The 144179-nt window shown below is 48.8% G+C and overlaps 1 protein-coding gene across 1 annotated transcript; it reads right to left on the reverse strand.

The window, feature by feature from the left end:
- Window positions 1-9056: 9056 nt before the first annotated feature.
- On the reverse strand, window positions 9057-75441 carry dld (deltaD). Its single transcript, XM_078235148.1, has 14 exons — window positions 75327-75441; window positions 68730-68802; window positions 64323-64402; window positions 59933-60001; window positions 59729-59798; window positions 56871-56971; window positions 32824-32967; window positions 32120-32221; window positions 28468-28658; window positions 28160-28330; window positions 24251-24440; window positions 10610-10747; window positions 10440-10529; window positions 9057-9304 (listed from the first exon to the last, which is right to left on the reverse strand). Exons 1-14 carry the CDS (start codon window positions 75393-75395, stop codon window positions 9239-9241), a joined length of 1554 nt encoding a protein of 517 aa, XP_078091274.1. The 5' UTR covers window positions 75396-75441; the 3' UTR covers window positions 9057-9238.
- Between the last annotated feature and the right edge of the window lie 68738 nt (window positions 75442-144179).

Genomic DNA, 144179 nt, shown 5'->3' on the forward strand with positions numbered 1-144179 from the left:
TTTTTCCCAGGGTGGAAATGTCTGCTACGAGAGGACACAGGTTTAAGGTGCTGGGGGGTAGGTACAAGGGAGATGTTAGGGGTAAGTTTTTCACACAGAGGGTGGTGGGTGAGTGGGCTGCCGTCAGTGGTGACGGAGGCGAACTCAATAGAGTCTTTTAAGAGACTCCTGGATGAGTACATGGAGCTTAATAGGATGGAGGGTTATAGGTAGGTCTAGAAGGTAGGGATGTGTTTGGCACAACTTGTGGGCCGAAGGGCCTGTTTGTGCTGTAGTTTTTCTATGTTTCTATGCTCCCGTCTACATCAACGGGGACAAAGTGGAAATGCTTCAAAATGGAAGAGCTTCAAGTTTTTAGATGTCTAGATCACCAACAACCTGTCCTGGTCCTCCCAATGCCAACACTATAGTTAAGACACTATAGTTAGTTCTTAATTCTAAAATTCAGAGAAATTTGCTCTGCACATGGCTAATCTGGAGTAAAAATACATTTCTCAGGAAAGATCCTCCAATCCTGTTCATTGGAATATCACAACACAGTAATCATTTTCTTCATGAACCATAAGAATAGTTTATTCTTTTCAATCCATTCAGCTGTCATAGTGACATTTTGTCGGGCTCCCATGTGCACCAACGCCTCTATTTTCTCAGAAGACTAAGGGAATTTGGCATGTCAGTTACAACTCTCACCAACTTTTACAGATGCACCATAGAAAGCATTCCATCACGCAAACCAGCCTCCCATCCATTGATTCTGTCTACACTTCCCGCTGCCTCGGAAAAGCAGCCGGCATAATTAAGGACCCAATGCACCCCGGACACACACACTTCCACCTTCTTCCATTGGGAAAAAGATACAAAAGTCTGAGGTCACGTACCAACCGACTTAAGAACAGCTTCTTCCCTGCTGCTGTCAGACTTTTGAATGGACTTACCTTGCATTAAGTTGATCTTTCTCTACACCCTAGCTGTGACTGTAACACTACATTCTGCACTCTCTCGTTTCCTTCTCTATGAACGGTATGCTTTGTCTGTATAGCGCGCAAGAAACAATACTTGTCACTGTATCCCAATACACGTGACAATAAATCAAATAACTGTGGTCCTTCTCTTCCTTTTTATATATTTAGGGGCTTTTGTCAGTGTTTATATTCCTCGCTAGGTGCTCTGGCAGTTTATTTGCTCTCTCATTAATATCCGTTTAGTCCTCCTTTGCTGGATTCTGAATTTATCCCTGTCTTCGGGGCTAACACTGACTTTTGCCTCCAAGCTTTTCATTCATACTCTCCTTAACTTCCTTGGTTAGCCATGGTTGGTTTATTCCTCTCAGAATCTTTCCTCCTTACTGGGATATATTTTTGCTGAGAGTCTTGAATTACCTCCTTAAATATCTGCCACTACTTGCTTACTGTCTTTCCTGCTGATCTATCCGCCCTGTCCACTTTAGCTAACTCTATCCTCATTTCATTGCAATAGCCTTTATTTATGTTAAACACAGTTGTTTCCAATTCAAGTTTCTCACTGTTGTGGGGGAATTAAAGAGATGGACACAAAATGGTTGCCTGGGAAGGGACATTAACAGGCACTGGCTTTTTAGCACAGACAGTTACTTAAAGTTAAAACATGCAGGAATCGAAATGCTGCAGGAAGCTAGTCAGAGCTTGAGGCACTTTAAGATAAGGGCAGACCCAGAACAATAAGTCTGATAATAAGGTCAGCCACAGATGGGGACATAAATACATAAATGCAACAAAATCAGCCACTGAATGTATAGATCGAAACCAGTCATTGACAGAGGAAATGTATCCATTCAATGAACAATGATATGTTAACTGTCCATGTCTGTACCTGTCTGCTTGTAACGATGTGTCAACTACCAACATCCATAATCTGCCTACTCAACTTATAACGATGTGTTAAACGGCTAATGTCCATACTGCCTATTGTCTAAAAGGTATAAAAATGATCAACTACCATTGTGTAATTGAGAAGGTAGCTGCCAAGTACTGCAGAGTGCCAGTGTTTTCTCCCGAAGCTTCGTGTCCGAAATAAAACTGTATTGTTGAAACCTCCAAGTCTGACACCAGTGGTAAATTTCCCACAACACTCACTCTCAAACTGAATATCAGGGATCAGTGCTGGGACTTTTGCTGTTTGTAATATATATAAATGATCTGGAGGAAAATGTAACTGGATTGATTAGTACGTTTGCGGACGACCTAAAGGTTGGTGGATTTGCGGATAGCGATGAGGACCATCAGAGGATACAGCAGGATATAGATCAAAGAACAAAGAACAAAGAACAATACAGCACAGGAACAGGCCCTTCGGCCCTCCAAGCCCGCGCCGCTCCCCGGTCCAGGATTGAATCCTGAATCCAGGATCCCCGCCCAATTTTCCAACCTATCTACATACCAATATCCTATCCACCGAGCTGTCCCCCACAGCTACGATGCTTTGTTCATTACAACCTATTAACTCACCCCCACCCCCCCATTCCAGACCATGTGATCTCCAGGGAGAGGCGAAAACCCAGAGTGAAAAACCCCAGGGCCAATATGGGGAAAACAAAATCTGGGAAATTCCTCTCCGACCCCCTGAGGCGATCGAAACGAGTCCAGGAGATCACAATGGCCCTGATCGGAAAATGCTTCCCAACCCTAGTCATTTCCACTTCCACGAGAAACAAGGAACAATTAGCCCGCGCCGCTCCCTGGTCCAAACTAGACCATTCTTTTGTATCCATCCATTTCCACTCTGTTCATATGGCTATCCAGATAAGTCTTAAACGTTCCCAGTGTGTCCGCCTCCACCACCTTGCCTGGCAGCGCATTCCAGGCCCCCACCACCCTCTGTGTAAAATATGTCCTTCTGATATCTGTGTTAAACCTCCCCCCCTTCACCTTGAACCTATGACCCCTCGTGAACGTCACCACCGACCTGGGGAAAAGCTTCCCACCGTTCACCCTGTCTATGCCTTTCATAATTTTATACACCTCTATTAAGTCTCCCCTCATCCTCCGTCTTTCCAGGGAGAACAACCCCAGTTTACCCAATCTCTACTCATAACTAAGCCCCTCCATACCAGGCAACATCCTGGTAAACCTCCTCTGTACTCTCTCCAAAGCCTCCACATCCTTCTGGTAGTGTGGCGACCAGAACTGGACGCAGTATTCCAAATGCGGCCGAACCAACGTTCTATACATCTGCAACATCAGACCCCAACTTTTATACTCTATGCCCCGTCCTATAAAGGCAAGCATGCCATATGCCTTCTTCACCGCCTTCTTCACCTGTGACGTCACCTTCAAGGATCTGTGGACTTGCACACCCAGGTCCCTCTGCGTATCTACACCCTTTATGGTTCTGCCATTTATCGTCTCGCTCCTCCCTACATTATTTCTACCAAAATGCATCACTTTGCATTTATCAGGATTGAACTCCATCTGCCATTTCTTTGCCCAAATTTCCAGCCTATCTATATCCTTCTGTAGCTTCTGACAATGCTCCTCACTATCTGCAAGTCCTGCCAATTTTGTGTCGTCTGCAAACTTACTGATCACCCCAGTTACACCTTCTTCCAGATCGTTCATATAAATCACAAACAGCAGAGGTCCCAATACAGAGCTCTGTGGAACACCACTAATCACAGGCCTCCAGCCGGAAAAAGACCCTTCCACTACCACCCTCTGTCTTCTGTGACCAAGCCAGTTCTCCACCCATCTAGCCACCTCCCCCTTTATCCCATGAGGTCCAACCTTTTTCACCAGCCTACCATGAGGGACTTTGTCAAACGCTTTACTAAAGTCCATATGGACGACATCCACGGCCCTTCCCTCATCAACCATTCTGGTCACTTCTTCAAAAAACTCCACCAGGTTAGTGAGGCATGACCTCCCTCTCACAAAACCATGCTGACTATCGTTAATGAGTTTATTCCTTTCTAAATGCGCATACATCCTATCTCTAAGAATCTTCTCCAACAACTTCCCCACCACGGACGTCAAGCTCACCGGCCTATAATTACCCGGGTTATCCTTCCTACCCTTCTTAAATAACGGGACCACATTAGCTATCCTCCAATCCTCTGGGACCTCACCTGCATCCAGTTACGAGACAAAGATTTGCGTCAGAGGCCCAGCGATTTCATCTCTCGTCTCCCTGAGCAGTCTTGGATAGATTCCATCAGGCCCTGGGGATTTGTCAGTCTTTATATTCTCTAACAAACCTAACACTTCCTCCCTTGTAATGGAGATTTTCTCCAACGGTTCAACACTCCCCTCCGAGACACTCCCAGTCAACACATCCCTCTCCTTTGTGAATACCGACCCAAAGTATTCATTTAGGATCTCCCCTACTTCTTTGGGCTCCAACCATAATTCCCCACTTTTGTCCCTGAGAGGTCCGATTTTTTCCCTGACAACTCTTTTGTTCCTAACGTACGAATAAAATGCCTTGGGATTCTCCTTAATCCTGTCTGCCAAGGACATTTCGTGACCACTTTTTGCCCTTCTAATTCCCCGTTTGAGTTCTTTCCTACTTTCTTTGTACTCCTCCAGAGCTCCCTCCGTTTTTAGCTACCTGGACCTAACATACTCTTTTCTTTTTGACCAGTCCCTCAATTTCCCTGGTTATCCATGGTTCTCGAATCCTACCCTTCCTATCCTTCTTTTTTACAGGCACATGCCTGTCCTGCAGCCCTAACAACTGTTCCTTAAAAGACTCCCACATGCCAGATGTGGATTTACCCTCAAACAGCCTCTCCCAATCAAGAGCTGCCAATTTCTGCCTAATCCCACTAAAGTTAGCCTTCCCCCAATCCAACACCTTACCCTTGGGACACCACTCATCCTTTTCCATCACTATCCTAAAGCTAACAGAATTGTGGTCACTATTTGCTACATGTTCCCCTACTGAAAATTTGAAGACCTGACCGGGCTCATTCATAGAACATAGAACATAGAACATAGAACATTACAGCGCAGAACAGGCCCTTCGGCCCACGATGTTGCACCGACCAGTTAAAAAAAAAAACTGTGACCCTCCAACCTAAACCAATTTCTTTTCGTCCATGAACCTATCAACGGATCTCTTAAACGCCCCCAAACTAGGCGCATTTACTACTGATGCTGGCAGGGCATTCCAATCCCTCACCACCCTCTGGGTAAAGAACCTACCCCTGACATCGGTTCTATAACTACCCCCCCTCAATTTAAAGCCATGCCCCCTCGTGCTGGATTTCTCCATCAGAGGAAAAAGGCTATCACTATCCACCCTATCTAAACCTCTAATCATCTTATATGTTTCAATAAGATCCCCTCTTAGCCGCCGCCTTTCCAGCGAAAACAATCCCAAATCCCTCAGCCTCTCCTCATAGGATCTCCCCTCCATACCAGGCAACATCCTGGTAAACCTCCTCTGCACCCTCTCCAAAGCCTCCACATCCTTCCTGTAATGTGGGGACCAGAACTGCACACAGTACTCCAAGTGCGGCCGCACCAGAGTTGTGTACAGTTGCAACATAACGCTACGACTCCTAAATTCAATCCCCCTACCAATAAACGCCAAGACACCATATGCCTTCTTAACAACCTTATCTACTTGATTCCCAACTTTCAGGGATCTATGCACACATACACCTAGATCCCTCTGCTCCTCCACACTATTCAAAGTCCTCCCGTTAGCCCTATACTCAACACATCTGTTATTCCTACCAAAGTGAATTACCTCACACTTCTCCGCATTAAACTCCATCCGCCACCTCTCGGCCCAACTTTGCAACCTGTCTAAGTCTTCCTGCAAACTACGACACCCTTCCTCACTGTCTACCACACCACCGACTTTGGTGTCATCAGCAAATTTGCTAATCCACCCAACTATACCCTCATCCAGATCATTAATAAATATTACAAACAGCAGTGGCCCCAAAACAGATCCCTGAGGTACACCACTTGTAACCGCACTCCATGATGAGTATTTACTATCAACCACCACCCTCTGTTTCCTATCCGCTAGCCAATTCCTGATCCAATTTCCTAGATCACCCCCAATCCCATACATCTGCATTTTCTGCAGAAGCCTACCATGGTGAACCTTATCAAACGCCTTACTAAAATCCATATATACCACGTCCACTGCCTTGCCCCCATCCACCTCCTTGGTCACTTTCTCAAAAAACTCAATAAGGTTCCCCAGTACTAGGTCCAGTATAGCCCCCTCTCTAGTCGGGCTATCTACATATTGTTCCAAAGAACCCTCCTGTACGCATTTTACAAATTCCTCCCCATTCAGAGTCCCAGGTCTCAGCGATTTCCAGTCTATACCAGGGAAATTGAAGTCTCCCACGACAACAACCCTATTTTTCCTGCACCTATCCAGTATCTCCTGACATATCCGTTCTTCCACTTCCCTTGGGCTGTTGGGGGGCCTGTAGTATACCCCCAACATAGTGACTGCGCCCTTCCTGTTTCTAAGCTCCACCCAGAATGACTCGTCACACGACCCCTCTGAATTGTCCTCCCTCTGCACCGCTGTAATATGCTCTCCAACTAATACTGCTACTCCCCCACCTCTTTTGGCCCCTCCTGTCTCGCCTAAAACACTTGTACCCCAGAATATTCAGCTGCCAGTCCTGTCCCTCTTTCAACCAAGTCTCTGTCACCGCAACCACATCCAAATTCCTCATGAGCATTAAGGCCCTAAGTTCGTCTGTCTTACCTGCTACGCTCCTTGCATTGAAGTATAAGCACTCCAGACCTCCAGGCCCAGTGAGGTCATCCTCCCCCAGAGTGCTCTTCTTCTTTGCCAGCCTTGTCCCGGCCCCAAGCTCGTCCCCAGCCTCTACATTTGTAGACCTAATATTTTGATCCCCACCCCCCCTGCCATACTAGTTTAAACCCCCCCGAACTGCACTAGCAAAACTCCCAGCCAGGATATTTGTGCCCTTCCAACTTAGTTGTGACCCGTCCTTCTTGTACAGGTGCCATCCTCTCCTGAAAACTTCCCATTGATCTAGGAAAATGAAGCCCTCCCTCCTGGACCAGTCCTTTAGCCAAACATTCAATTGTACTAACTCCCTATTCTTAGCCTCACTGGCACGAGGCATTGGGAGCTGCCCAGAGATGGCCACCCTGGAGGCCCTACTTTTTAGTATATTTCCCAACTCCCTGAATTGCTCTCGTAGGATCCCCCTGCTCTTCCTATCTATGTCATTTGCACCAATGTGTACAATGACATCCGTTTATCTTCCCCTTTTAAGATGCCTCCTATCCGCTCGGTGACATCCATTACCCCAGCACCAGGTAGGCAGACTACCATCCTGGAGTCCCGTTCGCACCCACAGAATCGCCTGTCCGTGCCTCTAACCGACGCATCCCCCACCACTATTGCTCTCCTAACCCCTCTCTTTCCTTTCTGGGCCACAGAGCCTGACTGTGTGCCAGTGACCTGGTCACTGTGGCTTACCCCTGGAGAGTCATCCTCCCCCACACTATCCAAAACAATATACTTGTTTTGGAGTGGGACAACCACAGGTGACCCCTCCACTAATTGCTCACTCCCCTCCCCTCTCACACCTGTCGCCGAGCCCTTCCTATTATGAGAGACAGCCACTGGAGTACTCTCTGGTACATTACCCTTCTGACCTTTACTCCTCCTAACTGTGACCCACGTGTCTTCCTCCCGATGCCCCGGTGTAACTAGTTCCCTATAACTCATGTCAATTATTCTCTCATTCTCCCTGACTAGACCAAGGTCAGCAATCTGCAGCTCCAGTTCCGTGACACGGTCCCTCAGGAGCTGCAGTTCCACGCACCTGGCGCAAATGTGGTCCTCCGGGAGGCTAGGTGTTTCCAGGAACTCCCACATCCCACACCGGAAGCACCGAACTGGCCTATCACTCATAGTTACCCTTATCCTATATAGGTTTGGATAAAAATAACTTACCCTGCCACGCCCTTTCTGCCTAAGCCCTGTGAGCCAAAGCCCTGACAGCTTTCACTCAGCTTCCCACTCACTACACTGCCCGCTCCCGACGGTGCCCGCTGTATACTGCAGCCTACCTTTTATACTTCGCGTGCTTAAAAAACCCTTCCCAGACTCCTTAGCAGCCCACTTCCGGTTTTCACTTTAAACTTAAGAAAAATACTACTACAAAAGTAAAGGCCAAAAAAAACACACTAACTGACTAATTAAATAAATAAATAATTCAATCAATCTCTCACCAGCACTCCTGACTCCAATCACTCCCTCTCTGCTTGCTCCAGTGGAACAATGAAAACAATGAGAGGCATGGACAGCGTGGATAGTCAGAAGCTTTTTCGCAGGGTGGAAGAGTCAATGACTAGGGGGCACAGGTTTAAGGTGCGAGGGGCATGGTTTAAAGGAGATGTACGAGGCAGAATATTTACAGAGTAGTGGGTGCCTGGAACTCGTTGCCAGGGGAGGTAGTGGAAGCGGATATGGTAGTGACTTTTAAGGGGCATCTTGACAAGTACATGAATAGGATGGGAATAGAGGGATTTGGTCCCCGGAAGGGTAGGGGGTTTTAGTTCAGTCGGGCAGCACGGTCGGTGCAGGCTTGGAGAGCCGAAGGCCTGTTCCTGTGCTGTAATTTTCTTTGTACTTCCTTGGAGGTCATTTAATAAAACTGGCTGTGTTAATCATGCTTACTTTATAAATCTTTTTGATGCACAAGTTTTTTTTAAACGTTAAATCTCGTGGAATAATTCTGTTGGTTAACTGCAAGAGGATGGTAATAACAGAAATATCATGGGAACACTAATACTTCAGAGTCACCAATCCATCAAGACTCCCATCCCTTCCTGGTCCCAATTCCAGTTCTTCCTGCAACTTTGCTCCCAATTCCTACAGTTCATCCATCTCCCGCCTCCCACAGTCATCCCACCACTGCCTGCAATCTCTTCCCATTTCTCCCACTCCCCCTTGCTCCTTCTCCTTCTCTTTCCTTGCCACCCATGCCTCTCTGATAGTGACTGGCGGGTTTGAACAGTGTATAAGTCACTACTGTTAATGTTCCAATGATCCAGAAATTCAAATTGAAATTTGTACATCATTCTCTCAGTTTTATTACTGTTAAAATACAAGTGACGGGCCATTATTCGACAAACAAATTGTTCATTACACGCTTGCTTAAAGACAGTTAACTTCATCCTTCACAAAATCAAGTTACCAAAAGTTCAAACACCCAGTTACAGTTTATGTACAAATCGCAAATCTTCTAGAAGTTAATGGCTTTGCCAAATGATGCTGCTATATTTGCCTCTCTGAAAGCTTCTGAGACAGTCTGTAAGAGAAAAGAAAGACCGAGTCAAACTCCACCAGTTTAATCATTAGTTTAACACAGTCTTGACAAAGTTCTGTAGTTGGAATCACTTTTATACTATTTACTTTCATAACTGACATCAGGACTTTGCTCTAAATCTACAAATTCTCAAATTTCAGAAGTTCAGGGTAAACAATGGCAGGTTATCAGTTTAAGTGAAAATCCCCTAGTCGCCACACTCTGGCGCCTGTTCAGGTACATGGAGGGAGAATTTAGCACGGTCAATGCATCTAACTAGCATGTCTTTCGGACTGTGGGAGGAAACCAGAGTACCTGGAGAAAACCCACGCAGATACGGGGAGAAAAGGCAGACTCCGCACAGACAGTGACCCAAGCTGGGAATTGAACCCGGGTCCCTGGCGCTGTGAAGCAGTCGTGCGAATCACTGTGGCACTGTGCCGTGCAGGGAACAGCAGAATAGAACCTTGGGAGTTGGTAATTTCCTTTGCTTGGAAAGTACTGAATATTTGTACATAAGTGAATGAATATTAAACAGTGAAAACAATCTAGGGACTAATCTAGAGGGTTATCACTGTCCCACCAATGCTCTCTCAAGCATCCACACTGAATATTGTGTGCAGTTTATTCTCTCATCGAGTCAGTGGAAGAACATTATGATCTTTGAAAATGTTTTTTAAGATCTTGTATTAAAGGTGGTTCCTTGATCAGGAATCTTTAGTGATGTGAAGAGGTGAATGAATTTGGATCAAATGGGAGATTGACTGGGGCAAAGGGATTAAAGCAGAGCGCACAAATACTAGGAGCCGGGATTGAGAAAACATGCCAAACACTATCAACACGAGGGTAATAAATTTTGGATATCTGCCAGTGATAACTCTACCCATCACCATTAGGATGAGATCTCTCGAGAGTTGTCAACTGAAAGGGTGGTGGAAGCTGGTGCCATAAATAACCTTTAAAGAAAGATGGTGAGATACATGGAAATAACCGGGAAAAAAACAAAGATGTTGAACTAGGCACAACTGGTCTTCAAGTGCCAGAACAAGCATGATGGCGGTGTAGGTTTCTAATAATTTAGTTTTGTGATCTGCACATATCACTGTCCCTTTCACCATCCTTTCCCTGCATCACTTACCGGATGGGCATGACAAACTCGGGCAATATCTTCACACGATGCTCCATACTCCATAGCGAGGGTTGCTTCATTGATCATTTCGCCAGCACCCTTGATATAAAGAAAACCATATTCATGAAAGGATCCAAGATTATATCCTAGGTTGATACACAAAAGGTTTTGCTACTTACAGACCCAAGGATATGTGCCCCAAGCATTCTGTCTGTTTCTTTATGGCTGAGAATCTTTACCAGACCATCAGTATCATTGTTAGTCTTAGCTCTGCTATTGGCTGCAAATGGAAATTTGCCAATCTTATATGGAATACCCTGCAAGAGGAGGAAATGAATGAAGTACATTTTACAACAGGCTCACATTCACTTTAAATGTAAGGTAGACCTGTATTTTTAGAAATAAACATTTACACTCTCATTTCTGTACTGAGAGGTGCTGTCCTTTAGATGAACTATTAAACAAAGGACACATCCAGCAACTCAAATAGAGTCCACAGCCATTGTGGAAGGACAGCAGAGAAATTTTCCCCAATGGCCTGCTCATTATTGCTCAAATAATATCACAAACAAATTATATGGTCTTTCATTGTTGTTCATGGGATCTTGCTAAACACAAATTAGCTGCTGCAACAGTGATCAGCTTTCAACAGTGCTTCACACTAGAAGGTGGTATTCCCAAAGGGTCAGTGCTAGGACCACTGCTTTTCTGTTATATATAAATGACTTGGATCTTGGAGTAGAGTAGAATTTAAACATTTACCAATGATTACAAACTAGGAAGAATGGCAAATAGTGAGGATAATATCAATCACCTGCACCTTGCCAGAATGGAGACAAGGGGAAAATGGAGTTTTACAGAGAAGTGCGAGGTGATGCATTTTGTCCGGAGGGCTGGGCTAGGCAATTGTAGATGGAGAAAGAGTGGGTACAATGATGATTTTAACAACAATATTGGCTTTAAAATGGCTATTCTGGCTGAGAGTTAAATATGCTGGGATTTTTGATCAACTCATAATTAAAACCAGATGCTGGTTGTAAAGTTACTGAGTCAGGACTTGGTCTGTGAACTGTGACCTGAAGCATCCTGTGTTGACCAAATATAGGAATTTGTTTACATTGTGAGCTAGACATGGTGACACTGAGTTTTATGGGGGCTATCTGAACCAAGCATAATGGCGTCGTTTACAAGTAATTTAATTGGCTGTTCGAGTCATGATTGGTTTCCAGTTACACCATTGGCTGGTGCCATAGAACCTACTGGGAGCATGTGAAAGAATTTGTAGATGAAAGACATGTCCAGTTTTTTTGTCTCCGGCAACAACTCTAAAGACCCACCATTGTAGAAGTGTGCCCTGAAGAACATCTTCAGAGATGCTACCGTGCAAAGGGACCTGGGGGTCCTTGTGCATGAGACGCAAAAGCCCAGTCTGCAGGTACAACAGGTGATCAAGAAGGCAAATGGGATGTTGGCCTATATTGCGAGGGGGATAGAATATAAAAGCAGGGATGTCTTGATGCACCTGTACAGGGCATTGGTGAGGCCGCAGCTGGAATACTGTGTGCAGTATTGGTCCCCTTATATGAGGAAGGATATATTGGCATTGGAGGGAGTGCAGAGAAGGTTCACCAGGTTGATACCGGAGATGAGGGGTTTGGATTATGAGGAGAGGCTGAGGAGATTGGGTTTGTACTCGTTGGAGTTTAGAAGGATGAGGGGGGATCTTATGGAGACTTATAAGATAATGCGGGGGCTGGATAGGGTGGAGGCGGAGAGATTCTTTCCACTTAGTAAGGAAGTTAAAACTAGAGGACACAGCCTCAAAATAAAGGGGGGTCGGTTTAAGACAGAGTTGAGGAGGAACTTCTTCTCCCAGAGGGTGGTGAATCTCTGGAATTCTCTGCCCACTGAGGTGGTGGAGGCTACCTCGCTGAATATGTTTAAAGCGCGGATGGATGGATTCCTGATCGGTAAGGGAATTAAGGGTTATGGGGTTCAGGCGGGTAAGTGGTACTGATCCACGTCAGATCAGCCATGATCTTATTGAATGGCGGGGCAGGCTCGAGGGGCTAGATGGCCTACTCCTGCTCCTATTTCTTATGTTCTTATGTTATGTTCTTATGACCACAAGGATAGATTCTACATCGGGAACAGATTTGGCCAGATCTTTCCAAAACTGGGCAGTGTCTATTTTCAGTAAAATAATTATTTTCAGTTAAGAGTCAAAGTTCAGTAAAAGAGTTGCAACTGTTTTGAGCTTGAGTTGGTACTGAAGTGTTAACTAAAGGGAGATTGTTGATTGAATTAAGAGTTGACTCCTGTTCTTGTTTGTCACATTAAACTGGAATGCTTTCAGTGACTGATGCACGAGAACACCGAGGTCTCGCTGAGTAGCCAGCTCTCTCAATTTACACCCATTCAAGTAATAATCTGTCTTCCTATTTATGCTGCCAAAGTGGATAACCTCACATTTATCCACATTATACTGCATCTGCCATGCAGATGCTGACACACTCAGCCTGTTTAAATCACGCTGAAGCATCTCTGCATCCTCCTCACAGCTCACCTTCCCACCCAACTTTGTATCATCTGCAAATTTGGAGATAATACATTCAGTTCCCTCTTCCAAATCATTAACATATAATGTGAACAGTTGGGGTCCTAGCACAGATCCCTGCGGAACCCCACTAGTCACTGACTGCCAATCAGAAAAAGACCCAACTATGCCAACTCTTTTGCTTTCTATCTGCTAACCAGCTTTCTATCCATCTCAAGATATTACCCGCTTTAACTTTACATAGCAATCTGTTATATGACACCTTGTCGAAAGCCTTCTAAAAGTCTAAATAAACCACATCCACTGGTTCTCTTCTGTCTACTAGTTACATCCTCAAAAAAATTCCAATAGATTTGTCAAACATGATTTCCCTTTTGTAAACCCAAGCTGACTGTCTGATTATACCACTGCCTTCCAAATGCCGAGTTATGAAATCCTTGATAATAGACTCTGGCAACGTCCCTAGTAATGGCGTTAAGCTTACTGGTCTATTGTTCCCTGTTTTTTCTCTACCTCCCTTTTGAAAAGCAGACTTATATTAGCTACCCTCCAATCTGCGGGAACTGTCCCAGAGTCCAAAGAATTTTGGAAAATAACCAATGGATTTTCAGGGCCACATCCTTAAGTACTCTGGGATGAAGATTATCGGGACCTGGAGATTTATCCACCTTCAATCCCATCAATTTCCCGACATTTCTCTACTAATGCTGATTTCCTTCAGCTCCTCACCAAAACATGGTTCTCTTAGCACTTCTGATACATTATTCATGTCTTCCTTTGTGAAGACTGAAGCAAAATACAAATTTAATTCCTCAGCCATTTCTTTATTCCCCGTTATGAATTCTCCCACTTTTGACTGTAAGGGGCCTACATTCATTTTTGTCAATCTTTTTTTCTTTACACATCTCATCATAGAAATCATCATAGAAACCCTACAGTGCAGAAGGAGGCCATTCGGCCCATCGAGTCTGCACCGACCACAATCCCACCCAGGCCCTACCCCCACATATTTACCCGCTAATCCCTCTAACCTATGCATCCCAGGACTCTAAGGGGCAATTTTTAACCTGGCCAATCAACCTAACCCGCACATCTTTGGACTGTGGGAGGAAACCGGAGCACCCGGAGGAAACCCACGCAGACACGAGGAGAATGTGCAAACTCCACACAGACAGTGACCCGAGCCGGGAATCGAACCGGGGACCCTGGAGCTGTGAATCTATAGAAACTTTTAGTCAGTTTTTATGTTCCTTGCTAGCTTACTTTCATACTCTATTTTTCCCTTCTTAATCAATCCCTTAGTTCTCCTTTGCTGAATTTTAAACTGCTCCCAATCCTTTGGCCTATTGCTTTTTCTTGCCAATTTACTTTTCTCAAGCTCTGGTTAAACTGGTTAGGCCCCAGCTTGGGAGTACTGCTTCCAGTTCTGGTCACCACACAATAGGAAAAATGCAAGGGCGTAACGAGGATGCAGAGATTTACAAGAATGGTCTGGCAATGCTGAATTTTACCTGAAAGTTGGGTTGAAGAAGCTGGGATTTCAGAGGGGAGATTTGATTGAGGCGTATAAAATTATTACAGGTCTGGATAAGAAAGGCAAAGAAATTCTGTTCCCATTAACTGAAATGACATGGGCTAAGGAGGCACAGATTTACTTTTTTGGGCAAGAGATGCAGGGGAATATGAGGAAGAATAGTTTTACACAGCGTTAAGGACCTGGAACACTGCCTATAAGGGCAGTGGAAGAAAAATAATCAATTTAAAAAAGAAATTGAATAGGGGCATGAAGGAAATAAACCAGCAAGCTTGCCCCACGGTGAGCTAGCATGGACTTAATGTGCCAAATGGCCTCATTCTGTGCTGCAAATGGTTCTAAAGTATTTTGGGACATCCCCAAGGTCATGAAAGATGCTGGGCCGAATTCTACCAAAAAAATTCTAAAGTTCAAAATTGCATGGAATAAATCCCACTGTTTGTTTCAGTGGGAGTTCAGAGAAGAATCTCCCACTCTGTGCACTGCAGGGGCCACCAGCCTGAATACCATCAAACTTCAGGGGGTGGGTCCTATTCCTGCAATAAAAAGTTAGCATAGCGGGATGGGAGAATTGTGGCCGATATATCAATGCAAATTCTCTTTCTTTCTTAAACTAACGCTGAACACATTGCAAACGACAAGGCACCTTTGAGTAACTTAATTGTTGTGCACACTTCAAATGACTTTTTTATTCATTCATGGGACATGGGCGTCACTGGCTGGCCAACATTTATTACCCATCCCTAGTTGCCCTTGAGAAGGTGATGGTGAGCTGCCTTCTTGAATCGCTGCAGTCCCTGTGCATGGTTGACCCACAATGCTGTTAGGGAGGGAATTCCAGGATTTTGACCCAGCGACTGCGAAGGAACGGCAATATATTTCCAAGTCAGGACAACAAGTGGCTTGGAGGGGAACTTACAAGTGGTGGTGTTCCCATGTATCTGCTGTCCTTGTAGATGGAAGCGGTCGTGGGTTTGGAAGGTGCTGTCTAAGGATCTTTGGTGAATTGCTGCTACTGAGCGTCAGTGGTGGAGGCAGTGAATGTAGATGTGGTGCCAGTCAACTGAGCTGCTTTGTCCTGGTTGGTGTCAAGCTTCTTGAGTGTTGCACCTATCCAGGCAAGTGGGGAATGTTCCATCACACTCCTGACATGTGCCTTGTAGATGGTGGACAGGCTTTGGGGAGTCAAGAGGTGAATTCTCGCCACAGTATTCCTAGCCTCTGACCTGCTCTTGTAGCCACTGTGTTTATGTGGCTAGTCGAGTTGAGTTTCTGGTCAATGGTAACCCCAAGAATGTTGACAATGGGGGATTCAGTGATGGTTACACCATTGAATGTCAAGGGGTGGCGGTTAGAATATCTCTTGTTGGTGGTCATTTCCTGGGATTTGTGTAGCGCAAATGTTACTTGCTACTTGTCAGCCCAAGCCTGGAGGATATTGTCCAGATCTTGTTGCATTTGAACATGACTGAGGAGTTGTGAATGGTGAACATTGTGCAATTAGCGAACATCCCCACTTCTGACCTTATGATAGAGGGAAGGTCATTGATGAAGCAGCTGAAGATTGTTGAGCCTAGGACACTACCCGAGGGACTCCTGCAGAGTTATGTTGCAGCTGAGATGACTGACCCTCCACAACCATCTTCCTATGTGCCAGGTATGACTCCAACAACTGGAGAGTTTGCCCCCTGATACCCATTGATTCCAGTTTTGCTAGGGCTCCTTGATGCCACACTCGGTCGAATGTGGCCTTGATGTCAAGGGCTGTCACTCTCACCTCACCTCTGGAATTCAGCTCTTTTGTCCATGTTTGAATGAAGGTTGTAATGAGGTCAGGAGCTGAGTGACCCTAGCGAAACCCAAACTGGGTGTCACTGAGCAGGGGCTGCTTGATAGCACTGTTGATGACCCCTTCCATCACTTTACCGATGATCGAGAGTAGACTGGGCAGTAATTGGTCGGGTTGGATTTGTCCTGCTGTTTGTGTACAGGACATAACTGGGCAATTTTCCACATTGTTGGGTATATGCCAGTGTTGTAACTGTACTGGAAAAGTTCGGCTAGGGGAGCGGCAAGTTCTGGAGCACAAGTCTTTAGACTATTGCTGGAATGTTATCAGGACCCATTGCCTTTGCAGTATCCAGTGCCTCCAATCGTTTCTTGATATCACGTGGAGTGAATCGAATTGGTTGGAGACCTCTGGAGGAGGCCAAGATGCATCATCCATTCGCACTTCTGGCTGAAGATTGTTGTGAATGCTTCAGCCTTATCTTTTGTTGGGCTTTTGATGTGCTGGGCTCCTCCATTATTGAGGATGGGGATATTGGTGGAGCCTCCTCCTCCAGTAAGTTGTTTAATTGCCAACACCATTCATAACGGAATGTGGTAGGACTGCACAGCTTAGATCTGATCCATTGGTTGTGGGATCGCTTAGCTCTGTTCATCACTTGCTGTTTATATTGTTTGACATGCAAGTAGTCCTGTGTTGTAGCTTCACCAGGTTGACACCTCATTTTTAGGTGTGCCTGGTGCTGCTCCTGGCATGCGTTCTTGCACTTTCCGTTGAACCAGGGTTGATCCCCTGGCTTGATGGTAATGGTTGAGTGCGGGGTATGCCAGGCCATGAGGTTGCAGATTGTGCTGGAGTACAATTCTGCTGCTGCTGATGGCCCACAGCGCCTCATCGATGCCCAATCTTGAGTTGCTAGATCGGTTCGAAGTCTGTCCCATTTAGCACGGTGATAGTGCCACACAACACGATGGAGGTTATTCTCAATTTGAAACATAGAAGATAGGAGCAGGAGTAGGCCATCTAGCCCCTTGAGCCTGCCCCGCCATTCAATATCATGGCGGATCTGAAGTGGATCAGTTCCACTTACCCAGCTGATCCCTATAACCCCTAATTCCCTCACCGATCAGGAATCCATCTATCCGTGATTTAAACATATTCAACGAGGTAGCCTCCACCACTTCAGTGGGCAGAGAATTCCAGAGATTCACCACCCTCTGAGAGAAGAAGTTCCTCCTCAACTCTGTCCTAAACTGACCCCCCTTTATTTTGAGGCTGTGCCCTCTAGTCCTAGCTTCCTTTCTAAGTGGAAAGAATCTCTCCACCTCTACCCTATCCAGCCCCTTCATTATCTTATAAGTCTCTATAAGATCCCCCCTCAGCCTTCTAAATTCCAACGAGTACAAACACAATCTGCTCAGTCTCTCCTCATAATCAACACCCCTCATCTCTGGTATCAACCTGGTGAACCTTCTCTGCACTCCCTCCAAGGCCAATATATCCTTCCGCAAATAAGGGGACCAATACTGCACACAGTATTCCAGCTGCGGCCTCACCAATGCCCTGTACAGATGCAGCAAGACATCTCTGCTTTTATATTCTATCCCCCTTGCGATATAGGCCAACATCCCATTTGCCTTCTTGATCACCTGTTGCACCTGCAGGCTGGGTTTTTGCGTCTCATGCACAAGGACCCCCAGGTCCCTTTGCACAGTACCATGTTGTAATTTTTTTCCATTTAGATAATAATCCAATTTGCTATTATTTCCTCCAAAGTGAATAACCTCGCATTTGTCAACGTTATACTCCATCTGCCAGATCCTCGCCCACTCACTCAGCCTGTCCAAATCTCTCTGCAGACCTTCTACACCCTCCACACGATTCACTTTTCCACTTATCTTTATGTTGTCTGCAAACTTTGTTACCCTACACTCAGTCCCCTTCTCCAGATCGTCTATATAAATGGTAAATAGTTGAGGCCCCAGTACCGATCCCTGTGGCACGCCACTAGTTACCATCTGCCAACCAGAAAAGCACCCATTTATTCCGACTATCTGCTTCCTGTTGGATAGCCAATTCCCAATCCATGCTAACACCCAACTCCGTGTGACCCAATCTTCTTCAGCAACCTTTTGTGAGGCACCTTATCAAATGCCTTTTGGAAATCCAAAAACACAGCATCCACCGGTTCCCCTCTGTCAACCGCACTAGTCACATCTTCATAAAAATCCAACAAGTTCATCAAGCACGACTTTCCCCTCACGAATCCATGCTGCGTCTGCTTAATCGAACCATTCTTATCCAGATGGCCTGCTATTTCTTCTTTAATGATGGATTCCAGCATTTTCCCAACTACAGACGTTAAGCTAACTGGCCTGTAGTTACCCGCCTTTTGTCTATTCCCTTTTTTAAACAGCGGCGTAACATTAGCCGTTTTCCAATCTGCCGGCACTACCCCAGAATCCAACGAATTTTGATAAATAACCACTAACGCATCCGCTATTACCTCTGACATTTCTTTCAGTACCCTGGGATGCATTCCATCCGGGCCCGGGGACTTGTCCACCTTCAGTCCCGTTAGTCTACTAAGCACTGCCTCCCTGGTAACATTAATTGTATTGAGTACCTCTCCTCCTACCAACCCTCTATTGTTAATATTCGGTAAACTATTTGTGTCTTCCACCGTGAAGACCGACACAAAAAACTTAAAGTTTCAGCCATTTCCTCATTTCCCACTATTAAATCCCCCCTCTCGTCCTCCAAGGGCCCAACATTCACTCTTGCCACTCTATTCCTTTTTATATATTTGTAAAAGCTTTTACTATCATTTTTTATATTTAGAGCCAGCCTAGCTTCATAACCTATCTTTCTTTTCTTTATCGCTTTCTTAGTCATTCTTTGTTGTTTCTTAAAGTTTTCCCGATCTTCCGATTCTCCACTATTTTTGGCCACTCTGTACGCATCGGTCTTTAATTTAATACTCTCCTTAATTTCCTTCGTTATCCACGGCTGGTTATCCCTTTTCTTACAGTCCTTCTTTATCACCGGAATATATTGTTGCTGAGTACTGAAAAGGATCTCCTTAAAAATCCTCCACTGTTCCTTAGCTGTCCTACCTACCAGTCTGCTCTCCCAGTCCACCTTAGCCAATTCAGCCCTCATCCTATCGTACTTCCCTCTGTTCAAGCAGAGGACACTGGTACGGGACCCTACTTTCTCCTCTTTCATTTGTATCAGAAATTCGACCATATTGTGATCACTTGACCCAAGAGGGTCCTTCACAAGAACATCCTTAATTCTACCTACCTCGTTACACATTACCAGATCGAAGATAACTCGTTCCCTCGTCGGTTCTGTAACATACTGTTCAAGGTAACTATCCCGACAGCATTCTAAGAACTCTTCCTCCATCCCACCCCTTCCAACTTGAGTCAGCCAATCAATATGCAGGTTGAAGTCCCCCATGATTATTGCCGTTCTGTTTTTGCACGCATCCATTATTTGCTTGTTTATAGCCCTCCCCACATCAACATTATTATTTGGGGGCCTATAGACCACGCCTACTAGTGTCTTTCTCCCCCTACTATTCCTTATCTCCACCCACAACAATTCCACATTTTGTTCCTTAGAGCCTATGTCATCCCTCACTACTACCCTGATATTATCTTTTATTAACAGAGCTACCCCACCACCTTTTCCTTCCTGTCTATTCTTCCTAAATGCCTGATACCCCTGGATATTCATCTCCCAGTCCTGGTCTCCCTGCAGCCACGTTTCTGTAATGGCCACTAGATCATACCCATTTGTGCTGATTTGCACCATCAACTCATTAACTTTGTTCCGAATGCTTCGTGCATTCAGGCAAAGTGTCTTTATTCCAGCTTTTATCTGGGCCCGATTTGATGAAACGCTATCAACCTCTCCCTCGCCCTCTACTCCTTTAACTACTTGAATGCCCTCATTCACTTGCACTCGCTCCCTCTCCTGTACCATTGATTACCATTCATTACGATCATGGCCGATCATCCAACTCATAGCCTAATCCTGCTGTCTCCCCATAACCTTTGATCCCATTCACCACAAGTGCTACATCCAGCTGCCTCTTGAATACATTCAATGTTTTGGCATCAACTACTTCTTGTGGTAATGAATTCCACAGGCTCACCACTCTTTGGGTGAAGAAATGTCTCCTTGGTCCTAAATGTCTACCCCGAAAACTCAGACTATGACCCCTGGTTCTGGACTCCCCCACTATCGGGAATATCCTTCCTGCATCTATCCTGTCTAGTCCTGTTAGAATTTTATAAGTCTCTATGAGATCACCCTCACTTGTCTGAACTCCAGCAAAAAACAATCCTAACCTAATCAATATCTCTTCATACATCAGTCCCACCATCCCCGGTAAACCTTCACTGCACTCCCTCGAGAGCAAAAACATCCTTCCTCAGAAAAGGAGACAAAAACTGCACTCAACAATAAGGCCCTGTACAATTGCAACAACACATCCCTGCTCCTGTACTCGAAACCTCTCACAATGAAGGCCAACATACCATTTGCCTTCTTTACCGCCTGCTGCACCTGCATGCTTACCTTCAGTGACTGGTGCACAAGGACACCCAGGTCCCACTGCACACTCCCCTCTCCCAATATCCAGCCATAGACATGATGTTATCTTTACAAGGACTGTGCGATGGACACTCTTACCGATACTGTTGTGGACAGACACATCTGCAGTCGACAGATTGGTAAGAATGAGATCAACTATTTTTTTCGTCTGGTTGGTTCCCTCGCCACCTGCTGCAGACCCAGTCTAGCAGTTATATCCTTTAGGACCTGACCAGCTGATCAGTATTGCTGCTGCTGAGCCACTCTTGGTGGTGGACATTGAAATCTCTCATCCAGAGTACATTTTGCGCCCTTGCCACCCTCAGTGCTTGCTCCAAGTGTTGCTCAACACGGAGGAATACTGATTCATCAGCCGAAGGAGGACGGTACATGGTAACCAGTAAGAGGTTTCCTTGCCCATGTTTAACCTGAAGCCATGAGACTTCATGGGGTCCAGAGTCAATGTTAAGGACTCCCAGGGCAGCTCCCTCCCGACTGTGCCGCCACCTCTGCTGGGTCTGTCCTACTGGTGGGACAGGACATATCCAGAGATGGTAATGGTGGTGTCTGGGATATTATCTGCAAGGTATGGTTCCGTGAGAATGACGATGTCAGGCTGTTGCTTGACTAGTCTGTGAGACGGCTCTCCCAATTTTGGCACCAGCCCCCAGATGTTATGAGGAGGACTTTGCAGCGTCAACAGGGCTGTTTGTTTTGCTGTTGTCTTTTCCAGTTCCTATGTCGATGCCAGGTGGTCTGTCCGGTTTCATTTCTTTGCTGAGACTTTGTAGCGATTGATACAACTGAGTCTCACTTGGCATATTTCAGAGGGCAGTTAAGAGTCAACCACATTGCTGTGGCTCTGGAGTCACATGTAGACCAGACCAGGTAAGGACAGCAAATTTAATTCCCTAAAGAACATTAGTGAACTAGAGACACCTGGGCTCAGGTACCAGCGTGCATGCGGTGCTCAAGTAGAAGTCAGACTAGTTTGCACCAGGGCATCATCATAATGGTGCTTAGCGAGTCATCACCACCCTCCTGCCTGCCAAAAAACTCGTTAACACAGAGTACCAGGCCCACCCCTCTGGTGTGACAATGTGCAGGATATAGAAGGAATTTGGGGGGCGGTGGGGTGGAACTCTCAGACACAAACCCCTAGCGAGTGAACCGCCTGGCTATCAGGGCCTCCCTTGCCACCCTCGCATGCTTCATTTGGGCTGCCAGCCCTCGAGTGCCTGCCTGGTGTTCCTTGGTGTGCTCTTCCTCATCTGCTTCCTCCTCCTGCTGGTCATGTTCCCCAGCGATGGCCGGCTGGTCAGCCTCCACGTCCTCCTCCAAGAGGTCACCTCTCTGTAGAGCCAGATTGTGCAAGGCACAGCACACGACCAGTGTGCGGGAACAGATCACTGGGTTGTATTGGAGGGCCCCACCAGATCGATCCAGGCACCGGAATCACACCTTGAGGAGCCCAATGCACCTCTCCACTATCGCGCAGGTTACATGGGCCTCATGATAGCAGGTCTCCGCCTCAGACACAGGCGTCATCAGCCATGTCCAAAGTGGGTAACCCATATCACCCCGGAGCCAACCTCGCAGCCTGGGCTCCTCCTTGAATGCCTCTGGGATGTCCAAGCTCCGACAATGTAGCTGTCATGCACACTGTCTGGATGTCTGGCACAGACTTGCATGATGGTCATATTGTGGTCGCACACTAGCTGAACATTCAGGGAGTGGAACCCCTTCCTATTTACAAATCTTCATGGATTCTGTAGGGGGGCCTTGAGGGCAATGTGTGCGCAGTCGATCGCCCCCTGCACATTAGGCATCCCCTCAATGCCTGCAGCCTGGGCTACCTGCTGTGCCTGGTCCAGGTTAAAGTTGATGAACTGGCCAGTCTGGTCATTCAGGGCTTCAGTGACCTGCCTCACACAGGTGTGCACGGCAAATTGGGAGATGCCACAGACACCTCCACTCGGGGTCTGGAAAGAACCAGTCGCGTAGAGGTTTAGAGTGGCCATCAATTTGACAGCCACCGAGAGTGAGTGTCTGCCCCCAACTTCCCCCCCCCACCCCGCCCCTAGGTGCCTGGTCCTGCAACAGGTTGCACAGGTGTTGCATGGTCGAAAAAGCATGTGTGCACGTGTGCGCATGCACGTACTCAAATGCATTTAAATTACTGTCGCGCCTGTTTCGGGCGTGGTCCCGATTGCGGCCATTTTAGGCACTTAGAACATTACAGCGCAGTACAGGCCCTTCGGCCCTCAATGTTGCGCCGACTTGTGAAACCAATCTAAAGCCCATCTAACCTACACTATTCCAATATCATCCATATGTTTATCCAATGACCCTTTAAATGCCCTTAAAGTTGACGAGTCCACTACTGTTGCAGGCAGGGCATTCCACGCCCTTACTACTCTGAGTAAAGAACCAACCTCTGACATCTGTCCTATATCTCTCACCCCTCAATTTAAAGCTATGTCCCCTCGTGCGAGCCATCACCATCCGAGGAAACAGGCTCTCACTGTCCACCCTATCTAATCCTCTGATCATCTTGTATGCCTCTATTACGTCACCTCTTAACCTTCTTCTCTCTAACGAAAACAGCCTCAAGTCACTCAGCCTTTCCTCATAAGACCATCCCACCATACCAGGCAACATCCTGGTAAATCTCCTCTGCACCCTTTCCAATGCTTCCACATCCTTCCTATAATGCGGCGACCAGAACTGTACGCAATACTCCAAGTGCGGCTGCAACATGACCTCATGGCTCCAAAACTCAATCCCTCTACCAATAAAAGCTCACACACCGTACGCCTTCTTAACAACTCTATCAACCTGGGTGCCAACTTTCAGGGATCTAAGCACATGGACACCCATGTGTCGTGTGCTGTGCCTTGCTGTGCCTGTGCCTTGCACAATCAATCAGTGTTCATCCACACTGCCAAGTATCTTACCATTAGCCCAGTACTCTGCATTCTTGTTACTCCTTCCAAAGTGAATCACCTCACACTTTTCCACATTAAACTCCATTTGCCACCTCTCAGCCCAGCTCTGCAGCTTATCTATGTCCCTCTGTAACCTGCAACATCCTTCCGCACTATCCACAACTCCACCGACTTTAGTGTCATCCGCAAATTTACTAACCCAAATTTACTAACTTGGTAAAGGGGAACGGGCGCTGAGACTACTCGCCTCACGCCTGACTTTACCAAATTTTCACACCTGAAAACAGGCGCAACTTGATGGTAAAATCAGGCCCATAGTGTGAGCTAGGTTCAATACTTTGCTCTGAAGTCAAAAGTGCTAAGATTTTGAATTAATAGGGACAGTACCTCCTCCTTCAACTGTTCTTCAGATTTGCCAACCCAAGCAACCTCTGGATGAGTATATACTACAGATGGGATACAGTTATAGTCAATGTGTACAGCTCCTCCAGCCATTCCCTCCACACAGATGATCCCTTCATCTTCAGCCTTGTGAGCCAGCATGGGGCCAGGTATCACATCCCCAATTGCAAAGATACTGTGGAAATAAACAAACAGTTTGTGATTGCAGTTGCATGTCATAAATAATCCATTTATATACCAGTAAACGTTAACATACACTTGGGAGGTAAACAGTTGAGTTTGCAAGGTTCGGTACTGGGGATGTTGTAGTTTTGGATGGCATGGGGTAGACAACAGGGGATCAAAGTTTGCAGATGGCATGAAACTTGGAGGAACAAGGAGGAGGATAGCAATAGATTGCAAGAGGACATTGATAATGTGGCAGAATGGGCACACACATGGCAGATACAATTCAGCACGTAAGTGGGGTATATTTTGGTCGGACGAATGAGATCATACATGATAAAAATAGTACAATATTAAAGGGGATCTGGAGGTGTCTTGTGCACCAATAAAACATGTGGGCTTTGTAAGTGGAGATGCAGAGCACAAAAGTCAGGGAGTCACACTAAATCAGATAAAAACCCTGCTGAACTCTGGGTAACAAACTTTGGACGGTTGTGGAGACTTTGGAATGCATAGAGACGCCCCTGGAACTGTTCTATTAGATACAATATTATGATTATGCAGGTAAGATTAAAGAAGTCGTCGCTGTCCTCAGAATAGAGCAGGAAATGAGATCAAGGTGCTTAAAATTCTGAAGTTATCATGTGGAGATGCCAATGTTAGACTGGTGTGGGTACAGTAAGAAGTCTCACAACACCAGGTTAAAGTCCAACAGGTTTATTTGGTAGCACAAGGTTTCGGAGCACTACCCCTTCATCAGGTGGGTTCACAAACACGGCAAATATAGACAGAAACACAATTGCAAGATAATAGTTGGAATGCGAGTCTTTACAGACACAGACAGTGCAAGCGGAGAGAGGCAATTCACATGCCCCCCCCCCCCCCCGCCCCCCAACACCACCACATTCTGCACCCCACCCCCCAACACACACCCCCCAACACAGAGACTGCCCCAATCCCCACGCACACACAGGGCCCCCACCTTCCAAGCGCACGCACGCACGCACACACACACACACGCGCCCCCCCACCCCACACACACACGCGCCCCCCACCCCACACATGCGCGCACCCCCCCTCCCCACACATGCGCGCGCCCCCCCACCCCACACATATGCACAGCGCCCCCCCACACACATGCACAGCGCCCCCCCACACACACGCGCGCGCCCCCCCACACACACACGCACGGCGCCCCCCCCACACACACATGCGCGGCGCCCCCCCCCCACACACACACGCACTGCGCCCCCCCCACACACACACACGCACGCACTGCACCCCCCACACACACACACGCACTGCGCCCCCCCACACACACAGCGCCCCCGCACACACACACACGCACTGCGCCCCCCCACACACACACGCACAGCGCCCCCCCCACACACACACGCACAGCGCCCCCCCCCACACACACGCACAGCGCCCCCCCACACACACACACGCACAGCGCCCCCCACACACACACGCACAGCGCCCCCCCACACACACACGCACAGCGCCCCCCCCACACACACAGACAGCGCCCCCCCCACACACACACACGCACAGCGCCCCCCCCCACACACACGCACTGCGCCCCCCCCCACACACACGCACTGCGCCCCCCCCACACACACGCACTGCGCCCCCCCACACACACGCACTGCGCCCCCCACACACGCACACGCGACCCCACACACACGCACTGCACCCGCCCACACACACGCACAGCGCCCCCCCCACACATGCGCCCCCCCCCACACACACACACATGCGCTCCCCACACACACACGCACTGCACCCCCCACACACACACACGCAGAGCGCCCCCCCACACACACACACGCACAGCGCCCCCCACACACACCCGCACAGCCGCCCCCCCACCACACACGCACAGTGCCCCCCCACAAACACACGCACAGCGCCCCCCCCCACACACACGCACAGCGCCCCCCCCACACACACGCACAGCGCCCCCCCCACACACACGCACAGCGCCCCCCCCACACACACGCACGCGCCCCCCCACACACACGCACTGCGCCCCCCACCACGCACAGCGCCCCCCCCCACACACACACGCGCCCCCCCCCCCCACCCGCGCGCGCGCCCCCCCCCACCACCCCGCGCGCGCGCCCCCCCCCCCCCACCACCCCGCGCGCGCGCCCCCCCCCCCCCCACCACCCCGCGCGCGCGCCCCCCCCCCCACCACCCCGCGCGCGCGCGCCCCCCCCCCCACCACCCCGCGCGCGCGCGCCCCCCCCCCCCCCCACCACCCCGCGCGCGCGCCCCCCCCCCCCCCCACCACCCCGCGCGCGCGCCCCCCCCCCCCCCCACCACCACCCCGCGCGCGCCCCCCCCCCCACCACCACCCCGCGCGCGCGGCCCCCCCCCCCCCCACCACCCCGCGCGCGCGCGCCCCCCCCCCACCACCCCGCGCGCGCGCCCCCCCCCCACCACCCCGCGCGCGCGCCCCCCCCCCACCACCCCGCGCGCGCGCCCCCCCCCCCCCACCACCCCGCGCGCGCGCCCCCCCCCCACCACCCACCACCCCGCGCGCGCCCCCCCCCCCCACCACCGCGCGCGCCCCCCCCCCCCCACCACCGCGCGCGCGCCCCCCCCCCACCACCCGCGCGCGCGCCCCCCCCCCACCACCCCGCGCGCGCGCCCCCCCCCCCCACCACCCCGCGCGCGCGCGCCCCCCCCCACCACCCCGCGCGCGCGCGCCCCCCCCCCACACCCGCGCGCGCGCGCCCCCCCCACCACCCCCGCGCGCGCGCCCCCCACCACCCCGCGCGCGCGCCCCCCCACCACCCGCGCGCGCGCCCCCCCACCCCACCCCGCGCGCGCCCCCCCCACCACCGCGCGCGCGCCCCCCACCACCCGCGCGCGCGCCCCCCCCACCCGCGCGCCGCCCCCCCCCCCACCACCCCGCGCGCGCGCGCCCCCCCCCCCCCCACCCCGCGCGCGCGCGCCCCCCACCACCACCCCGCGCGCGCCCCCCCCACCACCCCGCGCGCGCGCCCCCCCCCACCACCCCGCGCGCGCCCCCCCCACCACCCCGCGCGCGCGCCCCCCCCACCACCCGCGCGCGCGCGCCCCCCCCACCACCACCCACGGCCCCACACGCGCGGCACACCCTCCCCCCACAAACGCGGCACCCCGCGGCCCCACACACGCAGCACCCCACGGCCCCACACACGCGTCACCCCATGGCCCACACACGCGGCACCCCCTCCCCCCCCACACAATCTGTAAACACTATCTGTAACCCCCACGACTTGCCTGGGCTCGTAAAAATCTCACTAACTCCTGTTTCTGGAGACATACACATCTCTTTAACCTGTGCTTAACTCTCTCTCCACTCACATTGTCAGTACCTTTAAGACTTTATTACCTGTAAAGACTCGCATTCCAATCATTCTGTAAATTGAGTCTGTGTCTATGTTTGCCCTGTTTCTGAACACAACTCCCACTCACCTGATGGAGCAGCGCTCCGAAAGCTCGTGCTACCAAATAAACCTGTTGGACTTTAACCTGGTGTTGTGAGACTTCTTACTGTGCCCACTCCAGTCCAACGCCGGCATCTCCACATCATGGACACCAGATCCACCCAGACATGTGCACACAGACGCACACACACATTGAATGGTCCATAGTCGTCTCACCCTTTGAGCAATAGTTTTGCTGTAGAGTGGAGCATTCAATGATAATATATACCCATGCAAAAGAATTACTTACTTTGGAATATTTGTCTGGAAACGATTGTTGACAGGTATTCGTCCCTTCTCGTCAACTTCAATTCCCATCTCCTGCAGTCCCAGATTGTCAGTGAAGGGGCGACGCCCAATAGAAACCAGCAACACGTCACAAGTGATCATATCAACCTTTCCACCCGCAGCAGCCTCAAAACTAGATAAAGTAGAAAAATGTGTTTGCTCGAGTTGAATGCACTTTTCTGGCCTTAAACATATATGCAGTTTACAGCATTTACTTCTTCCCATGCAGCCGAGTGATCCATTCCACATACATTATCATTTCATACTCACGAAACATCAATCTTTCCATCAGGTCTTTTAGCTGCTGAAGTAACTTTTGTGTTGAGTTTAAACTTCAGACCTTGCTTCTGAAGAATGCGCTGAAAATTCTTTGAGATCTCCATGTCGATGCCAATCCCTCCAACATGTCCCAAGAATTCAATAGCTGTCACTTCAGAGCCAAGCCTCTGCCACACGGAGCCCTGGAGACAGATGAACATTAGTTTCCAAACGCCCACTGCTGCAAAATACACACTAACTCATTCAATAATTCAACAGGGCTGGGTACAGAAAGAGCACTGGAAATGGTGCTGGTAACAGACATTATGTACACTCGAGGAATCACATTGCCAGGGAGGAAGGTTTTCAAAGCTTGCAGAGGGATTTGGACCAACTAGAAAAATGGGCTGAAAAATGGCAAATGGAATTTAACGCAGACAAGTGTGAGATATTGCACTTTGGAAGGACAAACCAAAGAACAACGTACAGGGTAAATGGTAGGACTCTGAAGAGTGCAGTTGAACAGAGGGATCTGGGAATACAGGTACAGAATTCCCTAAAAGTGACGTCACAGGTGGATAGGGTCGTAAAGAGTGCCTTTGGTACATTGGCCTTTATAAATCGGAGTATCGAGTACAAAAGTTGGAGTGTTATGGTAAGGTTATATAAGGCATTGGTGAGGCCGAATTTGGAGTATTGTGTACAGTTTTGGTCACCTAGTTACAGGAAGGATGTAAATAAGGTTGAAAGAGTGCAGAGAAGGTTCACAAGGATGTTGCCGGGACTTGAGAAGCTGAGTTACAGAGAGAGATTGAATAGGCTGGGACTTTATTCCGTGGAATGAGCTGCCGGATAAAGTGGTAAATGTGGGGTCACTTTTAACATTTAAGAAAAACTTGGACGGGTTCATGGATGAGAGGGGTGTGGAGGGATATGGTCCAAGTGCAGGTCAGTGGGACTAGGCAAAAAATGGTTCGGCACAGCCAAGAAGGGCCAAAAGGCCTGTTTCTGAGCTGTAATTTTCTATGGTTCTATGCTGCAGACTATTGCTGACATGAAGCTGCCTCATAGGCTCAGGACCAAAGTTCCCTCAAATCTCTCTTTGAAGTATGTGGTCCATCTGCTGCACTGTGTGGCCCTTTAAAGATCGCTGTGCAGTTGCGCATACCACAACTAAAGAGACTGCAATTTGAGAGCAGTCTCTGCTCCGTGTGGTACATTCTAGATCGCTGCATGGTTGCACATCCACACAGCTCAGAGGGAACATTGCCTGGGACATGACTCTCTCACAAGCAGGGCAAATAAGTCCGGTTGAAAATATGCAGCCTAACAGTTTGTATGGTAGAGGCCAGTCACATGTTGAGTCACCTTTAGCAGTCATGCTTGGGATCACAAGATAATCCTGGTAGTCCAAATGCTCCATCACCTTAGCACAGCCGAGCGCATGACTGAATTGATCCTCCAATGGCCAGGTGGGCAATGGCAGCACATTGCGCAGGTTTAAAAAAATCACATGACTTCCAGTCTACACAGTTAACTGATTGTAGCTGGGCAGCTGTGCAGGAGAAGGAATAACCAGTTAATGGTAGGGCGTTGGGGAGAGTTACAGAACAAAGAGATCTAGGGATACATGTTCATAGCTCTTTGAAAGTGGAGTCACAGGTGGACAGAGTGGTGAAGAAGGCATTCAGCATGCTTGGTTTCATTGGTCAGAACATTGAATACAGGAGTTGGGACGTCTTGTGGAAGTTGTACAAGACATTGGTAAGGCCACACTTGGAATACTGTGTACAGTTCTGGTCACCCTATTATAGAAAGGATATTATTAAACTAGAAAGAGTGCAGAAAAGGTTTACTAGGATGCTGCTGGGACTTGATGGTTTGAGTTACAAGGAGAGGCTGGATAGACTGGGACTTTTTTCTCTGGAGCGTAGAAGGCTGAGGGGTGATCTTATAGAGGTCTATAAAATAATGAGGGGCATAGATCAGCGAGATAGTCAATATCTTTTCCCAAAGGTAGGGGAGTCTAAAGCTAGAGGGCATAGGTTTAAGGTGAGGGGGGAAAGATACAAAAGTGTCCAAAGGGGCAATTTTTTCACACAGAGGGTGGTGAGTGTCTGGAACAAGCTGCCAGAGATAGTAGTAGAGGCGGGTACAATTTTGTCTTTTAAAAAGCGTTTAGACAGTTGTTTGGGTAAGATGGGTATAGAGGGATATGGGCCAAATACGGACAATTGGGACTAGCTTAGGGGTTAAACAAAAAGGGTAGCATGGACAAGTTGGGCCGAAGGGCCTGTTTCCATGCGGTAAACCTCAATGACTCTAACCAGGTCAACGACCGATGAGACATTCATTAACCCTGCTGGAAGGGGCATGCACATTTACTGTGAATCAGGTCAGGGTTGGCTGAGATACCCTACAACCAGTCTGCCAAAAGGAAAGCATTTTCCGAACATACTATATGAAATAGTTTTTAATAAACTTTGTGATTTATTTTCCTTATGACTTGCACACCTATTAAAGGTGTGCAAGTAATATCTATCATTTGTCTTGATATTTATTTCAAGGAGAAATTTGATTCCGGGCTCAGATTTACAGGAGACCAGAAGTTGTTTGGAGTTGCATTCTCCAACAGGGACTGAAAACCCCAAGATGCTGACTTGAACCAGTGTTGAAGGGTGACTGACAGATAATCTGTAGTCATCATTTTGCCACGCTAACTCCATTAATAAATGATTTCATTAAGAGACAATTTATGAAAGCAATGAAATTGAAGCATGGATCTGATGAGCTGAATGTGGCCTCTTTCTGTGCCACAATGACTATGATATAATAATCCAGCTGAACTGCACTAGTGGTGGTACAGAAGTGGTTCACCAGGACATTTCTCCTTGGAGCATTTGAGCTCTAAGGAGAGACAGGATAGGTTTGGATTGTTTTCTGTAGAGCAGAGAAGGCTGAGGTGGGACACGAGTTCTCCGAGGCAGCAGTAATTTAGAATTAGCTGCAAACATGCCGCTGCTCTTGAAGATCATGAAACAAATCTCCTTTTGTTCACTAATGAAGTGTCTGAAAGTGCATCATTACAGGAATGATGTTGAGGCTTTGAAGAGACTACAAAGATTTACTAGCGTGGTTCCAGGGATGAGGGACTAGAAAAGCTGGGATTGCTCTCCTTATTGCAGAGGTTAAGAGGAGATCTAAAAGAGATATGCAAAGTTATGAGGTCATCTGACAAGAAAGCAGGGAAAAACAGTTTCTAGTGGCAGAAGGGTCAGTAACGCAAAGCCAGATAATTGGCAAAAAATGCCAAGCAGAAATGGACAGAATTCCCCCCCCCCACTCCCCTGCCACCACCCCCAAACAGTGAGTTAGTGTGATCTGGGGAACATGCTGGGTACAGTCGAACCAGATTCATTTGCAACATTCAAAACAGAATAAGATAAATAATTGAAGGGGGAAAGAAACTGAAGATCAATCAGGAAAGATCAGGGACTGGGACTCATGGGATCGCTCTAGCAAAGAGGTTGTACAGGCATGATGGGTTGAATGGCTCTTTCTGCATTGGATTATTCTATGATTAATTGTTTTTTAATAGTAGGGTCTCTTTTCTGCAGTTTCCAACATCATTCAAATACTTTTCATTCCGTTTCCTGTTTCTTACCAATTCAACACCAATGACACCAGCACCAATAACCACCAACTTCTCAGGAATCTGCTTCAGTGATAAGGCTCCCGTTGAAGACACAATGGTCTCTTCGTCAATCTGTGGGTATGGCACATAATATTGTTCATTTAGAAATTGAATTGAGAAACTGATAAAAAACATGAACAGATTTGAAACATAAAAAGCACCATCGTCAGGATGCTGAGAACTGGAATTGATGTTGATATGCCAACTCGAGCCTGCACCAGCATAGGTGCGATGGGCTGAATGGCCATCTTTGTACTGCAGTTTCCACAAAACTGTTTCCAAACTAGACACTCAGGCTGTGGACTAGACACTCAGAGGCTGGTGGAATTTGAATTCAACTCATAAATCTGCTATATAAAGCTAGTCTCTGTAATGCTGACCATGAAGCTATCATAGATTGCTGTAAAAAATCTATCTGGCTCACTAATATTCGAGGGAAGGAAATCTTCTGTCCCTAGCCAGTCTGGCCTACATGTGACTCCAGACCCACTGTCATATAGCTGACTCAACAGCCCTCTGAAATGGCTGAGCATGTTGTATTCAAGATGTTGGTTCATCATCACCTTCTCAAGGACAATTAGTGATGGGCAACAAATGTTGGCCTAGTCAGCAAAGTACAGCCCATAAAAAATAAAACAGGGGAAGAAAACCTTCCTTCAAGTTAACAGATGTACCTGAATTCCAGGAAAAGGTGTAACCTCTGACCCTGTGGCAATGAGTATGTTCTTGGAGTTGATGATTTGTGTGCTGCCATCACTGCACTGAGCTGTGACCTGGTTTTTCCCAGTAATCTTACCATGTCCTTGAACGTGTGTCACCTTGTAGAGATAGGGAAAGATATGAATAACTATCAACAACTTTTATTCTATCTAAATGCATGTCAAAACTTTTCAATAAGCAACATTCCAAATGGCATTTTAAAAATAAAATGCTGGGTGTTACGAACGTGGGACCTTACAAGATGGTTTTGTTTTAAAATGTCTCCTTAAAGTTAAAGTGAGATAGTGGCTGGTTAATTATACAACTAGTTAAAACCAATTCCAGGGCTTTGTAAGTTGCGTCTATAAAAACAGAAGCCAGTAAGCGCTGCTCTGTCTGCGCGCCGCGCGCCGCCCTGTCCGCGCGCCGCCCTGTCCGCGCGCCGAGCGCCGCCCTGTCCGCGCGCCGAGCGCCGCCCTGTCCGCGCGCCGAGCGCCGCCCTGTCCGCGCGCCGAGCGCCGCCCTGTCCGCGCGCCGAGCGCCGCCCTGTCCGCACGCCGAGCGCCGCCCTGTCTGCACGCCGAGCGCCGCCCTGTCTGCACGCCGAGCGCCGCCCTGTCTGCACGCCGAGCGCCGCCCTGTCCGCGCGCCGCCCTGTCCGCGCGCCGAGCGCCGCCCTGTCCGCGCGCCGAGCGCCGCCCTGTCCGCGCGCCGAGCGCCGCCCTGTCCGCGCGCCGAGCGCCGCCCTGTCCGCGCGCCGAGCGCCGCCCTGTCTGCGCGCCGAGCGCCGCCCTGTCTGCACGCCGAGCGCCGCCCTGTCTGCACGCCGAGCGCCGCCCTGTCTGCACGCCGAGCGCCGCCCTGTCCGCACGCCGAGCGCCGCCCTGTCCGCGCGCCGAGCGCCGCCCTGTCCGCGCGCCGAGCGCCGCCCTGTCCGCGCGCCGAGCGCCGCCCTGTCCGCGCGCCGAGCGCCGCCCTGTCCGCGCGCCGAGCGCCGCCCTGTCCGCGCGCCGAGCGCCGCCCTGTCCGCACGCCGAGCGCCGCCCTGTCTGCACGCCGAGCGCCGCCCTGTCTGCACGCCGAGCGCCGCTCTGTCTGCACGGTGAGTGCCGCTCTGTCTGCACGGTGAGTGCTGCTCTGTCTGCACGGTGAGTGCTGCTCTGTCTGCACGGTGAGTGCTGCTCTGTCTGCACGGTGAGTGCTGCTCTGTCTGCACGGTGAGTGCTGCTCTGTCTGCACGGTGAGTGCTGCTCTGTCTGCACGGTGAGTGCTGATCTGTCTGCACGGTGAGTGCTGCTCTGTCTGCACGGTGAGTGCTGCTCTGTCTGCACGGTGAGTGCTGCTCTGTCTGCACGGTGAGTGCTGCCTGGCTGTGAGGAGCGCTTTTGGAGTTGGGTGAAAACAGGGAGTTCGGTGAAACAAGCAGCAGAGGCCACAAGGGAGAGTGCTGATTGGTCAGTAAGTCCCACAAGGGAGAGTGCTGATTGGTCAGTAAGTCCCACAAGGAAGCGTGCTGATTGGTCAGTAAGTCCCACAAGGGAGCGTGCTGATTGGTCAGTAAGTCTCACAAGGGGGCGTGCTGATTGGTCAGTAAGTCCCACAAGGGGGCATGCTGATTGGTCAGTAAGTCCCACAAGGGAGCGTGCTGATTGGTCAGTAAGTCCCACAAGGGAGCGTGCTGATTGGTCAGTAAGTCCCACAAGGGAGCGTGCTGATTGGTCAGTAAGTGCTACGCTTGATTCTCTAAAACTGACAGAGTTCGGACTAAATAAAACTTAAAAGTGAATCACAGGAGGGCTCTGAATTGATTGGCTAATAGGGAGCTGTGCTAAATTTGAAAATCCATTTAAATTACTGGATAGAAATTGCGTTGAGACTGCGGTAATAAGGAGATATATCATAAAAAGTAAATTAAAAATTAAAAACCAAATTAAAAACTAAATAAAAGAGAGATGGAGGGTCAGGTGTTGTGTTGTATTTGCATGATGTGGGAGCTGGTGGACCCCACTGAGGTCCCCAGTAAGTGTAGGTTGCAGTAAGTGTTGGTTGCTTGAGGAACTCTGGCTCAGAGTGGATTAGCTGGATTCTGAGCTTCAGACGCTGCAACACATCAGGGACGGGAAGAGATACCTGGAAACTGTGTTCCAGGAGGCAGTCACACCTGAGATTAAATTTGGCCTTGAATTCGGTCAGGAGCAGGAAGGTGTGGCTGTGAGTGAGACAGATAGAGAGATCCAGGAGGTAGGGTTGCAGGAGTCTTAGTCCCTGAACTTGTCTAACAGGTTTGAGATTCTTGGGAATGGGTACTGTAGAGACGATGAGCAAATTGACCACGGCACCATGGTACAGGGAGCCGTTCAAGTGGGGGGAGAAAAAAGAAATGTCGTTGTACAAAGAACGAACAAAGAACAGTACAGCACAGGAAACAGGCCCTTCGGCCCTCCAAGCCTGTGCTGCTCATTGGTCCAACTAGGCCATTCGTTTGTATCCCTCCATTCCCAGACTGCTCATGTGACTATCCAGGTAAGTCTTAAACGATGCCAGCGTGTCTGCCTCCACCATCCTACTTGGCAGCGCATTCCAGGCCCCCACCACTCTCTGTGTAAAAAACATCCCTCTAATATCCGAGTTATACTTCGCCCCTCTCAGCTTGAGCCCGTGGCCCCTCGTGAACGTCACTTCTGATCTGGGAAAAAGCTTCCCACCGTTCACCCTATCTATACCCATCATAATTTTGTACATCTCTATTAGGTCTCCCCTCATTCTCCGTCTTTCCAGGGAGAACAAGCCCAGCTTACCCAATCTCTCCTCATAGCTAAGACCCTCCATACCAGGCAACATCCTGGTAAACCTTCTTTGCACTCTCTCTAAAGCCTCCACATCCTTCTGGTAGTGTGGCAACCAGAACTGGACGCAGTACTCCAAATGTGGCCTAACCAGCGTTCTATACAGCTGCATCATCAGACTCCAGCTTTTATACTCTATACCCCGTCCTATAAAGGCAAGCATACCATATGCCTTCTTCACCACCTTCTCCACCTGTGCTGCCACCTTCAAGGATTTGTGGACTTGCACACCTAGGTCCCTCTGTGTTTCTATACTCTTGATGGCTCTGCCATTTATTGTATAACTCCCCCCTGCGTAAGTTCTTCCAAAATGCATCACTTCGCATTTATCTGGATTAAATTCCATCTGCCATTTCTCCGCCCAATTTTCCAGCCTATCTATATCCTGCTGTATTGTCCGACAATGTTCATCGCTATCCACAAGTCCAGCCATCTTCGTGTCATCCGCAAACTTGCCGATAACATCAGTTACACCTTCTTCCAAATCATTTATATATATCACAAATAGCAGAGGTCCCAGTAGAGCCCTGCGGAACACCACTGGTCACAGACCTCCAGCTGGAAAAAGACCCTTCGACTGTTACCCTCTGTCTCCTGTGGCCAAGCTAGTTTTCTACCCATCTAGCCACCTCTCCTTGTATCCCATGAGCCTTAACCTTCTTAACCAACCTGCCTGTCACTAATGAGATTGTTCCGTTCTAAATGTGCATACATCCTGTCTCCAAGAATCCTCTCCAACAACTTCCCTACCACGGATGTCAAGCTCACTGGCCTATAATTACCCAGATTATCCCTGCTACCCTTCTTAAATAACGGTACCACATTCGCTATCCTCCAATCCTCAGAGACCTCACCTGTGTCCAATGAAGAGACAAAGATTTCCGTCAGAGGCCCAGCAATTACATCTCTTGTCTCCCTGAGCAGTCTAGGATAGATGCCATCAGGCCCTGGGGATTCTCAGGCCCTGGGGATTTGTAATTGGGGATAATATAGTTAGGGGCATTGACACTGTTCTCTGTGACCAGGATCGAGAATCCCGAGGGTTGTATTGCCTGCCTGGTGCTCAGGATATCTCATCTGGGCTGCAGAGGAACTTGGAGCGGGAGGGTAAAGATCCAGTCGTCGTGGTCCACGTAGGTACCAACGACATAGGTAGAACAGCAATGGAGGTTCTGATAAAGGAAAATGAACAGCTAGAAGCTAAAGTAAAAAGCAGAACCAAAAAGGTTAATAACCTCTGGTTACTACCTGAGCCACGAGCTAATTGGCACAGGATCAATAAGATTAAGGAGGTAAATGCATGGCTTAAAGATTGATGTGGGAGGAATGGGTTTGAATTCATGGGACATTGGTACCAGTATTGGGGAAGAGGGACCTGTTCCAATGGGAGGGTCTTCATCTGAATCGTGCTGGGACCAGAGTCCTGGCAAATCGTGTAACTAGGGCTGTAGATAGGGCTTTAAATAGTGGGGGGAGGGTTCAGTTGTATGGCGAATTAGAAAATCAAAGTTAAAGGAGAGGGCAGAAGTGCAGGTTAATGATGAGGACTTTCAACTAGTTAAAGGAGCCGAGGGCTCAGGAGAGGTTGGTAAAGTTTCCAGACCATGTAATAGAATAGGGAGTATAGAAGGTGGCAGGAATCTAACCTCAGCAGAGCAAAAAAGGTGACAAGTGTGAGAAGGGAGGTGGTCAATGAAGGACTGAGGGTGTTGTACCGAAATGCACACAGTATATGGAACAAGATAAATGAGCTTGTTGTGCACATTGAAATTGGCCGGTACGATGTTGCAGGCATCAGAGACGTGGCTGCAAGGGGATCAGTGCTGGGATCTAAATATCCAAGGATACGTGTCGTATCAAAGAGACAGGCAGGTGGGCAAAGGAGGCAGAGTTGCATTGTTAGTAAGGAATGAAGTTAAATTGATTGCAAGAAGCAATATAGGATCAGAAAGCATAGAATCTCTGTGGGTAGATTGAGGAATCGCAAAGGCAAAAAGATCCTGATGGGAGTTATGTACAGGCCCACTAGCAGTAGTCAGGATGTGGGACAGAAAATAAATCAGGAGATAGAAAAGGCATATAAAATGGACAATAAGAAAGAGGATGTGTTGGAAATTTTGAATAGCATCAAGATAGATAAGTTGCCGGGACCGGATGGGATGTACCCCAGGTTACTGTGGGAGGCGAGGGAAGAGATTGCAGAGCCTCTGGCGATGATCTTCGCGTCATCGATGGAGACGGGAGAGGTTCCGGAGGATTGTGGATGTGGTTCCTATATGCAAGAAAGGGAATAGGGATAGCCCAGGAAATTACCGACCGGTGAGTCTAACCTCAGTGGTTCGTAAGTTGATGGAGAAGATCCTGAGGGACAGGATTTATGAACATTTAGAGAAGTTTAGTATGCTCAAAAGTAGTCAGCACGGATTTGTCAAAGGCAAATCGTGCCTTACGAGCCTGGTGGAGTTCTTTGAAAATGTGACTAAACACATTGACGAAGGAAAAGCGGTAGATGTGGTTTACATGGACTTCAGCAAGGCGTTCGATAAGGTCCCCCATGCAAGACTTCTCGAGAAAGTGAGAGGGCATGGGAACCAAGGGGCTGTTGCCTTGTGGATCCAGAACTGGATTGCCTGCAGAAGGCAGAGATTGGTTGTAGATGGGTCTTTTTCTGAATGGAGGTCGGTCACCAGTGGTGTGCCCCAGGGATCTGTTCTGGGACCCTTGCTGTTTGTCATTTTCATAAATGACCTGGATGAGGAAGTGGAGGGATGGGTTGTTAAGTTTGCTGACGACACAAAGGTTGGTGGTGTTGTGGATAGTTTGGAGGGATGTCAGAAGCTGCAGCATGACATAGATAGGATGAAAGACTGGGCGGAGAAGTGGCAGATGGACTTCAACCTGAATAAATGTGCAGTGGTCCATTTTGGCAGGTCAAATGGGATGAAGGAGTATAATATCAAGGGTAAAGAATCAGAAGGACCTTGGGGTCTGGGTCCATAGGACTCTTAAATCGGCCTCGCAGGTAGAGGAGGTGGTTAAGAAGGCGTATGGTGTGCTGGCCTTCATCAATCGAGGGATTGAGTTTAGGAGTCGGGAGATAATGATGCAGCTTTATAAGACCCTCGTCAGACTCCACTTAGAGTACTGTGCTCAGTTCTGGTCGCCTCATTACAGGAGGGAAGTGAAAATTATTGAAAGGGTGCAGAGAAGATTTATAAGGATGTTGCCTGGATTGGCTGGCATGCCTCATGAGGATAGGCATGCCTCATGAGGAGCTCGGTCTTTTCTCCTTGGAGAGACAAAGGACGAGAGGTGACCTGATAGAGGTGTACAAGATGTTGAGAGGTATAGATCGGGTGGATTCTCGGAGGCTTTTTCCCAGGGCTGAAATGGCTGCTACGAGAGGACACAGGTTTAAGGTGCTGGGGAGTAGGTACAGAGGAGATGTCAGGGGTAAGTTTTTCACTCAGAGGGTGGTGGGTGAGTGGAATCGGCTGCCGTCAGTGGTGGTGGAGGCAAACTCGATAGGGTCTTTTAAGAGACTCCTGGATGAGTACATGGAACTTAATAGGATTGAGGGTTATAGGTAAGCCTATATATAAGCCTAGGTAGGTAGGGACATGACCGGCACAACTTGTGGGCCGAAGGGCCTGTTTGTGCTGTATTTTTTCTATGTTCTAAAAAAAAGCAATATTACAATAATCATGGGGGACTTCAATATGCAGGTGGACTGGGAAAATCAGGCAGGTAGGGATCACAAGAAAAGGAATTTGTGGAAAGTCTGAGGGATTTTTTTTGGAGCAGCTTGGGACTAGCTAGCTAGCTAGGGAACAAGCAATTCTGGATTTGATGTGTAATGAGGCAGACTTGATTAGGGAACTTAAGGTGAAGGAACTTTTAGGAAGCAGTGACCACAATATTATAGAATTTACCCTGCAGTTTGAAAGGGAGAAACTGGAATCAGATGTAACGGTATTACAATTAAATAAAGCTAACTACAAAGACATGAGGGAGGAACTGGCCAGAGTTGATTGTAAAGGGAACCTAGCAGGGAAGACAGTGGAACAGCAATGGCAGTTTTTGGGGGTTATTCGTGAGACACAACAGAAATTCATCCCAAGGAGGACGAGGCATCGATGGCTGACGAGGGAAGTCAAGCACAGCATAAAAGCAAAAGAAAAAGCAAAGTGGCGAGGATTAGTGGGAAGCCAGAGGATTGGGAAGCCTTTAAAAGTGAGCAGAACAAAACTAAAAAAGCAATAAGGGGGGAGAAGATGAAATATGAGTGTAAGCTAGCTAGTAATATAAAATAAGATAGGAAGAGTTTTTTTTCAGTATATAAAAAGGTAAGAGAGAGGCAAAAATAGACATTGGATCACTGGAAAATGAGGCTGGAGAAATAATCATAAGAAACGGCAGAGGAACTGAATAGTTACTTTGCATCAGTCTGCATCGTGGATGCCACAGGTGAGTGTAGTGGCCTTCACTAAGGAGAAGGTTCTGGGGAAACTGAAAGGTCTGAAGGTGGATAAATCACCTGGACCGGATGGATTACACCCCAGGGTTCCAAAAGAGATAGCTGAGGAAATTGTGGAGGCATTGGTGGTGATCTTTCAGGAATCACTGGAGGCAGTGAGGGTACCAGAGGACTGGAAAGCAGTCCTCTGCTGTTTAAGGGAGGGAGGGAGGCAGCAGACGGGAAATCATAGGTCAGTTAGCCTGACTTTGGTCATTGGCAAGATTTTGGAGTCCGTTATTAAAGATGAGGTTGCAGAGTACTTGGAAGTGCATGATAAAGTAGGACTGAGTCAGCATAGCTTCAACAAGGGGAGGTCATGCCTAACAAATCTGTTCGAGTTCTTTGAGGAGGTAACAAGGAAGTTAGATAAAGGAGAACCAGTGGACGTGATTTATTTAGATTTCCAGAAGGCCTTTGACAAGGTGCCGCATCGGAGACTGTTAAATAAGTTAAGTTCCCATGATGTTACGGGTAGGATCCTGGTATGGATAGAGGATTGGCTGACTGGCGGAAGGCAGAGCGTGGGGATAGAGGGTACTTTTTCAGGATGGCAGCCAATGACTAATGGTGTGCCTCAGGGGTCAGTGCTGGGACCACAACTTTTCACAATATACATTAACGATTTGGAAGAAGGAACTGAAGGCACTGTTGCTAAGTTTGCAGATGATACAAAGATGTGTAGAGGGACAGGTAGTATTGAGGAAGCAGGGGGGCTGCAGAAGGACTTGGACAGGTTAGGAGAGTGTGCAAAGAAGTGGCAGATGGAATACAATGTGGAAAAGTGTGAGGTTATGCACTTTGGAAGAAGGAATGGAGGCACAGACTATTTTCTAAATGGGGAAATGCTTAGGAAATCAGAAACATAAAGGCTTGGGAATCCTTGTTCAAGATTCTCTTAAGGTTAACGTGCAGTTTCATTCGGCAGTTAGGAAGGCAAATGCAATGTTAGCATTCATGTCGAGAGGGCTAGAATACAAGAGCAGGGATGTACTTGAGGCTCTTTAAGGCTCTGGTCAGACCCCATTTGGAGTATTGTGAGCAGTTTTGGGCCCCGTACCCAAGGAAGGATGTGCTGGCCTTGGAAAAGGTCCAGAGGAGATTCACAAGAATGATCCCTGGAATGAAGAGCTTGTTGTATGAGGAACGGTTGAGGACTCTGGGTCTGTACTCGTTAGAGTTCAGAAGGATGGGGGGGGATCATATTGAAACTTACAGGATACTGCAAGGCCTGAATAGAGTGGGCATGGAGAGGATGTTTCCATTAGTAGGAAAAACTAGAACCAGAGGGCACAACCTCAGACTAAAGGGATGATCTTTTGAAACAAAGATGAGGAGGAATTTCTTCAGCCAGAGAGTGGTGAATCTGTGGAACTCTTTGCCACAGAAGGCTGTGGAGGCCAGGTCATTGAGTGTCTTTAAGACAGAGATAGATATGTTCTTGATTAATAAGGGGATCAGGAGTTATGGGGAAAAGGCAGGAGAATGGGGATGAGAAAATATCAGCCATGATTGAATGGCAGAGCAGACTCGATAGGCCAAGTGGCCTAATTCTGCTCCTGTGCCTTATGGTCTTATAGAAGGTTCTGGATGAGGGGGTTGGTGGTTATTGTTGCAAAGTTGGGTAGAGTAATTGTAGATTGATATTTGTAAAATTGTAAAATGGTACAATAAAATTGTAAAATGGTACAATTTTACCATTGATTTTACCAAGCGTTTGATAAGGTCCCCCATGGTCAGCTTATGATGAAGGTAAGGAGGTGTGGGATAGAGGGAAGGTTGGCCGATTGGATAGGTAACTGGCTATCTGATCGAAGACAGAGGGTGGTGGTGGATGGAAAATTTTCGGACTGGAGGCAGGTTGCTAGCAGAGTGCCACAGGGATCAGTGCTTGGTCCTCTGCTATTTGTGATTATTATTCATGACCTAGAGGAGGGGGCTGAAGGGTGGATCAGTAAATTTGCTGATGACATCAAGATTGGTGGAGTAGTGGATGAGGTGGAGGGCTGTTGTAGGCTGCAAAGAGACAGATAGGATGCAAAGCTGGGCTGAAAAATGGCAAATGGAGTTTAACCCTGATAAATGTGAGGTGATTCATTTTGGTAGGACAAATTTAAATGTGGATTACAGGGTCAAAGGTAGGGTTCTGAAGACTGTGGAGGAACAGAGAGATCTTGGGATCCATATCCACGGATCACTGATGGTTGCCACTCAAGTGGATAAGAGCTGTGAAGAAGGCCTATAGTGTGTTAGCTTTTATTAACCAGCTGAGTTTAAGAGCCGTGGGGTTATGCTGCAACTATACAGGACTTTGGTGAGACCACATTTGGAATATTGTGTGCAGTTCTGGTCACCTCACTATAAGAAGGATGTGGAAGCACTGGAAAGAGTGCAAAGGAGATTTACCAGGATGCTGCCTGGTTTGGAGGGTAGGTCTTATGAGGAAAGGTTGAGGGAGCGAGGGCGGTTCTCTCTGGAGCGGAGGAGGTTGAGGGGAGACTTAATAGAGGTTTATAAAATGATGAAGGGGATAGATAGAGTGAACGTTCAAAGACTATTTCCTCGGGTGGATGGAGCTATTACAAGGGGGCATAACTATAGGGTTCATGGTGGGAGATATAGGAAGGATGTCCGAGGTAGGTTCTTTACTCAGAGAGTGGTTGGGGTGTGGAATGGACTGCCTGCAGTGATAGTGGAGTCAGACACTTTAGGGACATTTAAGCGGTTATTAGATAGGCACATGGAGCACACCAGGATGATAGGGAGTGGGATAGCTTGATCTTGGTTTCAGATAAAGCTCGGCACAACATCGTGGGCCGAAGGGCCTGTTCTGTGCTGTACTCTTCTGTGTTCTATGGTAGGGAGAAAGCACTGCATGGTCCCATTAAAAAGTGGTGACCACACTTTTAACATTTAAGAAAAACTTGGACGGGTTCATGGATGAGAGGGGTGTGGAGGGATATGGTCCAAGTGCAGGTCAGTGGGACTAGGCATAAAATGGTTCGGCACAGACAAGAAGGGCCAAAAGGCCTGTTTCTGAGCTGTAATTTTCTATGGTTCTATCACTTCACTCACTTTTTATAGATTATAAGGCAAGACACTCTTCTTTGGGTGTTTTGGTTTTAGTTCTCAGAGAGGAGAATCAACTTCTGCTTTATAACAGTTACTCTAAACCTCTGCAAAGAGATAGAATCTAGTTGTTATGGAGAAAGAAATTCAACTCAGAACCTACTGAAAATAAAGTGACAGCTTTCATACCTTGGAAAGTCAGGTTTCATAATGAATGCATAGTTGATGTGCAATGATCAAATACTCAAAATACATAAATCAAATACCAAATATGAGATTCTGCTCAAATGTAATCAATGTAGGACCCTAGTATCATCTGACTGGCCTTTAGTTTGTAGTTGCATCCTTACTTGACACCACACGGTCCTGGGCCTGTGCAAAAATACACATTGTTTTATCACAGAGTAAATGCTGCAAAGCCCAAGTTGAATGAGCTCAGTTTTGGGGTCTGGACTTCCCAGCAATTTGGTTCCATAAGATTAAAGAATTAAGTTATAGAATTGTAGAGAGATATACAGCATGAAACAGGCCCAACTCGTCCATGCCGACCAGGTTTCCTAAACTGAACTGGTCCCAACTGCCTGCGTTTGGCTCATATCCGTCTAAACCTTTCCTGTCTATTAACTTGTCCAAATGTATTTTAAATGTTGCAATTGTACCCACCTCCCTTGGCACCTCATTCCATGTACGCATCACCCTCTGTGTGACAAAGTTGCCCCTCAGGTCCCTTTTAAGTCTTTCCCCTCTCACCTTAAACCTATGCCTCTAGTTTTGGTCTCCCCTACCCTGGAGAAAAGATAACCCTCCATGATTTTATAAACCTCTATAAGGTCACCCCTCATCCTCCTACGCTCTAGGGAAAAAAGTCCCAGCCTATCCAACCTCTCCCTATAATTCAAACCTTGCTTGTAAATCTTTTTTGCATCTTTTCCAGTTTAATAACATCCTTCCTATAGCAGGGTGAACAGAATTGTACTCAATGCTCCAAATGTGGCCTTATCAATGTCTTGTACAGTTGTAACATATCGTCCCAACTCCTGTACTCAATGCTGACCGATGAAGGCTAAGTGTGCCAAATGTCATCTTCACCACCCTGTCTACCTGTGACGCCACTTTCAAGGAACTATGTACCTGCACCCCTAGGCTCTCTGTTCAACAACACTCCCCAGGACCCGACCATTAACTGTGTAAGTTCTGCCGGGTTTGCCTTACCAAAATGCAACACCTCACATTTATCTGAATTAAACTCCATCAACCCAGTTGCTCAATTCCTCAGCCCACTGACCCAGCTGATCAAGATCCTTCACTGTCCACTACACCATCGATTTTGGTGTCATCCGCAGACTTACTAACCATGCCTCCTATTAGTTCTGCAATCAGTTTCCTTAGCTTTTATTACATAGGAACACAGGAATGTATTGTGTACCTTGCTACTTCAACACTGACACACATTGTTTCTATGCCTGTGTTTTTTATACACATTAGATTCAAGTTTGAAGTAGCTTCTAATTTCTGTTATTAGATTAAGGCTGTGCGCCATTTTGTACTCTTAATTAATCGTTGGAAGCACTGGCAGTCACTCCTGCTCTAACAAGAACTCAACAGGAAATCTATAGGCATTTGGGACAATGAACCTAAATGTTAATCACTGGTACTTGGCATCACGTTGCAAATAAGCAGACAAAGAAAAAAATTCAAGGTACCAGGCTGGTAAAAGTAGGAAAAATCCTAAGATTAAAGGTACAAACAATTTGTACCTTTAAGACTTGATGAGCTGTAAGTATTCGCATTCCAACCATTATTTTGTAAATTGAGTTTGTGTCTTTATATGCCCTGTTTGTGAACAGAATTCCCACCCACCTGAAGAAGGAGCTAAGGCTCCAAAAACTAGTGGCTTTTGCTACCAAATAAACCTGTTGGACTTTAACCTGGTGTTGTTAAACTTCTTACTGTGTTTACCCCAGTCCAACGCCGGCATCTCCACACCGGGGAGGTGCCAGAGGACCGGAGAACAGTTCATGTGGTCCCACTATCTAAGAAAGGTTGTAGAGACAAGACAGGGAACTACAGGCCAGTGAGCCTCACATCTGTGGTTGGGAAACTACTGGAGAAGATTCTGAAGGAGAGAATCTATCTCCATTTGGAGAGGCAAGGTTTGATTAGGGATAGTCGACATAGTTTTGTCAGAGGGATGTCATGCCTAACAAATTTGATTGAATTTTTTGGGCATGTAACCCAAGTGTGTGGATGAGGGCAGTATGGTTGATGTAGTTTGCATGGATTTCAGCAAAGCCTTTGACAAAGTCCCACATGGGAGACTTATTAAGAATGCTAATACACATTGGATAAATCTGACAAGGTGGATTCATAATTGGCTTAGCGGTAGGAGACAGAGGATGGTGACAGACGGCTGCTTTAGAGACTGGAGGCCAGTGACCAGTGGCGTACCACAGGGATTCGTGCTGGGCCCCCTACTATTCGCCATTTATATAAATGACATAGATGACTGGCAAATGAGATGGTCAAGTGGGCGGATAAGTGGCAGATGGAATTTAACCTTGAAAAGTGAGAGATGTTGCACTCTGGAAGGAGTAATTTGACAAGGACATAAACTCTGAAAGGTCTGACACTGGGAAGTTCCGAAGAACAAAGGGACCTTGGCGTGTTTGCCCATAGATCTCTGAAGGTGGAAAGTCAGGCAAATAGAAACATAGAAAAACTACAGCACAAAACAGGCCCTTCGGCCCCACAAGTTGTGCCGAACATATCCCTACCTTTTAGGCCTACCTATAACCCTCCATCTTATTAAGTCCTATGTACTCATCCAGGAGTCTCTTAAAAGACCCCATTGAGTTTGCCTCCACCACCACTGACGGCAGCCGATTCCACTCGCCCACCACCCTCTGAAAAACTTCCCCCTAACATTTCCCCTGTACAGCACCTTAAACCTGTGTCCTCTCGTAGCAGCCATTTCCACCCTGGGAAAAAGCCTCTGAGAGTCCACCCGATCTATGCCTCTCAACATCTTATATACCTCTATTAGCTCTCCTCTCATCCTACGTCTCTCCAAGGAGAAAAGACCGAGCTCCCTCAGCCTATCCTCATAAGGCATGCCACTCAATCCAGGCAACATCCTTATAAATCTCCTCTGCACCCTTTCAATCTTTTCCACATCCTTCCTGTAATGAGGTGACCAGAACTGAGCACAGTACTCCAAGTGGGGTCTGATGTGGGTCTTATATAGCTGCATCATTATCCCCGGACTCCTAAACTCAATCCCTCGATTGATAAAGGCCAGCACACCATACGTCTTCTTAACCACCTCCTCCACCTGCGGGGCCGATTTTAGAGTCCTATGGACCCGGACCCCAAGGTCCTTCTGATCCTCTACAGTACTAAGAGTCTTTCCCTTTATATTGTACTCCATCACATTCGACCTGCCAAAATGGACCACTACGCACTTATCTGGGTTGAAGTCCATCTGCCACTTCTCCGCCCAGTCTTGCATCCTATCTATGTCCCTCTGTAACTTCTGACATCCCTCTAGACTATCCACGACCCCACCAACCTTCGTGTCGTCGGCAAACTTAACAACCCATCCCTCCACTTCCTCATCCAGGTCATTTATGAAAATGACAAACAGCAAGGGTCCCAGAACAGATCCCTGGGGCACACCACTGGTGACCGACCTCCATTTAGAAAAAGACCCATCTATACACACACTCTGCCCCCTTTGGGCAAGCCAGTTCTGGATCCACAGTGCAGCAGCCCCTTGGATCCCATGCCCTCTCACTTTTTCTAGAAGCCTTGCATAGGGGACCTTATCGAACGCCTTGCTAAAATCCATATAAACCACATCTACCGCTTTCCCTTCGTCAATGTGTTCAGTCACATTTTCGAAGAACTCCACCAGGCTCGTAAGGCACGATCTGCCTCTAACAAAACCATGCTGAGTATTCTTGAGCATACTAAACCTCTCTAAATGCTCATAAATCTTGTCCCTCAGGATCTTCTCCATCAGCTTACCAACCACTGAGGTTAGACTCACCGGTCGGTAATTTCCTAGGCTATCCCTATTCCCCTTCTTGAAAATAGGAACCACATCCGCAATCCTTCAATCCTCTGGCACCTCTCCCATCTCCATAGACGATGCAAAGATCATCGCCAGAGGCTCTGCAATCTCTTCCCTCGTCTCCCACAGTAACTTGGGGTACATCCCATCCGGACCTGGTGACTTATCTATCCTGATGCTATTCAAAGATTCCAGCACAACCTCTTTGTTAAAGCCCACATACTCAATCTTTTCAGTCCACCGCAAGCCCGCAGTACATCCACCCAGGTCCTCCTTCTCTGTGAAAACTGAGGCAAAATACTCATTAAGCACCTCTGCCATTTCTACTGGTTCCGTACGGATTTTCGCACCTTCACCTTTTATAGGCCCTATTCCTTCACGTCTCATCCTTTCACTCTTCACATATTTATAGAACGCCTTAGGGTTTTCCATAATTCTACCTGCCAAGGCCTTCTCGTGACCCCTTCTGGCTCTCCTAATTTCCTTCTTTAGTCCCTTCCTACAAGCCGTATACTCATCTAGATCCCTATCTTCGCCAAGCTCTCTGAACCTTTTGTACGCTTTCCTTTTCTTCTCGACTAGGTCCCGCACAGCTTTCGTGCACCATGGTTCCTTTAACCTACCAACTCCTCCCTGTCTGCTCGGAACATTGTCCTGTAGAACTCTAGACAGACATTCCTTGAAAAACTGCCACCTCTCTTCAGTACATTTCCCCGAGAATACCTCCTTCCAATTTACTCCTCTAATTAGCTGCCTTATGTCTTCATATTTCCCCTTACTCCATATAAACGCTTTCCTAGCTTGCCTGACCCTCTCTTTTTCCAATGCAAGCCTAAAGGAGATAGAGTTATGATCGCTATCCCCAAGATGCTCTCCCACTGAGATCTGACACCTGTCCAGCTTCATTGGTCAGTATCAGATCAAGTACAGCCTCTCCTCTTGTAGGCTTGTCCACATGCTGTGTCAGGAAACCCTCCTGAACACACCTAACGAACTCCTCCCCATCTAATCCCCTTACCCTAGGGATATTCCAATCTATGTTTGGGAAATTAAAGTCTCCCATCACAACAACTCTGCTATTATTGCAACTCTCCAGGATCTGTTTCCCTATCTGCTCCTCCACCTCCCTGTTACTATTGGGCGGCCTATAGAAAACTCCCAGCAAAGTGATCGACCCCTTCCCACTCCGAACTTCCACCCACAGAGACTCTGTAGACAATCCCTCCACAGCATACACCTTCTCTACAGCTGTGACACTATCCCTGATCAGCAGTGCCACTCCACCCCCTCTCTTGCCTCCCTCCCTGTCCTTCCTGAAACATCTGAATCCCGGCACCTGGAGTATCCAGTCCTGTCCCTGAGACATCCAAGTCTCCGTAATGGCCACCACATCACACTTCCAGGCATCCATCCACGCTCTGAGCTCATCCGCTTTATTCACTATACTCCTGGCATTAAAGTAAACACATCTCAATCCTTTGGTCTGAGCTCTCCCCTTCTCTATCCCCCATCCATCCTCCCTTTTGCACTGTCTATAACCCTTCTCTGTTTGCGAGCTAACTTCCTCGCTCCCAGTCACCTCGTCTCGATCCCCTCCCCCCAACCTATCTAGTTTAAACTTTCCCCAGTAGCCTTAGACAACCTTGCCGCCAAGATATTGGTCCCCCTGGGATTCAAGTGCCACCCGTTTTTTGTGTACAGCTCACACCTGCCCCTAAAGAGGTCCCAATGGTCCAGGCACCTGAATCCCTGCCCCCTGCACCAGTCCCTCAGCCACACATTCATCCTCCACCTCACTCCATTCCTGCCCTCACTCTCCCGTGGCACAGGCAGCAATCCTGAGATTACTACCTTTGCCTTCCTCCTTCTCAGCTGTCTCCCTAATTCCCTATACTCTCTTTTCATGACCCCTTCCCCCTTCCTTCCCACATCAGCGGTACCAATATGTACCGCTACCTCTGGCTCCTCTCCCTCCCCCCTCAGGATTTCTGGGAGTTGACCAGCGACATCCTGGATCCCGGCCCCAGGGAGGCAGACCACCATCCAAGACTCCCGCCTGCCTCCGCAAAAACGCCTGTCCGACCCCCTTACTGTCAAGTCCCCGATTAACACTGCCTTCCTCCCCTTTTCCTTAGCCCGCTGAGTTACAGGGCCGGACTCCACTCTGGAGACACGGCCACTGCTGCTTCCCCCAGGCGGGCTGTCCCCCCCAGCAGTACTCAGGCAGGAGTACTTGTTGTGTAGGGTGGTGAAAAAGGCATATGGCACACTCTCCTTTATCAATCGGGGTATAGATTACAAAAGCAGAAAGGTCATGATGGAGTTGTATAGAACTTTGGTGAGGCCACAGCTGGAGAACGGTGTGCAGTTCTGGTCACCACATTATAGGAAGGATGTGAACGCACTGGAAGGGTGCAGAGGACATTCACCAGGATGCTGCCGGGGACGGAACATTTATGTTATGGAGAAAGGTTGGATAGGCTTGGGTTGTTTTCGTTGGAGCAGAGAAGACTGAGGGGTGACCTGATTGAGGTGTGTAAGATTATGAGGGACATGGAATGGGGGATAGGGAGCAGCTGTTCCCCTTCGTTGAAGGGTCCATTACGAGGGGATACAAGTTAAAAGTGAGGGGTAGGAGGTTTAGGGGGGATTTGAGGAAAAACCTTTTTACTCAGAGGGTGGTGATGGTCTGGAATGCACTGCCTGGGAGGATGGTGGAGGCGGGATGCCTTACATCCTTTAAAAAGTACCTGGATGAGTACTTGGCACGCTATAACATTCAAGACTATGGGCCAAGTGCTGGCAAATGGGATTAGGTAGCAGGTCAGGGCATTTCTTGCGTCGCTGCAGATGACACAAAGTGGAAAAGTGAATCGTGTGGAGGGCGTAGAAGGTCTGCAGAGGCTGAGCGAGTGGGCGAGGATCTGGCAGATGGAGTATAACGTTGACAAATGCGAGGTTATTCACTTTGGAAGAAATAATAGCAAATTGGATTATCTAAATGGAAAAAAATTACAACATGCTCCTGTGCAAAGGGACCTGGGGGTCCTTGTGCATGAGACGCAAAAACCCAGTCTGCAGGTGCAACAGGTGATCAAGAAGGCAAATGGAATGTTGGCCTATATCGCAAGGGGGATAGAATATAAAAGCAGAGATGTCTTGCTGCATCTGTACAGGGCATTGGTGAGGCCGCAGCTGGAATACTGTGTGCAGTATTGGTCCCCTTATTTGCGGAAGGATATATTGGCCTTGGAGGGAGTGCAGAGAAGGTTCACCAGGTTGATACCAGAGATGAGGGGTGTTGATTATGAGGAGAGACTGAGCAGATTGGGTTTGTACTCGTTGGAATTTAGAAGGCTGAGGGGGGATCTTATAGAGACTTATAAGATAATGAAGGGGCTGGATAGGGTAGAGGTGGAGAGATTCTTTCCACTTAGAAAGGAAGCTAGAACTAGAGGTCACAGCCTCAAAATAAAGGGGGGTCAGTTTAGGACAGAGTTGAGGAGGAACTTCTTCTCTCAGAGGGTGGTGAATCTCTTGAATTCTCTGCCCACTGAAGTGGTGGAGGCTACCTCGTTGAATATGTTTAAATCACGGATAGATGGATTCCTGATCGGTAAGGGAATTAGGGGTTATGGGGATCAGGCGGGTAAGTGGAACTGATTCGCTTCAGATCAGCCATGATCTTATTGAATGGCGGGGCAGGCTCGAGGGGCTAGATGGCCTACTCCTGCTCCTATTTCTTATGTTCTTATGATGTGGCAAAGGGCCTCTTCTGCATTGTTGTATTCTGTGATACCATATTATCTCTGTAGAAAGCCATGAAATAACAAGAGAATCTACAATGAAGGGGACAGTCTCACAAGCTACTGACACAGAGGGTCAGTCAGGAGATAACAGGAAATTACATCTGTATCTGACTGTCACCCTTAGTAAACCAATCAGAAGCCGATCACACACCCCGTAAACCAACATGGACTGATCACACATTGCCTGAACAAAACCTCAGGAACACGGAGAGGGACAGGTAGTATGGAGGAAGCAGAAGGGTTGCAGAAGGACTTGGACAGGCTAGGAAGTGGGCAAAGAAGTGGCAGATGGAATACAATGTGGAAAAGTGAGGTTATGCATTTTGGAAGGAGGAATGGACTATTTTCTAAATGGGGAAATGCTTAGGAAATCAGAAGCACAAGGAGACTTGGGAGTCCTTGTTCAAGATTCTCTTCAGGTTCTCTCAGCAGTTAGGAAGGCAAATGCAAGTTAGCATTCATGTTGAGAGGGCTAGAATACAAGAGCAGGGGTGTACTTGAGGCTGTATAAGGTTCTGGCCAGACCCTATTTGGAATATTGTGCGCTGCTTTGGGCCCCGTCTCTAAGGAAGGATGTGCTGGCCTTGGAATGATTCCTGGAACGAAGAGCTTGTCATATGAGGAACGGTTGAGGACTCTGGGTCTGTACTCGTTGGAGTTTAGAAAGATGAGGGGGGGATCTTATTGAAACTTACAGAATACTGCGAGGCCTGGATAGAGTGGACATGGAGAGGATGTTTCCACCAGTAGGAAAAACTAGAACCAAAGGGCACAACCTTAGGTTAAAGGGATGATCCTTTAAAACAAAGATGAGGAGGAATTTCTTCAGCCAGAGAGTGGTGAATCTGTGGAACTCTTTGCCACAGAAGGCTGTGAGGCCAGGTCATTGAGTGTCTTTAAGACAGAGATAGGTACATTCTTGATTAATAAGGGGATCAGAGGTTATGGGGAAAAGGCAGAAGAATGGGGATGAGAAAAGTATCAACCCAGGACTCTGCTAATACTTCAACCAGGTAAGTATGGATGGGGAAGGAAAGACCTGGATAGGTAAAGGACGTTTTGGCTAGAGCATTTTACTGTGCTAAAAAATGTGACCACTTTTTCAGGAATCAGAGAATTTAACATGCAGGGTATGCAAGAGAAATCAGGAATGGAACAGGATGCTGGGCAAGCAACAGGAACAGGTTGCTGCTGTGGAGAGGGGGCATGCTCTTTCAGCAACACCACATCCCAGCTGACCAAACAAGAACAATCCATTCCTCTCAATCTCACCAACCAAGGTCAAGATAAGCAAAAGAATTTGGGGTTAAAGGAAGCAATTACGGGACTGCTAGTTGGAAGACACTCAGTCAGGTTAAAATACTGTAAGAAAAAATAACTTGTGTGCAAGATGGAGCTTGGGTGGGATTGTTGTCAGTGCAGACTCAATGGGCCAAATGACCTCCTTCTGCACTGTAGGGATTCTATAATTCTATCGAAGATGGAGAATGGAACTTGTATGTAGATGCAGAGGCTGTGGGAAGAATTTTAAATGAATATTTTGTCTCCATGTTTACAAAGGGAAAGGATGATGCAGGTTATTAAATTACCTTGGAAATAAGTGGACGTATTAGTGAAAGGCAACATGGTTTTGTGAAGGGGAGGTCGTGTCTCACGAACTTGATCGAGTTTTTTGAGGAAGTGACGAAGATGATTGATGAGGGTAGGGCAGTGGATGTTGTCTACATGGCCTTTGACAAGGTCCCTCACGGCAGACTGGTGCAGAAGGCGAAGTTGCATGGGATCAGAGGTGAGCTGGCAAAGTGGATACAAAACTGGCTCGGTCAAAGAAGACAGAGGGTAGCAGTGGAAGGGTGTGTTTTTGAATGGAGGGCTGTGACAAGTGGTGTTCCTCAGGGATCAGTGCTGGGACTTTTGCTGTTTGTAATATATGTGAATGATTTGGAGGAAAATGTAACTGGATTGATTAGTAAGTTTGCGGATGACACAAAGGTTGGTGGATTTGCGGATAGCGATGAGGACCATCAGAGGATGCAGCAGGATATAGATCAGTTGAAGACTTGGGCGGAGAGATGGCAGATGGAGTTTAATCCAGACAAATGTGAGGTAATGCATTTTGGAAGGTCTAATACAAATAGGAAATATACAGTAAATGGCAGAACCCTTAAGAGTATTGATAGGCAAAGGGATCTGGGTGTACAGGTACACAGGTCACTGAAAGTGGCAATGTAGGTGGAGAAGGTAGTCAAGAAGGCATCCGGCATGCTTGCCTTCATCGGCCGGGGTATTGAGTTAAAAAATTTACAAGTCATGTTGCAGCTTAATAGAACCTTAGGTTAGGCCGCATTTGGAATATAGTGTTCAATTCTGGGTGCCACACTACCAGAAAGATGTGGAGGCTTTGGAGAGGGTACAGAAAAGATTAACCAGGATGTTGCCTGGTATGGAGGGCATTAGCTATGAGGAGAAGTAGGGGAAACTTGGTTTGTTCTCACTGGAGCGACGGAGGTTGAGGGGAGACCTGATAGAAGTCTACAAGATTATGAGAGGCATGGACAGAGTGGATAGTCAGAAGCTTTTCCCCAGGGTGGAAGAGTCAGTTACTAGGGGGCATAGGTTTAAGGTGTGAGGGGCAAGGTTTAAAGGAGATGTACAAGGCAGATTTTTTACACAGAGAGTAGTGGGTGCCTGGAACCCGTTGCCGGGGAATGGAGTGGGAGTGGATACGGTAGTGACTTTTAAGGGGCGTCTTGACAAGTACATGAATAGGATGGGAATAGAGGGATATGGTCCCCGGAAGGGTAGGGGGTTTTAGTTAAGTCGGGAAGCATGGTCGGTGCAGGCTTGGAGGGCTGAAGGGCCTGTTCCTGTGCTGTAAGTTTCTTTGTTCTTTGTACCAGGCGGAACACAGATATTGGATGGGTTAATCATAGGGAGGAAATACTCGAAGGGGTGGAATCCCTGAACATTGATTAAGTTGCCAGGGTCAGATGGATTGTTTCTGAAGCTGCTGAAGGCGAGGGAAGAGATAGCAGATGATGTTTAAGGAGGATTTCCCAATCCTCACTAGATACAGGAGAGCTAGCGGAGGACTGGAGAAATGCAAACAGAGTTTCATTGTTTAAAAAAGAACTGAAGGAAATGTCAAACAATTATGGGCCAGTTAGTCTTACATCGGTGGTGGACAAATTAGTAGAATCAATCCTGAGAGATAGAATTAACTGTCACGCAGAAAGGCTTGGACTAGTCAGCGATGATCAGCATGGATCTGTTAAAGGAAGGTGTTGCCTCACAAACTTAATTGAATTCTTTGAGGACAAGAAGGGTTAATGAAGGTAGTGCAGTGGATGTTATGTACATGGATTTTAGCAAGGCGTTTGACAAGGTCCCACACGGCAGATTAGTCAAAAAAGTAAAAGCCCATGGGGTGCAAGATAATGTGGCAAATGGATCCAAAGTTGGCTTAGTAACAGGGAACAAAGAGTCATGGTTGATGGATGCTCTTGTGAATGGAAAGTTGTTTCAAGTGGTCTTCCACAGAGCTCACTGTTGAGAGCCTTGCTATCTGTGTTATAGATTAACAATTTGGACGTAAACACGGGTGACATGATTGGAAAATTTGCATACGACACAAAGATTGGCCGAGTAGTGGATAGTGTAGAGGATAGCTATAATCTACAAAACAATATCGATGGATTGGTGGGGTGGATGGTAAAATGGCAGATGTATTTTAACAGAGAGGTAATGCATTTAGGGAGATCAAACAGTTATAGGGAATACAAAATAAATGGGAATATACTAAGAGGGGTAAATGAAGTGAGAGATCTTGGCGTACAGGTAGACAGATCTCTAAAGGCAGCAGTTCAAACAGACAAGGTTGCAAAGAAGGCATATTGGTAGAAGTATAGAATATAAAAGGATGTAATGTTGGAATTGTATAAAACACTGGTGGGGCCACAACTGGAGTATTGTGTGCAGTTCTGATCATATTACAGGAAGGACGTAATTGCTCCGGAGAAAGTGCAGAGGAGGTTTATAAGAATGTTGCCAGGGCTTTGATGAGAGATTGGATCGGTTGGGGTTATTTTCCTTGGAACAAAGGTGGCTGAGGAGTGACTTGATAAGAGGTGTACAAAATTATGAGGGGAAGAGACAGAGTGGACAGGATAAAATTATTTCTCTTGGAAGAGTTCTATAGGGGACACAGATTCAAAACAAGTGGCAGTCTGTGTGGAGGGGACAAGAAGAACTTATTAAAAAAAATAGAGTATGAAGGGTCTTAGCTATGAGGAGAGATTGGGTAAACTGGGGTTGTTCTCCCTGGAAAGATGGAGAATGAGGGGAGATCTAATAGAGGTGTACAAGATTATGAAGGGGATAGATAGGGTGAACGGTGGGAAGCTTTTTCCCAGATCAGAAGTGACGATCATGAGGGGTCACGCGCTGCCAAGTAGGGTGGTGGAGACAGACACGCTGACATCATTTAAGACTTACCTGGATAGTCACATGAGCAGCCTAGGAAAGGAGGGATACAAACGATTGTTCTAGTTGGCCCAAGGAGCGGCACAGACTTGGAGGGCCAAAGGGCCTGTTTCCTGTGCTGTACTGTTCTTTGTTCTTTGGTGGGTGTATGGAATTTACTGCCCGAGTTGCTGGTGGAGACAGAGGCCTAAGTTCTTTTAGAAGATTCCTGGATCTGCACCTTAAGTGCTGTAAACTACACGGCTCTGGGCTGGGTGCAGGAAGGTGGGATTAGAAAGGGCACCTGGGTGTCCTTGAGCTGGTGTGGAAAAGATGGGCCAAATGGCAACCTTCTGCGCTGTCACTTTTCTATGGTTCTAAGTGAGCCTGCTGGAAAATCGGGAATAATTTGGAACTCGTTCTTGGAATGCTACACATCTGCCAGATGTTCAGCATGCACCAAAACAGATTGTAAGACATAAATCAATTGCTTGAGTTAGTCAATACAAAAGTACCATGCTAGTTCAATTAGTTGCCTATTAATGTTTAATCTGTTTAGTTACTTGTTTTGATTATTTGTGCATTTTAAAATTTTAAAACATGAAAATCTTGTCCTTTTAAAATTGATTGCATTGCAGCATTGATTGCTGGGAATTTTTTTAATAAGTTATCAATCTCCATGGAAATCATAACGAGGGGAAGAATGAGTCTCGTGACAAAAAGATTGCACATTTTATAATCCATAAATCTATGTTTGGATCGTTAGAATACAGTGAATCATTTACAATGTTACTAGAGAAGAAAACCTTGAAGAAAGAATGGTCGACATGCAGATGAGGTGTAACAAACCAATCGGATTGTGCAAGCGAGAGAAAATAAAATTTGTTTCCGATCTCACAACACCCCAATGTAACAGAAGCATACACGGCAGCTCAGGGAATATCAGCACAAATCCCCTATTACTACATTCCACACAAAAAACATTTGTACCACACGTAAAATTTGTAAATATTGCAAAGTTGAAAAACAGAATTTCCTCCACTTATAATGTTCTGAATTTTTAAAATATATTTCAAAATGTCAAAAACTAAACTGCGTTCTGCTCATGCTTGAGTAAGGAAAAGCGAGTGGGCACTAAAAATACAAAACTTGGCAGTTAATCAAACTTTGACATATTCTGGCACAACTCTGTGAAAAAACACCATCTGCAAATAGCATCATTAGTTCAACATTTATATCAGAAACAAACCTTATTTTGTTTAAATAAATGGGCAATTCCACCAGTCAATGACCTCACTGCATTATTCTTTTGTTCCATCATCTTTTCCAGGTTAAGATTCATGCCTGTGACTTTAGAACAAAATGAAGTAAAGATCAAGCTTTTGCACCTTCAAAACTGTGCATCAAGTTACATTTTATCAAATGTAAGATAAGAAACAAATTTTAAGGAATCAAATAATTAAGAATTCTGCACTATTAATGGGGTTACGGGGATAGGGCAGAGGGTAAGGCCTGGGTAGGATGCTCTTTTGGAGAGTCAGTGCAAACTCGATGGCCCAAATGGCTTCCTTCTGCCCTGTAGGGATTCTATGATTAACAAAATATTAGGGTTGAAATATCCCACCTCCTTTTACAAGTGGTAACTTGCAGGGGAGGGGTATCCTTGTACCTGATGGGGATTTGATGCATTTTGGCAAGGATTTGCAATATTGTTGTAATATTGTTAATGCAGATCTGTCTCAACAGAATAAGCCAGATACAAATTAAACAATAAAGTCAGCTGCCTCTCACCACTGCTAAAGTCAAAAACTTTAGCAGTCTCACAACCTGTAGTGAAATAAACCATGAGGCCCAGCTTCATTCATTTTAATTATTTTAAAGATCAGGGATAACATAACAAAAACAATCTAAAAAAAATTGTTAAAACCTTACATAAAACACAACAAAGTTAAAGGGGGAAAAGATCAGTAAGTGATGGTGTGAACAATGACCAATCCCACCCTACTCCAACTTCTAGCCAAATCTTGTACTAAAACCAATCAGAACAGGAAGACAGGCAACAATTTTTATCTTACATTTGAAGTTTTTCACACAGAGGGTGGTGGACGAGTGGAATCGGCTGCTGTCAGTGGTGGTGGAGGCAAACTCAATAGGGTCTTTTAAGCGACTCCTGGATGAGTACATGGAGCTTAATAGGATGGAGGGTTATAGGTAGGTCTAGAAGGTAGGGATGTGGTGAGACCACATTTGGAATATTGTGTGCAGTTCTGGTCACCTCACTATAAGAAGGATGTGGAAGTGCTGGAAAGAGTGCAGAGGAGATTTACCAGGATGCTGCCTGGTTTGGAGGGTAGGTCTTATGAGGAAAGGTTGAGGGAGCTAGGGCTGTTCTCTCTGGAGCGGAGGAGGCTGAGGGGAGACTTAATAGAGGTTTATAAAATGATGAAGGGGATAGATAGAGTGAACGTTCAAAGACTATTTCCTCGGGTGGATGGAGCTATTACAAGAGGGCATAACTATAGGGTTCATGGTGGGAGATATAGGAAGGATATCAGAGGTAGGTTCTTTACACAGAGAGTGGTTGGGGTGTGGAATGGACTGCCTGCAGTGATAGTGGAGTCAGACACTTTAGGAACATTTAAGCGGTTATTGGATAGGCACATGGAGCACACCAGGATGATAGGGAGTGGGATAGCTTGATCTTGGTTTCAGATAAAGCTCGGCACAACATCGTGGGCCGAAGGGCCTGTTCTGTGCTGTACTGTTTTATGTTCTATATGTTCAGCACAGCTTGTGGGGCCGAAGGACCTGTTTTGTGCTGTAGTTTTTCTATGTTTCTTTTCTAACAATAAACAAAATATATGTCCACAAAAGACCACACTAGTAGGCCCATCATTTCAGCCTGTTTGGACGGATTTCTTCCCATCTCAGTGCCCTTGTCCAATCTCTTACCATCTACATCTATGACCATTCCGACACCCTCTGTTAGCTTAACAGTTTCTGGAACCTAAATATCTCATTTTCAACACAGACGTCCAAACACACTACACCTCCATCATCAACCAGGACAGTCTGACTGCTCACCAATTCTTCATCCCAAACAGCCCCCCATCCACCACTATTTCACTTTAAACAATCTCTCCTTTAATTCCACTTCCTCTCAATAAAAGCTGTTGCTATGGTGCCTTTTGTGCAATACATCCAATGGATTATGGCACAGCTTGGCCTTTCAAGTCCAGATCAGTGCTGTCGAACAATCTAGTCAGTTCCATTTCCCCTCTGTACCCCTGCATTTTAATTTCCCTCAAATGCCCAATCTTTTGTTTTTGAAGTTGATTTCATGCAGCAAGTTATAGGTCAATACCACTTGCTGCATGAAAAAGTTCTTCCTCATCACCAAAATCTTACATCCATCACTTCTAATCTTTCCTTGTTTCAGTACTACCTCTATTTCTAGTATATTAATGACATGATCCTGTTTAAACTTGAAAATTTCATTGACTTTACTTCTGATTTCCAACATTTTCTCACCTTCATGTGATCTACCTCTGACTCTTCCCTTCCCTGACACCACACCTTCACCACCAGCCCCAAGAGGTCAAAGAAACATAGAAAATAGGAGCAGGTGCCCATTCTGCCCCTACCAGGTGCCATCCCCGCTGATTGCTGCCCCACCTCCCCCGGGCCGCCCCTGCTGGTGGTCGCCCCCGTTGACTCCCTCCCAACAGTCACCCCGGCCGACTCCGCCCCCCCCCAACGCTCGCCTCTGCCAACCACTGACCCCCCCCCCCCAACCCCCCACCCAAGTTGCCTCCGCCCTTCCAGATATTTTTTTGCTTCTTTATTTCTTCCATCATCATGTCCTTTGCTCTTGATACACGAAGCCTTTTATTATCTGATCTTTCTTGCCTGGCACTATCACAGATCTTCCCCTTTTGATTTTTTTACCACCCCAATCCTTTGTTCAAAACTATTATATTTCTAACTTTTGCTAGAAAGGTCACAGACATGAATGTCAACTCTGCTTCTCTCTCCACAGATACTGCCAGATATGGATGGAGGGCTTTCAACAGTTTAGTTTTTATTACAAATGGAAGATGTACTTACTTTCAATCCCTCGGCTGGCAAAGTCTTTCCCATGGGCCAAGTGATAGAGATAGGAGTTATTCAGCAAAGCCTTTGAACAATAATCACAATTGTGATTAACCAGCTAATCTTGTAATATGTAAAGCACTCTAAGACATGTAAGACAGTGTACTAATACAGCATCGATTAAAAATGCAGTGTAGCGCACATTGAATAATTACTTACTTTGGAGGGGATGCATCCCACATTCAAACATGTCCCACCCAATGTATTGTTCTTTTCCACACAGACGGTCTGTAAGGTTTAAAAAATAAAGTCAACATACTGAAATTATTTTAGGAATCAGAGTTGGATTAACAGCTCTTAGTTTGACCTGAAGCTATATGAACTATGCAATAAAGAGATTTCCTTCGAGTCTGCCCGGTCATTCAATAAGAATGGCTGATTTTCCACTTCATTTCACCTTCCTATACTCCATTCCCCTTTGCTAAATTAGAATTTAGTTTTAATTATGAACAGGGTGAAATATATAGTCTATTAAAACCAACAGAAAAACTAAATACCAAAAAGTTAGAAATCTGAAATGTGTTTTATATTAAGATGGTTTAATTCAGTTCTCTAAAATATCCTATAAGAAGTGTTGTCAGATCAATTTGCTGTAGTTTGACTGGCATGAGAAGCTGAGGCTTCAGGTCACACACCACCACTTTACCTGTACATCATTTCCATAAATTAGCGACATGAAAAGTAACTGAACAATTTAGGAGGAATAATAATATCCATTGATCCAGGGACAAATCCCAGAGTTGAGGGGTGAACAGGAATAGGAGAGAAATGAGGGACAGCAGACCACAACACAATCAGGGGGAGAGGTTTAAAGGGGAACCAAGATGACTGATGATAGAACAGGAGCTGGGGCAATGGACAGCATAGGAGACCAGCAGAAAATAGCAGAAATGATAAGCTGGGAAGGGTGACACCAAGGTCAAGAGGAGTGGGACCACAGAAAAATCAATAGACAAGGATAAGGAGCTTGAAATCCAAGCTTGGATGGGTAGGAAATTAGTGGAGGGACTCTGTGTTCTGGATAAATAGGAGTTGATGGATGTTGGGAGTGTGAGCTCTGTAACTAATACACATTCCCACGACCATGGATGAAGTACAAATCTGGTTTGTGAAAGGAACATTTTTCCACACTACACATGGGATGGCAGGCCGACCCAAGGGTTGGCCTTTCCTCGATTTCTGTTGGACTCTTCTTCAGCTAACGGAAAGGCTCTCTCATGACATTGGAAATCATCTTTTGCCACTTTACCTGCCATAAACATAATGCTCCCTTTCCCATGTGCCAGCTGAGATGCCGCTTTTTTAAAAAAAAGATTGGTCTTCAGAATTCTGATTCTTTGAACTGATCACCACAAAAGTGTTTAACTGAGCTTCAGCTCACTGCAGATTACCTTTCTGCATAGCCTAGTATCAGGCATTTGTACAATGTGACCAGCCTACCATGTATCCTTTTTACAATCAGTGCCTCCATCATTACCAGAGACTCAGGTTCGATTTCAGCCTTGGGTCACTGTCTGTGTGGAATTTGCACATTTTCCCCGTGTCTGCATGGGTTTCCTCCAGGTGCTCCAGTTTCCTGCAGGTTATGTGGACCGGCCATGTTAAATTGCCCCTTAGTATCCAAAGGTGCATAGGTAAGGGGGATTAACCATGGCAAATGTTCCGAGTTACAGGGATAAGACAGGTGGGGGTGGGTGGCCTGGGTGGGATACTCGTCCAGAGTCAGTGCAGACTCAATGGGCCAGATGGCCTCCTCCTGCACTGTAGGGATTCTATTAGGCCTAGAACCTGGCTATCCAATGTCTTGTGGCACCATCAGGTTGTCATGATTTTTCAATATTGCCACTATCCTCTTGTCAATCTCAAGTGCTGAGACTTTCGACCCATTTCCTCATGACATGTGGCAGATGAAATTTAGTGCAGGGAAGTGCGAAGAGGCACATTTGGGTAGGAAGAATGAGGAAAGACAAAATAAAATGCAGAGAAGAACCGGTGGGACCATGACTGATGGATTTCGAATCATGTAATCAATAAAATCAGGCAAAACACCATTTTACCAGCAAATGCAGGTTTCACACATTTGATCTGATGGATTCAGACTTCTCCGAAATTGCTCCCCAATGTCAGGACAAGTTGCTTCAGGCACCGATAGATGTGCTTCAAAGTCTGCTATACCCAACAACTGCACTGAACAGCAGAATTAAGACAAGTAGGCTTTTTAGTTCTCTCTTGGCTGGACCTGGGAATACTGCTGAACCCCCAACAGCTCACCAAATGCTTTCACACACCACTGACTCGGAAACCATCTAACCTTCCATCCCAGATTTACAGACAGATGACAGAAGGGTGTCTGGGGCCACACGCGCAGGGAAAGTTTTGCAAATGTTCTCTGCTTGTGCATTAAATATAGGACATGGGAAGGTCTGCCCTTCTGAATGAGCCACCTCCAGTGTGAATTAAATGTCTAACACCAGAGAAAGTGCCGTCCAATCACAGCACGTATTTCCTTTTAATAAATTTCCATTATTTTAAAACTGTATTCTGCATTTCTGAGATTGCATCTTGGAGCACGGGGACGCAGGAGCACGGGGACGCAGGAGCACGGGGACGCAGGAGCACGGGGACGCAGGAGCACGGGGACGCAGGAGCACGGGGACGCAGGAGCACGGGGACGCAGGAGCACGGGGACGCAGGAGCACGGGGACGCAGGAGCACGGGGACGCAGGAGCACGGGGACGCAGGAGCACGGGGACGCAGGAGCACGGGGACGCAGGAGCACGGGGACGCAGGAGCACGGGGACGCAGGAGCACGGGGACGCAGGAGCACGGGGACGCAGGAGCACGGGGACGCAGGAGCACGGGGACGCAGGAGCACGGGGACGCAGGAGCACGGGGACGCAGGAGCACGGGGACGCAGGAGCACGGGGACGCAGGAGCACGGGGACGCAGGAGCACGGGGACGCAGGAGCACGGGGACGCAGGAGCAAGGGGACGCAGGAGCAAGGGGACGCAGGAGCAAGGGGACGCAGGAGCAAGGGGACGCAGGAGCAAGGGGACGCAGGAGCAAGGGGACGCAGGAGCAAGGGGACGCAGGAGCAAGGGGACGCAGGAGCAAGGGGACGCACATTTTGTGAATGTAGCAGGAGAGGTTGAGAAAGTTGTTAATAAGGCATCTGATATCCTACAGTTTATAGAGGCACGAAGTAGAAAAGCAAGGAAGCTATGGTGAACTTTATAAAAACACTGGGTTTGGGTTCAAATGCAGTCGTGTGCCCAATTCTGCATCCCACACTCTTAAAAAGGATGCAAAGCTTTCAGAAAACATTGACAAGAATGATTTGGGGATCAAAGGAAGCAGGAGTAACTAATTTAGCCCTTAAAGCCTGCTCCATTATTCAATAAAATCATGGCTGATTTGGTTGTGGTCCCAATTACCTGTCCCCCATAACCCTCAATTTCCTTGTTTAACAAAAATCTAACACTGGTTTGGATACATTCAATTATCCAGCTACATCTGCCCTTCTGGGAGAACTTCACAACTTAATGACCCTCAGAAAAAAATTCTCATCACCTTCATTTTAAAAGGGATCTCTTATTCTAAAATTATGGCCCCCAGTTCTAGTTTCCCCCACAAGTGGTAACATCCTCCCAGTATCCACCCATCAAGTCCCCTCAGGATTGTTTGTGTTCCGATAAGTTCACCTTTGATTCTTCTGAACTCCACTGGGTGCAGGCCCAATCTGCTCAACCTTTCTTCATAGAATAAATCCCTCATCCCAGGAATGAGCGGAGTGGATCTTTGAACTACTTCTAAGACAAATGTATCTTTTTACAGATATGGAGACCAAAACTCTGCACAGTATTCCAGTTGCATTACCACCAGCTCCATTACAGCTGCAGTACACTTGCCTACTTTTATATTGCATTTTCCTTGCAATAAATAGCAACATCCCATTTTCCTCCCTACTAACTTTTGGTGATTTGGTTAGCTCAATGGCTGGACAGTTGGTTTGTACTGCAGAATGACACCAACAACGTGGGTCCAATTCCCGTACCGGCTGAGGTTAATTCATGAAGGCCCTGCCTTCTCAACCTTGCCCCTTGCCTGAGGTGCACTGATCCTCCGATTAAATCACCACCAGTCAGCGCTCTCCCTCAAATGAGAGAGCAACCTATGGTTATCTGGGACTGTGGCGACTTTATCTTTTATAAACCTTTTTGATTATTTTCTGTACCTATGACATTTTAATAATTTATGAACCTGGACCCCCAACCTGCAAGTCTGTGTGGACCTCCAATGTTTCCAGCTTATCAATTAAAAGTTCCCCTGATTTTATCCTTTTTGGGTCCAAAGTGGATGACCTCACATTTGCTTATGCTGAAAATGAATTTACATAATTTTGCCCATTCATTTAATCTATCAATTTCTCTTTATAATTCCACCTTTCCTACTTATAATACCATCTTTGTATCATTGATAGATTTGGATGTGTGGCTTTCATCTAAACATGATGTCAATTTATATTTAACTAGCTATTCTTCAACTTACCTTAAATCCCAACTGTGCAGCCTTAATGGCAGCAACATACCCTCCTGGCCCCGAGCCCACCACTGTGACATCGGCATCAACTGGAATGAGAAACAATACCTTTAGCATCGATACAATACACTGATATCCCAATACCAGGCTGAGTGCCTGACTCATACACTGTCTGACATATATTGGAAGGAGACGAGCAAGAATGCGGCTGTAGAGTAGGGAATGATGGAATCCAGTTCACAAGAAGTAGGAACATGATAAGAATTTTGAAGCACGACAAAATGAACAAAAAGTTACTTAATAACATGCATTTCTGTAGATTACAATTGAGTACAATAAACAACTGCTTAATAACCTAAAAGCAAACTAAATACATCTAATCAGTATAAACTGATCTTAAATTTGCTCTGCATTAAAATGCAAATTTAATAAGATAAAAATCACTTTCCCAAAATAAATCTCATTTGTGAGTAGCGATATATGTCAAACATGTTATTGCCAAATAATTCAAACACCGATTAAGATGATGCTACTTAGAAGATTCCTTTTTAAGGGAGGATTTATTTCCGAAATACCTGCCAAGCTACTCTTTTTAAATAGAAGGAATTTATTTAAACAGGAACCGGTGTTTCGGAGATGTTTTCTGGTCTTGAAATTTCTCATGTGAAAACCTGATGCAGCTGAGGGGACTGACTGACTGTGCCGGTCTCAGATTATTCAGGTGTCACTACCACAATGTTCACAAATATATAGACTACAACAAAGCCATTACCTCAAATGTATGAACCACACTTTTAGATTAATAAGGTTATTTTAACTTTTGTTATTGATAAATTAACATGGAGCGATAAATTGTTATACTGGGATCAACTGGCTGCCACCAACGAGCACTGACCATTCAATAAATTGCTGAGGTCTTGACACCTCTGACTACAAATGTTACACTCACATAGGGATTGCACAGCAAACTAGCAGTAAATTAATCTCAAAGACGTACATTAAACTTGTTGAAAGACAGCCAAGTGGTCTCAAATGGACACTGGACATAAAGTCTGATTTTTTTCCTATTGAACTAGTTCCAGCAACTATAGACCTGAATCAGGTCTGAACACATCCCAGGAAAAGCCATATGGTGACAAGTAGACGCATCGTGATAAGAGCTTGACAAGAGGCGGCCGAATTCTGGACCTTACTTCATGCGCTCCTGATGAGTCAGTTTATAGCTGACCTTAGAACTGTCCAAGTAGCAAAGAATGGAATTATTCTCATACGAACATCTTTAAGATACAAAGGACTGAATTTTCCAAGTTCTTTGAGGAAATAACATGGCTGTGGATAAAGGGGAATCAGTGGATGTACTGTACTTAGATTTCTAGAAGGCATTTGATAAAGTGCTGCATCAAAGGTTACTGTAGAAAATACAAACTGATGGTATAGGGAATAACATATTGACATGGATAGAAGATTAGCTAGCTAACAGGAAGCAGAAAGTAAGTATAAATTAATCTTTTCAAGTTGGCAAGACGTAATGGGTAGTTTGCCACAGGGATCAGTGCTTTAACCTCAACTGTTGACAATTATAGAAATGACTTGGATGAAGGATTGGAGGTTCATTCACACATTTGCTGATGACACAAAGATAGGTAGGAAAGTAAGTTGTGAAGTGCACATAAGGAGGCTACAAAAAGATATACGCTGGAATTCTACTGCCTCGCCCATCATAGAATCAGAGCCGGCAAGGGGCTCTCCATTGACCTCGGGCAGGAATTTCCAGTCTCTCTCAAGCGAGGCTGTAAAATCCCGCCCATAGACAGGTTAAGTGAGTGGGCAAAGATTTAGCAAATGGAGTATGTGGGAAAATGTGAAATTGTCCGTTTTGGGAGGAATAATAAAAAAGCATATTATCTAAATGGTGAGAGACTGCAGAGCTCTGAGATGACCCGAGTATTCCAGTGCATGAATCACAAAAGACCAGTATGCACAAACAGCAAGTAATTAGGATAGCTAGCAGAATGTTATTGTTTATTGTGAGGGAAATTGAATACAAAGATAGGAAGATTATGCTTCAGTTGTACAGGGCACTTGTGTGACCACATTTGGAGTACTGTGTACAACAGTGGTCTCCTTATTTATGGGTGTAAATGTGTTGGAAGCAGCTCAGAGGTTTATTAGACTAATACCTGGAGCGGGTGGGTTGTCTTATAAAGAAAATTTGACAGGCTAGGCTTGTGTCTGCTAGAGTTTAGAGTAAGAGGCGACTTGATTGAAACATGGGATCCTGAGGGGTCCTGACAGGGTGGATGTGGAGAGAATGTTTCCTCTTGTGGTAGAATCTAGAACTAGGGGGTCACTGTTTAAAAATTAGAGGCTAAATGGGTAAGTGGTGATTTTTTTTCAGTCAGAGGGCCATGAGTCTTTGGAACCCTTTTCCTGAAAAGGTGGTAGAAGCAGTCTTTGAATATTTTTAAGGCAGAGGTGGATAGATTCTTGGTAACCAAGGGGTGAAAGGATATCAGGGTTGGCAGGATGCAGATTCAAGGTTACGATCAGATAAGCCCATCGAGTCTACTTTGCCATTCAATCATTGCTGACGTTTCTTAACCCCATTCTACCACCTTTTCCCCGTAACCTTTGATCCTCTTACCAATCAAGAACCTATTTATCACTGTTTTAAATACATGATCTTATTAAATGGTGAAGCAGGCTCGAGGATTGAATAGCCTACTGCTCCTTATTCAAATGTTCATATGTAATTTAAGTTGAAAGATTCCAAAGCCACAGAGAGAAGGTAAGTGTGTGGCAGGTGGGTGGGTGAATGGGTAGAGTGGCAAGGTGGTGGGGAGTCTAAGGGTCTAATGAGGGGGTGCAGTGGTGACTCAGGGGTCCAGTAGTACAGCTGCACAAGAGCTTGAACCAGCTTTAATCCTTCTAAGCTTTCCTTCTAACTGGTGAGTTGGAATCATCCAAAGTCTCTGACTTTAACTCAAACATTTCAGAGGATTTTGAACATGGGATTTGCTCATTGTATCGGGAAAAAGATACAAGTCTGGTCACGTACCAACTGATTCAAAAACAGCTTCTTCCCAGCTGCCATCAGACTTTTGAATGGACTTACCTTGCATTTTGATCTTTCTCTACACCCTAGCTATATCTGTAGCTCTACATTCTGCATTCTCGTTTCCTTCTCTATGAACGGTATGTTTTGTCGGTATAGCGTGCAAGAAACAATACTTTTCACTGTATGCTAATACATGTGACAATAATAAATCAAATCAAACAATGTCTAAACCTCCCCCATGATGCACTGGGGGACTCCTTGGAGGTCTCCCCACACTGTCTACATGGGAATTCTCCAGGGAATCGGGGGGTTGGGGTTGGGGGTACCTCCAGGGGAAGATCAAGATCTGGGCCAAATACAATCACTAAAGGTGGTGCCATAGATCATAAAAAACACAAACTAAACACTGGGCTTTATTTCTGGAGGAGTAACACTGAAAAACAAGACGGTTATGTCAAATCTGTTGATCAGACCACATTTGGAGGACCGCGTGTAATTCTGGTCACCATAGTATAAAAAGGATATAGAAGCACCAGACAGCGTGCAGAGAAAATTTACAAGGATGATTCAAAAATGTGTGGGTACACATCAGCTGGGTCTCTTCTCAAAAAAAGGTTGAGGGAAGATTAATTAGAGGCCTTTCAAATTCTGAAAGGTTTTGATGGAGTGGGTACAGAGAGAGCGTTTCCTCTGTGGGGAAAAGCATAACTAGAGGCCATCAATTAAGATACTCACCAAGAAATCCAGTAGGGAACTCAGAATAAATGCCTTCACCCAGAGAGTGGTGAGAAAGTGGAACTCACTGTCGCAGGGAGTGAGTAAAGTGAATAGTATAAATGTGTTTAGCCAATGAAGTAGATGGGTTACAATGGTGGATAAGGAAAGATGACAGGTGGCTTGAATGGAGCATGAACACTGGCATGGACTAGGTAGGCCGAGTCGCCTGTTTCTGTTCCACATATCCTGTGTAGGATGTGCTTAGTCAGCATGAGGGAAAAAGCTTCCAAATTCATCAACGTACAGTCAGTCTAGTTTGTTGGGAACTGAGAAGAGTATTGACAAAGTGCTTTAGTTTTAAAAGCAGCACTTATTGAACTGTCTAACTTTATTTCCAGGAACCTATGCTTAATTCCCAGTACACATTCTTTACTTGTGCACAGTATTTTCCGGTTCCCTTTTGCAAATTATAATCATTTTCCATTAGAATCAAATTTTAATTGCAAAAGTCTTAGTGAACTATCAGTGGCTGAAATTACAAAGATTAAAAAGCGCAGCAAAGTTAGTGCCCACCAGCAGCTCAGAAACTAATGGAAGGGGAGAAATTCACACCTAACAGGGTCTGAGTGCACGTACCATACCTGGTGCAACATCGGCGTAGGTTCGCAAAGTGATTGCTGAAAGGCCCTGGAGTCTGCGACAAGCATGTCCAGTCTGCATTCAGAAAAATACAATTTCAGTAAATTTTAAATAGAAACCAGTGATAATATAATGGAACATATGAGGCCACATTCTGACTCGGGTCACAATCATTTTATCAAAAATCCTTGACTACAGAAGGTGCAGACGGTCTAGATTTTAAATCAAAATAAGCATGGGTTAGGTCTGTGAGATGACATATAAACACTGAAAAACTTTCATAGAAACAGAGAATCCACACAGTGGAAAAGGAGGCTATTTGACTCATCGAGCCTGCGTCAACAACAATCCCACTCAGGCCCTATCTCCGTAATCCCAGGTACTCTGCTAATCACCCCTGGCACGAAGGGGCAATTTCACATGGCCAATCCACTTCATCATAGAAACCCTACAGTGCAGAAGGAGGCCATTCGGCCCATCGAGTCTGCACCGACCACAATCCCACCCAGGCCCTATCCCCACATATTTACCCGCTAATCCCACTAACCTACGCATCCCAGGACTCTAAGGGGCAATTTTTAACCCGGCCAATCAACCTAACCCGCACATCTTTGGACTGTGGGAGGAAACCGGAGCACCCGGAGGAAACCCACGCAGACACGAGGAGAATGTGCAAACTCCACACAGACAGTGACCCGAGCCGGGAATCGAACCCAGGACCCTGGAGCTGTGAAGCACCAGTGCTAACCACTGTGCTACCGTGCCGCCCACTTAACCTACTAAAATGGGGAGATTTTCATATAAATTAATTATGCAATCTACATTCCTGCTGCATAATTTTACAAATACTGAATGCATTCAGGTTTGCCCATCTGCTAGCAGCAATAACTCAGTATGCCAACACATTAGAGAGAACAACACCGGGGTGGTGCCACTCTGTGGGGGTGGGGGAGGAGGGGGCACGGTCTCCGGGAGGCTCTGGGGCCACAGCCACCCCCCCCCCCCCCCGGGCCCTCTCCCCATCACTGCACCCAAGCTCCCCCTCACTGACCCCGCCCCCCTGCGCTCCCCTCCCCTCCCACTCCACTGCCCCCGGACCCCCTCCACTGTACCCGGGCGCACCCCGCTCCACTGTACCCGGGCGTCCTCCCCTCCACTGTATCCGGGCGCCCCCCCCCCCCCCCTCCACTGTACCCGGGCGCCCCCCCCCCTCCACTGTACCCGGGCGCCCCCCCCTCCACTGTACCCGGGCGCCCCCCCCCTCCACTGTACCCGGGCGCCCCCCCCCCTCCACTGTACCCGGGTGCCCCCCCCCCTCCACTGCCCCCGGGCCACCCCCCCCCCTCCACTGCCCCCGGGCCACCCCCCCCCCCCCTCCACTGCCCCCGGGCCACCCCCCCCCCTCCACTGCCCACCCCCCCCTCTCCACTGCCCCCCCTCTCTCCACTGCCCGCGGGCCGCCCCCCCACTCTCCACTGCCCGCGGGCCGCCCCCCCCCTCTCCACTGCCCGCGGGCCGCCCCCCCCTCTCCACTGCCCGCGGGCCGCCCCCCCCCTCTCCACTGCCCGCGGGCCGCCCCCCCCCCTCCACTGCCCGCGGGCCGCCCCCTCCTCTCCACTGCCCCCCGCCCCCCCTCTCTCCACTGCCCCCCGCCCCCCCTCTCTCCACTGCCCCCGCCCCCCCCTCTCTCCACTGCCCCCCCCTCTCTCCACTGCCCCCGCCCCCCCCTCTCTCCACTGCCCCCCCCCCTCTCCACTGCCCCCGCCCATCCCCTCTCTCCACTGCCCCCGCCCCCCCCTCTCTCCACTGCCCCCCGCCCCCCCTCTCGCCACTGCCCCCGCCCCCCCTCTCGCCACTGCCCCCGCCCCCCCCTCTCTCCACTGCCCCCGCCCCCCCTCTCTCCACTGCCCCCGCTCCCCCTCTCTCCACTGCCCCCGCCCCCCCTCTCTCCACTGCCCCGCCCCCCCTTCTCTCCACTGCCCCCGCCCCCCCTTCTCTCCACTGCCCCCCGCCCCCCCTCTCTCCACTGCCCCCCGCCCCCCCTCTCTCCACTGCCCCCCGCCCCCCCTCTCTCCACTGCCCCCGCCCCCCCCTCCCCTCTCCACTGCCCACCCCTCTCTCTCCACTGCCCACCCCTCTCTCTCCACTGCCCACCCCTCTCTCTCCACTGCCCACCCCTCTCTCTCCACTGCCCACCCCTCTCTCTCCACTGCCCACCCCTCTCTCTCTCCACTGCCCACCCCTCTCTCTCTCCACTGCCCACCCCTCTCTCTCTCCACTGCCCACCCCTCTCTCTCCACTGCCCACCCCTCTCTCTCTCCACTGCCCACCCCTCTCTCTCTCCACTGCCCACCCCTCTCTCTCCACTGCCCACCCCTCTCTCTCCACTGCCCACCCCTCTCTCTCCACTGCCCACCCCTCTCTCTCCACTGCCCACCCCTCTCTCTCCACTGCCCACCCCTCTCTCTCCACTGCCCACCCCTCTCTCTCCACTGCCCACCCCTCTCTCTCCACTGCCCACCCCTCTCTCTCCACTGCCCACCCCTCTCTCTCCACTGCCCACCCCTCTCTCTCCACTGCCCACCCCTCTCTCTCCACTGCCCACCCCTCTCTCTCCACTGCCCACCCCTCTCTCTCCACTGCCCACCCCTCTCTCTCCACTGCCCACCCCTCTCTCTCCACTGCCCACCCCTCTCTCTCCACTGCCCACCCCTCTCTCTCCACTGCCCACCCCTCTCTCTCCACTGCCCACCCCTCTCTCTCCACTGCCCACCCCTCTCTCTCCACTGCCCACCCCTCTCTCTCCACTGCCCACCCCTCTCTCTCCACTGCCCACCCCTCTCTCTCCACTGCCCACCCCTCTCTCTCCACTGCCCACCCCTCTCTCTCCACTGCCCACCCCTCTCTCCACTGCCCCCCGCCCCCCCTCTCGCCACTGCCCCCCGCCCCCTCTCTCCGCTGCCCCCCGCCCCCCCTCTCTCCACTGCCCCCGCCCCCCCCTCTCCACTGCCCCCCGCCTCCCCTCTCCACCCCTCTCTCCACTGCCCACCCCTCTCTCTCCGCTGCCCCCCCTCTCTCCACTGCCCCCCGCCCCCCCTCTCTCCACTGCCCCCCGCCCCCCCTCTCTCCACTGCCCCCCGCCCCCCCTCTCTCCACTGCCCCCCCCCCCCCCTCTCTCCACTGCCCCCCGCCCCCCCTCTCCACTGCCCCCCGCCCCCCCTCTCTCCGCTGCCCCCCGCCCCCCCTCTCTCCGCTGCCACCCGCCCCCTCTCTCCGCTGCCACCCGCCCCCCCTCTCTCCGCTGCCACCCGCCCCCCCTCTCTCCGCTGGCACCCGCCCCCCCTCTCTCCGCTGGCACCCGCCCCCCCTCTCTCCGCTGGCACCCGCCCCCCCTCTCTCCGCTGGCACCCGCCCCCCCTCTCTCCGCTGGCACCCGCCCCCCTCTCTCCGCTGGCACCCGCCCCCCCTCTCTCCGCTGCCCCCCCTCTCTCCGCTGCCCCCCCTCTCTCCGCTGCCCCCCCTCTCTCCGCTGCCACCCGCCCCCCCTCTCTCCACTGCCCCCCACCCCCCTCTCTCCACTGCCCCCTCTCTCCACTGCCCCCCCTCTCTCCGCTGCCACCCGCCCCCCCTCTCTCCGCTGCCACCCGCCCCCCTCTCTCCGCTGCCACCCGCCCCCCCTCTCTCCGCTGCCACCCGCCCCCCCACTCTCCGCTGCCACCCGCCCCCCCTCTCTCCGCTGCCCCCCGCCCCCCCTCTCTCCGCTGCCCCCCGCCCCCCCTCTCTCCGCTGCCCCCCGCCCCCCCTCTCTCCGCTGCCCCCCGCCCCCCCTCTCTCCGCTGCCCCCCGCCCCCCCTCTCTCCGCTGCCCCCCGCCCCCCTCTCTCCGCTGCCCCCCCTCTCTCCGCTGCCCCCCCTCTCTCCGCTGCCCCCCCGCCCCCCCTCTCTCCGCTGCCCCCCCGCCCCCCCTCTCTCCGCTGGCCCCCCGCCCCCCCTCTCTCCGCTGGCCCCCCGCCCCCCCTCTCTCCGCTGGCCCCCCGCCCCCCCTCTCTCCGCTGCCCCCCGCCCCGCCCTCCGCTGCCCCCCGCCCCCCCCCTCTCTCCGCTGCCCCCGCCCCCCCCTCTCTCCGCTGGCCCCCCGCCCCTCCCCTCTCTCCGCTGGCACCCGCCCCCCCTCTCTCCGCTGGCACCCGCCCCCCCTCTCTCCGCTGCCCCCCCTCTCTCCGCTGCCCCCCCTCTCTCCGCTGCCACCCGCCCCCCCTCTCTCCACTGCCCCCCACCCCCCCTCTCTCCACTGCCCCCTCTCTCCACTGCCCCCCCTCTCTCCGCTGCCACCCGCCCCCCCTCTCTCCGCTGCCACCCGCCCCCCCTCTCTCCGCTGCCCCCCGCCCCCCCTCTCTCCGCTGCCCCCCGCCCCCCCCTCTCTCCGCTGCCCCCCGCCCCCCCTCTCTCCGCTGCCCCCCGCCCCCCCTCTCTCCGCTGCCCCCCCTCTCTCCGCTGCCCCCCCTCTCTCCGCTGCCCCCCCTCTCTCCGCTGCCCCCCCTCTCTCCGCTGCCCCCCCTCTCTCCGCTGCCCCCCCTCTCTCCGCTGCCCCCCCTCTCTCCGCTGGCCCCCCTCTCTCCGCTGCCCCCCCTCTCTCCGCTGGCCCCCCTCTCTCCGCTGGCCCCCCGCCCCCCCTCTCTCCGCTGGCCCCCCGCCCCCCCTCTCTCCGCTGGCCCCCCGCCCCCCCTCTCTCCGCTGGCCCCCCGCCCCCCCTCCGCTGCCCCCCCTCTCTCCGCTGCCCCCCGCCCCGCCCTCCGCTGCCCCCCGCCCCCCCCTCTCTCCGCTGGCCCCCCGCCCCTCCCCTCTCTCCGCTGGCCCCCCGCCCCCCCCCTCTCTCCGCTGGCCCCCGCCCCCCCCTCTCTCCGCTGGCCCCCCGCCCCCCCCCTCTCTCCGCTGGCCCCCCGCCCCCCCCTCTCTCCGCTGGCCCCCCGCCCCCCCCTCTCTCCGCTGCCCCCCCTCTCTCCGCTGCCCCCCGCCCCGCCCTCCGCTGCCCCCCGCCCCCCCCTCTCTCCGCTGCCCCCCGCCCCCCCTCTCTCCGCTGCCCCCCGCCCCCCCTCTCTCCGCTGGCCCCCCGCCCCTCCCCTCTCTCCGCTGCCCCCCGCCCCGCCCTCCGCTGCCCCCCGCCCCCCCCTCTCTCCGCTGGCCCCCCGCCCCTCCCCTCTCTCCGCTGGCCCCCCGCCCCCCCCCTCTCTCCGCTGGCCCCCCGCCCCCCGCCCCCCCCTCTCTCCGCTGGCCCCCCGCCCCCCCCCTCTCTCCGCTGGCCCCCCGCCCCCCCCCTCTCTCCGCTGGCCCCCCGCCCCCCCCCTCTCTCCGCTGGCCCCCCGCCCCCCCCCTCTCTCCGCTGGCCCCCCGCCCCCCCCCTCTCTCCGCTGGCCCCCCGCCCCCCCCCTCTCTCCGCTGGCCCCCCGCCCCCCCCCCCCTCTCTCCGCTGGCCCCCCGCCCCCCCCTCTCTCCGCTGGCCCCCCGCCCCCCCCTCTCTCCGCTGGCCCCCCGCCCCCCCCCTCTCTCCGCTGGCCCCCCGCCCCCCCCCTCTCTCCGCTGGCCCCCCGCCCCCCCCCTCTCTCCGCTGGCCCCCCGCCCCCCCCCTCTCTCCGCTGGCCCCCCGCCCCCCCCCTCTCTCCGCTGGCCCCCCGCCCCCCCCCTCTCTCCGCTGGCCCCCCGCCCCCCCCCTCTCTCCGCTGGCCCCCCGCCCCCCCCCTCTCTCCGCTGGCCCCCCGCCCCCCCCCTCTCTCCGCTGGCCCCCCGCCCCCCCCCTCTCTCCGCTGGCCCCCCGCCCCCCCCCTCTCTCCGCTGGCCCCCCGCCCCCCCCCTCTCTCCGCTGGCCCCCCGCCCCCCCCCTCTCTCCGCTGGCCCCCCGCCCCCCCCTCTCTCCGCTGGCCCCCCGCCCCCCCCCTCTCTCCGCTGGCCCCCCGCCCCCCCCCTCTCTCCGCTGGCCCCCCGCCCCCCCCCTCTCTCCGCTGGCCCCCCGCCCCCCCCCTCTCTCCGCTGGCCCCCCGCCCCCCCCCTCTCTCCGCTGGCCCCCCGCCCCCCCCCTCTCTCCGCTGGCCCCCCGCCCCCCCCCTCTCTCCGCTGGCCCCCCGCCCCCCCCCTCTCTCCGCTGGCCCCCGCCCCCCCCCTCTCTCCGCTGGCCCCCCGCCCCCCCCCTCTCTCCGCTGGCCCCCCGCCCCCCCCCTCTCTCCGCTGGCCCCCCGCCCCCCCCCTCTCTCCGCTGGCCCCCCGCCCCCCCCCTCTCTCCGCTGGCCCCCCGCCCCCCCCCTCTCTCCGCTGGCCCCCCGCCCCCCCCCTCTCTCCGCTGGCCCCCCGCCCCCCCCCTCTCCACTGGCCCCGGGGCCTCCCGGAGACCGGGCTTCCCCCCTCCCACGAACGCCGATCTCTGACGCCTGGAGGCAGTCGCGGCCCTGGTGAGGGTGGGGGGCCCCGGGGTGGGTGGGGGGGCCCCGGGGTGGGTGGGGGGGCCCCGGGGTGGGTGGGGGGGCCCCGGGGTGGGTGGGGGGCCCCGGTGGTGAAGCAGTTGCCGGGGCTGTCAGTGGAATGAGGATGGGTGTGGGGGGGCCGGGCTGACCTTGAGCAGTTGCCGGGACATCAGATTCCAGCTTCGCATCGTCCCCGCCATAACCCGGAAACACGTCATCGCCCTGACCAGCACACACCGCGGCTCCGATTGGCTGCGGCGGAAGGGGCGGTCTCAGAGCATTCCCATGATGCTCAGAGCGAGACTCCTCCCTGCGGTCAGAGCCAGCAATCCCCATGGCAACCCTCCAAATCCCCATGGCAACCCTCCAAATCCCCATCCCTCCAAATCCCCAACCCTCAAAATTCCTATCCTTCAAAATCATCATGTTCAAATGCAACACAATCTGGATAATATCCAGGCTTGTGCTGATAAGTGGCAAGTAACATTTATGCCACACAAATTCCAGGCAATGACCATCGCCAATAAGGGACGCTCTAACCATCGCCCTGTTGGAGGGTCTGCTCGTTTTGGTCTGTGATGTGTAAGTACTGATTTGGAACTTGGCTTTCATGGAGGGCATCTGCCTTCTTAACAATAGTTCAGAGGTCCCTTACAGCACAGACACTGTACACAGATGCAGAGTTCTCAAACAGCGATGGTTTATTCAAAGCTCATACATGCAGGTAGATTGCTACTCCCAAGACCATTTGCAGAGCAATCTGACAATGTTGCACAAAGCTTGCATATTTATTAAGTCCTTGTCACACACACCTTAATCACCCTTCAAAAGTACATCATGTGCTATTACAGTTTTCAAAAATAAATGCAAAGTTATCTAACCACATTATCTCTTGACCACATCATCACTTGACCACATTATCTCTAACTATAAGTTGCAGCATATTGGAAAGCATCTGCATGTCATTTGTTATAGCAAAATTGCCTTTCTGCTGACATTTTGGTTTGCTGTGTCCTACCGACTCAACACTATTCTACCCTTATTATCTTTTCCTTTGATTGTTAACTTCTTGTTTCCCATATTCAGAATTTTCCTTCAACAACCCCATGACATTTAGTGGTGTTACCATCACTGAATGCTGCACTGCCAACATCCTTGAGATTACCATTGACCAGAAACTCAACTGGACTCATCACAAAAACACAGTGGCTACAAGGATAGGTCAGAGGCTAGGAATACTGTGGTGAGTAACTTACCTCCTGACTCCCCAAAGCCTATCCACCATCTACAAGGCACAAGTCAAGAGTGTGATGGAATAATTTCCACTGGCCTGGGGGTGCAGCTCCAATAACACTCAAGAAGCTTGACACCATCCAGGACAAAGCAGCCGCTTGATTGGCACCACATTTACAAACATCCACTCCCTCCACCACTGATGCTCAGTAGCAGCAATGTGTACTATCTACAAGATGCACTGCAGCAATTCACCAAAGATCCTCACTCAGCACCTTTCAAATCCACAACCACTTCCATCTAGAAGGACAAGAACAAGGGGGACTCTAACCTTGTTCTGGGAGGGAGGGGAGGGGGTGATGGTCGTGGTACGGGAGATGGACCGCACGCTGTTGAGGGCCCTGTCGTCAACTGTAGGTGGGAATCCATGGTTGAGGAAAAAGGAGCGCATATTAGAAGCACCACTTTGGAAAGTGGCATCATTGGAACAAATACGACGGAGGCGAAAGAGCTGAGAGAAAGGGATGGAGTCCTTACAGGGATGTAAGGTGTGAAGAACTGTAGTCCAGATAGCTGTGGAAGTCAGTGGGCTTGTAATGGATATTGGTAGATAGTCTATTGCCGGAAATAGAGACAGAAAGGTCAAGGAAGGGAAGGGAAGTGTCTGAGATGGACCAGGTTAAGGCAATGGAGGGGTGGAAACTGGAAGCGAAGTTGATGAATTTTTCGAGATCTGGATGAGAGCATGAAGCAGCACCAAAATAGTCATCGATGTACTGGTGAAGGAGTTGTGGGAGGGGGCTTGGGTAAGCCTGGAACAAGAAATGTTCCACATACCCCATAAAAAGGCAAGCATAACTAGGACCCATGCGGGTACCCCACTGTTTAAACTCTCCTCCTATGTCAACCCTTTCATCCCCGGAATCAATCTGGTGAACCTCCTCTGAACTGCCTCCAATGCTACTACCACAGCCTTCCTCAAATAAAGAGACCAAAACTGCACACAATACTCCAGACTGGTCTCACCAACACCCTGTGGTACCCTGTGGTAAGCCACTGGACACTGGCTTCCGGTCACTGAGGTAGTCCAAAGATGTGCGGGTTAGGTTGATTGGCTGTGCTAAAATTGCCCCTTAGTGTCCTGAGATGCATAGGTTAGAGGGATTAGCGGGTGGATATGGGGTTAGGGCCTGGGTGGGATTGTGGTCGGTGCAGACTCGATGGGCCAAATGGCCTTTCTGCACTGTAGGGATTCTATGATTCTATGATTCTAGTCTTCTGTCATCACTCTCTGTCTTCTGCAACTGAGCAAATTTTGAATCCACTTTATCAAATTTCTTAGTAAGTCTCCCATGTGGGACTGTCAAAGGCTTTTCTGAAATCCATACAAACTACATCAACTGCATTGCCCTCATCTACACACCTGGTCACCTCCTCAAAAAATTCAATCAAATTTGTTAGGCATGACCTCCTTTTGACGAAGCCATGCTGACCTAATTAAGCCTTGCCTCTCTGAGGGACATAGATTCTCTCCTTCAGAATGTTCTCCAATAGCTTCCCTACCATTCATGTGAGACTCATTGGTCTGTAGTTCTCTGGCTTATCATTGCAACCCTTCTGAAATAGAGGAATCACATTAGCTGTTCTCCAGTCCTCTGGCACCTTCCCATGGCTGAGAAGAATTAAGAATTTTGGTCTGAGCCCCTGCAATCTCCTCCCTTGTCTCCCACAGCAGTCTGGGACGCAGTTCATCTGGACCTGAAGATTTGTCCACTTTTAAGCCTGCCAATAACTTGTCCTTCCCTATGTCAATTTGCACGCACTTTCTCTCCCTAAATTCCATACCTTCATCCTCATTCCCTTGGGTGAAGACGGATGTGAAATATTCGTTCAACACTACCGATGTCCTTTGTATCAATTCACAGATTGCCCCCTTGGTCTGTAATGGGCCCTACACTTTCCCCCTTGGTCTGTAATGGGCCCTACACTTTCCCCCTTGGTCTGTAATGGGCCCTACACTTTCCCCCTTGGTCTGTAATGGGCCCTACACTTTCCCCCTTGGTCTGTAATGGGCCCTACACTTTCCCCCTTGGTCTGCAATGGGTCCTACACTTTCCCCCTTGGTCTGTAATGGGCCCTACACTTTCCCTGGTTATCCTCTTCCCATTGATTTACTTATAGAATATCTTCGGATTTTCTCTGCTTTTACCGTCCAGAGCTTTCTCATATCCCCTCTTTGCTTTTCTAATTGCATTTTTAAGCTCCACCTTGCACTTTCTGTACTTCATTAGACTCACTATACTCCCTAAACTCTACCCACTATATCCCTCTAGTTGTTTGGTGGTCTATAGTACACTCCTGGTAGTGTGACTGCCTCTTTTTTGTTCCTTAGCTCAAGCCGAATGGTCAGCCCCAAAGTCTATTGACTGACGGAATTTTTGATAGAATTTGATAGAATTTTTTGAGGAGGTAACTAAGTGTGTTGATGAAGGTAGGGCAGTTGATGTCATATACATGGATTTTAGTAAGGCGTTTGATAAGGTCCCCCATGGTCGGCTTATGATGAAAGTGAGGAGGTGTGGGATAGAGGGAAAGTTGGCCGATTGGATAGGTAACTGGCTGTCTGACCGAAGACAGAGGGTGGTGGTCGATGGAAAATTTTCGGATTGGAGGCAGGTTGCTAGCGGTGTGCCGCAGGGATCAGTGCTTGGTCCTCTGCTCTTTGTGATTTTTATTAATGACTTAGAGGAGGGGGCTGAAGGGTGGATCAGTAAATTTGCTGATGACACCAAGATTGGTGGAGTAGTGGATGAGGTGGAGGGCTGTTGTAGGCTGCAAAGAGACATAGATAGGATGCAAAGCTGGGCTGAAAAATGGCAAATGGAGTTTAACCCTGATAAATGTGAGGTGATTCATTTTGGTAGGACAAATTTAAATGTGGATTACAGGGTCAAAGGTAGGGTTCTGAAGACTGTGGAGGAACAGAGAGATCTTGGGGTCCATATCCACAGATCTCTAAAGATTGCCAGTCAAGTGGATAGAGCTGTGAAGAAGGCCTATAGTGTGTTAGCTTTTATTAACAGGGGGTTGGAGTTTAAGAGCCGTGGGGTTATGCTGCAACTGTACAGGACCTTGGTGAGACCACATTTGGAATATTGTGTGCAGTTCTGGTCACCTCACTATAAGAAGGATGTGGAAGCGCTGGAAATAGTGCAGAGGAGATTTACCAGGATGCTGCCTGGTTTGGAGGGTAGGTCATATGAGGAAAGGTTGAGGGAGCTAGGGCTGTTCTCTCTGGAGCGGAGGAGGCTGAGGGGAGACTTAATAGAGGTGTATAAAATGATGAAGGGGATAGATAGAGTGAACGTTCAAAGACTATTTCCTCGGGTGGATGGAGCTATTACAAGGGGGCATAACTATAGGGTTCGTGGTGGGAGATACAGGACGGATATCAGAGGTAGGTTCTTTACGCAGAGAGTGGTTGGGGTGTGGAATGGACTGCCTGCAGGGATAGTGGAGTCAGACACTTTAGAAACATTTAAGCGGTTATTGGATGGGCACATGGAGCACACCAGGATGATAGGGAGTGGGATAGCTTGATCTTGGTTTCAGATAAAGCTCGGCACAACATCGTGGGCCGAAGGGCCTGTTCTGTGCTGTACTGTTCTATGTTCTATGACGGCCTGAGTTTTAAACTCCCTGCTGCTCCTTTCTCATTGCGCAAGCCTCCACTCCCCTAATAAGGGAGCTCATGTTCTACGAGGCCCACAGGGACATCTATTGATGATCCCCTGTGGCCATCATAACACTTTGAATCCCTAAATCTCCCCTTTGACTCGCGCAGTTCTGACACTGATTTACCTTCCAGTAGTTATTCCAGTCCTCCTTTGCTAAATCACTTCTCAGCTCAGTTAAAGTAGCCTTGTCCCCATTTACAACTTTAACTGTTCTAATTTTGTTCTTTTCCATAATGATGTTAAAACTAACTGAATTATGATCACTGCCATCAAACTGCTCTCCCACTGTCACACCTTCCACCTGCCCAGCTTCATCTTCTAAAATTAAGTCCTGAACTCCACCCACTATTGTTGGACTTGCGACATACTGGCGAAAACATTCTCCTAGCTCTCTCCGTGGGCCTCATTGAACATGAGCTCCCCTATTAGATGAGTGGAGACTTGCTCAATAGGAAAGGAGCAGCAGGGGGTTCTAAAGCCAGTTGGCTACACTCAGGCCAGCAGTCGATAGACTCGGGACCAATTTGCAAGTGGCTACCAGTGTAGCCACTGAACGGCGCTCTGATACCTCTAACTAAAGGGTGATTGGTGACAGAAGAATGGTCTCTGTAAGATTATTACACCATCATTTTATCCCTCTCTATCTTGTCTGAGAATCCTGTTAACAGAAATGTTGAGTTGCTATTCCTGCCCCTCTTTAAGCCATGTTTCAGTATTGGTGTAATATCAGACTGCCACATTTCTATCTGTACCCTCAGCTCATCTGCTTTATTTTTATACTCCTTCCATTTAAGTATATATTCTTGAGCACTGCCAAACATTTAAAATATTTTTAAACTTTTATTTCCTCTGTCTTTCAGACTCACCCACTGATTCTCTGCCATCCTCCTTCCCTGTCCTCCTCCCTGTGCCTCCCCTCCCCCCTCCACCCCAGGTACCTGGAGATCAGCATTACCAGTTCAGTGACATACACCACTGGGCCATAGGAACCCACTTTCCTTAGCATTCCTTAGCATTGATGGACAGGCCATTTATGCCCAGGTACTTGGTATTGTGATACTTGGTATAGTTGATATTGTGAGCCTAGTCAAAGAGAAAAAGGAAGCATTTGTCAAAGCTAGGAGGCTGGGAACACACGAAGCAAGTGTGGAATACAAGGAAAGTAGAAAGAAACTTAAGCAAGGAGTAAGAAGGGCTAAAAGCGGTGACGAAAAAGCATTGGCCAGCAGGATTAAGGAAAATCCCAAGGCTTTTTATAAATATATAAAGAGCAAGAGGGTAGCCAGGGAGAGGGTTGGCCCTCTCAAGGACAAGGGAGGGAATCTATGCGTGGAGCCAGAGGAAACGGGCGAGGTATTAAATGAGTACTTTGCATCAGTATTCACCAAAGAGAAGGACTTGGTGGATGATGAGTCTGGGAAAGGGTGTGCAGATAGTTTGAGTCATGTTGAGATCAAAAAGGAGGAGGTATTGGGGTTCTTGAGAAACATCAAGGTAGACAAGTCCCCAGGGCCTGATGGGATATACCCCAAAATACTGAGAGAGGCAAGGGAGGAAATTGCTGGGGCCTTGAGAGAAATCTTTGTATCCTCACTGGCTGCAGGGGAGGTCCCAGAGGATTGGAGAATAGTCAATGTTGTTCCTTTGTTTAAGAAGGGTAGCAAGAATAATCCAGGTAATTACAGGCCGGTGAGCCTTACATCAGTGGTAGGGAAATTATTGGAGAGGATTCTCCGAGACTGGATTTATTCCCACTTGGAAATAAGTGGGTGTATTAGTGAGAGGCAACATGGTTTTGTGAAGGGGAGGTCGTGTCTCACGAACGTGATCGAGTTTTTCGAGGAATTGACAAAGGTAATTGATGAGGGTAGGGCAGTGATGTTGTCTACATGGACTTCAGTAAGGCCTTTGACAAGGTCTCTCATGGCAGACTGGTGCAGAAGGTGAAGTCGCATGGGATCAGAGGTGAACTGGCAAGGTGGATACAAAACTGGCTCGGTCAAAGAAGACAGAGAGTAGCAGTGGAAGGGTGCGTTTCTGAATGGGGGGCCGTGACAAGTGGCGCTCCTCAGGGATCAGTGCTGGGACCTTTGCTGTTTGTAATATATATAAATGATTTGGAGGAAAATGTAACTGGTTTGATTCGTAAGTTTTCAGATGACACAAATGTTGGTGGATTTGTGGATAGTGATGAGGACCATCAGAGGATACAGCAGGATATAGATCAGTTGGAGACTTGGGCGGAGAGATGGAAGATGGAGTTTAATCCGGACAAATGTGAGGTAATGCATTTTGAAAGGTCGAAAACAGATAGAAAATATACAGTAAATGGCAGAACCCTTAAGAGTATTAATCATAGAAATCATAGAAATCATAGAAACCCTACAGTGCAGAAGGAGGCCATTCGGCCCATCGAGTCTGCACCGACCACAATCCCACCCCACATATTTTACCCGCTAATCCCTCTAACCTACGCATCCCAGGACTCTAAGGGGCAATTTTTTTTTAACCTGGCCAATCAACCTAACCCACACATCTTTGGGATCTGGGTGTACAGTTACACAGGTCACTGAAAGTAGCAATGCAGGTGGAGAAGGTAGTCAAGAAGGCATCCGGCATGCTTGCCTTCATCGGCCGGGGCATTGAGTTTAAAAATTGGCAAATCATGTTGCAGCTTTATAGAACTTTAGTTAGGCCGCACTTGGAATATAGTGTTCAATTCTGGTCGCCACACTACCAGAAGGATGTGGAGGCTTTGGAGAGGGTACAGAAAAGATTAACCAGGATGTTGCCTGGTATGGAGGGCATTAAGCTATGAGGAAAGGTTGGAGAAACTTGGTTTGTTCTCACTGGAACGACGGAGGTTGAGGGGTGACCTGATAGAAGTCTACAAGAGTATGAGAGGCATGGACAGAGTGGATAGTCAGAAGCTTTTTCCCAGGGTGGAAGAATCAATTACTAGGGGGCACAGGTTTAAGATGCGAGGGGCAAGGTTTAAAGGAGATGTACGAGGCAAGTTTTTTACACCGAGGGTAGTGGGTGGGTGTCTGGAACTTGCTGCCGGGGGAGGTAGTGGAAGCAGGTACGATAGTGACTTTTAAGTGTGTTGAGAAATACATGAATAGGATGGGAATAGAGGGATATGGTACCCGGAAGGATAGGGGGCTTTAGTTAAATCAGGCAGCATGGTCGGTGCAGGCTTGGAGGGCCGAAGGGCCTGTTCCTGTGCTGTACTTTTCTTTGTTCTTTGTACTTAGTTGTGAGGTATGCTGGTGCCACTCATTGGCACTCACAAGTTCATAGAATCATAGAATTGCTATAGTGCAGAAGGAGGCCATTTGGCCCATCGAGTCCACCGACTCTTCAACTGAGCACCTTATCCAGTTACACTTCCTGCCCCACCCCCAGAACCCCACATATTTACCCCGCTAATCCCCTAACCTACACATCTTGGGACACTAAGGTGCAATTTAGCATGGTCAATCCACCGAACCCGCACATTGTTGGAGTGTGGAAGGAAACTAGAGCATCTGGAGGAAACCCACGCAGACACAGGAAGCACATGCAAACTCCACAGCAGTGCACAGTCCCCACACTGTGCTTCCATGCCGCCTATAATAATTCCAGGAGTTGGCTGTGAAGGAACCGTGCTTTTATTGCACAAATGAAAATAAACAATAACCACAGCCTTTGGTGAACACAAAAGGGCCAACCAGGATTAAAAGGTTAATGGAACGTCTTGTATAGGGCTCGGTTTACGAGGGCTAATTACCAGTCTTCAGGGAGCTTGTATTCAATGAGCCCAACTGGGATGTCAGTTAGTGATTCCCCCAATGCAGATCATGGGGGTTATCACACCCCACCCCCTCCGAGTCTGAGGGCTCTGCCTCGTTCCTTGAGCGCCAGGTCATCTTCTCCTTTCGGCTTGTGGCTTTCTTCCTGCTTCATATTCTGCCTGGTCAGGCAGGGTATAGCGTATCAGCGAGTGCCTCTTTCTTGACCGATGAAGTATTATTGGAGGTGGTTCTTCCTCAGCAACAGCTTCTGGATGGGCTTCTGCTGTTTCGGTCTCCATTTCAGAGTCGGAGATCTTATATGGCGTTTCGGGGCCTCCTCGTTGGTAGAGGTGTTTTGTCCTCCCTCCATGCACTTGGGGTCTCTGATGGCATACTCGCCAAGTTGGTTGCTCCTGTTGACAGTTCTTGATGTTTTAGGTGATTCACATGTTTTCTTTGTCCTGTGCCTCCAACTTTTACCATATAGGACACTGGCCCTGTTTCGAAGAGAATTGTTCTTGGTGTCCATTGGGCGCTGCCTCCAGAATTTTGCACTAAGACCATGTCTCCCTCGGAAAAGACTCTATCTACTTTTTTTAACCGTGGTCCATTTTGCGGGCTTCTTGCGCTTCTATTTAGGTTCGCCTAGTCCGTAGGCGCCTGCTCATTAGTAACTCGGCCGGGGCTACACCTGTCGTTACATGTGGCATCGTTCAATAATTGAAGAGAAAACATGCCAGTTTGGTGTCTACAGATCCCCTGGTCTGTTTTTTCATTCCCCTTCTAAAAATGTTATCAGCTCATTCCGCTAGTCCATTCAATGATGGGTGGTAAGGGGCCATGCGGACATGTCGTAATGCATTTGTTTCCGTAAATGTTTTAAGTTCTCTACTGGTAAATGGGGCTCTGTTGTCCATCACTGAGACTTCTAGGATTCTATGGGTACAGAAAGATTGTCATAGTTTGTCGTGTTTTGCGATGTGGTGGATGTCATCCTGTGCACCTCCATCCACTTGGAATAGGTGTCAATTAACAATAATAAAATGGAGCCCAAGAATGGTCCTGCAAATAGTCCACATGCATCCTAACCTATGGCTTTCCTGGCCATTCCCAGGGATGTAGGGAAGCTACCGGCGATGCCTTCTGGTTTTCCTGGCACATTCTACACATTTGTACCATTTTCTTTATGTCCCCATCAATCCCAGCTTCTCACTAGCATCTTCATTTTTAATATGCTTGGATGGCCATTATGAAGTTGTTGAAGGATAGGCCTTTGTGCGGGACGTGGGATAAGTACCCGGGCTCCCCACAGGATATGCTGTCTTCTATGCTTAGCGCTGAATATTTTGTCACATACGACTTCAGGTCTTGTGTTGGACATTCTTGCATTCCGCCATTTAATATCATGTGGCTTAATTTTGCCAATGTTGGCTCGTTTTGAGTCCAAGTCTTTATTTGTTTTGCCGAAATTGGCAAAGTGTCCATAAAATTTAATGTCATCACTAGAATCATAGAAACCCTACAGTGCAGAAGGAGGCCATTTGGCCCATCAAGTCTGCACCGACCACAATCCCACCCAGGCCCTACCCCCACATATTTACCCGCTAATCCCTCTAACTACGCATCTCAGGGACAATTTTTTTTTTAACCTGGCCAATCAACCTAACCCGCACATCTTTGGACTGTGGGAGGAAACCGGAGCACCCGGAGGAAACCCACGCAGAGACGAGGAGAATGTGCAAACTCCACACAGACAGTGACCCGAGCCGAGAATCGAACCCGGGACCCTGGAGCTGTGAAGCAGCAGTGCTAACCACTGTGCTACCGTGCCGCCCTAACTTGTCCATTTCCGGTGGTGATGGAAAGCTTGTGGGCAAAGGTAAGTGACTCAGGGAGTCCAGGTTGGCAACTTGTATCCCTCGTCTATGTTCCAGGGAATACTCAAAAGTGCCAAGAAATAATACCCATCGCTATATTCGGGCTGATGCTATAAAAGGGATCATTTTGGGCTTGGAAAAAAGGCCCAACAGAGGTTTGTGGTCTGTTGTGATTGTAAAGTGTCGACCATAGACATACTGATGGAATTTCTTCAGTGCGAAGACCATCGCCAAACCCTCTATTGTGCATGTATCCTCTTTCTGCATCGGCTAATGTCCTTGAGGCATATGCCATCAGGCGCTGCACCCCAGTGCTCCATCAGTGCAATAGTACTGCACCTATTCCATAAGGAGAGGACTTGCATGTCATCACCAATGGCCTTTCCGGATTGAAATGGGTCAACATGTTGTCCGACTGCGGTTGATGTTTTACCTTCACGAAAGCATCCTCCTGTGCTTCTTTCCATGCCCATTTCTGATGCTTTTTCAACGAAGTATGTAGGAGTGCCCGTAAGGTTGCCAAGTTTGGAATAAACTTTCCATAATAACTTGTGAGGCCAACGAATGATTTTAATTCCGTCATGTTCCTTGGTGTTGGAGCCTTAATCTTTTGGGCTCTTAATCTTTTCTTTGACTGGGTGTTTTGACTCTGTATCTGAGATATGTTATCTCCGCTGCTTGGAAAATGTATTTTTCTCTTTTTAGTCTGACTCTGGCTACTGAAAACCATCGTAAGATTTTGCTAAATTTTCATGCCGTTTCATTGACAGTGGCTCCTGTGATTAGAACATCATCTCGGTAAACTGCCACTCTGGGCATTCCCTGCAATATCCCTTCCATTACTCTTTGAAATATGGCACACGCCGATGATACCCCGAGTGGTAGGTGACTGTATTTGTATAAGACCTTGGTGCATATTTACCATCATATACTTTCTTGATGACTCTTCTCGTTCTAACTAGAGATATGCATGGCTCATATCCAGCTTTGTGAATATTTGGCCTCAGGATAGCTTTGCATAGAGGTCGTCTATTTGCTGCATTTGATATTTGTTTAAACGAGATGCTTTATTCACCGTCATCTTATAATCATCACAAAGGCAGATAGTGTTGTCTGGCTTTAACACCAGAACTATTGGTCCATGTAAATGCTTGCCTTGACCCCTTTTATTTTTCCAAGGTCTGTCTTGAAAAGCTCTGGATACTTTCCTATTACCTCATATAAGTTTCCAATGCCCATTTTGAAAACTTTTCTCCAATCCAACTGGACTTTTTATAACCAGTCCTTTCCCAAAAGGCTGGTGCCTGGCCTTTGTACTACTATGAACAGGAGTGGAACCGTTTGTTGCCCATATGTGACTGAGGTTACAATGGCCCCTACTACTTGCAATGGCTCTCCTGTATAAGTTGCCAATGTTGCCTTAGTGTCCTTCAACATGAGTGTAGAGATACCCAATTGTAATCTTCTAAATTCACACTTCCCTACTAAAGATACTGCTGCCCCAGTGTCCACCTCCATATTCAATGTGTATCCATTCACTTGGCGCTGTATATGTATTGGAGTTACCTTTGGTGTGGTGATGCAATTTAGTAACGCTGGTTCCTCCTCTTCAGCCTGATTTATTTGGTATGTTCTGTTTTGGGGTGGCTTCGCCCTTCAATATGGGTGCTGTGTTTTAACCTTTTAAACTTTAAGCATGCTCTGTTTGTTTTTGGTAACCTTGCTTGGGGTGGGCTCCATGGCTGCAAGCACAGCACTATTGTGCTGGCTGCTCCCTAAATGTGGAAGTTGATAGGAGTTATAGAGAAATAGTAACTCCTAGAAATGAGGCTTGGGTCAATGCCAGGAGGAGGGGTAAGAAGCAATCGGGAAGACAATCCCCTGGGGCGGTTCCCCTCCATAATAGGTTTTCGGTGCTGGAGGCTACAGTTGAGGAGGAATCAACTGAGCATAGAGAGCAGATCTCTGGGGGTGAGCCGAGTGAGAAAGCTCAGGTGGTTAGGGGCTGTAAAAGACTGGGCCTTGTGATTGGGGACTCCACAATTAAGGGGACAGATAGGAGGGTCGGAACTAAAGGTAGGGACTCAGGGTTGGTGTGTTGCCTACCAGGGGCTGGGGTCCGGGATGTGTCTGACAGGGTATTCAGGACTCTTAGGGGGGAGGGAGATAAACCACAAGTTATTGTACATGTGGGGACACACGACATAGGGAGGATAGGGGAAGGGGATATTAGGCAGGGATTTATGGAGTTGGGGTGGAAACTAAAGGCCAAGACTGACAGAGTGGTTATCTCTGGACTCTTGCCTGTACCACGGGATAGTTTAGAGAGGAATAGGGAGAGGGAAGGTTTGAATTCATGGCTGAGGGGATGGTGCAGGAGGGAGGGGTTCAGGTACTTAAGCAATTGGGGCTCGTACTGGGGAAGGTGTGACCTCTATGAGAAGGATGGTCTACACCTTAATCAGAAGGGGACCAATATCCTGGGGGGTAAATTTGCTAAGGCCATGCAGGGAGGTTTAAACTGATTCGGGGGGGAGGGATCCTGAGTAGTGGGGCTGAAAGTGAGGGATGCATGGATGGGGACTGCAATGCACGGCATTGCAGAGGTGGGGTGGAGCAGGGTTTGAAATGTGTATACTTCAATGCCAGGAGTATTCGCAATAAAGTGGGTGAACTTGCAGCGTGGATCAGTACCTGGGACTTCGATGTTGTGGCTATTTCAGAGACATGGATAGAGCAGGGGCAGGAATGGATGCTGCAGGTCCCGGGGTTCAAATGTTTTAGTCGAAGTAGGGAAGGAGGTAGAAGAGGGGGAGGGGTAGCATTATTGGTCAGAGATTGTATCACAGTGTCAGAGAGGAGGTTTGATGAGGACTTATCTGTTGAGGTAGTATGGGCGGAGATTAGAAATAGGAGAGGAGAGGTCACCCTGTTGGGAGTCTTTTATAGACCTCCTAAAAGTTCTAGAGAGGTTGAGGAAAGGATTGCGGAGTCAATCCTGCTTAGGAGTGAAAGTAATAGGGCAATTGTTATGGGGGATTTTAACTTGACTAATATTGACTGGAATTGTTATAGCTCTAGCTCGTTAGAGGGGTCAGTTTTTGTTCAAAGCGTGCAGGAAGGTTTTTTGACTCAGTATGTAGACAGGCCAACTAGAGGTGAGGCTATATTGGATCTGGTGCTGGGAAATGAGCCAGACCAGGTGCTAGACTTGGAAGTTGGTGTGCATTTTGGTGATAGTGACCACAATTCGGTTACGTTCACCTTAGTGATGGAAAGGGATAGGCATGAACCTCGGGCCAGTGGTTTTAGCTGGGGGAAGGGTAATTATGAGGCTATTAGGAGAGAATTAGGAAACATAGGTTGGACTAGGAGATTACAGGGACTGGGAACGTCCGACATGTGGAGTTTTTTCAAGGAGCAGCTACTGCGAGTCTGTGATAGGTATGTCCCTGTCAGGCAAGGAGGAATTGGTAGGGCTAGGGAACCGTGGTGCACCAAAAAAGTTTCTTTGTTGGTTAAAAAGAAAAAGGAGGCTTATGTTCGGATGAGACGTGAGCACTCGGGTAGTGCACTAGAAAGCTTTAGATTGGCTAAGAGGGAGTTGAAGAGCGAGCTTAGAAGGGCTAAAAGGGGACATGAGAAGACTTTGGCGGATAGGGTTAAAGAGAATCCTAAGGCGTTCTATAGGTATGTCAAGAACAGAAGGTTGGTTAGGGCAAGTTTAGGGCCAGTTATAGATGGCAGAGGGAAGTTATGTGTGGAACCGGAGGAGATTGGTGAAGCATTGAATCAATATTTCTCTTCGGTGTTCACGCAAGGGGACATGAATATAGCTGAGGAGGACACTGGGTTGCAGGGGAGTAGAATAGACAGTATTACAGTTGATAAGGAGGATGTGCAGGATATTCTGGAGGGTCTGAAAATAGATAAATCCCCTGGTCCGGATGGGATTTATCCAAGGATTCTCTGGGAGGCAAGAGAAGTGATTGCAGAGCCTCTGGCTCTGATCTTCAGGTCGTCGATGGCCTCTGGTATAGTACCAGAAGATTGGAGGTTAGCGAATGTTGTCCCATTGTTTAAGAAGGGGAACAGAGACTTCCCCGGGAATTATAGACCGGTGAGTCTCACTTCTGTTGTCGGCAAGATGTTGGAAAAAATTATAAGGGATAGGATTTATAGTTATTTGGAGAGTAATGAATTGATAGGTGATAGTCAGCATGGTTTTGTGGCAGGTAGGTCGTGCCTTACTAACCTTATTGAGTTTTTTGAGAAAGTGACCAAGGAGGTGGATGGGGGCAAGGCAGTGGACGTGGTATATATGGATTTTAGTAAGGCGTTTGATAAGGTTCACCATGGTAGGCTTCTGCAGAAAATGCAGATGTATGGGATTGGGGGTGATCTAGGAAATTGGATCAGGAATTGGCTAGCGGATAGGAAACAGAGGGTGGTGGTTGATAGTAAATATTCATCATGGAGTGCGGTTACAAGTGGTGTACCTCAGGGATCTGTTTTGGGGCCACTGCTGTTTGTAATATTTATTAATGATCTGGATGAGGGTATAGTTGGGTGGATTAGCAAATTTGCTGATGACACCAAAGTCGGTGGTGTGGTAGACAGTGAGGAAGGGTGTCGTAGTTTGCAGGAAGACTTAGACAGGTTGCAAAGTTGGGCCCAGAGGTGGCGGATGGAGTTTAATGCGGAGAAGTGTGAGGTAATTCACTTTGGTAGGAATAACAGATGTGTTGAGTATAGGGCTAACGGGAGGACTTTGAATAGTGTGGAGGAGCAGAGGGATCTAGGTGTATGTGTGCATAGATCCCTGAAAGTTGGGAATCAAGTAGATAAGGTTGTTAAGAAGGCATATGGTGTCTTGGCGTTTATTGGTAGGGGGATTGAATTTAGGAGTCGTAGCGTTATGTTGCAACTGTACACAACTCTGGTGCGGCCGCACTTGGAGTACTGTGTGCAGTTCTGGTCCCCACATTACAGGAAGGATGTGGAGGCTTTGGAGAGGGTGCAGAGGAGGTTTACCAGGATGTTGCCTGGTATGGAGGGGAGATCCTATGAGGAGAGGCTGAGGGATTTGGGATTGTTTTCGCTGGAAAGGCGGCGGCTAAGAGGGGATCTTATTGAAACATATAAGATGATTAGAGGTTTAGATAGGGTGGATAGTGATAGCCTTTTTCCTCTGATGGAGAAATCCAGCACGAGGGGGCATGGCTTTAAATTGAGGGGGGGTAGTTATAGAACGGATGTCAGGGGTAGGTTCTTTACCCAGAGGGTGGTGAGGGATTGGAATGCCCTGCCAGCATCAGTTGTAAATGCGCCTAGTTTGGGGGCGTTTAAGAGATCCGTAGATAGGTTCATGGACGAAAAGAAATTGGTTTAGGTTGGAGGGTCACAGTTTTTTTTTTAACTGGTCGGTGCAACATCGTGGGCCGAAGGGCCTGTTCTGCGCTGTAATGTTCTATGTTCTATGTTCTATGTAAATTGTGGAACTCTCTCTCAGCCACTGTTGGGATTTCCTGGTTTCCTTGCTTGCCCATTTTTCCTCACTTGTGCGTTTTTCCTCGCTCAAGGGCGGGTTTCGTGAGTATGATCAACTGGGGACCTGGGTCTGCGGTAGGGGTCATTCTCGCCCGAGCCCATGGACGCTACTATCTAAAGATCCTTGCAGCTCTTGGGACCCCTTTCTCCGCATTCTCTCAAGCTAAGGCCAGCTCTGTGGCTCTTTTTAAATCTAGGTTTGGCTCTGTCAAAAGCCTTCTTTGGGTAGCTAGATCGTTTATGCCGTATACTAAATGTTCTCTCAGCATTTCCAGTAATGCTACGCCATATTCACAACGTACCACCAGTTTTCTTAGTCATGTCAGGAATTCCGTTACTGGTTCCCCTGAAGATCTAGTGTTGTATTGAACCTGTACCGTTGCAAGATCACAGAAGGTTTAGGATCATAATGAGTTGCCACCATTTCTACTAACTCATCAAAGGCCTTGGACTCTAGTGTTTCCGGATACATCAGATTTTTTATAATACTGAATGTTGCAGCCCCACACACAATCAATAAAATGACCTTTTGTCAAGTATCTCCTTCTATTAATTTGCTCGAAAGAAATCTCATTCTCTCATCATATTGTGGCCAATCCTCAATACTCACGTTGTATGGCTCCAACTTCCTAAAAACTGGCATTGCACATCTGCCAGTGCAGGAGGAGACTCCGGGTGTCCAGGGACACAGTCATACACCTTTGCCAGGTTCTGCATGAGTTGGTGCCACACAGCCTTGGAGGTGGCATCTACTAGGCCTCTGCATATAAGGGAGGTCACCGATGCACTCGTTGTGAGGGTGCATCACTACATTAACTCTGACCGGGACAAGGCCAGCCAGGACAACAAAGCCATGGGGTTCACCTGCATAACTGGCTTCACACAAGTCCAGGGGGCCACAGATTACATGCATAGGCTCTCTGCTCCCCATGAAATCAAGGTGTCTCCTTCATTCCCCTCCCTGAATGTCCAGATTGTCTGCAACTATCCAAAAACACTCTGCAGATGTGTGTGCCAAGTTCTTGTGGAGTGTCACGACAGCTATATCCTTTGCTGTTCTCAGATATGGGAGATGTTTGAGGGGGTTCAGCAGCTACAGGGTTGGTTCCTCAGAACAAAGATTGCCCCTCAGGACATGGTTGATGATGCCTGTTCAGAGGCGACAGAGTGCAGTAGAGAGCTGTTACAATGAGGTTCGAGGTGCTCCTTGCGCATCGGTAGAGCAGACAATTGATAACCTGAAGATGTGTTGTATTGAACCTGTACCGTTGCAAGATCACAGAAGGTTTAGGATCACAATGAGTTGCCACCATTTCTACTAACTCATCAAAGGCCTTGGACTCTAGTGTGGCACGGTAGCACAGTGGTTAGCACTGCTGCTTCACAGCTCCAGGGACCTGGGTTCGATTCCCGGCTTGGGTCACTGTCTGTGTGGAGTTTGCACATTCTCCTCGTCTCTGCGTGGGTTTCCTCTGGGTGCTCCGGTTTCCTCCCACAGTCCAAAGATGTGCGGGTTAGGTTGATTGGCCATGCTAAAATTGCCCCTTAGTGTCCTGGGATGCGTAGATTAGAGAGATTAGCGGGTAAAATATGTAGGGATATGGGGGTAGGGCCTGGGTGGGATTGTGGTCGGTGCAGACTCGATGGGCCGAATGGCCTCTTTTTGTACTGTAGGGTTTCTATGATTTCTATGTGGTTTCAGTGCCTGGAACAATCAGGTGGAGCCCTCCAGTATAGCTCCCCAGAGGGTTTCCCGCATTGTTGTGGTGTTCTTTACCTTCCACAATCTGATGCTGCACTGGGGCAAGGAGCTGGCAGAGGAGGAGATGGATAAGCAGCACATCTCCTTGACCTTGAGGATGGCACTAAGGAGAACTCCCGGAGTAGGCAGAGGAAAGCTGTCAGGTGATAGTGAGGATAGCTCAGAAAATCCCATTAGCTTCTCGCTTCAATGATGATCTGGACTAGGGTGGGCCCTGAGGTCACTTCATGGGAGGTGGCCCTTCCTCACTGTGTGGTGGTAGCATGACCATAGCCCTGATACTGCTCCTGCCATGAGAAGGGTTCGGTTGCCCATGGTCCACACAATGTAGGAGGATGATAATGACTTGCAGTGAGGACAGAGTATTGCTCCTTGATGATCTGCTGCGAAAGTCTGACTCCTGCCTGGCTAAGGTAGCTCGTGCACTCCCAGTGACTATAGGGAAATCTCAGGGTGATGATACGTGGATAGACCCTCTCTGCTGATGCAAGCTCATCCTTAGTTAGGGGTGTCACTGTGATCGGTGACACTGGTGCCAGAGGAACAACTCTCACCAGGATATAGCCGCTTACTTATGATGAGATCATACTTGTCCAAATGACTGGGCTGGGTGGTGGCCTTGGCCATGAGAGGTGGGGGAGTAGTGGGGGGGAGTGGGGGTGGCGGGGGGAGTGGTGGGGGGGTGGGGGAGCAGGGGCATGGGGGAGTGGCGGCGGGGGAGTGGAAGGGGGGCGGCGGGGGAGTGGAAGGGGGGGGCGGCGGGGGAGTGGAAGGGGGGGCGGGTGAGTGGAAGGGGGGTGGGGGAGTGGAAGGGGGGGGCGGCGGGGGAGTGGAAGGGGGGGCAGGTGAGTGGAAGGGGGGGTGGGGGAGTGGAAGGGGGGGTGGGGGAGTGGAAGGGGAGCGGGGGAGAGGAAGCGGGGGCGGGGGAATGGAGGGGGGGCGGGGGAGTGTAAGGGGGGGCGGGGGAGTGGAAGCAGGGGGCGGGGGAGTGGAAGGGGGTCCGGGGGAGTGGCGGGGGGGGCGGGGGAGTGGAAGGGGGGGCGGGGGAGTGGAAGGGGGAGCAGGGAAGTGGAAGGGGGCGGGGGAGTGGAAGGGGGGGGGCGGGGAGTGGCGGGGGGGCGGGGGAGTGGAAGGGGGGCGGGGGAGTGGAAGGGGGGTTGGGGGAGCGGAAGGGGGGCGGGGCAGTGGAAGGAGGGGCAGGGGAGTGGAAGGGGGGCGGCGGGGGAGTGGAAGGGGGGGTGGGGGAGTGGAGGGGGTCGTTATAGTGGAAGGCAGGGGCACGTGCGAGTGGAAGGCGGGGGCGCGGCGGAGCAGCGGGGGAGCAGCGGGGCGCGGGGGAACGGCGGGGGAGCGGCGGGGCGCGGGGGAACGGCGGTGGGGCGCGGGGGAGCGGGGGGAGCGGTGGGAGGGTGGCGAGGGCACGGGGGAGTGGCGGGGGCGCAGCGGGAGCCGCGGGCGGCGGCGGGGGCATGGCGGGGGAGCGGCGGGGTAGCGGGCAAGAGGCAGTGGAGCAGCGGGGCGGCACGGGGGAGCGGCGGACAAGTGGCGGGGATGGCCTGGGGTCCAGGGGAGTGGCTGTGCTGCGGGGGGACGGGCTGGGGTGCGGGGGGAGGGGCTGGGGTGCGGGGGAGGGGCTGGGGTGCGGTGGGAGGGGCTGGGGTGCGGGGGAGAGGCTGGGGTGCGGGGGAGGGGCTGGGGTGCAGGGGAGGGGCTGGTGTGCGTGGGAGGGGCTGGGGTGCGGGGGAGCGGGTGAGGGCTGGGGGAGCGGGTGAGGGGCGGGGAGCGGGTGAGGGGCGGGGGAGTGGGTGAGGGGAGCGGGAGCGGGTGAGGGGCGGAGAAGCGGGTGAGGGGTGGGGGAGCGGGTGAGGGGCGGGGGAGCGGGTGAGGGGCGGGGGAGCGGGTGAGGGGTGGGGGAGTGGGTGAGGAGTGGGGTAGCGGGTGAGGGGTGGGGGAGCGGGTGAGGGGTGGGGTAGCGGGTGAGGGGTGGGGTAGCGGGTGAGGGGCGTGGGAACGGGTGAGGGGCGGGGGAATGGGTGAGGGGCGGGGAGGGGCAGGGGAGTGGGGGTGGGGTGTGTGCGCGGGGGAGGAGCGGGGGTGGGGGGAGGGGCGGTGGGGAGGAGCCGGGGTGTGGGGGGGAGGAGCATGGGTGGAGCGGGAGTGCGGGAGAGGGGCGGGGGTGCGGGTGCGGAGCAGTGATGCAGGGGAGGTGCGGGGGAGGGGCGGGGATGCGGGGGAGGGGAGGGGCGGGGGTGCGGGGGAGGGGCGGAGCTGCGGGGGAGGGGTGGAGCTGCGGGGGAGGGGGGAGGAGCACGGGAGCAGGGGGCGGCAGGGGAGTGGAGGGGGCGGCAGGGGACTGGGGGGCGGTGGAGCGGCGGGGGGTTGGTGCAGTGGCGGGGGAGGGGCGGGGTGGGGCAGGGGTGCGGGGCGGGGAGCAGGGGGCAGGACGGGAGCTGTGGGGGGCGGCGGGGGGCTGGGGGGGGCAGCGGTGGAGCAGGGAGGGCGGTGGGGGGCTGGGGGGGCGGCGGGGGAGCAGGGGCGGTGGGGGGCTGGGGGGGCGGCGGGGGAGCAGGGGGTGTCGGCGGGGGAGCAGGGGGGTCGGCGGGGGAACAGGGGGGGCGGCGGGGGAGCAGGGGCGGTGGCGGGGGAGCAGGGGGGGGCGGCGGGGGAGCAGGGGGGGCGGCGGGGGAGCAGGGGGGTCGGCGGGGGAGCAGGGGGGTCGGCGGGGGAGCAGGGGGGTCGGCGGGGGAACAGGGGGGGCGGCGGGGGAGCAGGGGCGGTGGCGGGGGAGCAGGGGGGGGCGGCGGGGGAGCAGGGGGGGCGGTGGGTGAGCACGGGGGGCGGCGGGGGAGCAGGGGGGGCGGCGGGGGAACAGGGGGGGCGGCCTGGGAGCAGGGGGGGTGTTGGGGGAGCAGGGGGGGCGGCGGGGGAGCAGGGGCGGTGGCGGGGGTGCAGGGGGAGTGGCGGGGGAGCAGGGGGGTCGGCGGGGGAGCAGGGTGGGCGGCGGGGGAGTGGCGGGGGAGCAGGGGGGTCGGTGGGGGAGCAGGGGGGTTGGCGGGGGAGCAGGGGGTGCGGCAGGGGAGCAGGGGGGTGCGGTGGGGGAGCAGGGGGGTCGGTGGGGGAGCAGGGGGGTCGGCGGGGGAGCAGGGGGGTCGGCGGGGGAGCAGGGGGGTGCGGCGGGGGAGCAGGGGGGTCGGCGGGGGAGCAGGGGGGGTCGGCGGGGGAGCAGGGGGGTCGACGGGGGAGCAGGGGGGTCGGCGGGGGAGCAGGGGGGCCGGCGGGGGAGAGGTGGCAAATGCTGTTGGACTCTTTGTTAGCAGGTTGATCGCTGCATCCTGTCAGTGTAAGGGGCGACCAACCAATGAGCTGACATCCTCACAGACTGGAGATAGGATGGTCCAATTAGTGAACAGATGACAGAGCCATGCAGCAATCAGATGAAGTAGGGAGGCACAAAAAGGGTGCGTCAAGTGGTTTTTAATTCATGAAATCAGTGCTCACAAACTAACGAGTGCTCAAGATGTGAAAGTGCCTTACATCACCGCTGCCCACACATTGATACTAAAACTTCTTTACCTTCCTGATGGGAAATATTCATCCTGGAGTTCAGTTACAAGTGGTGTACCGCAATGATCTGTTTTGGGGGCACTGCTGTTTGTCATTTTTATTAATGACCTGGATGAGGGCGTGGAAGGGTGGATTAGTAAATTTGCGGATGACACTCAAGTCGGTGGAGTTGTAGACAGTGCGGAGGGAGAGGTGGCAAATGGAGTTTAATGCGGAAAAGTGTGAGGTGATTCACTTTGGAAGGAGTAACAGGAATACAGAGTACTGGGCTAATGGTAAGATACTCGGTAGTGTGGATGAACAGAGGGATCTGGGTGTCCATGTGCATAGATCCCTGATAGTTGGCACCCAGGTTGATAGGGTTGTTAAGAAAGCGTACGGTGTGTTAGCTTTTATTGGTAAAGGGATTGAGTTTCGGAGCCAGGAGGTCATGCTGCAACTGTACAAAACTCTGGTGCGGCCGCATTTGGAGTATTGCGTACAGTTCTGGTCGCCGCATTATAGGAAAGATGTGGAATTGTTGGAAAGGGTGCAGAGGAGATTTACCAGGATGTTGCCTGGTATGGTGGGAAAATCGTATGAGGAAAGGCTGAGGAGCTTGAGGTTGTTTTCGTTAGAAGAAGGTTAAGAGGTGACTTAATCGAGGCATACAAGATGATCAGAGGATTAGATAGGGTGGATAGTGAGAGCCTTTTTCCTCGGATGGTGATGGCTAGCACGAGGGGACATAGCTTTAAATTGAGGGGTGAGAGATATCGGACAGATGTTCGAGGTAGGTTCTTTACTCAGAGAGTAGTAAGGGCGTGGAATGCCCTGCCTGCAACAGTAGTGGACTCGTCAACATTAAGAGCATTCAAATGGTTATTGGATAAACATATGGATGATATTGGAACAGTGTAGATTAGAGGGGCTTTAGATTGGTTCCACTGGTCAGCACAACATTGAGGGCCGAAGGGCCTGTACTGCGCTGTAATGTTCTATGTTCTATGTTCCTAATCCTGCTACTACGTCTCCCCAGCTGAGGTGGAGGTGGCTTGCTGTCTGTCCCACCCATGCATGTGTGTCTGTGTGCGTGCTCGGAGTGAGTGAGTTCCCAGTGGTAGAGTGATGGGTGTGTGAATGTTGAAGTTTATTTATTAGTGTCACAAGTAGGCTTTCATTAACATTGCAATGAAGTGAAAATCCCCTAGTTGCCACACTCTGGTGCCTGTTTGGGTACGCAGAGAGAATTTAGCACGGCCAATGCACCTAACCAGCACGCCTTTCGGACTGTGGGAGGAAACCGGAGCACCCGGAGGAAATCCATGCAGACACGGGGAGAATGTGCAGCCTCTGCACAGTGACCCAAGCCAGGAATCGAACCTGGGTCCCTGGCACTTTGAGGCAGCGGTGTTAACCACTGTGCCAAATGAGTGGGTGTTGAGAAATGGGAAGAGTGACTTACCCTGGCTACACGGCTGAGGTTATTCATCTTTCTGCACTGAATTCCTGTCCATTAATGTCGTGAGCTTGGGCTTACTAGCGCTCTCAACACATCCCATGTGCTTCGAGCCTCTGCCCACCTGAGGGTAGAGGAGATTCCACCTCTGCTCTACCCCACCCAGCTTTCTGGTGAGTGCTGCCTCCGAGAATCTTGGTGCTGTCTTCCTCATAGCCATCACCCTGACTGGACTTGGAGCAGGTGCATGGAGGTGTTTATGTAGAGCACCCCCCCCCTCCCTCCCCTCCCAAAAGGTGAGCAACTTTTCTCGCCCGAAGTGACACATCGGCAACATAATGGAAAATTCCACCCAAGGAAAGACAAAGCTCACTTACTACTGAAGACTGATTCAGAATCAGATCCCACATGAACCAAATTTCCAAATCCATACTTACCTTCCTTGCACAACTAAAAATAAGATTAGAGAAGTATATATTTTGCAGACGGTGAAGGAAGCCAAGTGAGTATCTCAAAGTACACCGAATCCTAAACTGATAAGATAACCTCTGACTTTAAAATACATCAAATAAAACCAGGGTTATAAATGGCAAGTGTGGATATCAGGAAATTGGATTTTACAAGAAGTGATAAATGTTCAGAATAACCTTCATAAAAATACCCCTGAAGGTTGGTACCAGCATTATAGGAAGTTAATTTAATTCACCAGTTTGTACACCAGAGAAACAAGTTTGTTTACCGATTTGCCCTGTGTTTTGTGATGTGCAGCTTAAATATCATGCAAAATAAAGAAAGGACAACATTATGAAATAAATTGCAATTTATGTGAAATAATGAATGAATCAAATATTTATTTATTAATAATGATATTAAATAAAGCATGAATCAATCATCAATCTGACCTTACAATAAAGTCATAGCAAAGAGTAAATAGGAACCAGAGGAAATGGGTGAGATACTAAATGACTACTCTGCCTCAGTAGTCATCAAAGAGAAGGACTTGATGGATGGGAAGCCTAGGGTACGGTGTGCATATATTATGGGTCATGTCAATATCAAAAAGGAGGGGGTATTGGGCGTGCATCTTAAAAAGCATTAAACTAGATAAGTCCCCAGGGCTGATGAGATCTACTCCAGAATACTGAGGAAGGCAAGGATGGAAATTGCTGGGACCTTGACAGAAATCTTTGTATCCTCATTGGCTACAGGTGAAGTTCCAGAGGATTGGAGGATACCCAATGTTGTTCCTCTGTTTAAGAGGGGCAGCAGGGATAATCCAGGAAATTATAGGCCGGTGAGCTTTACGTCAGTGGGAGGGAAATTATTAGAAAAGATTCTTAGGGACAGGATTTACTCACATTTGGAAACAAATGGACGTATTAGTGATAGCATGATTTTGTGAAGGGGAGGTCATGCTTGACTAACTTGATCGAGTTTTTTGAGGAAGTGACGAAGATGATAGATGAGGGTAGGGTAGTGGATGTTGTTCACATGGTAGACTGGTACAAAAGGTGAAGTCACACGGGATCAGAGGTGAGCTGACAAGATGGCAAGTCCAAAGATGTGCGGGTTAGGTTGATTGACCATGATAAAATTGCCCCTTAGTTTCCTGAGATGCGTAGGTTCGAGGGATTAGTGGATAAAATATGTAGGGATATGGGGGTAGGGCCTGGGTGGGATTGTGGTCGGTGCAGACTCGATGGGCCAAATGGCCTCTTTCTGCACTGTAGGGTTCTATGATTCTATGATGGATACAGAACTGGCTTGGCCATAGAAGACAGAGAGTAGCAGTAGAGGGATGTTTTTCTGAATGGAAGGCTGTGACTAACGGTGTTCATGATGTGGAGATGCCGGCGTCGGACTGGGGTAAACACAGTAAGAGTTTTAACAACACCAGGTTAAAGTCCAACAGGTTTATTTGGTAGCAAATGCCATTAGCTTTTGGAGCGCTGCTCCTTCGTCAGATGGAGTGGAAATCTGCTCTCAAACAGGGCACACAGAGACACAAAATCAAGTTACAGAATACTGATTAGAATGCAATGTTCCACAGGGATCAGTTCTGGGACATTTGTTGTTCGTAGTATATATAAATGATTTGAAGGAAAATGTAGCTGGTCTGATTAGTAAGTTTGCAGATGACACAAAAATCGGTGGAGTTGCGGATATTGAAGAGGATAGTCAGAGGATACAGCAAGATAATTCCGGTTGGCGACTTCATAGAAGTATCATAGAAACCCTACAGTGCACAAGGAGGCCATTCGGCCCATCGAGTCTGCACCGACCACAATCCCACCCAGGCCCTACCCTCGCATATTTACCCGCTAATCTACGCATCTCAGGACTCTAAGGGGCAATTTCTAACCTGGCCAATCAACCTAACCCGCACATCTTTGGACTGTGGGAGGAAACCGGAGCACCCCAGAGGAAACCCACGCAGACACGGGGAGAATGTGCAAACTCCACACAGACAGTGACCCGAGCCGGGAATCGAACCCGGGACCCTAGAGCTGTGAAGCAGCAGTGCTAACCACTGTGCTACCGTGCCGCCCCTTGGATGGAGAAATGGCAGATGGAGTTTAATCCAGACAAATGTGAGATAATGCATGTAGGAATTATACAGTAAATGGTAAAACCCTTAGGAGTATTGACAGGCAGAGAGATCTGGGTGTACATGTCCACTGATCACTGAAAGTGGCAACACAGGTGGAGAAGATAAGGCATATGGCATGCTTGCCTTCATCGGTTGGGGCATTGAGTATAAAAATTGGCAGGTCATGCTGCAGCTGTACAGAACCTTAGGCCTTATTTAGAATAAGGTGTACAATTATGATCGCCATACTACCAGAAGGAGAGGGTACAGAAGAGGTTTACCAGGCTGTTGCCTGGTCTGGAGGATATTAGCTATGAGGAGAGGTTGGATAAACTCAGTTTGTTCTCACTGGAACGACGGAGGTTGAGGAGTGACCTGATAGAAGTTACAAAGTTATGAGTGGCATGGACAGAATGGATAGATGCTCTTTCCTAGGGTAGACATAGGTTTAAGGTGCATGGGGAAAAGTTTAGAGGAGATGTGCAAGGCAAGTTTTTTTTACACAGAGGGCGGTGAATATCTGGAACGTGCTGCCCGGGGAGGGGGTGGGAGCAGGTACGATAACGGCATTTAAGGGGCAACTAGACGAATACACGAATAGGATGGGAATGGAAGGATACGGACTCCGTAAGTTCACACGGTCTTAGTTTAGGCAGGCATCATGATCAGCGCAGGCTTGGAGGGCTGTTGTTTAAGGTTTGAGATTCTTTGTTTAAATAGTGGCATCAACTTCAGTAACTTGTAAACACTGAATGTCATTTGTGGTTTTGTCTTTCTGCTGTGGTTTGTACACTTCTTTTGTTGTGCTCAAGAAGCTGAATTAGAAACTTAAAATGCTGCACTTACTGCCTATATAATTGTCACATATATAATTCTGCAGCAGACATCATTATCTTCTTTACTCTAACCATAAAACATGCAATTCACAGCAACATTTGAGTAGGTGCAATATTTATATTTATTTCTTTTGTTTTATAGGAACTTGAAGGATTAAGATATGGAATCATTGAAATGTGGAATGATACAGCATGGCAGACTGTTTGGGCCATCATGCCTGTACTAGCTCTTTGCTAGAACTTTCCAATTAATCTCAATCCCCTGCTCCTTCCCCATAGCCCTGCAAATATTTTCCGTTCCAGAATGGAGCTGGTTCGGGTTAGTTGTTCAAATCGTCTGGAGACGTTTACCCATAAATCATTACTTGTGTATTGTTTATTAAGTAAAATATACATCAGTTCATGAACAAACACCAACAAAAAGCTACAATATAACAATAAACACCATACCCAGCAATCGGGGTTTGGTATACCACTGTAAAGCCTTACCCAACGCAAACCACATTGGGGATCAGGTTTACATTGTTATATCTGGAAAAGTCTCTTTTGTTCCTGTAAATCAAATCCTAATTGCTACCACCACCAAATACACTTCAGATGACTGCCATGGATTGGGAAGGGGTATCAACTCCCACCCTCAGTACTACCTGTGTTAGAACATAGAACAGTACAGCACAGAACAGGCCCTTCGGCCCACGATGTTGTGCCGAGCTTTATCTGAAACCAAGATCAAGCTATCCCACTCCCTATCAACCTGGTGTGCTCCATGTGCCTATCCAATAACCGCTTAAATGTTCCTAAAGTGTCTGACTCCACTATCACTGCAGGCAGTCCATTCCACACCCCAACCACTCTCTGCGTAAAGAATCTACCTCTGATATCCTTCCTGTATCTCCCACCACGAACCCTATAGTTATGCCCCCTTGTTATAGCCCCATCCACCGGAGGAAATCGTCTTTGAACGTTCACTCTATCTATCCCCTTCATCATTTTATAAACCTCTATTAAGTCTCCCCTCAGCCTCCTCCGCTCCAGAGAGAACAGCCCTAGCTCCCTCAACCTTTCCTCATAAGACCTACCCTCCAAACCAGGCAGCATCCTGGTAAATCTCCTCTGCACTCTTTCCAGCGCTTCCACATCCTTCTTATAGTGAGGTGACCAGAACTGCACACAATATTCCAAATGTGGTCTCACCAAGGTCCTGTACAGTTGCAGCATAGCCCCACGGCTCTTAAACTCCAACCCCCTGTTAATAAAAGCTAACACACTATAGGCCTTCTTCACAGCTCTATCCACTTGAGTGGCAACCTTTAGAGAACCTTTATGGACCCCAAGATCTCTCTGTTCCTCCACAGTCTTCAGAACCCTACCTTTGACCCTGTAATCCACATTTAAATTAGTCCTACCAAAATGAATCACCTCACATTTATCAGGGTTAAACTCCATTTGCCATTTTTCAGCCCAGCTTTGCATCCTATCTATGTCTCTTTGCAGCCTACAACAGCCCTCCACCTCATCCACTACTCCACCAATCTTGGTGTCATCAGCAAATTTACTGATCCACCCTTCAGCCCCCTCCTCTAAGTCATTAATAAAAATCACAAAGAGCAGAGGACCAAGCACTGATCCCTGTGGCACTCCGCTAGCAACCTGCCTCCAATCCGAAAATTTTCCATCCACCACCACCCTCTGTCTTCGATCAGACAGCCAGTTACCTATCCAATCGGCCAACTTTCCTTCTATCCCACACCTCCTCACTTTCATCATAAGCCGACCATGGGGGACCTTATCAAACGCCTTACTAAAATCCATGTATATGACATCAACTGCCCTACCTTCATCAACACACTTAGTTACCTCCTCAAAAAATTCTATCAAATTTGTGAGGCACGACTTGCCCTTCACGAATCCGTGCTGACTATCCCGGATTAATCCGCATCTTTCTAAATGGTCGTAAATCCCATCCCCAAGGACCTTTTCCATCAATTTACCAACCACTGAAGTGAGACTAACCGGTCTATAATTACCAGGGTCATTTCTATTCCCTTTCTTAAACAGAGGAACAACATTCGTCATTCTCCAGTCCTCTGGCACCATCCCCGTGGACAGCGAGGACCCAAAGATCAAAGCCAAAGGCTCTGCAATCTTATCCCCTGCCTCCCAAATAATCCTAGGATACATTTCATCAGGCCCAAGGGACTTATCGAACTTCAGTTTATTCAAAACTGCCAGGACATCCTCCCTCCGAACATCTATTTCCTCCAGCCCATTAGCCTGTAATACCTTCTCTTCCTCAAAAACATGGCCCCTCTCCTTGGTGAACACTGAAGAAAAGTATTCATTCATCACCTCGCCTATCTTTACTGACTCCATACACAAGTTCCCACCACTGTCCTTGACCGACCCTAACCTCACCCTGGTCATTCTTTTATTCCTCACGTAAGAGTAAAAAGCCTTGGGGTTTTCCTTGATCCGACCCGCCAAGGACTTCTCATGTCCCCTCCTAGCTCTCCTAAGCCCCTTTTTCAGCTCATTCCTTGCTAACTTGTAACCCTCAATTGAGCCATCTGAACCTTGTTTCCTCATCCCTACATAAGCTTCCCTCTTCCTTTTCACAAGACATTCCACCTCTTTTGTGAACCATGGTTCCCTCACTCGGCCATTTCCTCCCTGCCTGACAGGGACATACCTATCAAGGACACCCAGTATTTGTTCCTTGAAAAAGTTCCACTTTTCATTAGTTCCTTTCCCTGACAGTTTCTGTTCCCAACTTATGCCCCCTAATTCTTGCCTAATTGCATCATAATTACCTCTCCCCCAATGGTAAACCTTGCCTTGCCGTACAGCCCTATCCCTCTTGTTCTTGCAAGATGTTCATTGACTTCTCTCATGTCTCTTGTTCTGGGTCAAAGAGGCTTGTCCCTGGAAGTATGGCAGCTGTGTCTGTCCTCATGTACATCTAACACTATGTGCATAATCACTTATCTGCAACCGGTAGGGTTACCTGGTACAGGTGAACTGGTGTAGAGCAACCAAAATTCCCACAGTAAGACCTCAGTGCCATATGTTGTCGAAATAATGGAGGAAACAACCTTTGACATGAGCACTAAACTTACTCAGAGTGAACAGTGTGAAGGTATTTTAGCCTAACTTGCAAAGATTTACAATACACTCCCAGGCCTCTCTGCTCCTGCACCTCCATTAAAATTGTACCCTTTATATTTACTCATCATTTTTCCTGCCAAAATGTATCATTTCACACTTCATAAAATCATAAGAACTTTCAGCACAGAGGCACGCCAATTGAACCGTTTGGAAAAAGCAAGTGTTTTTAGTTCTACATCAACAATTTTTTTTAAGGATAACCCTGTAACCCTAATCCTCAATTATCTATCCAACTCCCTTTTAAAATGGTTAATGTAATCTGCTTCCAGCATCATTTTAGGTCAAGTGTTACAATGTGTTGACAATCCTTGAAAACATTTCTCCTCATCTCCCACTTTGATCACATCACAATTATTTTGAATCTGTGACCTCTATTTAGTAACTCATTTGCCAGATTCAATAATTTTCTGTCCTCTATCAAAATATCTTATTGTCTTGTTGTGGAGAGGGAGAGAGGCAAAACTGAAGTCTTTTATTTTGTCAATGAGCAGAGGTGTTCTAATTTTTGAAATAGGCTGTGACTGGGTTCCCTGAACCCGCTGTTTGTAAGGTCAATTTTTAGTGACTCGCAACAAATCGTCTTTAGGATTTAATCAGAAGTATAGTTTATTCACACATTCAGACCTGGGAAGTGTTCACAACTTCATTCGCAAACAAAGGCCCAAATAAGAAGATAGGAAAGGAGTTTTCAATTATGAATAACTTAAAAAGAAAAACACCACAGATGTGGAATCAGTTCATGTGATTGCCAGAGTCTACAAAGTCAAAGTCCAGTGAGGGTTCCTTCACGGAGAAGCTACAGTTCAGATGGCTGAACTGTATTTTACAGTATTTCTTTTAAGGCTTATGATGATGCACAGTAATGAGGTTGATGTACAGTGACTTGGTCGACTGAGCAGGCAATGGCAGCAATCTTGCTGAGAAACAGGCTTTCGGGCGCTTAGAAATCAATAAACACCATACCGAGCAATCGGGGTTTGGTATACCACTGTAAAGCCTTACCCAACCCAAACCCTATTGGGGATCAGGCTTACATTGTCATATCTGGCCACATCTGTTTTGAATCCATATCTGGGCCTTATAAATCAGTAAGAAGTTTAACAACACCAGGTTAAAGTCCAACAGGTTTATTTGGTAGCAAAAGCCACACAAGCTTTCAGAGCCTTAAGCCCCTTCTTCAGGTGAGTGAGAATTCTGTTTATTATTATTTCTACCAAATTATTATTTCTACCAAATAAACCTGTTGGACTTTAACCTGGTGTTGTTGAACTTCTTACTGTGTTTACCCCAGTCCAACGCCGGCATCTCCACATCATGACTACCTTATAAATCAGGCCATCTCACTGTTTATAACAGTGACAAAGAGTTCCAGACTGTTGGTTAGCCTGTAGTCCTGCTTTGATGTCTGAAGGCTGGAGCTTAAATAGTGGACTGAGTTGCAATTCTGAAAATGTCATATTAAAATTGTCTAAAGGCCAGAAGCATAGGTAATTTGATGTTGCCCATTGAGTTATTTGCAGGCTAACAAGCAGTTTCTATGCCTCTGGTCAAAAAACATTTATAGAACATAGAACATAGAAAGCCACAGCACAAACAGGCCCTTCGGCCCACAAGTTGCGCTGATCATATCCCTACCTCTCGGCCTATCTATAGCCCTCAATCCCATTAAATCCCATGTACTCATCCAGAAGTCTCTTAAAAGACCCCAACGAGTTTGCCTCCACCACCACCGATGTCAGCCGATTCCACTCACCCACCACCCTCTGAGTGAAAAACTTACCCCTGACATCTCCTCTGTACCTACCCCCCAGCACCTTAAACCTGTGTCCTCTCGTAGCAACCATTTCAGCCCTTGGAAATAGCCTCTGAGAGTCTACCCTATCCAGACCTCTCAACATCTTGTAAACCTCTATCAGGTCACCTCTCATCCTTCGTCTCTCCAGGGAGAAGAGACCAAGCTCCCTCAACCTATCCTCATAAGGCATGCCCCCCAATCCAGGCAACATCCTTGTAAATCTCCTCTGCACCCTTTCAATGGCTTCAACATCTTTCCTGTAATGAGGTGACCAGAACTGCGCGCAGTACTCCAAGTGGGGTCTAACCAGGGTCCTATAAAGCTGCAGCATTATCTCCCGACTCCTAAACTCAATCCCTCGATTAATGAAGGCTAGTACGCCGTACGCCTTCTTGACCGCATCCTCCACCTGCGAGGCCGATTTAAGAGTCCTATGGACCCGGACCCCAAGGTCCTTCTGATCCTCTACACTGCTAAGAATGGTACCCTTCATATTATACTGCTGCTTCATCCCATTGGATCTGCAAAAATGGATCACTACACACTTATCCGGGTTGAAGTCCATCTGCCACTTCTCCGCCCAGTCTTGCATTCTATCTATGTCTCGCTGCAACTTCTGACATCCCTCCAAACTATCCACAACACCACCTACCTTGGTGTCGTCAGCAAACTTACCAACCCATCCCTCCACTTCCTCATCCAGGTCATTTATGAAAATGACAAACAGCAAGGGTCCCAGAACAGATCCCTGGGGCACTCCTCTGGTCACTGACCTCCATGCAGAGAAAGACCCCTCCACAGCCACTCTCTGCCTTCTGCAGGCAAGCCAGTTCTGGATCCACAAGGCAACAGCCCCTTGGATCCCATGCCCTCTCACTTTCTCAAGAAGTCTTGCATGGGGGACCTTATCGAACGCCTTGCTGAAATCCATATAGACCACATCCACCGCTCTTCCTTCGTCAATGTGTTTGGTCACATTTTCAAAGAACTCAACCAGGCTCGTAAGGCACGACCTGCCCTTGACAAAGCCGTGCTGACTACTTTTGATCATACTAAACTTCTCTAGATGATCATAAATCCTGTCTCTCAGGATCCTCTCCATCAACTTACCAACCACTGAGGTTAGACTCACCGGTCGGTAATTTCCCGGGCTGTCCCTGTTCCCTTTCTTGAATATAGGGACCACATCTGCAATCCTCCAATCCTCCGGAACCTCTCCCGTCTCCATCGACGATGCAAAGATCATCGCCAAAGGCTCCGCAATCTCCTCCCTCGCCTCCCACAGTAACCTGGGGTACATCCCATCCGGTCCCGGCGACTTACCAACCTTGATGCCATTCAATAGTTCCAACACATCCTCTTTCTTTATGTCCACATGCTCGATCCTTTCTGTCCACCGCAAACCAGCAGTACAACCACCCAGATCCCTTTCCACCGTGAATACCGAGGTAAAGTATTCATTAAGCACCTCCGCCATTTCTAACGGTTCCGCACAAACTTTTCCCCCTTCACCTTTTAAGGGTCCTATGCCTTCACATCTCATCCTTTTACTCTTGACATATTTGTAGAAAGCCTTGGGATTCTCCTTAATCTTACCCGCCAAGGTCTTCTCATGACCCCTTCTCGCTCTCCTAATTTCCTTCTTAAGCTCCTTCCTACATCCCGTATACTCCTCTAAATCCTTAACACTTCCTAGCTCTCTGAACCTTCTGTACGCCTCTCTTTTCTTATTCACCAGGTTCATCACAACCTTCGTGCACCACGGTTCCCGTACCCTACCAACACCCCCCTGTCTCATCGGAACGTTGTCATGCAGAGCTCCAGACAAACATTCCTTGAAAATCCTCCACTTTCCTTCGGTACTTTTCCCCAAGAATGCCTCCTTCCAATTTACCCGTCTAATTTCCTCCCTGATGACACTGTATTTCCCTTTACTCCAGAGAAACACTTTCCTAGCCTGCCTGATCCTATCTCTTTCCAATGCTATCGTGAAGGAGATAGAATTATGATCGCTATCCCCAAGATGCTCACCCACCGAGAGATCCTCCACCTGTCCAGGTTCATTAGCCAGCACTAGATCAAGTACAGCCTCTCCTCTAGTAGGCTTATCCACATACTGTGTCAGGAAACTCTCCTGGACACACCTAACAAACTCCTCTCCATCCAAACCCCTAGCCCTAGGGATATTCCAATCTATGTTTGGGAAATTAAAATCTCCCATCACGACAACTCTGTTATTCCTACATCTCTCCAGGATCTGTTTCCCCATCTGCTCCTCAACATCCCTGTTACTATTGGGCGGCCTATAGAAAACACCCAGCAAAGTTACCGACCCCTTCCTGTTCCTAACCTCCACCCACAGAGACTCCGTAGTCAATCCCTCCACGGCGTCCACCTTCTCTACAGCCGTGACACTATCCCTGATCAACAGTGCCACTCCCCCCCCTCTCTTGCCTCCCTCCCTGTCCTTCCTGAAACATCTAAAACCCGGCACCTGAAGCACCCAGTCCTGTCCCTGAGACATCCAAGTCTCCGTAATGGCCACCACATCACAATTCGAAGCAGCAATCCACGCTCTAAGCTCATCCACTTTATTCACTACACTCCTGGCATTAAAATAGACACATCTCAGACCTTCAGCCTGAGCACTTCCCTTCTCCATCACTCGTCTAACCTCCCTCTTACCCTGTCTACATTCCTTATCTATTTGCGAGCTAACCTCCTCGTTCTCAGTCCCCTCATTTCGATTCCCTCCCCCCAACCTTTCTAGTTTAAAGTCTCTCCAGTAGCCTTAGCCAACCTTCCCGCCAGGATATTGGTCCCCCTGGGATTCAAGTGCCACCCGTCTTTTTTAAACAGGTCACACCTGCCCCTAAAGAGGTCCCAATGATCCAAGTACCCAAATCCTTGTCCCTTGCTCCAGTCCCTCAGCCACGCATTCATTCTCCACCGATTCCTGTTCTCACTCTCCCGCGGCACAGGCAGCAATCCCGAGATTACTACCTTTGCATTCCTCTTTCTCAGCTGTCTACCTAACTCCCTATATTCTCTTTTCATGACCCCTTCCCTCTTCCTACCTATGTCAGCAGTACCTATATGCATCACGACCTTCGGCTCCTCTCCCTCCCCCTTCAGGATTTCTGGGACTCGACCAGAGACATCCCGGACCCCTGCACCAGGGAGGCAAACCACCATCCGAGAGTCCCGTCTGTGTCCGCAAAAACGCCTATCTGACCCCCTCACCGTAGAGTCCCCAATTAGCACTACCCTCCTTTCCTTACCCTTTTGCACTACTGGGCCAGGCTCAGCTCCAGAGACACTGCCACCGCTGCTTCCCCCAGGTGGGTGTCCTTCCCAGTAGTACTCAGACAGGAGTACTTATTATTAAGGGGCACATCCACCGGGGTGCTCACCATCAACCAAGCTTTCTCCTTCCTCACTGTTACCCAGTTACCCTCCTCCCGTGGTCCCGGTGTGACCACCTGCCGATAGCTCCTGTCAATGACCTCCTCACTATCCCTAACCCGGCGAAGGTCCTCGAGCTGCAATTCCAGTTCCCTAACATGGTCCCTTAGGAACCGCAGCTCAACACACCCAGCACAGATATGGTCGTCCGGGAGGCTAGGAGCCTCCAGGACCTCCCACATCCTACATTGGGAACAACATACTGGCCTCACACTCATAATTGCCCTTTTAAACACACAGGGAAAAAAAAAGTGAATGAAAATTTTAAACTTACCTTTCCTCCTCCTGTTTTCTCCAAAGCCCTGCTCTCACTGAGTCTTTTTTTAGGTTAGAGGAGGAGGGAGGGTGGGATACTCTACAAGTGTAGAGTATCGGGATTCCTCTCTGTTCCAATTTATTGGGGAAAAAAAAAATCTCTCTCTCCCAGACCTCCCTGCGCGACCACTTCCGGGTTTAGATATTTTAAAAAAAACCCGCGAAAAAGTAAGTTAAAAAATAAAAGCGCTTACCCGCAGCACTCCTCTCGCGAATCTCTCCCTCTCTGCTGTACTTCCAAGAAGCAATGAGGCCGATTCACTGAGGTGAGTAACTTTTAAAAAATCTCTCTCTCCCAGACCTCCCTGCCGCGACCACTTCCGGGTTTAGATATTTAAAAAAAAAACCCGCGAAAAAGTAAGTTAAAAAATAAAAGCGCTTACCCGCAGCACTCCTCTCGCGAATCTCTCCCTCTCTGCTGTACTTCCAAGAAGCAATTTATCATTTATCCTGATAAATAAATTATGGTTTTTAGCACTTCTTCAGGTACAACAAGTATCAATGGCTCCCTGTTTATTATAGTCTAGATGTGGAGATGCCAGCGTTGGACTGGGGTAAACACAGTAAGAAGTTTAACAACACCAGGTTAAAGTCCAACAGGTTTATTTGGTAGCAAATGCCATTAGCTTTCGGAGCACTGCTCCTTCGTCAGATGGAGTGGATATCTGCTCTCAAACAGGGCACGGAGACACAAAATCAAGTAACAGAATACTGATTAGAATGGGAACCTCTACAGCCAACCAGGTCTTAAAGATACAGACAATGTCACTTCTATTGAGTGAGTGTAAACTAGCTTTCTGGTTGTACCTTCCAACAGTTAAAAGTCACTCTACTCATTGATTAAAGTCTGAAGACTTAGAAAGATTACTCGTCGCAGCAGCCATTGTTTGGTTCCACAAAAGTCCTCTTTTTAATGCACAAAAAGGATGAGGTTTGATTAAAGAGTTTATGATCTCTTTCATACCTTATGGATATGAGCATATTGAAAACCTCTACTGGAACATAGAACATAGAACAGTACAGCACAGAACAGGCCCTTCGGCCCACGATGTTGTGCCGAGCTTTATCTGAAACCAAGATCAAGCTATCCCACTCCCTATCATCCTGGTGTGCTCCATGTGCCTATCCAATAACCGCTTAAATGTTCCTAAAGTGTCTGACTCCACTATCACTGCAGGCAGTCCATTCCACACCCCAACCACTCTCTGTGTAAAGAACCTACCTCTGATATCCTTCCTATATCTCCCACCATGAACCCTATAGTTATGCCCCCTTGTAATAGCTCCATCCACCCGAGGAAACAGTCTTTGAACGTTCACTCTATCTATCCCCTTCATCATTTTATAAACTTCTATTAAGTCTCCCCTCAACCTCCTCTGCTCCAGAGAGAACAGCCCTAGCCCCCTCAATCTTTCCTCATAAGACCTACCTTCCAAACCAGGCAGCATCCTGGTAAATCTCCTTTGAACTCTTTCCAGTGCTTCCACATCCTTCTTATAGTGAGATGACCAGAACTGCACACAATATTCCAAATGTTGTCTCACCAAGGTCCTGTACAGTTGCAGCATAACCCCACGGCTCTTAAACTCCAACCCCCTGTTAATAAAAGCTAACACACTACAGGCCTTCTTCACAGCTCCATCCACTTGGGTGGCAATCTTCAGAGATCTGTGGATATGGACCCCAAGATCTCTCTGTTCCTCCACAGTCTTCAGAGCCCTACTTTTGACCCTGTAATCCACATTTAATTTTGTCCTACCAAAATGAATCACCTCACATTTATCAGGGTTAAACTCCATCTGCCATATTTCAGCCCAGCTTTGCATCCTATCTATGTCTCTTTGCAGTCTACAACAGCCCTCCACCTCATCCACTAATCCACCAATCTTGGAGTCATCAGCAAATTTACTGATCCACCCTTCAGCCCCCTCCTCTAGGTCATTAATAAAAATCCCAAATATCAGAGGACCAAGCACTGATCCCTGTGGCACGCCGCTAGTAACCTGCCTCCAGTCCGAAAATTTTCCATCCACCACCACCCTCTGTCTTCGATCAGATAGCCAGTTACCTATCCAATCGGCCAACTATCCCACACCTCCTTTCATCATAAGCCGACCATGGGGGACCTTATCAAACGCCTTACTAAAATCCATGTATATGACATCAACTGCTCTACCTTCATCAACACACTTAGTTACCTCCTCAAAAAATTCTATCAAATTTGTGAGGCACAACTTGCCCTTCATGAATCCGTGCTGACTATCCCGGATTAATCCGCATCTTTCTAAATGGCCATAAATCCCATCCCGAAGGACCTTTTCCATCAACTTACCAACCACCGAAGTAAGACTAACCGGCCTATAATTTCCAGGGTCATTTCTATTCCCTTTCTTAAACAGAGGAACAACATTCGCCACTCTCCAGTCATAAGAACATAAGAACATAAGAAATAGGAGCAGGAGTAGGCCATCTAGCCCCTCGAGCCTGCCCCGCCATTCAATAAGATCATGGCTGATCTGAAGTAGATCAGTTCCACTTACCCGCCTGATCTATATAACCCCTAATTCCCTTACCGATCAGGAATCCATCTATCCGTGATTTAAACATATTCAACGAGGTAGCCTCCACCACTTCAGTGGGCAGAGAATTCAAGAGATTCACCACCCTCTGAGAGAAGAAGTTCCTCCTCAACTCTGTCCTAAACCGACCCCCCTTTATTTTGAGGCTGTGCCCTCTAGTTCTAGTTCCCAGTCCTCTGGCACCATCCCCGTGTTCTGTCTGGAGACAATACACATCTCTTTAACCTGTGTTGAATGCTCCCTCCACCCACATTGTCTGTACCTTTAAGACCTGGCTGGCTTTAGAGATTCGCATTCTAATTAGTATTCTGTAACTTGATTTCTGTGTCTGTACACTGTTTGAGAGCAGATATCCACTCCATCTGACGAAGGAGCAGTGCTCCGAAAGCTTATGGTATTTGCTACCAAATAAACCTGTTGGACTTTAACCTGGTGTTGTGAGACTTCTTACTGTACCATCCCCGTGGACAGTGAGGACCCAAATATCAAAGCCAAGGGCTCTGCAAGCTCATCCCTTGCCTCCCAAAGAATCCTAGGATATATTTCATCAGGCCCAGGGGACTTATCGACCTTCAGTTTATTCAAAACTGCTAGTACATCCTCCCTCCGAACATCTACTTCCCCCAGCCTATTAGTCTGTAACACCTCTTCCTCAAAAACATGGCCCCTCTCCTTGGTGAACACTGAAGAAAAGTATTCATTCATCACCTCTCCTATCTCTACTGACTCCATACACAAGTTCCCACTACTGTCCTTGACCGGCCCTGGTCATTCGTTTACTCCTCACTCGGCCATTTCCTCCCTGCCTGACAGGGACATACCTATCAAGGACACACAGTATTTGCTCCTTGAAAAAGTTCCACTTTTCATTAGTGCCTTTCCCTGACAGTTTCTGTTCCCATGTTATGCCCCCTAATTCTTGCCTAATTGCATCATAATTACCTCTCCCCCAATTATAAACCTTGTCCTGCCGTACGGCCCTATCCCTCTCCATTGCAATAACAAAAGACACCGAATTGTGGTCACTATCTCCAGTCCTCTGGCACCACAACCAAATCTAACACTTTGCCCGGTTCATTTCCCAGTACCAAATCCAATGTGGCCCTACCTCTAGTCGGCCTATCCACATATTGTGTCAGGAAACCCTCCTGCACACACTGCACAAAAACTGCCCCATCCGAACTATTCGACCTACAAAGGTTCCAATCAATATTTGGAAAGTTAAAGTCACTGTTTAACCTTCTCTCTTTCATTTTGAACCTCTTCCCATAATGGAAGCCTCTCAGCACTGGTAATGTGCTGGTAAACCTTCTCTCTACCGTTTACATATTTCCTGAAGGGTGGTGTTGTCCCAATATGCCAGCTGAGGACTACAGGAATCCCAAGAGAGTTGGTCGTGAGTATACACTAACTGAAAACAATTCTCTGATTGCACAAGTGATCTTGCAATGTTTATATCCCTACTTATCAAATGTAATAAATGTCTTCTTTTAGATAATGGTCTTTATGATAAGTTACCTTGTGACAGCAATTAATCCGCATTCTTTCTTTGTCTCCCTCCAGTAAATCACTGCACACCATTGCTCCCTGTTTCCATATGAAATTCTGGGCTGCTGACAAAATTATAATTCTCACTCCAGTTTATACAATTATATCTAGCATAGGCGATGAGTAATCTCTGTAAGTCTTTAGACTTTGATCAATGAGTAGTGACTTTTAAATGTTAGAAGGTACAGCCAGAAAGCTAGTTTACACTCACTCAATAGAAGTTTATGCCCCATCGTTTGATAAAAGAAGAGATGATAATAATGACATGGCAGAGGATGGGTTTTAGTGCTGCAATTCGGGATGAGGCTGTCAGAATACACAGCACATTTTAAAGCTCCACTGAAACACACCTGGTTAGAGAATAACAGAGTACACATCTGGTTTGAATCTATATCTGGGCCTTATGAATCAGGCCATCTCACTGTGTATAACAGTAACAATTTGGTGCAGAGGGGAAAGAGGTGGTTTTTGTTTTTTTTTCTTTGCTTTCTAACTTCTTAAATCTTCAGAGAGGCTACAAGGATTGAGACATCCATAGGTTAGGTTGTCTGTCTGGTGTCAGGGTCAGGATATCTCATCTGGGTTGCAGAGGTACCTGTAGTGGGAGGGTAAGGATCCAGTTGTCATGGTCCATGTAGGTAAAACAAGGATAGAGGTTCTTCTGAGGGAATATGAGCAGCTAGGGGTTAAATTAAAAATCAGAACCAAAAAGATAATAATCTCTGGATTACTACCTGAGCCATGAGTTAATTGGCACAGGGTCAATAAAATGGAAGAAGTAAATGCGTGGTTCAAAGATTGATGTGGGAGAAATGGATTTGAATTCATGGGATATTGGCATCAATACTGTGGAAGGGGGGAGCTGTTCCAATGGGATGGTCTTCACCTCAATTATACTGGGACCAGGCTCCTGGCAAATCGCATACCTACAGCTGTAGATAGGGCTTTAAACTAAGTAGTGGAAGGGCAGAGGGTTCAGTTACAAGAAAAATTAGGAAATTAAAATTAAAGAGGATAAGAGTGCAGGTTAGTGAGGAGGCGGGTTGTTACCAGACAATAAAAGGAAGCAACAGAATGTGTGAACATCAGTTTGCAACAAAAAATCACACAGGAGTCAGAAAATTTGGTAATAGAACTATCTTAAAGGCTTTGTAGGTGAATATATGAAGAACTCAGAATAAAATTAATGAGATAACAGTGCAAATAGTGACAATGGGGCATGATTTGGTGGCGATTACTGAGACATGGTTACAAGGAAACGAAGTCTGGGAATTGAATATCCAAGGGTACTCAATATTTTGGAAGGGTAGACAGAAAGGAACAGGAGGTGGTGTAGCTTTGCTGGTGAAGGAAGGGATCAGTGCTGTAGCAAGAAGTGTTATAAGCACTGGAAATCAAGATGTGGAATCAGTCTGGGTAGAATTAAGAAATAGCAAAGGAAAGAAATCCCTGACGGGAGGAATCTATAGACCCCCAAACAGTAGTTGCACAGTGGGGTATAGGATAAACCAGCAAACACCAGGGGCTTGTAAGAAAGGGACACAGTAATCATGGATGATTTTAATATGCACATAGACTGGATTAATCCAATTGGCAAGGGTAGCCCTGAGGGAGAATTCATTGAATGTATTAGAGATTGATTCTTGGAGCAATATGTTGCAGAACCAACCGGGAGCAGGATATGCTGGATTTGATACTGTGTAATGAGCAGGGGTTAATTAATGAACCCATAATTAAGGATCTTATAGGGAAGAGTGATCATTGTATGATAGAATTCAAAATTCAGTTTGAGGGCGAGAAACTGGAGTCCCACACTCGCATTTGGAGTTAAATAAAGGTAATTATATAGGCACGAGGACAGACTTGGCCCTAGTGGACTGGGCAGGAAGGCTAAAAGGTAGGACAGTTGATAAACAGTGGCGGTTGTTGAAAGCGATATTCAAATCCTCCCAAATAAACTATATTCCAGAGAGGAAGAAAGATTGTGAGAAGGGAAAAATCCATGGCTAAGCGAGGAAGTTAAAGACAACATAAAGACAAAAACTAAGACATACCATATTGCAAAGGTCAGTGGCAGGCTGGGAGAATAGGAAACTTTTAAAGGTCAACAAAGGATTAGTGAAAAAATAATAAAAAATGCAACAGTAAATTATGAAAGAAAACTAGCACAAAATATGAAAAAAATAGCAAAAGCTTCTATAAATATATAAAAGGGAAGGGAATAGTTAAAGTAACTGTTAGTCCCTTGGAGGATGAGACTGGGGAATTAATAGTGGGGAATGCAGAAATGGTGGAGACATTAAATCAATATTTTGCCTCAGTTTTCACAGTGAAGGACATTATTACCATCCCAATAGTAACAGGTAATGCAGAGGAAATAGAAAGGGAGGAATTTAGAACAATCATCATCAATAAGGAAATAGAACAAACTATTGGGATTGAAGGCAGACAAGTCCCCAGAGCCTGATGGCCTACATCCTAGGATATTAAACGAAGTGGCAGCAGAGATTTTAGTAAGGCGTTTGATAAGGTCCCCCATGGTCGGCTTATGATGAAAGTGAGGAGGTGTGGAATAGAGGGAAAGTTGGCCGAATGGATAGGTAACTGGCTGTCTGATTGAAGACAGAGGGTGGTGGTGGATGTAAAATTTTCGGATTGGAGGCAGGTTGCTAGCGGAGTGCCGCAGGGATCAGTGCTTGGTCCTCTGCTCTTTGTGATTAATGACTTAGAGGAGGGGGCTGAAGGGTGGATCAGTAAATTTGCTGATGACACCAAGATTGGTGGAGCAGTGGATGAGATGGAGAGCTGTTGTAGGCTGCAAAGAGACATAGATAGGATGCAAAGCTGGGCTGAAAAATGGCAAATGGAGTTTAACCCTGATAAATGTGAGGTGATTCATTTTGGTAGGACTAATTAAAATGTGGATTACAGGGTCAAAGGTAGGGTTCTGAAGACTGTGGAGGAACAGAGAGATCTTGGGGTTCATATCCACAGATCTCTAAAGGTTGCCACTCAAGTGGATAGAGCTGTGAAGAAGGTGTGTTAGCTTTTATTAACAGGGGGTTGGAGTTTAAGAGCCGTGGGGTTATGCTGCAACTGTACAGGACCTTTGTGAGACCACATTTGGAACATTGTGTGCAGTTCTGGTCACCTCACTATAAGAAGGATGTGGAAGCACTGGAAAGAGTGCAGAGGAGATTTACCAGGATGCTGCCTGGTTTGGAGGGTAGGTCTTATGAGGAAAGGTTGAGGGAGCTAGGGCTGTTCTCTCTGGAGTGGAGGAGGCTGAGGGGAGACTTAATAGAGGTTTATAAAATGATGAAGGGGATAGATAGAGTGAACGTTCAAAGACTATTTCCTCGGGTGGATGGAGCTATTACAAGGGGGCATAACTATAGGGTTCGTGGTGGGAGATACAGGAAGGATATCAGAGGTAGGTTCTTTACGCAGAGAGTGGTTGGGGTGTGGAATGGACTGCCTGCAGTGATAGTGGAGTCAGACACTTTAGGAACATTTAAGCGGTTATTGGATAGGCACATGGAGCACACCAGGATGATAGGGAGTGGGATAGCTTGATCTTGGTTTCAGATAAAGCTCGGCACAACATCGTGGGCTGAAGGGCCTGTTCTGTGCTGTACTGTTCTATGTTCTATGTTCTAGATAGTGGATCCATTGGTTATAATATTCCAAAATTCCCTGGATGCGGGAGAGGTTCCAATGGATTGGAAACATGCAAATTAACTCCCTTATTCAAAAAGGGAGGGAGGCAGAAAGTAGGAAACTATGCACCAGTTAGTTTAACATCAGTTGTGGGGAAATTGTAAGAATCCATTATTAAGGAAGTAATAATGGGACATTTGGAAAGTCAAAAAGCAATCCATCAGAGTCAGCATAGTTTTATAAAGGATAAATTAGGTTTGATCTAAAACAAATTACTGTGGATGCTGGAATCCACCCTCTGAACATCTATTTCCTCCAGCCTATTAGCCTATAACACCTTCTCTTCCTCAAAAACATGGCCTCTCTCCTTGGTGAACACTGAAGAAAAGTATTCATTCATCACCTCGCCTATCTCTACTGACTCCATACACAAGTTCCCACTACTGTACTTGACCGGCCCTAACCTCACCCTGGTCATTCTTTTATTCCTCACATAAGAGTAAAAAGCCTTGGGGCTTTCCTTGATCCGACCCGCCAAGGACTTCTCATGTCCCCTCCTAGATCTCCTAAGCCCCTTTTTCAGCTCATCGGCTTAGTAATAGGAAACCAAGGGTAATGGTCAATGAATACCGTTGTGAATGGAAAGTTGTTTCAAGTGGTGTCCCACAAGGTTTGGTGTTGGGACCCCTGCTATTTGTGTTTCATATTAATGATTTGGATGTGAACGTGAATGATTGGGAAATTTGCAGATGACCCAAAAATTGGCCGAGTAGTGGATAGTTGTAATCTCCAAAACTATATCGATGGATTGGTGGGGTGGGTGGTAAAGTGGCAGATGGATTTTAACAAAAAGAAGTGTGAGGTTATGCATTGAGGGAGATCAAACAGTTATAGGGAATACACAATAAATGGGAATATACTAGGAGGGGTAGATGAAGTGAGAGATCATGACGTACAAGTAGACAGGTCCCTAAAGGCAGCAGTTCATAGAAACATAGAAACATAGAAAAACTACAGCGCAAAACAGGCCCTTCGGCCCCACAAGTTGTGCCGAACACATCCCTACCTTCTAGACCTACCTATAACCCTCCATCCTATTAAGTCCCATTTACTCATCCAGGAGTCTCTTAAAAGACCCTATTGAGTTTGCCTCCACCACCACTGACGGCAGCCGATTCCTCTCGCCCACCACCCTCTGTGTGAAAAACTTCCCCTAACATTTCCCCTGTACCTACCCCCCAGCACCCTAAACCTGTGTCCTCTCGTAGCAGCCATTTTCACCCTGGGAAAAAGTCTCTGAGAGTCCACCCAATTTATGCCTTTCAACACCTTATATACCTCTATTAGGTCTTCTCTCATCCTACGTCTCTCCAAGGAGAAAAGACCGAGCTCCCTCAGCCTATCCACATAAGTCATGCCACTCAATCCTTGTAAATCTCCTCTGCACCCTTTCAATCTTTTCCACATCCTTCCTGTAATGAGGCAACCAGATCTGAGCACAGTACTCCAAGTGGGGTCTGACGAGGGTCTTATATAGCTGCATCATTATCCCCGGACTCCTAAACGCAATCCCTCGATTGATAAAGGCCAGCACACCATTCGCCATCTTAACCACCTCCTCCACCTGCGGGGCCGATTTTAGAGTCCTATGGACCCGGACCCCAAGGTCCTTCTGATCCTCTACAGTACTATGAGTCTTTCCCTTTATACTGTACTCCTTCATCCCATTTGACCTGCCAAAATGGACCACGACGCATTTATCTGGGTTGAAGTCCATCTGCCACTTCTCCGCCCAGTCTTGCATCCTATCTATGTCCCTCTGTAACTTCTGACATCCCTCCAGACTACCCACAACCCCACCAACCTTCGTGTCGTCGGCAAACTTACCAACCCATTCCTCCACTTCCTCATCCAGGTCATTTATGAAAATGACAAACAGCAAGGGTCCCAGAATAGATCCCTGGGGCACACCGCTGGCGACCGACCTCCATTTAGAAAAAGACCCATCTATACACACTCTCTGCCTCCTTTGGGCAAGCCAGTTCTGGATCCACCGGGCAGCAGCCCCTTGGATCCCATGCCCTCTCACTTTTTCGAGAAGCCTTGCATAGGGGACCTTATCGAACGCCTTGCTAAAATCCATATAAACCACATCTACCGCTTTCCCTTCGTCAATGTGTTTAGTCACATTTTCGAAGAACTCCACCAGGCTCGTAAGGCATGATCTGCCTTTGACAAAGCTATGCTGAGTATTCTTGAGCATACTAAACCTCTCTAAATGCTCATAAATCTTGTCCCTCAGGATCTTCCCCATCAGCTTATCAACCACTGAGGTTAGGCTCACCGGTCGATAATTTCCTGGGCTATCCCTATTCCCCTTCTTGAAAATAGGAACCACATCCGCAATCCTCCAATCCTCCGGCACCTCTCCCGTCTCCATCGACGACGCAAAGATCATCGCCAGAGGCTCTGCAATCTCTTCCCTCGCCTCCCACAGTAGAAACATAGAAAAACTACAGCAAAAACAGGCCCTTCGGCCCACAAGTTGTGCCGAACACATCCCTACCTTCTAGACCTCCCTATAACCCTCCATCCTATTAAGCTCCATGTACTCATCCAGGAGTCTCTTAAAAGACCTATTGAGTTTGCCTCCACCACCACTGACGGCAGCCGATTCCACTCACCCACCACCCTCTGTGTGGAAAACTTACCCCTAACATCTCCCCTGTACCTATCCGCCAGCACCTTAAACCTGTGTCCTCTCGTAGCAGACATTTCCACCCTGGGAAAAAGCCTCAGAGTCCACCCGATCTATGCCTCTCAACACCTTATACACCTCTATTAGGTCTCCTCTCATCTTTCGTCTCTCCAAGGAGAAAAGACCGGGCTCCCTCAGCCTATCCTCAAAAGGCATGCCACTCAATCCAGGCAACATCCTTGTAAATCTCCTATGCACCCTTTCAATCTTTTCCACATCCTTTCTATAGTGAGGCGACCAGAACTGAGCACAGTAACCTGGGGTACATCCCATCCGGACCTGGCGACTTATCTATCTTGATGCCATTCAAAGATTCCAGCACAACCTCTTTCTTAAAGTCCACATACTCAATCTTTTCAGTCCACCGCAAACCCGCAGTACATCCACCCAGGTCCTTCACCTCTGTGAAAACCGAGGCAAAATACTCATTAAGCCACCTCTGTCATTTCTACTGGTTCCATACAGACTTTCCCTCCTTCACCTTTTATAGGCCCTATTCCTTCACGTCTCATCCTTTTACTCTTCACATATTTATAGAACGCCTTAGGGTTTTCCTTAATCCTACCTGCCAAGGCCTTCTCGTGACCCCTTCTGGCTCTCCTAATTTCCTTCTTTAGTCCCTTCCTACAAGCCGTATACTCATCTAGATCCCTATCTTCGCCAAGCTCTCTGAACCTTTTGTATGCTTTCCTTTTCTTCTCGACTAGGTCCCGCACAGCTTTTGTGCACCACGGTTCCTTTAACCTACCAACTCCTCCCTGTCTGCTCGGAACGTTGTCCTGTAGAACTCTAGTTCTACATCATGTCGAACTCTAGACAGACATTCCTTGAAAAACTGCCACCTCTCTTCAGTACATTTCCCCGAGAATACCTCCTTCCAATTTACTCCTCTAATTAGCTGCCTTATGTCTTCATATTTCCCCTTACTCCATATAAATGCTTTCCTAGCTTGCCTGACCCTCTCTTTTTCTAATGCAAGCATAAAGGAGATAGAGTTATGATTGCTATCCCCAAGATGCGCTCCCACTGAGAGATCTGACACCTGTCCAGGTTCATTGGTCAGTATCAGATCAAGTACAGCCTCTCCTCTTGTAGGCTTGTCCACATGCTGTGTCAGGAAACCCTTCTCAAGTAGACAAGGTTGTAAAGAAGACATATGGAATTCGCTCCTTCATTGCCAGAGGTATAGAATATAAAAGCAAGGGTATAATGTTGGAATTGTATAAAACTAGGGCGAGGCCACAACTAGAGTACTGTGTGCAGTTCTGGTCACCAGATTACAGGAAGGACCTAATTGCTCTGGAGAGAGTGCAGAGGAGGTTTACAAAAATGTTGCGAGGGCTGGAAAAGTGTAGCTATGAGGGGAGATTAGATGGGTTGGGGTTATTTTCTTTGGAACAAAGAAGTTGAGGGGTGACTTGATAGAGCTGTTATGAGGGGAAGAGATAGTGTAGACAGGATAAAATTGTTTCCCTTGATGGAGAATTCTAGTACCAGGGTCATAGATTCAAAATAAGTGGCAGTAGATGTAGAGGGGGCATGAGGAATAACTTTTTTACACAGAGGCTTGCGGGTGCCTGGAATTCGCTGCTTGAGTTGGTGGTGGAGGCAAACGCTTTTAAAAAGTACCTGGATCTGCACCTTAAGTGCTCTGGGCCAGGTGCAGGAAGGTGGGATTAGAAAGGGCACCTGGGTGTCCTCAGGCTTGCATGGACAAGATGAGCCGTAAGACCTTTATCTGTGCTGTCACTTTGCTATGGCTCAATGGTGGAACAGACTCAAGGGATGAATTGCCTGCTCCTGCTCCTTGTCCTTATGTTCTTCAGGAGAGAGAACTGATTGTTAAATTGTGGGTAAGGTCAGGTAAGTATTCACTATTTCTATCACTTATAATTTGTAAAGTCTTTTTGTGGTTTATAATTTGTAAGTGCTATATTCTGTAGGAATGAGGATCATGAAGAAGTAATTACTATTTGATATTAAGCACCTTCCTAAGGTTAAAGGGGAAGAGAGGGCAAAGTCTTGGTGTGCTCCTCATGCTTCATGTGGGAAGCTGGGAACATTTCCAATGCCTGGGGTCAGCATGTGTGTAAGAAGTGTCTCCAGCTGTAGCTACTAGAAGCTTTGGTTTCAGAGCTGAAGCAATGGACACTGTGGAGTATCCGCGAGGTGGAGGGTATAGTGATTAGCACGTATAGAGAGGTGGTCACACCGAGGATAAGATTCCTGAGGCAGAAGGCAATGGGTAACCATTAGGCAGAGTAAGAGGGCGAAGCAGGTAGTGCAGGAATCTCCTGTGGCCATGCCCCTGCAAAATAGATATACCGCTTTGGATACTGTTAGACCATAAGACATAGGAGCAGAATTAGGCCTTTCGGCCCATTGTGTCTGCTCCGCCATTCAATCATGGGTGATATGATTCTCATCCCCATTCTCCTGCCTTCTCCCTTAAACCTTGATCCCTTATTGATAAAAGGGGAATGGCCTCTCAGGGGAAAGGAGCAACTGTCAAATTTGTTGCACCACGGTTGGCTCTGCTGCACAGGGGAGGAGTAAGAAGAGTGAGAAGGCAATAGTTATGGGGGATTCAATTGTAAGGGGATTGAATAGGCATTTCTGTGACCGTAAATGAGACCCCAGGATGGTATGTTGCTTCCTTTGTGGTACAAACAGCATAGGTAAAAAAAAGATGAGGTCCTAAAGGCAGAATATATAGGGAGTTACGAAGCAAGCTGAAAAATAGGACCTTAAAAGTAGTGATCTCAGGATTACTATCAGTTCCAGGTGCTAGTCAGAGGAGAAATAGCAGGATATATTGGATTAATACATAGAACATAGAACATAGAACATTACAGCGCAGAACAGGCCCTTCGGCCCACGATGTTGCACCGACCAGTTAAAAAAAAAAAACTGTGACCCTCCAACCTAAACCAATTTCTTTTCGTCCATGAACCTATCTACGGATCTCTTAAACGCCCCCAAACTAGGCGCATTTACTACTGATGCTGGCAGGGCATTCCAATCCCTCACCACCCTCTGGGTAAAGAACCTACCCCTGACATCGGTTCTATAACTACCCCCCCTCAATTTAAAGCCATGCCCCCTCGTGCTGGATTTCTCCATCAGAGGAAAAAGGCTATCACTATCCACCCTATCTAAACCTCTAATCATCTTATATGTTTCAATAAGATCCCCTCTTAGCCGCCGCCTTTCCAGCGAAAACAATCCCAAATCCCTCAGCCTCTCCTCATAGGATCTCCCCTCCATACCAGGCAACATCCTGGTAAACCTCCTCTGCACCCTCTCCAAAGCCTCCACATCCTTCCTGTAATGTGGGGACCAGAACTGCACACAGTACTCCAAGTGCGGCCGCACCAGAGTTGTGTACAGTTGCAACATAACGCTACGACTCCTAAATTCAATCCCCCTACCAATAAACGCCAAGACACCATATGCCTTCTTAACAACCTTATCTACTTGATTCCCAACTTTCAGGGATCTATGCACACATACACCTAGATCCCTCTGCTCCTCCACACTATTCAAAGTCCTCCCGTTAGCCCTATACTCAACACATCTGTTATTCCTACCAAAGTGAATTACCTCACACTTCTCCGCATTAAACTCCATCCGCCACCTCTCGGCCCAACTTTGCAACCTGTCTAAGTCTTCCTGCAAACTACGACACCCTTCCTCACTGTCTACCACACCACCGACTTTGGTGTCATCAGCAAATTTGCTAATCCACCCAACTATACCCTCATCCAGATCATTAATAAATATTACAAACAACAGTGGCCCCAAAACAGATCCCTGAGGTACACCACTTGTAACCGCACTCCATGATGAATATTTACTATCAACCACCACCCTCTGTTTCCTATCCGCTAGCCAATTCCTGATCCAATTTCCTAGATCACCCCCAATCCCATACATCTGCATTTTCTGCAGAAGCCTACCATGGTGAACCTTATCAAACGCCTTACTAAAATCCATATATACCACGTCCACTGCCTTGCCCCCATCCACCTCCTTGGTCACTTTCTCAAAAAACTCAATAAGGTTAGTAAGGCACGACCTACCTGCCACAAAACCATGCTGACTATCACCTATCAATTCATTACTCTCCAAATAACTATAAATCCTATCCCTTATAATTTTTTCCAACATCTTGCCGACAACAGAAGTGAGACTCACCGGTCTATAATTCCCGGGGAAGTCTCTGTTCCCCTTCTTAAACAATGGGACAACATTCGCTAACCTCCAATCTTCTGGTACTATACCAGAGGCCAACGACGACCTGAAGATCAGAGCCAGAGGCTCTGCAATCACTTCTCTTGCCTCCCAGAGAATCCTTGGATAAATCCCATCCGGACCAGGGGATTTATCTATTTTCAGACCCTCCAGAATATCCTGCACATCCTCCTTATCAACTGTAATACTGTCTATTCTACTCCCTTGCAACCCAGTGTCCTCCTCAGCTATATTCATGTCCCCTTGCGTGAACACCGAAGAGAAATATTGGTTCAATGCTTCACCAATCTCCTCCGGTTCCACACATAACTTCCCTCTGCCATCTATAACTGGCCCTAAACTTGCCCTAACCAACCTTCTGTTCTTGACATACCTATAGAACGCCTTAGGATTCTCTTTAACCCTATCCGCCAAAGTCTTCTCATGTCCCCTTTTAGCCCTTCTAAGCTCGCTCTTCAACTCCCTCTTAGCCAATCTAAAGCTTTCTAGTGCACTACCCGAGTGCTCACGTCTCATCCGAACATAAGCCTCCTTTTTCTTTTTAACCAACAAAGAAACTTTTTTGGTGCACCACGGTTCCCTAGCCCTACCAATTCCTCCTTGCCTGACAGGGACATACCTATCACAGACTCGCAGTAGCTGCTCCTTGAAAAAACTCCACATGTCGGACGTTCCCAGTCCCTGTAATCTCTATCTACATGGTAGTAGAGATAGTGTGAGGGGGAAGATTTCAGATTACTGGGACATTGGAACTGGTTCTGAGGGAGGTGGAACTAGTGCAAACTGGACAGGATACCTGGACAGAACCGGGACTGATGTCATAGAGTCATAAAGGTTTACAGCATGGAAACAGGCCCTTCAGGCCAATTTGTCCATGATGCCCCTTTTTAAAAAATCACTAAGCCAGTCCCAATTGCCCACGTTTGGCCCATATCCCTCTATACCCATCTTACCCACATAACTGTCTAAATGCTTTTTAAAAGACAAAATTGTACCCGCCTCTACTACTACCTCTGGCAGCTTGTTCCAGACACTCACCACCCTCTGTGTGAAAAAATTGCCCCTCTCGACTCTTTTGTATCTCTCCCCTCTCACCTTAAACCTATGCCCTCTAGTTTTAGACTCCCTTAACTTTGGGAAAAGATATTGACTATCTCGCTGATCTGTGCCCCTTATTATTTGAGATCTCTATAAGATCACTCCTCAGTCTCCTACACTCCAGAGAAAAAAGTCCCAGTCTATCCAGCCTCTCCTTATAACTCAAACCATCAAGACCCGGTAGCATCGTAGTGATGCGCGATTGATTCACACGGGAGGCTAGGTCGTACCCGCGAATAAACAAGTGGAAGGTAAACATCCACTCATGTGGGGTAGCGTTGGTTGCCATACACAGGAGGGACTGGATTGAATGGAGCGCATCAGAAAGTACCTCTTGCCAATGGGTGACTGGAAGACCCCTAGACCTTAGCGCCAGTAAAACAGCCTTCCAGACTGTAGCGTTTTCTCTCTCGACCTGTCCGTTACCCCTGGGGTTGTAACTCGTAGTCCTACTTGAGGCAATTCCCTTAGAGAGCAGGTATTGCCTCAAGTCGTCGCTCATAAACGACGAACCCCTACCACTGTGGATATAACTGGGGTAGCCGAACAGGGTAAAAAGACTCCGCAGGGCTTTGATGACCGTGGCAGAGGACATGTCAGAACAGGGGATGGCAAAGGGGAATCGGGAGTATTCGTCAACCACGTTGAGGAAATACACATTCCGATCTGTCGAAGGAAGGGCCCCTTGAAGTCGACACTCAGTCGTTCAAAAGGGCGAGTGGCCTTAATGAGGTGTGCCCTGTCAGGCCGGTAGAAGTGCGGCTTGCACTCTGCACAAACCTGGCAGCTTCGAGTTATCGACCTGACATCCTCTATGGAATAGGGCAGGTTCCGAGCCTTTACAAAATGGAAAAACCGAGTGATCCCCGGATGGCAGAGATCATTGTGGAGGGCCCGTAACCGGTCCTCCTGCACACTGGCACATGTTCCATGCGACAGGGCATCTGAGGGCTCATTGAGCTTCCCTGGACGGTACATGATATCATAGTTGTAGGTGGAGAGTTCGATTCTCCACCTCAAGATTTTATCATTCTTAATTTTTCCCTTTAACGTGTTGTTGAACATGAAGGCCACGGACCGCTGGTCCGTGAGCAGGGTAAACCGTTTGCCAGCCAAATAATGGCGCCAATGCCGTACGGCCTCCACAGTGGCCTGAGCCTCTTTCTCCACAGAGGAGTGCCGAATTTCAAGGCCTTGGAAGGTGCGAGAGACAAAGGCAACGGGCCTGCCCGCCTGGTTAAGTGTGGCGGCCCGGGCGAAATCAGATGCATCACTCTCCACTTGAAAAGGGATAGACTCATCAACAGAGTGCATCGTGGCTTTCGCGATGTTGGCTTTTATCCCTGCAAAGGCTAGGCGAGTCTCTGCTGTCAGGGGAAAAGAGGTAGATTTTATGAGCGGACGGGCTTTGTCCGCGTAATTGGGGACCCACTGTGCATAGTACGAGAAGAAGCCTAAACATCTTCTCAGTGCTTTGATGCTAGTGGGTAGGGGAAGTTCAAGGAGGGGACGCATACGGTCTGGATCGGGGCCGATGACCCCGTTTTCCACCACGTATCCGAGGATTGCTAGGAGGTGCTTGCTAAATACGCACTTCTCCTTGTTATAGGTCAGGTTCAGGAGAGACGCAGTGCGTAAAAACTTCTGGAGGTTTGCGTCGTGGTCCTGCTGGTCATGGCCGCAGATAGTGACGTTGTCCAGGTACGGGAAGGTAGCCCGTTTTGGTCCACCATTCGGTCCATCTCACGCTGAAAGACCGAGACCCCATTAGTGATGCCGAAAGGGACTCTTAAAAAGTGGTAGAGACGGCCATCCACCTCAAAGGCCGTGTATTTGCGGTCCTCTGGGTGAATGGGGAGCTGGTGGTAGGCTGACTTCAAGTCGATGGTGGAGAACACCCGGTACTGCGCAATCTGGTTGACCATGTCAGATATGCGCGGGAGAGGGTACGCGTCCAGCTGCGTGTACCTATTAATGGTCTGACTATAGTCTATGACCATCCAGGGCTTGTCTCCAGTCTTAACCACCACGACTTGTGCTCTCCATGGGCTAGTGCTAGGTTGAATGACCCCTTCCCTGAGGAGCCGTTGAACCTCAGATCTAATAAAGATCCAATCCTCAGCACTGTAACGCCTGCTCTTAGTCGCGATGGGCTTGCAGCCTGGCACGAGATTTTCGAATTGGGAAGGCGGGGTAATTTTGAGTGTTGAGAGGCCGCATGTGGAGCGCGCTGGACAATTTGGAGGCTGCTGTTCTCCCACTAAAAGTGGAGGGAGTGGCCCATCGTACTGCAGGATCACACTCTTCAGGTGGACCATAAAATCTAGCCCCAGGAGTACCAGAGCGCAAAGGTGCGGTAACACGAGGAGCCTGAAGTTCTCGTAGACTGTGCCCCGCACCGTTAAGGTTACCACACAGCTCCCAAGAACGAGGACAGATCGGGACCTCGACGCCATGGAGATTGTCTGCCTGACAGTTTGCACACGGAGAGCGCACCGTTTTACTGTATCCGGATGGATGAAGCTCTCCGTGCTCCCGTTGTCAAACAGGCAATGCGCCAGGCGCCCGTTTACCTCTATGTCCATCATGGACTTGTTGAGTCTGTGAGGCTTGGCCTGGTCCAGGATGATTGACACCACTGTTGGATCCCGAGCGTAATTGCAGGCAGCTGAGATAGCCGCTGACGAGGACCCCTGCTGGTCTTCTGCGGCCGGTGTCGACCAAAGTGGCTGCGCCCATGAATCGCATGTGGTCGTTGATGTTGAAAACGGCGGCACCCGTAGGTCGCACGTGGCTTGCGTCGTCATGATAGGAAATGGCGGCACCCGTGGATCGCAAGTGGCTGAAGACATCGACGAGGCCGGAGACGAGGAGATGGATCCTGGGGAGTCACACGCAGCACTGCTGGGCTTGGAAGGGGTCTTTGCTCGGCACACTTTTGCATAGTGCCCTTTCTTTCCACAGGCGGAGCAAAACACCGTCCTGGCCGGACATCTCTGGCGAGGATGCTTCGCCAATCCGCAGAAATAGCACCGTGGGCCTCCAGGAGCTGCCGCAGCCGTCAGGTCTGAAGTTGGGAGCATTATCGCGCAGTTCCGAGGAGCCGCCGAGTACAGTTGAGGCGGTGGCTGTGCTTGCCACGCTGTTCCCACGTGGTCGGTGGGGTAGGTTTCCAGACTTCTGGAGGCCGTTTCCATTGCATCAGCCAATTCTACCGTCTTAGCCAGGTCCAGGTTACCCTGCTCTAGCAGCCGCAGGTGAATATAGGATGAGCCGATTCCCGCCACGAATGTGTCCCGAATAAGGTCGTTGGTGTATTGAGTAGCTGACACCTCCTTGCAGTTGCAGGCTCTGGCTAGCTGTTGAAGTTTGCGCAGGTACTGTCCCGTAGTTTCGCCGGGCTGCCGCCGTTGAGTGGCTAATAGGTGACGAGCATGAATTTCATTCGGCTGTTTATTATACAGCTTCTTGAGTAATTCGATAGCATCTTTGTAATTTTGGGAATCGCGAATTGTTGCATACACAGTGTCGCTCACACTGGCGTGGAGGACCCGCAATCTGTCGGCATCGGACCTGACTGCTGTCGAGGCCTCAACGTAATCCTCGAAGCACTTCAACCAATGGTCAAAAGTATTCGATGCCCCAGCGGCACGCGGATCCAAGGTTCGCCGATCGGGCTTTAGCATCTGCTCCATTTTTTTTTCGAACAAAATTTTCTGTATTTTGTTGTGAATAAAATTGATGCGCGATTGATTCACACGGGAGGCTAGGTCGTACCCGCGAATAAAGGCTTTTATTCACAACAAGATTGGAGCACACTACTTAACAATACTATCCCAGACTAAGGGCTACTAGGAAGTAGCAGTGACCTTTATTCTCCTGTAAGAAGGCGGAGCCGAACGGAATGTACCACATAAACAATAATAACAGGTGGAACACCCAAACCCTAACCCCAACAGTAACAAGAGTAACATATGTACAAGTAACCATAGTGGTAACGATCTATGGTTCACCACACGTAGTAAATCTTTTCTGCACTCTTTCTAGTTTAATACTATCTATAATTGGACGCTCGTCAGAGGAGAAATAGTTTAAAAAGCAGGAACACAGAGCGGTGACAGTTTAAAAAGCAGGAACACAGCAGTGACAGTTTAAAGAGTGGGAACACAGAGCGGCGACAGTTTAATGAGTGGGAACACAGAGCGGCGACAGTTTAAAAAGCAGGAATACAGAGTGGTGACAGTTTAAAAAGCGGGAACACAGAGCGGCGATAGTTTAAAAAGCAGGAACACAGAGCGGCGACAGTTTAAAGAGCGGGAACACAGAGCGGTGACAGTTTAAAGAGTGGGAAAAAAAATGCCAGGCAAGATGTTGGAATGCTCCTCTTGCAGGATGTGGGAGATCAGGGAGACCTCCGGTATCCCTGACGACAGCACCTGCAAAAGATGCATTCAGCTGCAGCTGCTAGCAAAGCGTGTTAGGGAACTGGAGAAGGAGCTTGATGACCTCCATCTAATTCGGGAGAATGAGGAGTATATAGACAGTAGCTTTAGGGAGATAGTTACACCTAAGCAGCAGAGCACAGGAAATTGGGTTACTGTAAGGAGAGGAAATGGAAATGTGAAAGGACAGGCAGAGCAGGGTTCCCCTGTGACCATACCCCTCCACAACAGGTATACTGAATTGGATACTGTTGTGGGAGATGCTTTACCTGGGACAAGCTGCGACAGCTGGAACTCTGATACTGAGTCTGGTTCTACAGCGCAAAAGGGTGGGAGGAAGAAGAGGAGAGCAGTAGTGATAGGGGACTCGATGGTCAGAGGTGCGGACAGGAGGTTCTGTGGTCGGGACAGAGAGTCCCGCATGGTTTGTTGCCTCCCAGGTGCCAAGGTCAGCAATGTCTCTGATCGCGTGCACAGCGTTCTAAAGTGGGAAGGTGATCAGCCAGATGTTGAGGTACACATCGGTACAAATGACGTAGGAAGGAAGAGTGAGGAGGTCCTAAAGTGTGAGTACAAAGAGCTAGGAAGGAGGTTAAAAAGCAGGACCCCGAGGGTAGTAATCTCAGGATTGCTACCTGAGCCACATACCAGTGAGGGCAGGAGTAGGATGCTTGGGAGGATGAACATGTGGCTGAGGAACTGGTGCAGGGGGCAGGGTTTCCAATTCTTGGATCATTGGGACCTCTTCTGGGGCAGGTGGGACCTGTACAAGAGAGACGGGTTACACCTAAACTACAAGGGGACCAATATACTCGCAGGGAGATTTGCTAGTGTTATTGGGGAGCGTTTAAACTAGATTTGCAGTGGGATGGGAACCAGAGTGCCAGAGCAGATAGTGGAGCAGGGGTAAAAAGACAGGTTAGTTGAAGCAAAATCACAAATGGAAGGGTTGAGTGTAGTGGAAATAATCTTTTGAGGTGTGTCTATTTCAATGCCAGGAGTATTGTGGGGAAGGCAGATGAGCTGAAGGCGTGGATAGACACATGGAAATATGACATTATAGCCATTAGTGAAACTTGGCTACAAGAGGGGCAGGACTGGCAGCTCAATGTTCCAGGGTTCCAATGTTTCAGGCGGGATAGAGGCAGAGGGATAAAAGGTGGGGGGGTGGCATTGTTGGTCAGGGAAAATGTTACAGCGGTACTCAGGCAGGATAGATTAGGGAGCTTGTCTACAGAGGCCCTATGGGTGGAGCTGAGAAACAGGAAAGGTATGACCACATTAATGGGGTTGTATTATGGACCATCCAATAGTCAGCGAGAATTGGAGGAGCAAATCAGCGGAGAGATAGCTGACAACTGCAAGAAACACAAAGTTGTGATAGTAGGGGATTTTAATTTTCCACATATGGATTGGGCCTCGCATACTGTTAAAGGTTTAGATGGGGTAGAGTTTGTAAAATGTGTTCAGGAGAATTTTCTACATCAGTATATAGAGGTGCCAACTAGAGAGGATGCGATATTGGATCTCCTATTGGGAAATGAGTTAGGGCAGGTGATGGATGTGAGTGTGAGGGAACACTTTGGATCCAGTGATCATAATGCCATTAGTTTCAACCTGATCGTGGATAAGGATAGATCTGGTCCTCGGGTTGAAGTTCTGAACTGGAAAAAGGCCAAATTTGATGAAATGAGAAGGGATCTGGGAAGTGTGGATTGGCACAGGCTGTTCTCTGGTAAGGATGTAAATGGAAAGTGGGAGGCCTTCAAAGGAGAAATTTTGAGAGTGCAGAGTTTGTATGTTCCTGTCAGGATTAAAGGCAAAGTAAATAGGAATAAGGAACCTTGGTTCTCGAGGGAGATTGTAACACTGATGAAGAGGAAGAGAGAGTTGTATGAAATGTACAGGCAGCAAGGAACAGATCAGATGCTCGAGGATAAAAAGTGCAAGAAGCTACTTAAAAGGGAAATCAGGAGGGCTAAAAGAAGACATGAGGTTGCTTTGGCAGACAGAGTGAAGGAAAATCCAAAGAGCTTCTATAGGTATGTTAGGAACAAAAGGATAGTGAGGGATAAAATTGGTCCTCTTGAAGACCAGAGTGGTAGACTGTGTATGGAACCAAAAGAGATGGGGGAGATACTAAATGGTTTTTTTGCATCCGTATTTACTGAGGAAACGGGCATGGAGTCTACGGAAGTAGGGCAAACTGGGAGGGAGGTCATGGAACCTTTACAGATTAAAGGGGAGGAGGTGCTCGCTGTCTTGAGGCAAACCAGAGTGGATAAATCCCCAGGACCGGACAGGGTACTCCCAGCGACCTTGAGGGAAGCTAGTGTTGAACTTGCAGGGGCCCTGGCAGACATATTTAAAATGTCAGTATTCACGGGGGAGGTGCCGGATGATTGGAGGGTGGCTCATGTTGTTCCGTTGTTTAAAAAAGGTTCCAAAAGAAATCCGGGAAATTATAGGCCAGTAAGTTTGATGTCAGTGGTGGGCAAGGTATTGGAAGGTGTGATAAGGGATAGGATCTACAAATATTTGGACAGACAGGGACTTTTAGGGAGAGTCATCATGGCTTTGTGCGTGGTCGGTCATGTTTGACCAATCTATTAGAGTTTTCCGAGGAGGTTACCAGGAAAGTGGATGAAGGGAAGGCGGTGGATGTTGTCTACCTGGATTTCAGCAAGGCCTTTGACAAGGTCCCTCATGGGAGGTTAGTTAGGAAGGTTCAGTCGCTAGGTATACATGGGGAGGTAGTAAATTGGATTAGACACTGGCTCAATGGAAGAAGCCAGAGAGTGGTTGTGGAGGATTGCTTCTCTGAGTGGAGGCCTGTGACTAGTGGTGTGCCGCAGGGATCGGTGTTGGGTCCATTGTTGTTTGTCATCTATATCAATGATCTGGATGATAATGTGGTAAATTGGATCAGCAAGTTTGCTGATGATACAAAGATTGGAGGTGTAGTGGACAGTGAGGAAGGTTTTCAAAGCTTGCAGAGGGATTTGGACCAACTAGAAAAATGGGCTGAAAAATGGCAAATGGAATTTAACGCAGACAAGTGTGAGATATTGCACATTGGAAGGACAAACCAAAGAAGAACGTACAGGGTAAATGGTAGGACTCTGAAGAGTGCAGTTGAACAGAGGGATCTGGGAATACAGGTACAGAATTCCCTAAAAGTGACGTCACAGGTGGATAGGGTCGTAAAGAGTGCCTTTGGTACATTGGCCTTTATAAATCGGAGTATCGAGTATAAAAGTTGGAGTGTTATGGTAAGGTTATATAAGGCATTGGTGAGGCCAAATTTGGAGTATTGTGTACAGTTTTGGTCATCTAGTTACAGGAAGGATGTAAATAAGGTTGAAAGAGTGCAGAGAAGGTTCACAAGGATGTTGCCGGGACTTGAAAAGCTGAGTTACAGAGAGAGATTGAATAGGTTGGGACTTTATTCCCTGGAGCGTAGAAGATTGAGGGGAGATTTGATAGAGGAGTATAAGATTTTGATGGGCATAGATAGAGTGAATGCAAGCAGGCTTTTTCCGCTGAGGCTAGGGGAGAAAAAAACCAGAGGGCATGGGTTAAGTGTGTGTGGTGAACCATCGTTGGTTACCACTGTGGGGTTATTCCAATGTTACTGTTGGGTTAGGGTGTTGACACTGTGGGGTTGTTATAATGTTGTTGTTGGGTTAGGGTGTTTACACTGTGGGATTAATATACCTGTGGTGGATGCTGTTATGGCACATCCCGGTCGGGCCCCGCCTCCTGGGGAGAGGTATAAGACCCTCTGCTCAGGCGGGACCCCTCCAGTCTGGATTGGTGTACTCGTGTTAGATAGTTCCATTGTTTGTCAATAAAAGCCTTCAATCGCTGAAGCCTTGTACCTCGTGCTTGATTGTCGCGCATCAATTTTATTGACAAACACAAAACTCTCGACAGTAAAGAGAGTATGGAGCAAATGCTGAAACCAGAGCGTCTGACACTGGACCCACGTGCGGTTGGTGCCTCTAACACCTTCGACCACTGGCTGAAGTGTTTCGAGGACTACCTGGCGGCCTCTGCAGCAGTTACTACGGACAACGACAGACTCCAGGTCCTCCATGCGAGGGTAAGCGACACGGTCTATCTCGCGATTCGTGCGGCCACCACTTACCCGAGGGCCATCGAGCTCTTGAAAAAACGATACACGAGACCACCCAACGAAATTCACGCTCGTTACCTCCTCGCTACACGACGTCGGCAGTTGGGCGAAACCATGGAGGACTACGCCAATGAGCTCTTGCAGCTTGCCAGGGTCTGCGACTGCAAAGCTGTGTCGGCTGAGCAGTACATGTACGACCTCGCCCGAGATGCGTTTGTAGCAGGGGTAGGGTCCTCGTACATCCGGCTTAAGCTATTGGAGAAAGGGAATCTCAACCTGACCCAAGCGATGGAGATGGCTGAGATGCTGGAGGCAGCGTCGAAAAGCTTGGCTCTGTACCCCGAAGACCACGTGGAGACAACGTGGCAGGAGCAAGCACAAATCCCTCCTCGCCCCACGGGCTCGCGCTCCCATATCGACCCGACGACGGCGGCAGCTCCAGGCGGCCAGCGGTGCTATTTTTGCGGAGGAGCCAAGCATCCACGGCAACAGTGTCCAGCTAAAACGGTGATCTGCAGTCAGTGCGGTAAAAAGGGGCACTACGCGAAAGTCTGCAGATCGAAGCCCAAGAACGGCAGTGCAGCCTGTGACCCTCCAGAACGGAGACAATCTCCATCGGCGTCACAGTACCCACGAGGTCCGACCACGTGCGAATCCAGGACAACGCCATTGTGGCTGGCGGAGCAGGAGGATGACCACCAGGAGTCGCTACGCTTGGCGCCCTCACCCACGTGCGATTCATGGGGGCGGCCATCGTGGTCGACGACGACCAGGAGCGACCAGCAGGGGTCCTCAGTATCAACCTCGGCTGCCTGCAGTGACGTCCAAGGGCCAACGGTGGCGTCGATCACTCTGGACCAGACAAAGCATCACAGGCTTGACTGTTCGATGATGAACATCAAGGTAAATGGTCGTACTGTGTATTGTCTGTTTGACAGTGGGAGCACCGAGAGTTTTATTCACCCTGACACTGCAAAGAGGTGTGGACTCCGGGTTCTACCTGCCAAACAGACAATTTCCATGGCATCACGGTCCCGGTCTGTACCGATCCAAGGACGTTGTGTGGTAACCCTGGAGGTGCAGGGCACAATTTACGAGCGATATAGGCTCCTTGTGTTGCCGCACCTTTGCGCGCCAATTCTCCTCGGACTAAACTTTATGGTCCACATGAAGAGTGTGATCCTACAGTACGGTGGGCCACTCCCTTCGCTGGCAGTAGGGAATCAGCCGCAGCCTCCAAATTGTCCAAAGTGCCCCGCATGCAATCTTTCCACACTAAAGATCACCACACCCTCTTTATTTAAGAATCTGGTACCAGGCTGCAAGCCCATCACTACTAAAAGTAGGCGTTACAGCGCTGAAGACTGGATCTTCATCAGATCTGAGGTTCAGCGGCTCCTCAAAGAAGGGATCATACAGCCCAGTGCTAGTCCATGGAGAGCGCAGGTCGTGGTGGTTAAAAGCGGGAACAAACCCCGGATGGTCATCGACTACAGTCAGACCATTAACCGTTATATGCAGCTGGATGCGTATCCTCTCCCACGCATATCTGATATGGTCAATCAGATTGCGCAGTACCGGGTGTTCTCCACCATAGACCTTAAGTCCGCCTACCACCAACTCCCCATCCGCCCAGAGGACCGACAATACACGGCTTTTGAGGCGGATGGTCGTCTGTATCAGTTTCTTAGGGTTCCATTTGGTGTCACCAATGGGGTCTCGGTCTTCCAGCGTGCTATGGACCGAATGGTGGACCAGAACGGGTTGCGGGCTACCTTCCCGTACCTGGATAACGTCACCATCTGCGGCCATGACCAGCAGGACCATGACACAAACCTCCAGAACTTTCTGCGCACTGTGTCTCGCCTGAATCTGACCTATAACAGGGAGAAGTGTGTATTCCGTACGCGCAGGTTAGCTATCCTGGGATACGTGGTGGAAAACGGGGTCATCGGCCCTGATCCAGACCGTATGCGCCCCCTTACTGAACTTCCCTTGCCCGCTAGCGCAAAAGCACTGAGGAGATGCCTCGGCTTCTTTTCTTATTATGCGCAGTGGGTCCCCAACTACGCGGACAAAGCTCGTCCGCTCATCAAGTCCACGACTTTCCCACTCACGCCGGAGGCCCAATTGGCCTTCAAGGCTTTGAAAAGCAACATTGCGAAAGCCACGATACACGCGGTGGATGAATCCATCCCTTTTCAGGTGGAAAGTGATGCATCGGATTTCGCCCTGGCCGCCACACTAAACCAGGCAGGCAGGCCCGTCGCGTTTTTTTCCCGCACCCTTCAAGGTCCCGAAATTCGGCATTCAGCGGTGGAGAAGGAGGCTCAGGCTATTGTGGAGGCCATCAGACACTGGCGCCATTACCTGGCGGGGAAGCGGTTCACCCTGATCACGGATCAACGATCCGTGGCGTTTATGTTCAGTAATACGCAGAGGGGCAAGATCAAGAATGATAAGATCTTGCGGTGGAGAATCGAGCTCTCCACCTATAATTACGATATTATGTATCGTCCAGGGAAACTCAATGAGCCCTCGGATGCCCTCTCGCGCGGAACATGCGCTATCATGCAGGAGGACCGCTTGAACGCCCTCCATAATGACCTGTGCCATCCTGGGGTCACTCGGCTCTACCACTTCATAAAAGCCCGCAACCTGCCCTACTTGGTGGAGGATGTCAGGTCAGTAACGAGAAGCTGTCGGATTTGCGCGGAATGCAAACCGCACTTTTATCGACCTGACCGGGCACAATTGGTCAAGGCCACTTGCCCCTTCGAGAGGCTGAGTGTGGATTTTAAGGGCCCCCTTCGCTCAACGGACCGGAATGTGTACTTTCTCAATATCATAGATGAATACTCCCGGTTCCCGTTTGTTGTCCCCTGTGCGGACACGTCGACTGCCACAGTAATTAAGGCATTCCGTGATCTTTTTACCCTGTTCGGGTACCCCTGCTACATACATAGCGACAGGGGCTCGTCGTTCATGAGTAACGACTTGAGGCAATTCCTGCTCTCATACGGGATTGCCTCTAGTAGAACCACGAGCTACAACCCTAGGGGTAACGGACAGGTGGAGAGAGAGAATGCTACTGTCTGGAAGGCTGTCCTATTGGCGCTGAAGTCCAGGGGCCTTCCAGTCTCCCGTTGGCAGGAGGTCCTTCCAAATGCGCTTCATTCCATTCGCTCCCTCCTGTGTACGGCAACCAATGCTACTCCCCACGAGAGGATGTTCTCATTCCCTCGGAAGTCGTCCTCGGGGATCTCCTTACCAGCCTGGTTGACGTACCCAGAACCCGTCCTTCTGCGGCGACATGTGAGGGCCCGCAAGTCTGACCCCTTGGTCGAACCGGTCCAACTCCTCCACGCCAACCCTCAGTATGCCTATGTGGCATATCCTGACGGGCGAGAGGACACGGTCTCGATTCGAGACCTGGCGCCCGCAGGGGACGTAGCAACTCCTGTCGCTCCCATACCCCCTGTCACGAATCCCCTATCACTTCTTTCTTCCCCGGACGTGGCGCGGTCAGCACCGGGACCAGTGCATAACAGTTATACTCCCATGTACAGCTTGCCTGAGACTCGGAGATCGGCGCCACCACAGAAGGTACCGGGATCCCCTGCACCACCGCTTCACCAGGGTCAACCGGCCCGTGAGTCCTCGAGGGGACAGCCGGACGCTGTTTTGGAGAGAACGCCACCGCAAGCACCTGCTCCGGTGTCACAACCGGTGTTGAGGAGATCACAGCGACGGTGCGGTCCTCCAGACCGTCTGGACTTGTAGATTTTTTGTATATATGTAATCTGTTTTCGCACCCCGCCGGCCTTTGTTTTCAAAGGAGGGGTGAATGTGGTGAACCATCGTTGGTTACCACTGTGGGGTTATTCCAATGTTACTGTTGGGTTAGGGTGTTGACACTGTGGGGTTGTTATAATGTTGTTGTTGGGTTAGGGTGTTTACACTGTGGGATTAATATACCTGTGGTGGATGCTGTTATGGCACATCCCGGTCGGGCCCCGCCTCCTGGGGAGAGGTATAAGACCCTCTGCTCAGGCGGGACCCCTCCAGTCTGGAATGGTGTACTCGTGTTTAGATAGTTCCATTGTTTGTCAATAAAAGCCTTCAATCGCTGAAGCCTTGTACCTCGTGCTTGATTGTCGCGCATCAGGGTGAAAGGAGAAAAGTTTAAAGGGAATATTAGGGGGGGCTTCTTCACGCAGAGAGTGGTGGGAGTGTGGAATGCGCTGCCGGATAAAGTGGTAAATGCGGGGTCACTTTTAACATTTAAGAAAAACTTGGACGGGTTCGTGGATGAGAGGGGTGTGGAGGGATATGGTCCAAGTGCAGGTCAGTGGGACTAGGCAAAAAATGGTTCGGCACAGACAAGAAGGGCCAAAAGGCCTGTTTCTGAGCTGTAATTTTCTATGGTTCTATGGTTCTAAATAGCAGGATATATTGGATTAATACATGGTAGTAGAGATGGTGTGAGGGGGAAGGTTTCATATTCCTGGGATTTTGGAACCGGTTCTGGGGGAGTATTGCTAGAGTGGTTAGGGAAGGTTTAAACTAGATTGTCAGAGGGGATGGGAACCTATGCAAGTAGTCAAGGGAGGGGGAAATCACAGAGCAGAACAAAAGACAGAAGGGGGAATAAGAAATGTAATAGGCAGAGAAATCAAGGACCAGAATCAAATGGGGCCACAGTGAAAAATAATAGGAATGGGACAAGTAATGTTAAAAAGCCAAGCCTTAAGACTGTGTGCCTTAATGTGTGAAGGATTCACAGTAAAGTGATTGAATTAATCACGCAAATGGATGTAAACGGGTATGATATCGTCAGGATTACAGAGTCATGGCTGCAGGGTGATCAGAGATGGGAACTGAACACCGAGGAGTATTCAGTATTTAGGAAGGACAGACAAAAAGGAAAAGGTGGTGGGGTGGCATTGCTAGTTAGAGGAAACTAAAGCAATAGTGAGGAAGGATATTAGCTCTGGCAATGTGGAATAGGTGTGGGTAGAGCGGAGAGACACTGAGGAGCAAAAGAATGTTAGCGGGGGTTGTGTATAGATCCCCATACTGTAGTGATGATGTTGAGGAGAACATTGAACAGGAAATTAGAGATGCATGCAATAAAGGAATATCTGTAATTATGAGTGACTTTAATCTGAACATAGACTTGTCAAATCAAATTAGCACCATAGAGGAGGAATTCCTGGAGTGTATAAGGGATGGTTTTCTGGACCAATAAATTGAGGAACCAACTGGAGAGCAGGTCATCCTAGACTGGGTATTGTGTAAAGAACAAAGAACAGTACAGCACAGGAACAGGTCCCTTGGCCCACCAAGTCTGTGCCGACACAGCTGCCTCTCTAATCTAATATTTTCTCTATGCAGTCCATATCCCTCGATTCCCTGTCTATTCATGTATCTATCCAGATGCCTCTTGAACGTTGTTATAGAATCTGCTTCCACCACCTCCTCTGGCAGCACGTTCCAGGCATTCACCACCCTCTGAGGAAAAACTTGCCCCCTCTCACTTTCAACCTATACTCCCAAGTAATTGACCCTTTGACCCTGGGAAAAAGTCTCGGACTATCCACTCTATCCAAGGCTGTCATAATCTTGTAAACCTCTATCAGGTCCCCCCTCATCCTCCGATGCTCCAATGAAAACTACTTTCCTTCTGCAGTAGACCTTCCAAATCGTATCACCTCACATTTATCCAGGTTAAATTCATCTGCCATCTTTCAGCCCAGGTCTCCAGCCGATTTATATCCCTCTGTATCCTCTGACAATCTTCCTCACTATTCGCTACCCCCCAATTTTTGTATCGTCTGCAAGTTTGACCACCTACATTTTCTTCCAAATAATTTATATATATTACAAAAAGAGGCCTCGTAACTGATCCTTGTGGAACACTGCTTGTCACAGACCTCCAGTTAGAAAAATACCCTCCCACTGCTACTCTCTGTTTTCTATGCCCAAGCCAGTTTTGTATCAATTTTACCAGCTCACCTCAGACCCCATAGAACTTCACCTTCTGTATTAGCCTACCATGAGGAACCTTATCGAAGGCTTTATTAAAGTCCATGTATACAACATCCATTGCCCTGCTCTGGTCATTTTTTCTTGTCACTTCCTCCACGGTAGCACAGTGGTTAGCACTGCTGCTTCACAGCTCCAGGGACCTGGGTTTGATTCCCGGCTCGGGTCGCTGTCTGTGTGGAGTTTGCACATTCTCCTCGTGTCTGCGTGGGTTTCCTCCGGGTGCTCCAGTTTCCTCCCACAGTCCAAAGATGTGCAGGTTAGGTTGATTGGCCATGCTAAAAATTGCCCCTTAGTGTCCTGAGATGCGTAGGTTAGAGGGATTAAATATGTAGGGATATGGGGGTAGGGCCTGTGTGGGCCGATGGGCCGAATGGCCTCTTTCTGCACTGTAGGGTTTCTATGATTTCTATCTCAATCAAGTTTGAGAGACACAACCTCCCCTTCATAAAACCATGCTGCCTGTCGCTAATAAGCCTATTCTCTTCCAGATGCGAGTATATCCTGTCCCTAACAATCTTCTCCAATAATTTTCCCACCACTGATGTAAGGCTCACAGGCTGTAATTTCCCAGATTGTCTCTTCTGCCCTTCGTAAATTCTCCAATCCTCTGGTACCTCGCCCATGGCTACAGAGGATATAAAGATTTCGGCCAAGGCCTCAGCAATTTCTTCCCTCGCCTCTCTCAGTTTCTGGGATGGGTCCTATCTGTAATGAGAAAGAAATAATTGGCAAGCTACTTGTGCGAGACCCCGAGGGGATGAGCAACCATAATATGATAGTATTCTTCATCAAGGAGAAGTGATGTCGTTGATACTGAGAATAGGATCCTGAATCGTAATAAAGGGAACTACAATGGTATGAGGTGTGAGTCAGTTATGTTGGATTGGGAAACATTACTTAAAAGGATGACAGTGGATAGACAATGGCAAATATTCAAATAGCACATGGGTGAACTGCAACAATTTTTTTATTCCTGCCTGGCATAAAAGCCAAATCTGGGAAGGTGGCCAAATCATAGACTACACAGAAAATTAAAGATTATCTTTAAGAGGACATGTCGGGTGACCCGGGATGTGGGGTGGCCTGCCTGGGAAAACCGCCCCTAACACTTGAGCGCTGAACTGTGAGAAGTACAGTTCTTCAATAAACCCTATTGTTCCTGTGGCTTGCTTTTGGTGTGACTTCTTTGGAACTACCTCCCCGGTAGTCTCAGACTTAACACTAGCGACGAGAGTTGGTGCCTTGGTTCCACAACTGGGAGGGAGGCGTGAGGATTTTCATTTTTCTCCACACTAGACCAGTGAAGGACCCACAGCAAATACACTGCTTTGGGGGACATTCAGGACTGCGTGGCGGCCACACTAAGTGTTGAACAGACAGCAGGGGAAGGAAATGGTTACTCAGACTCGGATGCAGTGACAGAACTACTCACTATAGTGCTACTGATTGCAGGGGATGGCGGGGCAAGTGAGGAGTCTACCGGTTTTCATGGAACTGCAATCGGCAGCCATGGAATTTAAACTGGACAAATGTGAGGTGATGGGATTTGGAAGGACTACTGCAGAAGGAAGGTATACAGTAAATGGTAGAGCCCTTAGAAATATTAGCATACAGAGGGATCCAGGTGTGCAGATCCACAGTTCCCTGAAGGTGGAAACTCAGGTGGACGAGGTGGTCAAGAAGGCATATGGCATGCTGCCTTCATCAGTCAAGGCATGGAGTATAGGAATTGGAAAATCATGTTGCAACTGTATAAAATTTTGATTAGGCTGCATTTGGAGTATTGTGTACAATTCTGGTATGCAAAACTACAGGAAGGATGTTGATGTATTGGAAAGGGTGAAGAAGAGATTTACTGGCTTGGCTTGGAGGATATGGACTAAGAAAGGTTGAACAAACTTGGATTGTTTTCCCTGGAGTGTTAAAGGGTGAGGGGGGACCTGACGGAGGTTTACAAGATTATGACAGCTTTTTTGCAGAAAATACGGACACATGGGATTGAGGGTGATTTAGTGGTTTGGATCAGGAATTGGCGAGCTGGAAGAATACAGAGGGTGGTGGTTGATGGGAAATGTTCATCCTGGAGTTCAGTTACTAGTGGTGTGCCGCAAGGATCTGTTTTAGGGTCACTGCTGTTTGTCATTTTTATTAATGACCTGGATGAGGGCATAGAAGGATGGGTTAGTAAATTTGCGGATGACACTAAAGTCGGTGGAGTTGTAGACAGTGCGGAGGGAAGTGGCAGGTTTCAGAGAGACATAGATAAGCTGCAGAGCTGGGCTGAGAGGTGGCAAATGGAGTTTAATGCGGAAAAGTGCGAAGTGATTCACTTTGGAAGGAGTAACAGGAATACAGAGTACTGGGCTAATGGGAAGATACTTGGTAGTGTGGATGGACAGAGGGATCTGGGTGTCCATGTGCTTAGATCCCTGAAAGTTGGCACCCAGGTTGACAGGGTTGTTAAGAAGGTGTATGGTGTGTTAGCTTTTATGGTAGAGGGATTGAGTTTCGGAGCCAGGAGGTCATGCTGCAACTGTACAAAACTCTGGTGCGGCCGCACTTGGAGTATTGGGTACAGTTCTGGTCGCCGCATTATAGGAAAGATGTGGAAGTGTTGGAAAGGGTGCAGAGGAGATTTACCAGGATGTTGCCTGGTATGGTGGGAAAATCATATGAGGAAAGGCTGAGGGGCTTGAGGTTGTTTTCGTTAGAGAGAAGAAGGTTAAGAGGTGACTTAATAGAGGCATACAAGATGATCAGAGGATTAGATAGGGTGGATAGTGAGAGCCTTTTTCCTCGGATGGTGATGGCTAACATGAGGGGACATAGCTTTAAATTGAGGGGTGAGAGATATAGGACAGATGTTAGAGGTAGGTTCTTTACTCAGAGAGTGGTAAGGGTGTGGAATGCCCTGCCTGCAGCAGTAGTGGACTCGTCAACATTGAGAGCATTCAAATGGTTATTGGATAAGCATATGGATGATATTGGAATAGTGTAGGTTAGATGGGCTTTAGATTGGTTTCACTGGTCGGCACAACATCGAGGGCCGAAGGGCCTGTACTGCGCTGTAATGTTCTATGTTCTATGAATAGAGTGGATAGAGTCATTTTCCCAGGACCAAAGAGTCAATTACTCGGGGGCATAAGTTGAGAGAGGGGAAGTATAAAAGAGATGGAAGGGGCAAGTTTTTCACAAGAGGGTGGTGAATGCCTGGATCATGCTGCTGGAGGTGGTGGTGGAAGCACGTTCAAGAGGCATCTGAATGGATACATGAATAGGCAGGGAATAGAGGGATATGGACAACATAGAGGCAAGACAAAATTAGATTAGAGAGGCACCTGTGTCAGACTTGCTGGGCCAAAGGGCCTGTT

The sequence above is a fragment of the Mustelus asterias genome, chromosome 19 (assembly GCF_964213995.1).
Source record: "Mustelus asterias chromosome 19, sMusAst1.hap1.1, whole genome shotgun sequence".
NCBI classification, from domain to species: Eukaryota; Metazoa; Chordata; class Chondrichthyes; order Carcharhiniformes; family Triakidae; genus Mustelus; species Mustelus asterias.

Excerpts from the sequence above, each read along its gene's own strand:
- dld (XM_078235148.1), bottom strand. The coding sequence starts at position 75,395 with ATGACGTGTTTCCGGGTTATGGCGGGGACGATGCGAAGCTGGAATCTG. Across the intron at positions 32,968-56,870 it reads ATTTATTTAAACAAAATAAG|GTGACACACGTTCAAGGACA; the intron begins GTTTGTTTCTGA and ends TATCTCTACAAG. Across the intron at positions 32,222-32,823 it reads CACCTTTTCCTGGAATTCAG|ATTGACGAAGAGACCATTGT; the intron begins GTACATCTGTTA and ends CCATACCCACAG.